At 39.7% G+C, this 144,179-nt stretch overlaps 1 protein-coding gene and 1 long non-coding RNA gene across 2 annotated transcripts; both read left to right on the forward strand.

Annotated features, from left to right (window-relative positions):
* The first annotated feature begins 24,768 nt into the window (after positions 1 to 24,768).
* Positions 24,769 to 114,071, forward strand: LOC125261055 (male-specific lethal 3 homolog). The gene is made up of 9 exons (XM_048179604.1): positions 24,769 to 24,984; positions 25,790 to 25,872; positions 26,034 to 26,129; positions 28,562 to 28,662; positions 28,811 to 28,905; positions 52,013 to 52,210; positions 90,132 to 90,260; positions 90,513 to 90,673; positions 112,040 to 114,071. The coding sequence occupies exons 1-9, from the start codon at positions 24,886 to 24,888 to the stop codon at positions 112,170 to 112,172; spliced, it is 1,095 nt and encodes a 364-aa protein (XP_048035561.1). The 5' UTR covers positions 24,769 to 24,885; the 3' UTR covers positions 112,173 to 114,071.
* Positions 67,089 to 67,741, forward strand: LOC125261056. Its single transcript, XR_007183202.1, has 3 exons — positions 67,089 to 67,216; positions 67,291 to 67,379; positions 67,476 to 67,741. It is a non-coding gene; the product is annotated as an uncharacterized LOC125261056 (long non-coding RNA).
* Positions 114,072 to 144,179: the final 30,108 nt, after the last annotated feature.

Consider the following 144,179-nt stretch of genomic DNA (forward strand, 5'->3'; position numbering starts at 1 on the left):
GGCGGTAGCCCAGGATGACCTGTAGGGCCACACCTTATTGCATATCAAGGTGGAGCAAACACCAAGACATAACAGCTGCAAGTGCCCACGAGACAGCCCGTCCAACACAAACCAACGAGCAGTGCACTCGGTGAAGTACCTTTCTACTCTTTAAGCAAGAGGAGTACAACATACGCCATCATGTGCTAAGGAAAGGCCCCGTGGGCCTATAATCCCAGCAGGCACGTGGCATCAGCTCGTGGCAGTGTTATCAGGGTTCAGGCTGAACAGACCGACTACACAGGAGGTCATAGTCAACCCGAGACCCGGCCAGCCGGCGGAACCATCCCTTTTGCTGTCGAAGGTCAGCACGCTCCACAGGAGGCCTTTACGGCCTACCCGTCACACGCGACATCAGCCAGTGGCCACTAAAGTTCTAGGAGCAAAAATAGAACCCGTTAATTAGACAGGGAAAATATTTTAGCTCGACTAGAGCTAAAGGGAATAAATGCACAAAATACTCAGTAAAAACATCTTTTACTCTCAGCGAGAGGAGTATCAAGCTAAACTCCGACATGCTAGCAAAGGAAGGCCTGAAAGCGGCCTGTAACCTTAAAAGCGCGCGGCGATAGCCAGTGCATTTATTAGAATAGAATAGAATAGAATAGAATAGAAATCTTTATTGTCACTGTACAGCTGTACAACGAAATTTAGTTATTTAAGTGCACCCACATACAAATAATAAACGTAAATAAGTAATAAATAATATATATTCTTTATGTTGAATAAACTTTCTTGCATATGTAATGTAACATTATGCTAGGTGGCATTTAGAGCTTGTACAGCAATTGGAAAAAAAGTCGGTTTTTGAGTCGGTTTGTCCTTGTTCTGATGGATCTATACCGCCTGCCTGAAGGAAGCAGACTGAAAAGAGAGTGACCTGGGTTAGATGTATCCTTTATAATGCTGTAAGCTCTCTTGAGGCAACGAGAACTGTGTAGATCCTCCAAGGTTGGGAGGCGGCACCCAATGATTTTCTCAGCAGTCCTGGTGACCCTTTGAAGCTGTTTTTTGCATGCCACAGTGCAGCTGGAAAACCACACACAGAGCGGTAGAAGGATACCAGCCGACTCTGAATGATGTTGTTCTTCCTAAGGACCCTCAGAAAGTAGAGTCTCTGCTGTGCTTTCTTCACTAATTCTGTGGTGTTCATGCCCCATGCTAAGTCCTTTTCAATATGAACTCCCAGGAAACGAAAGGCTGTTACCCTCTCAACACTGTCCCCGCCAATGAATATGGGATGTATGTCCGTTTTTTTCCTCCTAAAATCAATAACTAACTCCTTTGTCTTTGACGTGTTCAGGAGCAGGTTGTTATCTCTGCACCACACTGACAGCCGCTTCACATCATCCCGGTAGGCTGACTCATCACCCCCTGAGATGAGCCCCACTACTGTAGTGTCGTCAGCAAATTTGACGAAGATGTTGCTGGAATGGAAAGGTGTGCAGTCATATGTATAGAGGGTATAGAGCAGGGGGCTCAACACACAGCCCTGAGGGGAGCCAGTGCTGAGACTAAGAGCTGTAGAGATGTGGGGGCCTGCTCTGACCCTCTGTGTGCGTCCTGTCAGGAAGTCCTTAATCCAAAGACATATGGAGTTAGGCAGACCCAGGTCCAACAGTTTACCCACTAATCTGTGGGGGAGGATGGTGTTGAACGCAGAGCTGTAGTCCACAAAGAGGAGCCGAGCGTAGTTCCCCCGCTGCTCCAGATGTGTCAACACAGTGTGAAGAGCTACAGCTACTGCATCCTCTGTGCACCTATTTGCCCTATAGGCATACTGATGTGGATCAAAGTTGGGGGGCAAAAATGATAAAATGTGTCTCCTCACCAACTTTTCGAAGCACTTCATTACCACAGGGGTAAGTGCTACTGGCCGGTAATCATTGAAGCTGGTAATGGATGATCTTTTGGGCAGAGGGACTATAATGGAGGATTTCAAGCAGGGTGGTACAACAGCCAGGGATAAAGATTTGTTAAAAATTGTAGTGAAGATCCCAGCCAACTGGTCTGCACAATCCTTCAGAACACGTCCGGGGATACCGTCAGGACCCGCCGCTTTCCTGGGGTTGATGGCTCTCAACGTGCGCTTCACCTCATACTCCTCCACAGAGAGGGTGGATTTGAAGTTGTTGTGGGCCATCGGGTGCTGTGTGGCTGTATTGTTTAATTCCACCTCAAAGCGGGCAAAGAAGAGGTTCAGCTCCTCTGCCAGCGAGGCGTCACCCTCAGCAGCTCCATGGCCAGACCTGAAGTTGGTGAGATACTGAACTGCCTGCCACACCTGCCTGCTGTTGTTACTATCCAGATGGTCATCAATCCTCTTCCTATAGTCCGCTTTGGCTCTTCTGATGCCTCTCGTCAAATTGGCTCGGGCTGTGCTGTAAAGAGCCCTGTCGCCAGACCTGAAGGCGTTGTTTCTCTCCTTCAGCAGCCGCTGGACCTCCCTGGTCATCCAGGGCTTCCGATTGGGATAGACCCGGATGTATTTATCCACTGTGACAATGTCTGTGCAGTTCTTTATATAACACAAGACAGTGTCTGTAAACACTTCAAGGTCCTGGTGTTCAAAGATATCCCAGTTGGTTCTGTCAAAGCAATCCTGCAGCTGTTGAGAGGCTCCAACTGGCCAGGTTTTGACAGTCCTGGTGGTGGTAAGAGCAGTTTTCCTGAGAGGGGTGTATGCCGGGATTAAGAGCAGGGACATATGGTCAGACTGACCCAGATGTGGTAATGGTCTAGCTCTATAGCCCAGTTTTATATTTGTGTAGACCTTGTCCAGTATATTAGCTCCTCTGGTAGCACACTTTACATGCTGATGAAATTTCGGGAGCACTGCTTTAAAATCTGCATGACTGAAATCCCCTGCAATTATGTGCACGGCGTCGGGAAACATGCTCTGCTGTAAACTAATGTTGCTGTACAAGTGTCCGAGAGCCGAGTTAGCATTAGCATCCGGTGGAATGTACACAGCAGTTATCATGACCACAGTAAACTCCCTTGGTAGGTAAAAGGGTCTGCATTTAACAGTCACACACTCCAGGTCTGAGGAGCAATGACTGACTACAGTCTCTATGTTAGTGCACCAGTTGTTATTAATGTACACACAAAGTCCCCCTCCCCTGCCCTTAACGGAGTCACTGGTCCTATCATGACGTTGTACCGTGTAGCCTGTTAGCTCGATTGCAGAGTCCGGAATGGATGAATGTAACCAGGTTTCAGTAACAAGTAAAATGCAACTGTCCCTACTGGCAAAGTTCGTAGCAGCCAGCAGTCTCAATTCATCCATTTTATTTACGACGGATCTTGCGTTGGTGAGGAAAAGGCTGGGAAGTGGTGGTTTATATGGCTGCTTACGTAGCCTCGCTAGCACGCCGGCCCTGCAGCCTCGTCTTTGCCTCCTCTCTCGCCGCCGCCTCCGCCTCCTTCCCGCGGGGATGACAGTCCACGGAGAGCCGGGACTCCTCGCTATATCCACCGGTATGTTGTGTGAGCTGAGAAACTCTGCTGTGATGCTACTCTCGCTCAAAACTCCTATCTTTAGGAGATCGTGCCGGTCATAGACATTGTTTGCCCAACAAAATGTATTGTGAATGAGAAGCACATAACCCACTAATAAAACAAAAAACCGAAACAAAACAAAACACCAAAAGTGAAAGCACTGAGCCGCAGCGTCTATGCGCGCCGCCATCTTAAATTCAATCATGGAATGATGCCCGTACACGACCAGCGTAGCTGGGCCAACAGGAAGCTATAAGAGAAGCCTGGAGAGGCCTGCTGCTTAAAGAACCATGTGGCACCAGCCCGTGGTCATGACAGGGCCCTAGCTAAGGAAGGGCCAGTATAACCTAAAATGACAAATTTAAGGGAACTAGCTACACAACCTGAGCCTAGGCATACACATTCCAGCAGGCAATGTAAATCATGCTAAACAGCGTGAGCGTAACCAGCATCGTAGACCAACAGCGCTGTATCCAAACAAGCTGCATACAGAGATGCTATCTAAGATCTAAACGCCGCGGAGCGCGTCTTCGCCTCCCTGATCAAGATCCGTAAGCAGATCAGCCTGATACGCCAGAAGCACCGTCATAGTGTGCAACGCCACACCAGCCTGACCTGCAGCGGCATAAGCCCTGCCATTCAAACGTGACGTCACCTTCAACGCTTTGGATGACAGGGCCCTCGCCGGGGTTGCCGGGCCATGGGTAGAGAGAAAACGATCGTCTAACCTGCTGCGAGCGGGTTCCCTCCTCACGCGCTCCCAGGGCAGCTGCAGTCTGCTCGAGGCACGTTCCATAACCTCCAGCAACTCCGAAAAACGCCGCGCAGGGAGGCCGAGTGGGAGCCACGGGCTCACCCGTTTCTCCCACCTCGGCCCTCTTCTGCTCTCCAGCACACTTCCTGAACGATTTAGCAGACATATTGGCAGAGTGAAAAAAGCACAAGCAAAAACAGTCGCGAAAAGACAAAAGGATGTCGGCTGTTTCCCCAGGCGCTCCCTTTATGCGTCACGGTTCGCGCCGTTTGACATGATAGGCTGTCGCCGGCCAATAGGATTGGAGTGTGAAGTGATTTTTAGCATTTCGAGCACGGGTCACGGAGAACGTTCCCCATAGTGCAGTCAGCGCAGAGTAGAAGTTCCCTTTTGAAAGGGAACTGAAATATCACATGGTCCTAAGTATTCAGACCCTTTGCTGTGACACTCATATATTTAACTCAGGTGCTGTCCATTTCTTCTGATCATCCTTGAGATGGTTCTACACCTTCATTTCAGTCCAGGTGTGTTTGATTATACTGATTGGACTTGATTAGGAAAGCCACACACCTGTCTATATAAGACCTTACAGCTCACAGTGCATGTCAGAGCAAATGAGAATCATGAGGTCAAAGGAACTGCCTGAAGAGCTCAGACACAGAATTGTGGCAAGGCACAGATCTGGCCAAGGTTACAAAAAAAAATTCTGCTGCACTTAAGGTGCAGCCAGCCCTTCCTAGAGCTGGCCGTCCGGCCAAACTGAGCTATCGGGGGAGAAGAGCCTTGGTGAGAGAGGTAAAGAAGAACCCAAAGATCACTGTGGCTGAGCTCCAGAGATGCAGTCGGGAGATGGGAGAAAGTTGTAGAAAGTCAACCATCACTGCAGCCCTCCACCAGTCGGGGCTTTATGGCAGAGTGGCCATAACATTTAAACTATGCACTTGTCGCATCACAATGCATACAAGAAATAACTAATTTATGCATTGGAGAGATAACATATGTGCTGTTGCATTGCATGCAACAACTAACTTATCCCACTGTTTTGAAGAAATAAAATATTATACATAACCACACTGAAGAATAGCATATAATCTATGCACTTGTTGCAGTGTATTGCAAATGCATACAACTAATTCATTTTGATGTGCATTGGAGACATAACATATTGATGTGCATTGGAGACATAACATATTTGATGTTACACTGCATTGCATTGTAGCGAAAATTAACTCAAAGGGGAAATATTAATAATTATTCATAACTCATTATGATTATTAATTATGATTAATTATGAATATGCAAATCCGTTAATCAGATTAACTGGACGTAGCTACATTAAAATTAACATTACAATCAGTTAACCTGTTCGTCCAGTGAACGCTCAGTGTTGATTGTTTATTAATTCTAAGAAATGTCAATTTCCAAGTTATGGAAAAATAATATTTCTTATTGTACTGTACTACTCAGAGCACGTAGTCCGGATCTATCACTTAAGAGGCAATTCATTAGCAGACGGAGTCAGAACCAAACGTGTATTGTGCACAATCTTTATTAACTAACTCACAAACACATAACTAAACTAACAAACACATAGCATAACATACATAAAGGGTCACACACACACACACACACACACACGCAAGTCAGAATGAGTAATGATAGTGTTGAACCGGAAGAGATGCTGTTACTAGAGCTACATGAAATGTCAAAGGCAATCTGGAAAGGAATCATCAGTTTCTTCAGCAATAGCAAGGTAAGTCTTACAAATTAATACTAACTTGCTGTTTAGTGTTAAAATGTACGATACTTGCAAGATGCCCTTAGGCTGAGGAGCATCGGCTCTGCCATCTGAGGAGAGATCTTGGGTGATTCAGTCCGAAGTTGTTGCCAGTCTTTTCCATGTGGGATGAGGAGCACATGGCTCGTTTGTAGGCCGAGGCCTACAGGCCTTGCAGGCCTGGCCTAGGCCGGCCGCAAGGAGATCGATTCGGTCGTTCAGAAGCAAGGAGAAAAAGAGAGGGAGTGTCACTGTTCGCTGGTTTTTAACCTCTGGTCAAAGTCACACCTCTCAGTTGTTGACCGGACCAATGAAGATGTTGTAATTCTGGGTGGCAACACCCCTCCTGTCAGGGCTTTTACAACCCAGAAAGATTAACAAGCTGAGTTCTTGAATCAGAACTATTAAATATTCTTTTAATACTGATGTGTTGCACAGGTATGGATGTACCGCATACACAAACATTTAAATCTTCCCGCTACGAACGTATTGTAAGGACTTAGCCTATTTATTAGCTCAATTTAATTGTTACAGGGAATAAGAATTGAATCAACTGTAAATGATTCACTGTAAATGATTCAGAATTAATATTTAACACTTCATCAATTATTCGTCCAGCGAAAATTGAGGTTAGAGTATTTTACCAATTCTGGACAAAATATTATTCTGCGGCCAACAGTAACAATATTTTATTATGATTATTGTTATTATTGTAATTATTATATTATAAGCAAGAGGTAACTTGATCTTTGAGTTTAAGACAGTAATTTGATACACAGCACAAGAAACTCGTATATGTGAAAATCAAAACAAGATTTATTGACTACTTCTAATGATTACAGGAAACTAAGGCTAAACACACACACACACACACACACACACACACACACACACACATACATACATGCACACACATTCGCGGAGTTGATGAGTTATGAAAAGTCCCAAGTTCAGTGCTAACTTAACTCATAACCTGAGGAAAATCACAAAAGCAGAGCTTTGGCTTGATTCTTTAGGTTTAAAGGAGTTTCACCAGTTTCCAGCAAGAGAGAGAGAAGTTTGCTTGTACCTGCGTTTGCTGTGACAGCTGAGGTAATCGGGTTGTTCCGTGACTCGTGTACAGCGGAATCCCGTTCTGGATTGGCTGTCTTTCAGGTGACGTCTTCTCGGGAAAGCCCTGTGGGTTGCGCGGAAGCTTTGAAGGATGCTGCTGGCTGGTGTGGTGCCCTGTTCTGAGCGCCTGGCTTGAGGGGCTCTCTTCTTGGGAGACTTTGGTCAGATATTTCACAGAGGGTTGCGGAGTCTGGATGTGACGGCTGTCGAATGATCAGCGGCGCAGCTCGTGGTTGAAATCGGGTGTTAGATGGAAAATCAGCCCCGGTCAATCAGTTATCAATGACCCATGCGACTTTTCCGCCGTGGTCAAAGTAGCGGTGTTCGACTTCTGGCTTCCAGCTTCTGACATTAGCTTGTTCGGACAGCATAGTTTTAAGGGAGCGATCCTCCAATGAGACGTTGCTACGGAGATTAGACACGCCTCGTCTATTGTCTATTGATCACATCGCGTGATATCTGCAGAACATTCTCCTGTTTTATTAACAACTTTATAAAGTTTCTTAATATTTTCCTGATACTGAATTTCAATGTTTCATTCACACAGAATTACACAGAATTATAAATTCTGCATTTAGAACTCAAACATGACACACTTCTTACACACATATTACTAGACTGACCTAATTAAAACAATGATTACAATAATGCATTTGAAGAAAACCCACATATTGAATACATTGAATAGACATGTTAGTAATTACATCATGGCATGTATTATTCTGTATATAGTTAATACTTTAAGTAATCGACAATTGTCCCTTTTGAGATTCAAGATTGAGTCCTTAAGCATAGTTTAAACTTTGACCGGAGTCACGAGTGACCGGGTCACGATGGACGGTCAACACAAGGGAGGTATTGATAGGACAGATTCGTCTTTAAATCCATTGATGGGTATTTTCCTTTTCCGTCCGATAATACAAGAGGGTTTTGTGAGAGAATCAATAGATTTAATGTGATCAAATCCACGTGATGGGTTCTGATTAGTTTATTGCTGATGAGCTAAGAAGTCCTTTAGACAGAGTCCTTTGTTAAAAGAAGTCACGTTATCACTTCTGTAAAGGCTAGGTATTTCCTGTCAGGAAATGGATCTTTTGGACCAAATGAAGCTTTGTTCAATCATGTTGTTCATTGATAAAGTCATTGGTAAGTTCTGTCGAGCGATGCCCTACAGTATAGACACTAAACATGGCATGATTGAAGTTACCGTGCAGGTCATAACATTTAACAATCATCAAACATGTAAATACAATGAGTACAATACAACATCAGTAATAATGGATACCATTTCCTGAGAAGGAATAATTTATAGCACAGTCTGTCTAACATTAATGCCATAGAGTCTGTGTTCTGTGTGGAAAATGCAGGGAAGATGCAGATTTTCTGTGTCTCTACTCTGTTCTCCATGCGGCAACCACATTCCTCAGCGCAATAAACTTGTAACTGAAAACTTCCCGGGGGATGGGGACAGACTCCAGAGTGAGCTTAAAAACTATTGGTTAACTAACCAATAATTGTGTCTGATTTGCCTCAGTCATTACATAATTCCCCCCCTTTCGCTCGTTGTTGTCTCTCTTATGACAACAGTGAGCGACGTTGACGGTGCCGGAAGATCAGACACATCACTGGCACACAAGGCTGGAAGGCTGTGATGGGCCCTGGTTGTGTGTGTCTCCTGGAGTGGTGGTCGTTTCATGGCGGTTGATGCAGACAGTCTGTAAGCTCAGGTCTCTGAGCTGGTGCTGCAGGAATCAAAGCGTCCAGTGCCTTGACAGTGTGTCACCTGTCATTCTAAAGTCAGTTAGTGGGGGCAAGAGGTTTGCTGGTGGCGAGGATCAGCTCTTTGAGCTTGCTCAGCAGGTGTCGAGGTAGCAGGTGCCATGACAGTGTCATCTGTCATTCGGACACCCGTGAAGCAGGTGGTTGCAGGAAGAGGTTATGGGAGTTGTAGTGTGAAGAGTGTTTCAGACTGACCCAGGGTTGATGACAGAAGCGTTTGTTACCTCTGCTCTCAGTCCGAAGGAGTCTGAAGTTTGCTGTATCCCTCTGCTCTTGTGGCAGCGCCGACTTGAGCAGGTCTGAGTGGTCTTGTGTGAGTGGCCAGAAGCTTGTGCTTCTGAGTACTTCTCAAGTAAGTACTGTTCAAGGGGCTCCTTACTAGCGTTAGAAGCTCCTACAGGTTCGATGCAGGCATGTCCGGTCGCCCTTGTGCTACCTGCTGTTGGAGATCATGCGGTGTCTGCAGGAAGAGGATGTTTCCATCCATGGCTTCTCCCTGTGGTAGGTCTGGTGCCTGGGTCTGTCTGAATTAATCCTTCTCCTTCTGTAGCTTTAGAGGATTTCAGGAAATTAGCTGATAAGGTGTCAAGCAGAAGGCTTTGGCCCCCCCTCTGTACCTCTGTGCTTGGCTGGGGGAGGTTCTTCTGCTGCAGGCAAGAGAGTCTTAGTTCTCTTTGGGCCATGTCAAGTTCATCTTTGGTGTTGTCCAGCTGCTGGGTCAGAGCTTCAGTCCCAGATCTGGACACATCCAGAGGACGTTCACAGGTCCTGATTGTGTCATCTTTGACCTAGAGTTCAGAATTTGCTATTTTTAACAGTGACTATTTGTGAAAGAGTTCTTTTACCACGTCTTCTCTGGCTGCCTTTTCCAGCTGCTCTCGTTGCGGAGCAGCTGTCAGAGCCGTTTGCAGTTTGTGGCTTTTCTTCTGTGTCTCTATTCTGTCAGGGTCCTTGTGTCTGTCCCGAGCCTCCATCTCTAGCTGGTCTATGTGGCTTTTAGCATGCATCAGCTCCTTGTGAGTCTCTGTGATCTGGAGTTTGAGGTTGTTCACCTCCTGTTTCAAAACAGTGAGGATGTGGGCCAAGAAGAAGTTGACTTCAGTCAGATCATTGTGACCATACCTCTGGTTTGAGTCATCTGCCATCTTTGTACAGTTGCTTTTGGCTCTGGTGCTATAATTGATCAGCAGCACTGGTTAGGAGGGTGTTCCTCACGACACCTAGCCAGTCCTTTTGGTCTGCCATCTGGGCAGTTAGGCTGAGCATCTGCAACATTTAGGCACGCTGGTGGTGAGAGTAAGGGCAAGAGACTACTGCAAGATCAAACAGAATTTAGGGCTAAAGGCACAGTGAGCAGCCAGGTGTATAAAATACAGCTAGGTTTAACAAATGACTTGTGGTTCTTGTGGTCAAATTATTTCTTAGTATTTCTTACTGATGTTACGTACAGAGACACGGAGACAGATGTAAAAGCAAACCAGGTGAGTTTATTGCACAATAAGCAGAGCACAGAGTGATAGCAAGTAGATATGTGGTTCTTGAGAGATGAATGGAATGTAATACTGTCCTTTTCAAACTTGCAGATGCTGAAGTAGAGATGCACTGGAGGGAGACGGTGGAGACACTCACACACACAGGCAGGTAGGCACACGAGGAGAACAGGAGACGAAGGAGATGAAGGAGATCGCTGGAGCAGGTAAGTATGTCGTTGGGAGTCCTTAAGGTAAGCATACATGTGCTGTAGTGCAAACGAGACCGGACAGTGAGTGTGTGTGAGTGTGGTGGTTTTATAGTGGTGGTGATGATGGTGCTGATGATCTTCAGGTGGCGGTGATTAGTATGCTGGTGATTGAGTGCGTGGGTAAGGAAGTGAGGTGGAACCTGACGTGTCTGTGACAGTACCCCCCCTCCCACGGCCCGCTCCTGAGGGCCGCGGACCCTGACGTCGTGGTGGTCTTCCTCTGGGGCGTGGAGCAGGTCTGTCTGGGTGGTTGGTGTGGAAGGTCTGTAACAGAATAGGATCAAGGATATCATTCTTGGGGACCCATGAGCGTTCCTCGGGGCCATAGCCTTCCCAGTCGACGAGATACTCGAGTCGACCACCACGGCGCCGGGAGTCCAGGATCTCTCGAACCACGTAAGCTGTGCCGTCCTCCAGGAGGAGTGGAAGGGGGGGCTCGGCGGCTGTCACGTCAGGTTCTGTGGAGGGAACAACAGAAGGGTGGTGAGGTTTCAGCAGTGATACATGAAATGTGGGGTGAATCCTACTGTACTGTGGAGGGAGTTGGAGTCGGTAGGTGACGGGGTTGATCTGCCGAAGGATGGTGAACGGGCCAATGAAGCGGGGACTCAGCTTCTTGCAGGGCAGACGCATCCTGATGTCCCTGGTGGACAGCCAGACCTTCTGCCCCGGTTGGTATACTGGAGCGTCGGAACGCCGAAGGTCGGCTGCCATCTTGCGTCTGCGCAGGGCTCTCTGCAGTTGGTGGTGAGCTGAGTCCCAAACCCTCTCGCTCTCCCGGAACCAGTAGTCGACTGCAGGGACGTTGGAGGGTTCCCCATCCCAGGGGAATAGTGGGGGTTGGTAGCCGAGTACGCACTGGAAGGGTGTTAGTCCAGTTGTGGCTTGGCGGAGGGAGTTCTGTGCGTACTCAGCCCAACCCAGGTACTGGTTCCAGGAGTTCTGGTGGCCGTGACAGAAGGTACGCAGGAAGCGGCCTATCTCCTGAATCTTCCGTTCCGTCTGCCCGTTCGACTGAGGGTGGTACCCAGATGACAGGCTGACGGTCACACCCAGGAGGGAGAAGAAGGCCTTCCAAACGTGAGAGACAAACTGGGGTCCTCTGTCGGAGACTATGTCTTCAGGAATTCCATAATAGCGAAACACATGGTTAAACATCAACTCAGCAGTGGCCATGGCGGTAGGTAGACCTTCCAGGGGTATCAGACGGCAGGACTTTGAGAAGCGGTCTACTACCACCAGGATGCATGTGTGACCGTCAGACTCAGGGAGGTCAGTGACGAAGTCCACTCCCAGGTGTGACCAGGGTCTCTCAGGAACGGGCAGAGGAAGAAGCTTGCCGGTGGGAAGATGGCGTGGGCTCTTTGAGATGGCGCACTCCCTGCAGCCCTGCACGTACCTCCTGACATCGTTGGCCATGTTGGGCCACCAGAAGCGTTGTTTGAGCAACGAGAGGGTCTCATTGGCCCCGGGTGGCCAGTGCCAAGTGAAGAGTGGGTATTGTGCAGGAGTGGAGTGCGACGTGCCCGTGTGACGTATTGCAAGCCTTGGGGGCAACCCGGCGGAGTGCGTGTGGAGGCATTGGAGGAGGGCATGGTTTCCTCGGACCACTGGATCGGGTTTACGAAGATGGACTCCGGTAGAATTGTTTCGGGAACTTCGGGCTTTTCTTCAGGGGCGTAGAGACGAGACAAGGCGTCAGCTTTGGTATTCTTAGAACCAGGGCGATAAGAGATTGAGAAGTCGAACCTTGAGAAGAACATGGCCCAGCGAGCTTGACGAGGGTTGAGCCTTTTGGCAGCCTTCAGATATTCTAGGTTCTTATGATCCGTGAGAACTTGAAAGGGATGAGTAGCCCCCTCCAACCAATGCCTCCACTCCTCAAGGGCAAGTTTGACGGCCAGGAGTTCGCGGTCACCGATGTCATAGTTGACCTCCGCCGGGTTGAGCTTGCGGGAGAAGAAGGCGCATGGATGGAGTCTACTTGGTGTCCCCTGCTGCTGTGAAAGAACCGCTCCCACTCCGGTGGTGGAGGCGTCCACTTCCACGATGAATGGGAGATCTGGGTTAGGGTGGACGAGGAGGGGAGCGGTTGTGAAGGCTCTTTTAAGGGTCTCGAAGGCGTTGGTGGCTTGTGGGGACCAGGACAGAGACTTGGGCTGATGACGGAGTAGGTTGGTGAGTGGACTGACGATGGTACTGTAGTTCTTGATAAATCGGCGGTAGAAGTTGGAGAAACCTAGGAAGCGTTGGAGTTCAAGATAGATAGATAGAGTCAGGGTACTTAAGGCGGTTGCTAGGTGTTAAGTGGTTGCTAGGGTACTCAGGGTGGTTGCAAGGGTGTTGCTATGCGGTTACTAAGGTACTCGGGGTGGTTGCTAAGGTGTTGCTATGGGGTTGCTAGGGTATTCGGGGTGGTTGCTAGGGTGTTGCTATGGGGTTTCTAGGGTACTCAGGGTGGTTGCTAAGGTGTTGCTATGCGGTTGCTAAGGTACCCGGAGTGGTTGCTATTGTGTTGCTATGCGGTTGCTAGGGTACTCAGGGTGGTTGCTAAGGTGTTGCTATGCGGTTGCTAAGGTACCCAGAGTGGTTGCTAGGGTGTTGCTATGCAGTTTCTAGGGTACTCGGGGTGGTTGCTAAGATGTTGCTATGCGGTTGCTAGGCTACTCGGGGTGGTTGCTATGGTGTTGCTATGCGGTTGCTAGGGTACTCAGGGTGGTTGCTAAGCAGTTGCTATGGTAACCTGGGTGGTTGCTAGGCGGTTGCTATGGTAACCTGGTTGGTTGCTATGATGTTGCTACGTGGTTAGTAGTTGTCACAGATGGTTACTATCAATTTTTTATAGAGTTGTTAGCATGTTCTTAGCCCAGTTTAGCACTTAGCTAATCACTATTAGCATGTAGCTATTCACTGCTAGCATGTGTAGCATGCTGGAAGTCCAGATTGCTAGCATGAGTCAAAAGAGCCAACCGCCATCTCTCTACGATGTTCTGATGCAGAGATATAGATTTTGCAAAACGGTTGCTAGGGTACTCTGTTTGGTTGCTAGGGCGTGGCTTGGCAGCTACCAATGATGAAACTCCAAAGGCTGCTTGACAATATAAACCAACCCCCATGTCTGTTGTTACGTACAGAGACACGGAGACAGATGTAAAAGCAAACCAGGTGAGTTTATTGCACAATAAGCAGAGCACTGAGTGATAGTAAGCAGATATGTGGTTCTTGAGAGATGAATGGAATGTAATACTGTCCTTTTCAAACTTGCAGAAGCTGAAGCAGAGATGCACTGGAGGGAGACGGTGGAGACACTCACACACACAGGCAGGTAGGCACACGAGGAGAACAGGAGACGAAGGAGATGAAGGGGATCGCTGGAGCAGGTAAGTATGTCGTTGGGAGTCCTTAAGGTAAGCATACATGTGCTGTAGTGCAAACGAGACCGGACAGTGAGTGTGTGTGAGTGTGGTAGCTTTATAGTGGTGGTGATGATGGTGCTGATGATCTTCAGGTGGCGGTGATTAGTATGCTGGTGATTGAGTGCGTGGGTAAGGAAGTGAGGTGGAACCTGACGTGTCTGTGACAGTACCCCCCCTCCCACGTCGGAGCGCCGAAGGTCGGCTGCCATCTTGCGTCTGCGCAGGGCTCTCTGCAGTTGGTGGTGAGCTGAGTCCCAAACCCTCTCGCTCTCCCGGAACCAGTAGTCGACTGCAGGGACGTTGGAGGGTTCCCCATCCCAGGGGAACAGTGGGGGTTGGTAGCCGAGTACGCACTGGAAGGGTGTTAGTCCAGTTGTGGCTTGGCGGAGGGAGTTCTGTGCGTACTCGGCCCAACCCAGGTACTGGTTCCAGGAGTTCTGGTGGCCGTGACAGAAGGTACGCAGGAAGCGGCCTATTTCCTGAATCTTCCGTTCCGTCTGCCCGTTCGACTGAGGGTGGTACCCAGATGACAGGCTGACGGTCACACCCAGGAGGGAGAAGAAGGCTTTCCAAACGTGAGAGACGAATTGGGGTCCTCTGTCGGAGACTATGTCTTCAGGAATTCCGTAATAGCGAAACACATGGTTAAACATCAACTCAGCAGTGGCCATGGCGGTAGGTAGACCCTCCAGGGGTATCAGACGGCAGGACTTTGAGAAGCGGTCTACTGCCACCAGGATGCATGTGTGACCGTCAGACTCAGGGAGGTCAGTGACGAAGTCCACTCCCAGGTGTGACCAGGGTCTCTCAGGAACGGGCAGAGGAAGAAGCTTGCCGGTGGGAAGATGGCGTGGGCTCTTTGAAATGGCGCACTCCCTGCAGCCCTGCACGTACCTCCTGACATCGTTGGCCATGTTGGGCCACCAGAAGCGTTGTTTAAGCAACGAGAGGGTCTCATTGGCCCCCGGGTGGCCAGTGCCAAGTGAAGAGTGGGTATTGTGCAGGAGTGGAGTGCGACGTGCCCGTGTGACGTATTGCAAGCCTTGGGGGCAACCCGGCGGAGTGCGCGTGGAGGCATTGGAGGAGGGCATGGTTTCCTCGGACCACTGGATCGGGTTTACGAAGATGGACTCCGGTAGAATTGTTTCAGGAACTTCAGGCTTTTCTTCAGGGGAGTAGAGACGAGACAAGGCGTCAGCTTTGGTATTCTTAGAACCAGGGCGATAAGAGATTGAGAAGTTGAACCTTGAGAAGAACATGGCCCAGCGAGCTTGACGAGGGTTGAGCCTTTTGGCAGCTTTCAGATATTCTAGGTTCTTATGATCAGTGAGAACTTGAAAGGGATGAGTAGCCCCCTCCAACCAATGCCTCCACTCCTCAAGGGCAAGTTTGACGGCCAGGAGTTCGCGGTCACCGATGTCATAGTTGACCTCCGCCGGGTTGAGCTTGCGGGAGAAGAAGGCGCATGGATGGAGTCTACTTGGTGTCCCCTGCTGCTGTGAAGAACCGCTCCCACTCCGGTGGTGGAGGCGTCCACTTCCACGACGAATGGGAGATCTGGGTTAGGGTGGACGAGGAGGGGAGCGGTTGTGAAGGCTCTTTTAAGGGTCTCGAAGGCGTTGGTGGCTTGTGGGGACCAGGACAGAGACTTGGGCTGATGGCGGAGTAGGTTGGTGAGTGGACTGACGATGGTACTGTAGTTCTTGATAAATCGGCGGTAGAAGTTGGAGAAACCTAGGAAGCGTTGGAGTTCTTTGATTGTTGATGGAATGGGCCAGGACTGGATAGCGGAGACCTTCCCCTCGTCCATCCTGATGCCACTGTGATCAATTATATACCCCAGGAAATGGACAGAGGGCTGGTGGAAGGAGCATTGTTCCGCTTTAAGGAAGAGATGGTATTGCCGTAAGCGTTGGAGGACCTCCGCAACGTGGTGGCGATGTTCGGCCAAGCTCCGGGAGTAGATGAGGATGTCATCAATATATACCAGTACGAACTTGTGGAGAAACTCCCGGAGCACCTCGTGTATGAAGTCCTGGAATACGGAGGGGGCGTTGACCAGGCCATACGGCATGACGAGATACTCGTAGTGTCCGGTGGGCGTGACAAAGGCGGTCTTCCACTCGTCCCCCTCACGTATCCGGACGAGGTTGTACGCGCTGCGGAGGTCCAACTTAGTGAACACAGTGGCACCGCGGAGATGTTCCAGGGCCGCTGGGACGAGGGGAAGTGGGTAGCGGAATTTAACAGTGATCTTGTTGAGGGCACGGTAATCAATGCAGGGCCTCAAGCCTCCGTCCTTCTTAGCCACAAAAAAAGAAGCTTGAAGCAGCAGGGGAAGTAGACGGGCGGATGTAACCTTGTTCGAGTGCCTCCTTGATGTATTCCTCCATGGCCTTCTCCTCCGGTTGTGAAAGGGGGTAGATGCGTCCCCTGGGCACTGGCTCACCCGGTAGCAGATCGATGGCACAGTCCCATGGCCGGTGTGGAGGAAGCTTGGAGGCGCGTTGCGGGCAGAAGACGTCACTGAAGGGAGCGTAGTCCGGGGGAACATCCACAGAGCGCTTCTCTACAGGGCTTTCGATGGACGTGGCATTGATGGCGAGAGACTTGGAGCGTGGAGATTTCGGAACGGGAAGCGCTGGGAAACAGTCTGGGAAGCAGTGGTCGCCCCACTTCAGGACTTCGCCCGTGCGCCAAGAGATGGTGGGGTTGTGTTGTTCCAGCCACGGGCGCCCTAGAACCACGTCAGCGGTGGATTCCTCCAGAACCAGCAGATGTATATTCTCCGTATGTAGAATGCCGACACAGAGTTGAAGAGGTCCCACACAATGACGGATGTTCTTACGGCTCAGGGGTTTGCCCGTGATGGAGTGGATTTGATAGCTAGTCGGAGACGGGGAGATCTTGAGCTTGAGTTGACGACAGAGGGTTCCTGAGATGAAATTTCCTGCTGACCCTGAGTCGAGGAGCACCACCACTGGAATAGAGGCATTTGCAGCAGTAAGAATTACAATAGTAGTGAGTGGTTTCATTTTCTGAATGGAGGGGAAAATTGCACTCACCACGGGCCGAGGAGGACGAGTTGGGCATGTGGAGATTACATGCCCCGGAGATCCACAGTATAAACACAGGTTTAGGGTCAGCCTTCTTTGTCTTTCATTCGGTGTGAGATGTGAATGATCTATTTGCATGGGTTCGGTGGCTGGTTCTGGAGGGCTGACGGGCTCGGACCGACGGAGGAGGTTGGTGGTGGATGACTGGCCCTGGTGCTCTAAGAGACACGACTGCATACGAGAACCCACGCGGATGGCGAGTTGGATGAAGCGTTCTAGTCCCATCGAGTCCTCGTATGCAGCGAGATGCAGCCGCACGTTGGGTTCCAACCCCTGACGGAAAGTAGTGATGAGGGCTTGTTCATTCCATCCGCTGGTGGCAGCAAGCGTTCGGAACTGCAAGGCATAATCGTTAACAGATAGATTTCTTTGCTTCAGATTATAGAGTTTCTCACCAGTCGAAGAGTCCGCCAGAGGTTTCCCGAAGACCTCACGGAAGTGAGAGACGAACGCCGTGTAAGACTTGACAACAGGGCCCTTCTGTGTCCACAGGGAGTCTGCCCATTGCAGGGCCTTACCTTGCAGTTGCGAAATGATAAATGCTATTTTTGCTGTGTCGGTAGTGTAGAGGTGCGGCTGCATCTCCAGGACCAGTTCGCATTGGAGAAGGAATCCGCTGCATTCCTCCGCCGATCCACTGTAGGGCGCCGGTTTGGCCATGGGACTGGCAGTGAATGCTGGGGAAGAAGCGGTGATGGTGGGTGTGGAAGCAGCCGCGTTGGTGGATGACGGTGATGATGGCTGTGGTGTGAGTGCTCGGCGCAGCGCGTCCACGAGCTCTTGAAATGGATCGTTGGTGCTCATGCTGTGAAGTTGTTATGGTCCGGTCTTCTGTTACGTACAGAGACACGGAGACAGATGTAAAAGCAAACCAGGTGAGTTTATTGCACAATAAGCAGAGCACTGAGTGATAGAAAGCAGATATGTGGTTCTTGAGAGATGAATGGAATGTAATACTGTCCTTTTCAAACTTGCAGAAGCTGAAGCAGAGATGCACTGGAGGGAGACGGTGGAGACACTCACACACACAGGCAGGTAGGCACACGAGGAGAACAGGAGACGAAGGAGATGAAGGGGATCGCTGGAGCAGGTAAGTATGTCGTTGGGAGTCCTTAAGGTAAGCATACATGTGCTGTAGTGCAAACGAGACCGGACAGTGAGTGTGTGTGAGTGTGGTAGCTTTATAGTGGTGGTGATGATGGTGCTGATGATCTTCAGGTGGCGGTGATTAGTATGCTGGTGATTGAGTGCGTGGGTAAGGAAGTGAGGTGGAACCTGACGTGTCTGTGACATCTGTATGATGTTCTGATGCAGAGATATAGATTTTGCAAAATGGTTGCTAGGGTACTCTGTTTGGTTGCTAAGGAGTGGCCTGGCAGCTGCCAGTGATGATACACCAAAAGATGCTTGCCAGTATGAATGATATAAACCAACCCCCATGACACTATGATATTCAGATTTGAAGATATCCCTCTATGCTTTGGGTTGCTAGGGTGCTCTAAATGGTTGCTAGGGCTTGGCTATGAAGTGTTCAAAGTGTTTGTGATTGGCCGTTTGCTACCCCGAGTCAAATGAGCCCACCCTCATGTTTCTATGACACTTTTATTCAAAGATATTCCTTTGATCTTTTTCAATGGAAGTCTATGGAACTTGTTGCTATGGTGTTCAATATGGTTGCTAGGGCGTGGCTTGATAGCTTAGCAGTGATCCTGAGAGACTGATTGGTTGCCTGAGTAAAATGAGCCCACCCCCTTGTCTCTATGACATTGTGATATAGAGTTATGTTCAATACAAAATCCCTATGTAATTTCCATAGTATGTCTATGGGGAAATTTGGGCAGCTCTTGCGCCCCAGGGGTACAACTTACAACCCATTTTGAGATATGGTCTGACAGAGCCTGTCAGCCTCTTCAAACGTGGTGACCCACATGTTTCTACGAAATCCTCTTTAGGAGCTATGACTCGTCAAAGTTCGTCGCAAGGTTAAGTCTATGGGATTTTTCGCCCGATTTTTCACCCGCCGGACGGACATCGCACACCCGATCGCTTATATAAGTCATAGCACACCACTCCTCAATGGGCCGGTCGATTTGACACCTCATTCGTGGGTCTATGACAAAAACAGCTAATCACTATTAGCATGTAGCTATTCACTGCTAGCATGTGTAGCATGTTGGAAGTCCAGATTGCTAGCATTAGTCAAAAGAGCCAACCGCCATGTCTCTACGATGTTCTGATGCAGAGATATAGATTTTGCAAAACGGTTTCTAGGGTACTCTGTTTGGTTGCTAGGGAGTGGCTTGGCAGCTACCAGTGATAATACTCCAAAGGCTGCTTGACAATATAAACCAACCCCCATGTCTGTACGATGTTCTAATGCAGAGATATAGAATATGCAAAACGGTTGCTAGGGTACTCTGTTTGGTTGCTAGGGAGTGGCTTGACAGCTACCAATGATGATTCTCCAAAGGCTGCTTGAGAATATAAACCAACCCCCATGTCTGTACGATGTTCTGATGCAGAGATATAAATCTTGCAAAACGGTTGCTAGGGTACTCTGTTTGGTTGCTAGGGAGTGGCTTGGCAGCTACCAATGATGATACTCCAAAGGCTGCTTGACAATATAAACCAACCCCCAAGTCTGTACGATGTTCTGATGCAGAGATATAGATCTTGCAAAACGGTTGCTAGGGTACTCTGTTTGGTTGCTAGGGAGTGGCTTGTCATCTACCAATGATGATACTCCAAAGGCTGTAATAATAATAATAAGTATGCAGGAGAATAAGAATGGATGCTTTGCCTTTGGCAAGCACCATTAATTATAAGTTTAATAAGCATTACAGTAAGTTGGCTTTTTCAAGCCAACTTAATAAGTTTAATAAGCATTTCAGTAAGTTGGCTTTTTCAAGCCAACTTAATAATAAGTTTAAATAGCATTACAGTAAGTTGGCTTTTTCAAGCCAACTTAATAAGTTTAAATAGCATTACAGTGAGTTGGCTTTTTCAAGCCAACTTAATAAGTTTAAGAAGCATTTCAGTAAGTTGGCTTTTTCAAGCCAACTTAATAATAAGTTTAATAAGCATTTCAGTAAGTTGGCTTTTTCAAGCCAACTGAACTATTAATTTTCGATTTCTTTGTTATTTAACCAAGGCTGCCAACTCTCACGCATTCAGCGTGAGACTCACGCAATTGACCCAATTCTCACGCTCTCACGCCACACCCCCATATTCTCACGCAGACTCGTGCAGCAGTGAGGGAAAAAAAATCGCGCCGCATGATCTCGCAAAGCAACGCGCAGAGAGACCAGACAGACAGTGTACAGACTAGTGAGTTTTTTGTGACAATTGTGAGGGAAATACACAATTTATTCCCATAAACTGTGTAGTCAGCCGTACTCCCTCCCATCTGCACTGTGTGAATTGTGAACGCAGGCAGGTCAGTGAGTTACAGGGCGCTCCGTGTCTCCGTCCAGTTTAGGCTAGTAACTAATAGACCTATGCTGTTATATAGTTTATAGGGGTGTGACGAGCGAGACTAAAATGTGACGATAGTTCTCGTCGAGGCGAAAAGTAGTCACAGAGTGTTAGGATGATTAGGAAAGAATATGCCACCGCTACGTTTACATTATGCCTCCACTGTCGTTTTGCTTCGTATTTAAATAAAAAACATTTAATTCAGTTGGATAACGGTCGCCGCCGCTCCATATTCAGTGTTACGCGCGATCATGAAAGTGAAAGTAAACGTGAGCGCGCATTCAAACATGATTTCAATACCCCGCATTTTGAAAGCGGCTCCCTGATGAATGCAAATATCTCTCAATATGAAAGCTATTTTATGCTGGGCTGTGTACTTGTAACCATCTCTCAGCTCTGTATCAGAGAAAAATTTGGTCTTATTTGCACTTTGAATATTGAGAGAGTGCGATTATGGTTACACTTATTGTAAAGTGTTACCATAAAAATGAATAACAGTTTTCTCCTAATCTTATTAAGCACAAACAGTAAGGTTTAATTTGTTAACATTGGTTTATGCACTGTGAACTATCATGAACTAACAATGAATGACTATTTTTATTAACTAACATTAACAAAGATTAATAAATACTGTAGCAAATATGTTGCTCATTGTTAGTTGATGTTGGTTAATACATTAATGTTAAAAAATGAGACCTTATTGTAAAGTGTTACCATTTTTATTTATACTGTTTTTATTTCTATGATCAGTTTGTGGAAAGGAGTTCAGTTAGGAGGTCAAAAGTTGTAGAAGCTCATAAATCATGTACAGTAAGGTCTGAAGAGACTGAAATCATACAGAAGAGAAGTCAATCAGTTGAGTTTGTGGCAAAACCTTTTACAGTACTTGAGTATTGTTGTCTTTTACTGCATATGATAATTCATACTCAGAAAGTAGAACTGAAATGACATTCATTACAAGATGATTAGTTAAAACATTTCAAATACACCTGCAGAATATTTTTTCTAGTCATGTATTTCGCCATCTTGTCTCGTCTCATGAGATACCTGTCTTGTCACACCCCTAATAGTTTATATAGAATTAAGTTAGCATTAGCAGAGTTGTTTGTTTTGCAGCACTGAGCAGTTATTTTACATAACTTTATCATAAAAAACAGTACAAAGACAAGCCAAGCCCCTTCCCCATAACCAAAGGCCCACCCCCAAAATCTCACTCTAAGCTGAACTCAAAAGTTGGCAGCCCTGATTTAACACCAACAAAATGAGATGTTCAGCAGTAAACTGTACTAACCGACCTACAGGATCTGACGGATCACTGAACTTTTTTCTGTAACATTAAATGTGGGCGTTATAAGCTAATTAATAAATGTTATTAGTTAAGATAACACACCTAATGTTAACCATGTCGAGAAAAAGCAGGTGATCGTTATCTGGCAGTTACTTATTATTTTTATGGGTATAAAATAATAATTAGCAGGACAAAACTAATGATAGCCTACTCTAATTACAGCAATCAATCTCCTGTAACGTTAGTTGAACTTGATTTAAAATGGCAGGACCGTTTCTGACGATTTAGAGTTGTATCTAGTGCCATATTATGTTAAGGTCTCCGAACATACATAGCAAGTATTCCACATTGTGTCGACATTTTTAGTCTGAAATAAATTACCTGCAAAATCAGTTACAAGTAACAGTGCCGTGAATATTCCGTATCATAGCAACAAAGCGTCTCAACTGAAAAAAAAAAAACGCTGCGCAGCTGAAGCATTCTCAAGCGCTCACAGATAGGCATTTTAAGCAGAGTGCCTAGCGTTTTCAGCTGGCTAAAAAACGCTCTGGTGGACACACGGCCTAAAGCTTGTACCGAGAAGGAGGTATGAGAATGTTGTGTAATACACTCCACATATATTTTATTAGCTAATCCATTGCAATTTAGCCATAACTAACAGCAGTCTGTTTTGTTAGTTCATTTTTCAATAGTGTCTGTAATTATCACTGACAAAAGTATTCACATCGGTGTTTGTTTTCTTCCTAAATTAATCAGACTTTTGAAAGAATTGGTTGAATGAACAATTTAAGTGACTCACTCAATAAAAATGTGAATCACTGCCGCCTACTGGTGGTTTCAATTTTTAACAATTTCTTTCTTTTTAGAATCACTCCGTTATGTTAGAATTTAATGAATGATTATACATAAATTTCATAAAGTTATGAAGTATAGATAGATAGATAGATAGATAGATAGATAGATAAAGAAGAAATAAATTATCCAATAATGCTACACATAAAACAGATCATTATTATTTTTTAATTAAAAAAATAATAACAGGCAGCATACCAACATTCAACCCACCCAATGTTGAAACCAAATCTACACCCTTGGTTAACATACTCAGAGTTTTCACTTAACCTCCTTTCTGAAACGGGCCCCAGGAGGACTTGAACGCACCACTAATCCCTGCGGTGCGAACACGGCAAAATCCGTGTACTTCAGCCAATAGTTCTAGCAAATTTGATCCAGTGTGAAAGCCCTTGTGGTTCTCTGGAATTTTATGGCAAAAGCGTCAGTTGTTGCCTTGGTAGCCCAATAGTCTATCCAGCATGCTAAATTAAAGAATAAATAAATAAGAATAAAAAAAAATAAATGAATAAAAATAAATAAATAAATAAATGATTAAATTCTGGATTAAATTCAATTAAAAATGAATTATTTCTTAAGTCATTTATTTATTTATTTTCCTTTAATTACTTTTTTTATCAATATATAAAATTGTTTTTAATGTTTGCTGGTTTGGGCCTTCTTATGAGGTCGTATTTTATTTTAATTTCTTTACCTAAATACTACTGTTTGACCTACCTGTAAAACTTTGAGCATTGTTTTATTTCATTTGTTTCTATTGTATTTGTTCTATTGTATTTATTTGTCCTATTGCTTGAAATTTGTTTATTTGTTCTAATACTGACTTTTCAATAATGTTTGAACTTTATAGTAGTTTTTGCTGTGGTATTGAAATTGGAATCAAGAATTGTGAAATTTCACTGGTATCTAAAATAAACAAACAAACAATTGGCAAAGTGTTTTATGGTTTGATAAAACCAAACCAAACTTTTGAGCCATATTTTTAAAAGGTTGTTTGGCACAAAAACAAGAATGTTTATCACCCAAACAACACCATACCCATAATGAAGCATGGTGATGCAAGCATCATAAGGCTGCTTTTATTCACCTAGGACTTGGGCAGTAGTCAAGATAGAATGAATCGTGTACACAGGAGATCCCGCTGCAATATCAGTCTGGAGGTTTTTTGCAAGGAAAAGTGTTTGTTACATGAATGTTGGTTTCAGTATTACATTAAAAAGTTGGTACATTAAAAAGGTCTTACATGATTTTACTTGGATTCAAACCTAAAAGCTGTAATTTTTTTTTCTTTTACAGTGGTGCATAGACTTTTTTTTATTATACTCACTGCATATACTCCACTTGAAAGGCCTACATAGCAATAGGGAATACCGTAATTATGATTTCTGAAACACTAATCTTAAATATAGACAATATAATAACATACAATTTATATGTTAGGATTATTGAGCTGCAAGCAAGTGAATGGTGTAATGAATGAATCTCTCAACTTTCACCATTTGCTTGCACAAGTTGTTAGACAATAAGCAATAAAACAGTTTTTCATCATTTTGAATTTAGATAGTTGTTCACAATAATATTTTCAGGCTACTGCTATGTAATGTTTCTGACTTTCGTAATAACGGACCCCTGACTTGGAGATACAAGATTTACAGACCTATGAAACTTTAATGTGCACCTGAATGCAGCAGATAATGCATATATTAATTTGTTTTGCTTTCCTTGACATGACATTGCAATGCTAAATTCTTAAAATCTTTGTGTGGAATCAAAAGACAGAGAAAAACATTAAATTGTCCAACGAATCTATTTTATTATGTCAAAAATCCCCATTTAACGCACATCTGGTCATAATTACAAATTTCAGAACTCTAAGTAGGGACTTCCCAGCAGAGAACATAAATAAACGTCATTTCTTTTTTTTTTTTTTTTTTTTTTTTTGCGCACAGCTCTCTCTATCTTCCTCAACAAGGTATGCAACGGGTTAAGGAGCGGGGCTTCAGAGTCCTCTTCTCTTGTTCGCCACGATGAACAAATGAACTCTTGGGGAATGAAATTTAAATTCCATAAAGGAGAAAAAGTTCTCTGTTTTGAACCTGACCCATCCAAGGCCAAGGTGCTCTACGATGCAAAGGTAAATATACAGTAAGATCATGTTGCTACACATTTGTCTTTTTAACAGCTTGTTTTGGTGTGTTAAAGACAGTACATATTGCCTTCACGCATATGGATATTTATTGTTCCCCCCCCTCACATTTCCTCAAATACATTTTTCGGCATAGTCGTGAAACTGGAGCGAATTGCTATTACAGTCTCTAAGGATCACCAATATAATCAGTTTTAATGACATGTAATATATTAAATCGTTCTTAGTGTGCGTTAAACGGATTTATATTAAAAGTCCAAGGTGTTGCGTGGTTAAGAAACAGGAAAAGTTATAGCACGTTAGCTCGCTGAAGTAGCTAGCACTCCATCCGCCCTATCCGAGGCCTCTCCATCCTCTTCATCATGCCCGATCAAGCAAAACATTTCAATAACATGAATTGCATCACTAAATTTAAAGTATCCGCGTTACACTTGTAACCTCTAATATCAACTGAAATAAAATTGCGTGCACACAATTAAACTCAGTCAACTTAGCAACAGATGTGACGTCAGCATTATGCGCCGCACAAGCTGCTGCGGTGGCAAACTGGGGGAAGGGCAGAGGATGAGTCTTTACTAGCCAGTAAATATAGTGTGTGTGTGTATATATATATATATATATATATATATATATATATATATATATATATATATATATATATATATATGTGTGTGTGTATGTATGTATGTATGTATACATGCATGCGTATATATATGTTATTTATCTATTTTAGATTCCACACATTCTGTCGTGGGAGTCCTAAATTTGTGTTTATTTGCGTTTTGCATTTTAGGTTGTTGACATAGCAACAGTAAAAGATGACAAGGGAAGAAGGGTCCCAAATTATCTGATTCATTTCAGTGGTTGGAACAGAAGGTAAGAAGAGGAAGCATTTTAGGCTTTTAACATTATTGTTTAATTATTTGACATTTTAGCGTTACAAAGTAAACGAATGAAATTACTAAAGTTAGCAACGCTCAATGCCTTAATCGGTGTCACTGCGGCATTTGTTGTTTTGCTGTTTTGCTGTTTTGCAGTTGGGATCGCTGGGCTGCAGAAGATCATGTGCTCAGAGATTCTGAAAATAATCGCATATTACAACGTAAACTGGCACGCAAAGCTTTGGCTCGCATGTGAGTTTCAATAAGCCGCTGCTTGTTCGCATTGTTCAGTTGTGTTAAAATGTTTTGTCTGCTAATGGTATTTCAAATACAGTTGATTGACCTTATGAATGATAATAGCAAAATCAAATCTGGCATACTACCATTGATGTTACAATGAAGATCTGGCTTTAAAGACGTCATAAAATGATTTTTTGTGTGTGCTATTTTGTTACTACTATTATTATTATAGATATCTGCTAGCTTTAAAGGGTTAGCTAATCCAAAAATGAAAATTCTCACCCTTATTTGACTCTTCTCTAAACACATGAGACTTTTGATCACCTTGAAGCACAGACATTTTTATATTTTCCTCATCATTTTTGTCCTTCAATTGAAAGTCTACCCATCCAAAAATTTCAAGCTCTAAAAGTACATAAAGACATCGCAAAAGTAATGTCTTGAGCAGTTTAATCGAATTATTCTGAAAAGAGAATTCTTTGTTTTCAGATGATAACCAGATTTGAAATCTACATTCTCTCTCTCTGTGCTACAGACCCATGCAAAGTCATGATGTGACAACTGAAGCTGACAAACTTTGTCCAATCAAATACTTTCTAGAACAAAAATGCCCTCTTCCCTACAAAATTAAAGTGGCAATTTCAGTATGAATAAATAAAAGTATCAGGCTTTTATTTTTACATTTAGATACATATGTAAGGCAGAAAGCCATGTGACAAAAGATACTGTATGAGGGATTCAGGGTTTTCCTCTTAAAGGGATAGTTCACCCAAAAATGAAAATTTTATGTTTATCTGCTTTCCCCCAGGGCATCCAAGATGTAGGTGACTTTGTTTCTTCAGTAGAACACAAATGATGATTTTTAACTTCAACCGTTGCAGTCTGTCAGTCGTATAATGCATGGCAATGGGAACTCCATCTATAAGAGTATAAAAAAAACATGCACAGACAAATCCAAATTAAACCCTGCGGCTCATGACGACACACTGATAAATACTGTTCGGTTTCTTGCACAAAACGATCTTTTCGTGTCTTAGGACATTAATGTGTTGTCACGAGCTGCAGGGTTTAATTTGGATTTGTCCGTGCATGTTTTTTTTTACTCTTATAGATGGAGTTCCCATTGGCATGCATTATACGACTGACAGACTGCAACGGTAGGAGTTAAAAATCATCATTTGTGTTCTACTGAAGAAACAAAGTCACCGACATCTTGGATGCCCTGGGGGTAAGCAGATAAACATATAATTTTCATTTTTGGGTGAACTATCCCTTTAAGAAGTCTGGACCATTTTTATGTTTTGCTTTAAATATACTTAACTAGCAACTAAACAACTACTACAAACAAACAAACAAACAAACAATGTGCATAATTATCAAAACACCCTCATCATGAGCAGAAAACAAAGGTTAGTAATAATTTCAGAGTTTTAATTGCCTTTCCTTGCCATCTACAAATACTTTTCCCAATTATTACATTACAATATTATTATTTATTATAATGCTCTTAAAATGCTGATTAATAATGATAAATGTAGATGGAAAAAATGTCTGGTCAAAAAACTGTTTATTTAGTCTGAGTCCTATGTATATGACAGATAAAAATAATTGTATTTACTGCTTTCTCATTTTCTGCAGCATTTTAGCGAAAGTATATATCTATTTTACCACTCACTGTGTTTCTGCTACTATCAAGTCACCTTTATTTATACAACACTTTTTACACTGCAGATTGTGTCAAAGCAGCTTTACAGTGATAACTGGTATATAATTTTGGCTGCACAGCAGCTCTTAAAGAAAATGGTGTCAGTATCCATCTTAAGTAAATTCAGTATTGATTCATTCCGATGTAAGAATCAATAGTTATTAATTTAGTTAATTTATCTATATCAGCACTGGAGTAAAGAGCTATGTCATCATCCTGCTCAGTTCAGTTCGCATACAATGGTGTCAATGCAGGCAGATCAAAACACTGTTGAATAGCAAATTTCAAGTGTCCCCAACTAACCAAGCCAAAGGCTGGATCCGGTCCATATCAGATAGTGGACCCTGTTCCTACACACGACCATAAACGTCCCTGAATGTCAGCAGAGACCAAGACCAAGCTACTATTACAATACTGTTAATGTGGCACTTTAACATCTTTAGTGGGAGAAAGAATCAACACACACAACGGAAAGGGGTTGTTTGGCTCTAGATAAATCAGAGGATATAGCCCTGAAAGATTATTACCATAAACGATCCTGAGTGCTTGTGGTGTGAACCGTTCCATTGTTTTGATGTGCGGCTCACTTTAAACTAGAAACGGTAAAATGGTGTTACAGTTGTCACTTTGTCCGTTATTTGAGGATGCCTGTTCTAGTTCTTATGTGACTACTTGAGGACAATTAGATTCAGCAGAATCAGTATATTGTATTTTGTTTTATTATTTATTTCCTGCACAGGAGGAAAAAGGGATGGAAGAAGCGACGCTGTCGTCTGCCAGGTGTTAACCCAATCTTGAAGACCCTGACTGAAGAGGAAAAGGAGAAGAGTGATGATGCTTGTGAGTATTTAATGTTTACTAGAGATTGTTTGAGTATCCACTTGCATGCAAACAAAAAAAGATTTTATTAAATGTAAATGCTAACCAAAAATGCTCTATTCTGTATTTTCACTCAGTTCTCCCTTTTGATATATATATTTTTTAACAGCTTTGATGTCACCATCTGATGATAGTGACGAAGACATTTCAGACCAGGCGTCTTTAAAAAGTGAGAGTGACTCATCTGAGGATTTAAACAACATGGTAAGAGATTGCATTATTTTTGAGCATATTATAGAGTCAAGTCTCCTTTATTTATATAGCTCTTTATACAATAGAGATTGTTTCTAAGCAGCTTTACAGTGATAACAGGAAAATTATACATTTTAGCTGTTGGTCAGCTGAAGTCATTTCAGTGTTGATCCAGTTCTGTTGTGAAGATCATCAATTATTAAATTAGTTAATTTAATCTATAAGCAGTTCTGCAGAAAACAGTGATGTCATCGTCCAGCTCTTCAATTCTCATACAACAGGGTCAGTACAGTCAGATCATTAATATTGTTGAATATTAAGTGTCCCCAACTAAGCAAGTCAGAGAAGGAACCCAAACCCCATCAGGTGACTGAATGGAGAAAAAACCTTGGGAGAAACCATTCTCAGTCAGGGGGGCAGTTCTTCTCTTGCCAACAAATGAACATAGTGTGATTATGTTTCAGGCTGCATCACAAGTCAGAATTCAGATCGGGGTCGGTAGCATTCAAATATTCATTCATTTCCTTTTAATTGAAGATCGCATTCATCACACTGGTATAGAGCCGATGCTGGCCAAAGGGTCTGTGCGGAGGACCTGTCTGGATCTTTTGGTCTTTGTTGAGGATCTGTGCCATTGTCTGTCATGTCGATGAGGCCTTCATAGAGGATTGTCTAGTAGACTTGGTCTCTGCTGACGTTCAGGGACGTTTATGGTCGTGTGTAGGAGCAGGGTCAACCATCTGATCTGGAATTTGGATTGGATCCAGCTGACTACAGTAACCTTGGGAGAAGGATGAAACGGACTAATATTAACATAGAGGCTGTTCTTCTTATGATGTAACAGGTACACAGGGTGTTATAAGAAGTGTTCCTGGTTCTGGTTGAATACCTTTTGTGAATACTTTTTGTGCGCAAAAACAAAACAAAAATAACGACTTTATTCAACAATTTCTTCTCTTCCCGGTCATTCTCCTACAATGTTGACGTTGTACACACACTGCAGCACTTCCGGATTCTACGTCAGAATGCCTGCTCAATATTGGCTGACGCTGTACACGTGAGCACCACAATGCATGCGTGTGGGTAGTTGACAAATGGGCAGTAAAAAATGTTTTTTTTTTTGTAAAACACTATTTTTGAAGAAAAAATACATATATTTTTGTAGTGTGAAGTCTGATGTTTGAGAAAATATGAGGGGTCACTAACTTTATCAATTCTTTCAAAAATTAAGGGAAAAAAACTCTTAACATAAAAATAGCATGAGAGAGATTTATCTTTATTGTTAGATGCTTATTTTCATATAGTGCTATTTATTTATTATTAAATTATGAATAATATTATTTTTCCCCATAACTTGGACTTTTTGGACATATTTTTAATAAATACGAGGCAAACTTTGCTGTCATCCTTTCAAAACTGCTGAAAATTATACCATTTTAAGATGAGTGATGATTATATCTCCCCTACTGCAATACTCAAATGTTCTTTTAAGATACTGAGATAAAGACAAATTTTTTCCGGTTCTTTTATGTGTGTTGCACCATAGGACGTTGTCACACTAAAGGACAAAAATGGTAGTTATTGCATTAAAGAGAGTCAGTAGTATTACATTAAAGCAGGGCTCGTCAACTGGCGGCCCGCGGGCCAAATCCAGCCCGCCAATCATATTCATCTGGCCCGTGGCACCCCAATCTCCCTCCTCCTCTTTTCCTGGCAGTGCAGCTAAATTTGGTTAGATATCATGGCCGCAGTGGCGCATTATATTATATGTTCAGTATTTCTGTCGACTGAACCAGCGATATCAGTCATTTGTGAATTAATCATTCTTTTGTCTCGATTCTTTTCCATGAATTGGCCAAATGCGCTTGCATAACGATCTGAAACGACTTGGATTCATTCGGACCGCTCTGTCACTGAATCATCTGAAGTTGTTTCTCGGTCAGTAACGACAAATACAGAACAAATAGCGCTGTTTTCATGTGTTTCACTAGTTTACTTTGAACTACGCAGCATGGCACAGTGGATAACGGAATGAAAGCTTAAAGGAGCTGCGTTTATTCCCAGTAATTATTAATTATTATTCCACCATTATTGAACAGCGTTGTGACATCTAGTGAGAAGCGTTTCAATTCTACATACATCTCTCATTTACAAACTACAAATCACGCGTTGATTAAACTAATTTTAAATCGGATGAAACAGCTTCAACATTCCCAACAAGACTGATGAGGAAAACGGGAGAAATGTGCCATGAATGAAGATAAGACTTTTAAATCCCAAAATCACCACACTAACACACAAACCTTTACCATGAATAAACTCTAGTAAATTACTATGGTTTGTGGAAATGTGGAATATTTATATTGAAAACTATGTTATAGCCATTTATATTGTAATATATTTATTAGGTGGGGGAATATATAATTCATGTCTTTGTTAAGGTGTAAGGTGTTAAGGTGCAGCTTCAAGAGCTGATTCTCTGGTGTCAGGATTCAGTCAGGATGCACTATAATGTCAGAAACTGTGAATATATGCTGCATGGAGATAGGACAGGTATAGTTTAGTTAAATTACAGTTATAACTTCTTGTCTTCTTGTTTTTATCCACTATATTACTACAAGCCTGTTGTACCGGACCAAAAATGTAGTTTTTCCGACATTTATTGTACTTCACACAAAAGATAAAGCGTACGTTTTCACTCTAGAAAATCACTTTAAGAGCTTAATAAAACAGTGCAAGTGTGCATTAAAATATTATCCATAAACTCTCTCTCTCTCCCTTGCATTATCATCAACATACACAGTGAATTACACAAACACTCGTTACAACTAACAGTAAACAAATATATAAAGACCCTATGCCTTTTTGGGTGGTGCTTAATAAACTGGTAAACTTTATATCCGTAAATCAACTCCGATGAACTGTAATAAAGTGCTCTCACCTTCATTACTGCCATATCCAGTATCACTCTGGAGACTGTAAGCTGGATCACGAACAGCTTACTGATCTATCCTTGAGTAACACATTTTTAGCACAACCTCTGTTTTGTATTGTCCCTTTTTATTGACATTCATTCACAAAGAAGTCCGGTGCTAAAACGCTTGAGACATTCTCGTCAGTGCAGCAATGGCGGACTGTACAACTGGCTGTGAACTCGCACAGGGTGGTTCTATGTTAAAACAGCAGTGTCTGGCAACATTTGTGGGCGGGGCCTGTGGCTAATGTGATGTCACACTGCCAGGGATCTGGAAACGGCTTGTTCTGAGACACTGCTTATGATTTATGGTGATTAAAAAAAAGGAGTGGTTGGATTTTTATCATTAAAGGGTGGTTGTGTACATACACTGCCAACACACATTTATAGCCAAACACCATGCAAAAGTGAATTTTGCATAATAGGTCCCCTTTAAGAGTTCCAATCCATGTTCAGTGTGCAAATTGAAAAAAGAAACTCTTGTACGTCAACTTTAAAGGGGACTCTATAGGGCTTGTGCGCTACAGATGTGATCAGCTCTAACATCACACAAATCTTCTGTTAAAAATAAATCATCCACCTGCCAACCCCCCGAACATATGATTTTCACTGATTTACTGTAGATTTTAGGGGTAGGATGGTTCAGATTTCTCAGATTTCTGTTCATGTCTTTCTTCAGTCGAAAAGAAATTACGTTTTTTTTTTTTTTCTTTTTTTAAGGAAAACATTACAGGATTTTTCTCCATTTAGTGGACTTCAGTGCAGCTTCAAAGGGCTCTACACAATCCCAGACGATGAATAAGGGTCTTATCTGGCGAAATGATCTGTTTTCTAAACTAAACAAGATGAGCATTTGTGGTTAAAAAGTATACTTTTTTTTATTTTTTTTTATTTTTTTTAGAAAATGGCAGATCATTTCTCTCATTATCCACGCACCCTTAAAGTGTGTGCTGACCAGTTATGCTCCGTCCTTCATTCATTGTTTTATTTGTCTCTGTCCTCTGCTAAGATTCCAGCTATGTGGAAAACATCTTGCCTTGTCCCTATTCCTAAAAAAGCTAAGGTGTCCAACAACCTTGCCAATCTGAGGCCTATTGCTTTAACTTCTCATATTATGAAGTGTTTTGAGAGGGTTGTATTGGATCACCTGACTAGGCAGGTGTTTGTTTTTCAGGACCCCTTGCAATTTGCATATAGTAAGGGTGTTGGGGTAGATGATGCTTTACTTTTTATGGTCCATAACATTTATAGTCATCTTGAAACTATTGCCAGCTCTGTCAGGATCATGTTTTTTGATTTTTCGAGTGCCTTTAACACTATACAGCCACATATTTTAGCCAATAAATTAATTGATTTTAAATTGCACAATACAACCATTTCTTGGATTCTAGATTACCTCTTATTACGACCACAGTTTGTTAGGCTTGGTAAAAATCTTTCTGATACCATTTTAACTAATACTGGAGTACCTCAGGGCACAGTCTTAGCTCCCTTTTTATTTACACTGTATACTGCTGACTATAGGCATAGTCAGCCATCCAGTTGGGTACAAAAATTCTCTGATACTGCCTTAGTGGGTTTACTTAATCAGGGCGATGATTTGGCTTACAGAAGGGAGATTCAGTCTTTTTTCAGCTGGTGTGAGTCTAACTTTTTAAAACTGAATGTAGAGAAGACTAAAGAACTTGTGATCGATTTTAGAAAGAAAAAAGAGAAGGTCCTTCCAGTCACAATTAATGGTCAGTTGATCGAAATTGTGCAGTCATATAAATTTTTAGGCGTCCACTTGGATGAAAAATTGAATTGGAAAGAGAATACTAATGTCCTAATGAAGAAGGCCCAGTCGAGACTTTTCTTTTTGAGAAAACTTAGATCATTCAATGTCAGCACAAAGTTTTTAGATGTTTTTTATCAAGGGATTTTAGCTAGTGTTCTTTTTTATGCTGTACTTTGCTGGGGGGGCAGCATACCTGTTGAGGACAAAAATAGAATAAATAAGCTGATCAAGAGGGCTGGTTCGATTATTGGTCTTACTCCAGACTTATTAGAGGTCATTGTAGAGAAGAGGACAAGGTCAAAATTAAAAATCGTTCTGCTTTTTGAAGGCCATCCACTACACAATATTTTTTAAAGGACTTAGAAGCTCTTTTAGTGAGCGATTAATAATGCCTCGGTGCTCTAGTGAACGAATGAGACGGTCTTTTGTCCCTGCAGCGGTCAGATATTTTAATGAACATTGTTAATTTTTTCCTTAATTGTGGAACTGTATCATGTCTCACTGGTCTTTAATCATGTATTTATCAGGGGTGTGATTCTTCCGGAAAAATCCGGAAATCCGGCTTTTCCGACCTGAAAATGATGCTCTCGTAAATCATGCAAAAAAAAAAAAAAAAAATGTTGGCAGTGGTTGCGATGGGTCGAGTATTGGTAAACATAATGACCGCTCACCGCTGTCAACGTTTTTTGTGCCTCTGATTCATGTCGTCATGTCACTCCGCAAGTAGTCCAATCATTTGTTACGATTGAAGTTCAACGCGCACCGTTATGAATGCGCATACAGTGAGGGGAAAAAAAAATCGCGCCGCATGATCTCGCAAATGAACACGCAGAGAGACCAGACAGACAGTGTACAGACTAGTGAGTTTTTGTGACAATTGTGAGGGAAATACACAATTTATACCCATAAACTGTCTAGTCAGCCGTCCTCCCTCCCATCTGCACCGTGTGAATTGTGAACGCAGGCAGGTCAGTGAGTTACAGGGCGCTCCGTGTCTCCGTCCAGTTTAGGCTAGTAACTAATAGATATAATAATAATATAACATATGCTGTTATGTAGTTTATAGGGGTGTGACGAGCGAGACTAAATTGTGACGAGATTTCTCGTCGAGGCGAAAAGTAGTCTCATGATGTTGCCATGACAGAGTGTTAGGATGATTAGGAAAGAATATGCCACCGCTACGTTCACATTACGCCTCCACTGTCGTTTTGCTTTGTATTTAAATAAAAAACATTTAATTCATTTGGATAACGGTCGCCGCCGCTCCACATTCACAGAATACGCGCGATCACAAAAGTGAAAGTAAACGCGAGCGCGCATTCAAACGCGATTTCAATACCCAGCATTTGAAAGCGGCTCCCTGACGAATACAGATATCTCTCAATATGAAAGCTATTTTAGGCTGGGCAGTGTTGTTGTAACCATCTCTTAGCTCTGTATCAAAGAAAATTTGGTCATATTTGCACTTTGAATATTGAGAGAGTGCGATGGTTGCATTTATTGTAAAGTGTTACCATAAAAATGAATAACAGTTTTCTCTTAATCTTATTAAGCACAAACAGTAAGGTTTCATTTGTTAACATTAGTTAATGCACTGTGAACTATCATGAACTAACCATGAATGACTATTTTTATTAACTAACATAAACAAAGATTAATAAATACTGCAGCAAAGATATTGCTCATTGTTAGTTGATGTTGGTTAATACATTAATGTTAATAAATGAGACCTTATTGTAAAGTGTTACCATTTTTATTTATACTGTTTTTATTTCTATGATCAGTTTGTGGAAAGGAGTTCAGTTAGGAGGTCAAAAGTTGTAGAAGCTCATAAATCATGTACAGTAAGGCCTGAAGAGACTGAAATCATACAGAAGAGAAGTCAATCAGTTGAGTTAGTGGCAAAACCTTTTACAGTACTTGAGTATTGTTGTCTTTTACCGCATATGATAATTCATACTCAGAAAGTAGAACTGAAATGACATTCATTACAAGATGATTAGTTAAAACATTTAAAATACACCTGCAGACTATTTTTTCTAGTCGTGTATTTCGCTATCTTGTCTCGTCTTGTGAGATACGTCTCGTCACACCCCTAATAGTTTATATAGAATTAAGTTAGCATTAGCAGAGTTGTCTGTTTTGCAGCACTGAGCAGTTATTTTACATAACTTTATCATTAAAAAAAAGTACAAAAACAAGCCATGCCCCTCCATAAGCCCCGCCCCCATGGTAAGTGCACCGTATAGTTTCCTGCTTTTTTGTCCTTTGCCAATCACACCTATGATTTATTGTTTCTTATTTATCTGTGTGTCAATTGTGTGCTGAGTTTGTTGGTTGTATTGTCGAAGTTGGTGGCAAATCAGTTTCCCTACTGGGATTAATAAAGTTTTTCAATTCAATTCAATTCAATTAATACACTGAATACTTACATTACAAGTCTCACACGTACACTGGGAGAGCACGAAGAGCTTGTTTCCTGTTGACATGTAAACACGAAAATTAACATGTTAAACAAGCAAGCCAACTTTATTTTATATACACTGAAGACGGCGATGGAGGTAGTTAGTGTGGACGAATCTGAACTCACCGGCAGATCATAAACATTCAATGTCGCACATCATCTCTGAAATCTTGCTGGCATGTATCGCTTTCTTTGATACAGTGAAACTCAGCACAAACCTAGAAAATCACAAACACACACAAGTAAGTATATAACCAACAATGGATTTGGAAAAGAGAAAGACTAGTCTGTGTCCTTTTATCTGAGGAGACATCATACAACTTGCACTTCAAATCAACACAAGTTACCTTAAGTGTTGAGGCTCACTCTTTAGTATTCAGCATCCAGTTCAGCCTGCAATTAAAGAATGTTTGTAACTCTACAAGTTTGTAGATTTTTTTTTTTTTTGTAAACTTAATATCCAATATCTTGCTAAATTCACGTCTGTGTATTAGCCTTAACCTATTCTTGGATGGAGTTAGTGTTAGCGGCTAGTTTTTGCATGTAGAAATAATACATAGACCAAATAAAATCACATTTAGTAGGGTAGCGTTTCCCCAAAAGCATTGTTAGTCTAAGTAAGTAGAGGCATTTGCCACCAATGGTCTCAACGATCGACTTAGCCCACGGTGCTTTTGGGAAACGCAGCCCTAAACAGTGCACTTAACAAGAGCAACATTCAAAACGTCGGACTGCGTTTAGTGAAAAAATACCAGCTAACGTTAACATTACTGCACTGCTTTGACGTTAAAAGTACACTATAAGCAATGACGCTAAAATAACATTCAAAATGCGCATTCAAAAGCACTGGGGAAATGCCGTGCTTTACTGTGCTATGTAAAAACAGCAATTAAAACATTTCTTCTTCATGATATTCTTACCACATTCAAAAATCACATAAGAAATGTTCACAGATGTTTTCATTTACTTACAAGTTGTTCCATTAAGTTTGCTCTGGTCGCTTGCAAGTGTCCGCCATGTTGAATGGATTCTTCTCGTTTAAGCAATGACATGATGTGGACGTCACTTTACGTTGCTCAGTAAACTTAAAAATAATAATTTAAATAGGAGCATTTACTCAAAAATGTTGAGCCACACAAAAATAAATCTAAATTCCTTGTTAATAAAATGTAATTGTTTTAAGTTGCATTAACTACAGGTGCATCTCAATGAACTTGAATATCATGAAAAAGTCCATTTTTTTTTTTTTCACCTGTAATTTAATTCAAAATGTAAAACTTAAATATATTCTAGATTTATTAGACATAAAGTAAAATATTTCCAGACTTTTTTGTTTTCATTTTGATGATTACAGCTTGCTGCTCATCAAAATAAAAAAAAATCAGTATCTCAAATTATTAGAATATTTAATTTCAAGTTCTATTAAATTACCATTCTCAGGGTATAAATACTGGGTTTAGGTCAGTAATCCCAACAGCAGTCATGGGGCAGTCTGCTGACTTGACAGTTGTCCAGAAGACGATCATCAAGACCCTCTACTATGGGGGTAAGCCACAGAGGGTCATTGCTGAAAGAGCTGGATGTTCGCAGAGTGCTGTGCCAAAACATATTCATGGAAAGTTGACTGGAAGGAAAAAGTATGGTAGGAAAAGGGGTACAAGTGAAAGGAATGACCGCAGGCTTGAGAAGATTGTCAGGCGAAGCCGATTTAAGAACTTATGAGAGCTTCAAAAGGAGTGTACTGAATCTGGAGTCAGTGCATCAAGAGCCACCGCACACAGATGTCTTCAGGAAATGGGCTACAACTGTCACATTCCACGTACCAAACCACTTCTGAACCAAAGACAACGTCAGAAGCATCTTACCTGGGCTAAGGAGAAAAAGAACTGGACTGTTGCTCAGTGGTCCAAAGTCCTCTTTTTTTCAGATGAAAGTAAATTTTGCATTTCATTTGGAAATCAAGGTCCCAGAGTCTGAAGGAAGAGTGGAGAGGCACAGAAACCATGCATTGATGCAGTAATTCATGCACAAGGAGGCCCAAAAAAGTATTGAGTGCATAGAAAGGAACATTCTTTTCAGAAGCCTGACATTTCTATTTAAAATATCTTTTTTTTTTTTTATTGATCTTACGAAGTATTCTAATTTATTGAATTTTGGTGGGTTTTTGTTAAATGTGAGCCAAAATCATCACAATTAAAAGAACCAAAGACTTAAAGGATTAGTTCACTTTCAAATGAAAATTTCCTGATAATTTACTCACCCCCATGTCATCCAAGATGTTCATGTCTTTCTTTCTTCAGGTGAAAAGAAATTAAGGTTTTTGATGAAAACATTCCAGGATTTTTCTCCATATAGTGGACATCAATGGAGCTCAAACGTTTGAGGGTCAAAATTACAGTTTCATTGCAGCTTCAAAACGTTCTGCACGATCCCAGATGAGGAATAAGGGCCTTATCTAGAGAAACAATTGCTCATTTTCTAAAAATATATATAAGTTTTAACAATAAATGCTCATCTTGAACTAGCTCTCTTCTTCTCTATTAGAATTCCAGCAGTGTAGACACTGCTAAGTGTATTACTGCCCTCCACAGGTTAAAGTTTGAACTAATTGTCTAATTGTTATATACTTGCACTATATGACAATTTAGTTCAAACTTAGTTCCTGATGTGCATCTATGGTTAAAACGTATAAAAAATTTTTTTAATGAGCGATTGGTTTCTCTAGATAAGATCCTTATTTCTCGTCTGGGATCGCTGTAAACTGTAATTTTGACCTTCAACCATTTGGGCTCCATTGAAGTCCACTATAAGTAGAAAAATCCTGGAATGTTTTCATCAAAAACCTTAATTTCTTTTTGCCTGAAGAAAGAAAGACATGAACATCTTTGATGACATGGGGGTGAGTAAATTATCAGGAAATTTTAATTTGAAAGTGAACTAATCCTTTAAGTCTTTGGTTCTTTTAATTGTGATGATTTTGGCTCACATTTAACAAAAACCCACCAAAATTCAATATCTCAATAAATTAGAATACTTTGTAAGATCAATTAAAAAAATATATATTTTAAATAGAAATGTCAGGCTTCTGAAAAGTATGTTCCTTTCTATGCACTCAATACTTGTTTCATACTCAATACATGCACTGACTCCAGCTTCAGTCCACTCCTTTTGAAGCTCTTTTCGTCTGAAGAAAGAAAGACATGAACATCGTTGATGACATGGTGGTGAGTAAATTATCAGGAAATTTTAATTTGAAAGTGAACAAATCCTTTAAAGTACTTCAGTCTGTGTGCATTGAATTTATTTAATACACGAGTTCCACATTTTGAGTTGAATTACTGAAATGAATTAACTTTTCCATGACATTCTAATTTATTGAGATGCACCTGTATATTATACACATATATACACTACTGTTCAAAAGTTTGGGATCGGTATGTTTTTACAAGAAGTTTTGTGTGCTCACCAAGGCTGCATTTATTTAATTAAAAATACTGTAAAAACAGTAATACTGTAAAATATTATTACAATTTAAAATAACTTTTCTATTTGAAAATATTTTAAAATGTAATTTATTCTTGTGTTGGCAAAGCTGAATATTCACCATCATTACTCCAGTCTTCAGTGTCACATGATCATTCAGAAATCCTTCTAATATGCTGATTTGCTGCTCAAGAAACATTTATTGTGTACAGTTCTACAAAATATGTTTACAAATTTTTTTTTCAGGATTCTTTTGATGATTAGAAAGTAAACCGTGTTTATTTGAAATATAGTCTTTTGTAACATTATAAATGTCTTTACTGTCACTTTTGATCAATTTAATGCATCCTTGCTGAATAGTATTCATTTATTTAATTTCTTTTCAAAAAAATAAAAATTCTTACTGACCCCAAACTTTTGAACGGTAGTGTATAATGTTACAAAAGCTTTGTATTTCATATAAATGCTGTTCTTTTTAACTTTCTATTCATCGAGGAATCCTGAAAAAAAACTACACAACTGTTTTCAACATTGATAATAATCTGCAAATCTGCATATTAGAATGAATTCTGATGGATCATGTGACACTAGACTGGAGTAATGGTGGTGAAAATTAAGTTTGCCAACACAAACATAAATTACATTTTAAAATATTTTCAAATAGAAAAGTTATTTTAAATAGTTTTTACTGTATTTTTAATTAAATAAATGCAGCCTTGGTGAGCAGACGAAACTTCTTTTAAAAACACACCGATCCCAAACTTTTGAACGGTAGTGTATATATGTGTATAATATATGTGTATAATAAATATATATATTTATCCAACAGTTCTTTCTGGCTCTCAAATCTGATGCGATATTTTAGTGATAACAGCACTCCTACCTTTTCACCATTTGTATCACTCCGCTTGAAATGACCGTCAATGCGGCAGAGCAAATCCACCATAATTTTTGTGAATACTACACTTGTTGTACCACGAACTGTAGTTTTAAGAGTTTTTTTTTTTTTTTTTTTTTTTGTTTAGACCTGAAATATGTGATTTGTATTTAATCATAGTGCCTATTTTACTACTTGTTTAGACGTTTTCGGAGATGCGAGATCCAGGTCGTCAGTGGCCGTTCAGGGGTCATGTACGCGCCGAGAACAGCTTCATCTCGGCCAGTGCTTCGGGGATTTGCCGCTGGCTCTTATAGTGGTTAAATGAGACATAATTCATGTTGGGTACATAAAATGGGCAATCTTTGGTCTTCTTAATCTATTACTTGTTCCAGAGCAAGTCGAATTAAATTTGACTTAAATTTAAATTTGATAATTTAATATTAAGGCTGTATTTAACTTACATCCTCTATATAGCATAGCATATAGTCTACAACTAGACAGGAAATATCAGACTAAGACTCTTCTCCACTCTTTAAATACATAAAACATTAGCCTTTAGATATACTGTTTCTTGAGCAAAGATCAGGGCCCATATGTATAAAACTTCTCAGAAATGCTCTTAAGAATAGTCTTAAGTTTTGACTTGAGTGTCAAAAAATTCTTAGTAAAGAGTAGGAGTTTTCTAAGAGTAGGAGACTTTTATAAAGAAGCTAAAAGCAACTTTTAGTAAAGTGTAAGACGGATTCTTAAGTGCTGACTTAAGTGTTGTGAACTAAGGACTACAATGATGTCAACTCAAAATGGCTGCCCTGAATCAGCCAATAGTGAGCCTGGAAGGGTGAAGTCACAGCAGCACAATACCAGTCATTTAATGTTATTATAAAAAACAATAATAACAATAATATATAAAAAAAAACACACAAACATTTTAATATTTAAATAGATTTAAAAGCAATAGCTTTGCATTGAGCAAAATTATCACAAATTAGTATTGATGGTGTGGAATCTTTTTCTATTGATTATATGTCTCCTCATTTACAGTTAGAGCAATAATGTGTCATGAGTTCATCAACAGCTCCAACAACTCCAGGGAAGCCCACAGTCAACAGAAAAGTGTCTTTCTTTTGCCGCATGGTTTGATGGTCAGTTGGAAAGTCAATGAACTGCCATAGAGTAGAGGCCAATTGTGATGTCCAGCCATATGAAAATTGACATCTTCAACCTTAATTCAACTTAATTAAACTTTTAAAAATGTGTTAAAAGATGTAAGCACATCGACTAGCTGGAGTCAATTGTTTCATGTGTGATAATGAAATGAAATTTCATATTATTTCAAATTATGTTTGGCCAGTCTGTTATACAACAAGAGAGAACCAATTAAATATTAAAAACTGATTTTGTTGTATTCAATTATTTTAAAACATATAAATAATATAAAAATAAATATTTCTCATATTTTGATGGTTTAAGCGAAATTGTTTGCGATTAACAAGAAACTCTTGTTTGTATTTACTCTTGTGAACTGTATGTTCATCTTTTGTGCTTCCTTGTTGTTCGTTCATCATCTGCGCTTTATTTTTCGTGAAGCATTTTGTTTCGCGTCAGCTTTGAGAAACAGACACCACTCTCATTGCGTGTGTATCAACCTTATTCTTATTAGGTCAGTTACAAAAAGAATTGTCAATCAAGTTTATATCATTTTATCAACTCCATGTCATCATATAACTCCAATACATCATATCTTCATTGGAAAGCATATATCTCCTCTTTTTTGCTGCCATCTTGTTACTCTTAACTAGGTTAAGACACCTCTCCAGCTCTTAAATAATTTAAGAGCTGAGACCTAGTCTTGACCCTTAGGAACCTTTATGAATCACACTTATTCTTTAGTCTAAGAATAAGAGTAAAATTACATCATTCTTAGAATTTTGACACACTTAAGACTAAAATTTTACTCTGAGCGGCTTTATACATACGGGCTCTGATCTTTATTTACCTTTGCATTGCAAAGAAGCAGAGATCTCCAAACTTTGTGGTTTAATCTTTGAGGTTTGACTGACCGTTTGAGGATCCAATGAAGTTACTGGTTTTTGTCACAAGCTCTTTAAAGTCCCTTTCATTTGTTAAATATTTGTAAAACCCACATACAGGCATAAAGTGTGACCAATAGCATTGTTTTTTTTTTTTTTATATAAATAAAATAACACTAGTTCTTTTGTACGTTTTGAACTGTACAATTATTGTTTATTTCCTACTGTCACTTATAATGGCTATTGTTGTTAAATTGTTGTTTAATAAATATTATTTTATATAAATATGTTGTATTTGGTATTGAGAAAGGGTCCATTATGCTGCATTCACACGGGGCGTCGGCATTAACGCTTCTCATTTACTTTGAATGGGTGACGTCATACGTTGCTGAACTGAATTGTGGGTTCTGTCGCGTCACTTCATTTGCATTGCTCGCAGCAGAGGTTGAAAGATTTCTCAACTTTTCAAGCGCCAACGCAGGTGTCAGCCAATCAGATCGCCTTATGCAATCTAGAGTAGTTGCTAGCCAATTGCATTCATGCAACACCGTAAAGTAATGTGTTTGGCTGTTATCACCATAGATATACATAATAAAGGCTAGATGTCTCGTCTGTGCTGCTGGCCAATGGAGGTCGACGTCCGCACCTGGCGGCCATCTTGTCCCAGTAAGCTCGCTCACTTGTAACATTGTGCTTTAATGGTGCATGTACTTTTTAAATAACCATAACTTGCTCAATTTTCTGTCGATTTTCAAACTGTTTGGTTTGTTACAAACATCAGAGATGTACTTATGACACTGCATAGTTATGAATAATTATAACCATGGACTTCCATATGAAAATAACATTGAACAGAACAGATAGGTGCAATGAATATACACATGCACAAGGTATTTATGTTAAATCAATATATAGGCTACTAAAACTCAGTGTACAGAATGGCAACATGAGATATATACATACACTTTTATGATATGAATATTACTATTATAATAAAATAATTTGAATTATTACATGTTTATTTTAACTTCTTCAGGGTTGGGCCATTTACTAGGCTGCACAAAAGTCTGGCATCTTCTCCTATAAAGCCAGCAATTTCCTGTATCATAATGTAAGATGTTTTTAACAAACCAAACCGATTGGAAATCATGTGCAACTTAAGTTATATTGAAAAGAAAGGGCAATTCTGCCTCTCCCACTGATGTAAAATTGCTGGGTAGCAGCTAAACTGTAACTACTAGGTTACACTCAAAGCTTCTTGTTATTAGCCAGCTAATAACTACAACCACATCCACAAAGATTGTAATTTAGACAAAAGATTAGTCATAAAATCATTATTGGTGTCAGTAAAACCTATATAATTGAACAGCTCGATTGTGGTCTCAGCCTTGATAGTTTGTGCAAGTAGCCGTGATACACAACTATGCTGCACGATTAAGTCGTTTTTCAAAAAGAAAAGCTGCAATTTCAACATGTTCAAGCATCCAGAATTATAGCCATATTAATATCGTTTGTAAGAAACCAAACCATTTGTAAATCCGTCAAGATTTCAGTGAGGTAAGAGTATTTGTGTTCGTGCAGATCACTCACCTTACATCAGGTACCACAGAGCCTGCCAGAAAGCTTGCCTGTGACAAGGTGATGACGTTAGAGACTCCGCCGTAAGACATCTAGCCTTTATTATGTATATCTATGGTTATCACTATAACGGTCTCGTCAACACAAGCTTCAGACACGCCCTCTGTCCAGCGTTGATGCTGATGCCCCATGTGAATGCAGCGTTAGTGCGTAATATGGATGGCGGCAGAACTTTACGAGTGAATGAGACTCATTCATTGAGCAAGTTGCAAGAGACTTAAAGATGCAGTCCGTAACTTTTTTTGGTTAAAAATTATCCAAAATCAATTTTTGAGCAAGTACATAACCAGCCAGTGTTCAGCTCGATTCACAACGATAAGCTTGTAATAATGTTTTATAATAAGAGTGACATGGTGGATTTCCGGGGAAATTCGAGCATGCAGCAGTTCGTCTGTGCGTCATTACGTCACGTCCATAAACAGAAAGGAAGGAGTCCCGTCCAGGCTAGTTGATTTTATCATGTGAGGATGCTGCTGGTAGCGGCACATTTATAGCCTTTTCTCACAGCAGCTGAAATAATTAAACTTATCATTTTGATGGCGGATTGTAATCCAGAAAGGTCCAAATGACAATCATCAGTATCATCAGTGACAACTGGAGATTCACCCGTAGTCAAAAAGCAAAAGACTTTGGACTGTGGAGTGGATACAGAAATTGAAATCTACAGGTAACTCTAATACACTAAATACACACAGTCACGCAATGCTGATGTTGTTAACATTAACAATTTGAGAACAATATAACAGTAATAATAATTTGCACGGTTTGGCATGATCCGAGCTAAGCCATCGTTAGATTTAAATCATCATTGGCAGCGCAGTTTATTGTAGGCCTAAAGCTTTTTTCCTCAGTTGGTCAGAACAAAAGTGGCAGAAATGTTACTTGTTCAGATGATATTTTCCAGTGAAAATTCTTATATTGGTCATTTTTTAAAGGTGATAGAGAGGATTTTTTTCGTCGACTGAGAATCCAAAGACTGTTACTGAGTTTTTTAAATGAGCGCATGCGTAAGAACAGCCCCCCTCCTTCACTGCTCATTTCAAAGGAACGCCTCCCAAAACGCGTCCACGAGTATTGGAACACGAGTGTTTACCATCGGCATTCGCTGTGTCGTGTTTTTTGGATTCATTATGTCGGACTCACCGCAGGTAACTCATGATCTGCACTTGTTATTCCTGTCTCCTGACAAAAACATTGCATGCGGCGCCTGTAGAGTGTGGAAAGTTACTGGAGTGCACAGCCGCGCTCGTCTTTCACAAGGAACGTCATGGCGGTGATTGACAAGCCAGAGGGCCAATCCGCGCACGTCTCTCACAAGGAACGTCACAGCAGTGATTGACAAGCCAGAGGGCCAATCGTTTACGCGATGATCGCGTAAACGATTGGCTAATGTTTTTAAGGCCCTACCTTGTGCACAGATGATGTATATTAATATTATTACTTTCAGTGCACCTAATAAATAGTCTTTTATCAGTTAGTAAAGACAGTTTCAAGTAATATTGCAAAAATGTATAAAACAAAACATCCTCTTTAGCACCTTTAAGACGTAGAATCTGTGATTCTGAAATAAAGTATCCAATGGTGTGATGACTGACAGCAAGCATTAGATTCATTCGCGCTGACGAGCTGTGCCGTTGCACAACGCACATACAGATAACTGTTCTGCATATGACTGCAATTGCAGGTTTCAAACAGAGATGGCGACAAAGAGGAAGAAACGCGGACCGCAGCTTTAAATAAAAAGGACAAATACAAAGAACGCTTTCCTCAGCGGACATTCAAACAGACTTTTATAATGGATATAATATCATGGACATCGACCTAAAGAATGAATGTTACAGTATATCAGACACAGGTAATGCTCACTCAGGTGATCTCTCTCTCTCTCTCTCTCTTTCTCTCTCTAATACTGTACAAAATACAATGAGTTTCAATGGAGGGACTCAACATTCCTTTGTTACTAGTTCTAAAGTGACATTTTAGAATTAATAACGGAGGCTTGGTCAAACTGTCAACTTGAGATTTGAATCCGTGGCGGAAGGAAGTAGTGCTGCCCGAAGAGACACTCCGTTGTTAATTCTAATTTATGTATGTATATATATATATATATATATATATAATATATAATATATTAGGGCTGTCAAGCGATTACAAATTTTAATCAAATGAATTACATGATGTGCTGATTAATTAATCTAATTAATCGGACATCAAATTTTGCTGAGAAATTGCCCCCAAAAGATAATTTAAAGTAATTATTGTGTAAAGCAGTGGTCTCAAACTGCTGGCCCACGGGCCATTTACGGCCTGCCTTCCCCCTCCACCCGGCCCATAACTGATCTCAAAAATAAAACATAATCCGGCCCGCTAAATTATTATTATTATTTTTTTCTATTTGTCTCATACCATATTCCACATGCAAAGAAAAAGTCGCCGTTCACAGATATCGCGTCACATATGCAGCCGCGCCAGTTTCTCCTTCTTTCCAAAGCGCTTGCGCTCCCGTGGCATCTGTCGTTGCTATGCAACCATGAACTGCGCTCTCCAAGATAACGAAGTTTCAGTAAAAGAAAAATATATTTATTTATGGAGATGAGAAATAAAGACCCGCCCTGTACAGCCATGATCAGCTGTTCAGCTGTTCGAGATGTTTTCATCTCGCCACGGCATAGGCGCGTCTTGAAAACGAGTGCGCCGCGCGTCGCATCTATTATGAGCGCGTTTGCCTAAATTACAGTAAAAGCGTCGATTTTAAACCACCGAAAAGCCTCCGATGCGCGTCAAACGCCATCTTGCAAGACATTTAATAGTGTACAAATGTATTCAGGGATTGCATTTGTTCAGTGTTGTTCAGTGCAAGATTTTGATGCTATTTAAGCTAAAATAAAGTAAGGGAAAATATTTGCACTAACTGTTAAAATTGAATGTAACAATGATAGAGACACACTGCTGTTTAAGTATGGCAAAAATATTTTAGGCAAGGCAATTTTACTTGTATAGCACATTTCATACACAATGGTATGGAAGCCATAAACGGCCATGGATTATAATTTTTTTTCTATCTTGTTTTCTCGAGATCACGACTTAATTTTCTCGTGATCTCGAGGCAACAAAAGTTGTTTTCTCGTGATCACGACTTATTTTTCTTGTGATCTTGAGATAACAAAAGTTGTTTTCTCGTGATCATGACTTATTTTTCTTGTGATCTCGAGATAACAAAAGTTGTTTTCTCGTGATCATGACTTATTTTTCTTGTGATCTCGAGATAACAAAAGTTGTTTTCTCGTGATCATGACTTAATTTTCTCGTGATCTCGAGATAACAAAAGTTGTTTTCTCGTGATCATGACTTAATTTTCTCGTGATCTCGAGATAACAAAAGTTGTTTTCTCATGATCACGACATAAGTTCTTTTTACAATGATTGATTCTGAAACACTGTTCCCGGATTCTACTGTTGCTATAGTAACAAACACAACTTTGACGCGCATTTGATCGACGGATAAATCATGCGCTCTTATATCTTGTGGATATTTCAGCTAAATGTTTACTTCACTTAATAATAAAGTTTACAATAAATAAATACATATAGGCTAATCAATAAATAAATTCAATAAATGTACACTTAACATATTGTTTGTGTAATTAACATAATATTCAACAGAGCATCTCAAGCGCAGGCAGAGTGCCTTCAGAAAGATGCCAGATTATTCTATAATTCTAAAACCTTTTAGATTAAACCAACTTTATTTTTTGTACTCAAAAAAAAAAAAAAATTTTTATATATATATATATATATATATATATATATATATATATATATATATATATATATATATATATATATATATATATATATATATATATATATACATAATGTGTTTGTTATTTTTATTCGTCATGTAGGATAGGCTGTGATATCATGTGTGTTAAACTGTCTTCCTCCTATCTTCCATTAAAAAGAGGTGCAATACTCCAGATTTCCAAAAAACAAAACAAAACAAAAAAACTTTAATCCAGTTTATATAGGCTAAAACAATCTTGGGATGCTGTTTGAGAAGCATGTTTATGTGTATGTGTTTTCTACAAAGAAATGTAGAAAATACAATAGGTTACAGGCTATCACTGAATTAAATGACTATAAATGGGCTATAAATCATATTTCTTATCAATATACATTAAGTAACATATTTAGGTAAACGAACACTGAAACTACAATGATTAAAATAGCGTCTTAAAGATACACAATAAGGTTCAAACAGAATACTATACAGTGACATCAAAATTAGTTTTAATAAGCAAAAAGTTTAGTATCACACCGAACTATTGCGGTCGTGAAACTGTGCTGCAACTCATGCAACTAGTCAGAACGATAACAGATACACTTTCAAGCAAAATAATTATAATCAATCATTTAACAGTTAAGTTAATCACTTAAGGCACACAATACTGCACAAAATAAAGCGATCACGAAAACTCTCTCTGTCCAAAACTCGTACAGTCTGGGCCAATATGAACTAATACAGTAAAGTGGATATTTACAGCGCATCACCAGTTATATTTGGTAATATACTGCCACCTGTTGGCACATTTGTGTAATGTAGAGCAGAGATTAAGTCGTGATCACGAGAAAACAACTTTTGTTATCTCGAGATCATGAGAAAATATTAAGTCTTGATCACGAGAAAACAACTTTTGTTATCTCGAGATCATGAGAAAATTAAGTCGTGATCACGAGAAAACAACTTTTGTGATCACGAGAAAACAACTTTTGTTATCTCGAGATCACAAGAAAATAAGTCGTGATGACAAGAAAACAAGATAGAAAAAAAATAATAATCCATGGCCGTTTAGGGCTTCCATACAATGGTAATTCAAAGTGCTTTACATAAAGAAGAACCAAATACATAATAATAAAAATGGAACGCATAAAAAATAGTAATAGTAATAATAGTAAAAACAGGTCCACTATCTGGATGGAAGAGTTAGGAAGTTTCAGAGAGTTTTTGTTGTCCATCAGAGCGGATCTAAACAGATCTATCCATCAGAGCGGATCTAAATTTTAGAAATGAAATTAGAAGTAAATGACAAATAATGCAAAGGAAAGTAAATTTTCAGAAATTTTGCGCTTTCTTGTGCTTGAATATTAAAATGGCCCTCCTATGAGGTGTCAATAACAGCAACGGCCCCCAGCCAATTTGAGTTTGAGACCCCTGGTGTAAAGCATCAAATAAACATTACAAAAAGTAGATTCAGAAATAAATTTTATTTGATTCAACAAACTTTTGGACTAGGGCTGGACGATATGACCATAAATCAAAATCTCAATTAATTGAACATTTTACCTTGATTTTTTTTTTTGTTTTTTTGGGCCCCCATAGTTCACTGACAAGGTTTGTACTGTAAATATGCTTGACTATTAAAGGTGGGATATTTTTTCCTAATGAAAGAGTGCTTGGACATAACAGCTCACTTTCAGCAGTTATTTTATCTATGGTTCCAACATTTCTTACAGATTTCTGCTCGTTGTAAATCAGATACATATAATTTAGCACGGTACCAGTACATTTATTTGATTGCGTTAATAAGAGCGATTACGTGTGTGAATTAGTCATACCATCTCTCTATTAATTGTGAAGTTGTGGGCTGTAAGTAGTTACTTAAAGTATAAAAATATATGCTATAACTTTTGAGTTTCTAAGCTACTTTAGTGATAAATCACAGGACGGCATTGACAAGGAGTTTCTGCGCTCCTCTCTGTGAAAAACCAGAACAGACCAGTGTGATCTGCGTGGGGGGCTTTTTAACCTGTATAGAAGTCACACCTTTGAGTTTTGGCTTGCCTAATGAGAAAGGTGCAATTCTCTGGCAGGAAAGTTTCTTTGTTTGAAAGTGACCTCTTTTGAGGTGATGGGAGTCAGCAAGGGCTGTAGCTAATGATTATTTTTCTTAATCAAGTAATAGTTTGATTATTCTAATGATTCCTCCAGTAATTGCGCCAGACCCCCTCCCCCTCTGAGCGCAGGCGCGTGCGCTGAGCCAGAGACAGATGCACTCAGTGTTTGGCATTTATCACAACTATTCAGTGTTTCAATCACATGTTTATTTTAGGTTTCAGATATTTAAATACACATAAGTACTAGTAACAATACATTTAGAGTTTGTAAAATATACACGTCTATGCTGCAGTAATAATCCTTTCCTTTATAATTAGACGACGTGTTATATTCATATCAGATACATATTACATACTGTGAGTGTGAGTAAGGCAAGCAACTATAAAGTTTACCCTGCTCTTCTCCCAATTCACTGGACACTTACATCCATATGCGTATTTCGAAAGTAGTGGAAGAATTCAAGTGTAAATCCGACAGATCTATTCTTCTGACCGCGGCAAACAAACATGGCGCGCGCATATAGCTCAACTACTAACTTGATCATTATAAAGAGGCTTGCACAACAAAACACATTAACTTACACATATGGCTTAAAAATGAATATATAATAGCAATAACACAATAAAAATTGATTCAAGTCAAGTATGAAAAATAAGTAATCGTATGGTTTTATTGATCAAAACTGTCAAAATACATAATGTATTGAATTGTACAACAAATGTTCTTTATGTATTATAACAAATGCCTGCAGAGGGCGCCAGTGGCCTGACGATTGTTTTTACACTCTAAACGCGATCTAATCCTTGTTTAATATTGCAACATTTATTTCAGCTGTACAATTAATCTTTAATATTTGGCCATTTCTTTATGACAGAAATGCTACAACCACTGTAATTTCTTGAAAAAGAACATGTGGACTTAAACGAGGGCTTAAACTTATATTTTGAAATTGCGACGAGCAGTTAGCACAGTAGAAACAGACTGTATAATGTATTCTCCTGCGTTTGCTAAGGTTTATAGATGACTTACCTTACAAATCTGATTAAATGTCGCACATTGTGTTTCCAGATGAACATTAAAAGTAATCCAAACTCACAGCATATGCAGAAATGGAGTTTGAAACGCGCCACTCATGTAAATGATAACAGTTCATGTGAAGCTGCATTTACTGTGAACGGAGCCGCTCTGAGACGCACATAGATAACATCTAAATAATTACAGCGCATATTAAACCTGCAGCGCATACATTTATTTAATTAATTCACAGCCTTTGTAAAGTCACAATAGCATTATGCTGTATTATGATTTTTTAAACGGGTTTAATATCGCGCAGCCTTAGAAAATGGTCTAATAATGCGTTTCATGGATTCTCGTCCTTGGAAAGCGCCACTTCCGGTGTTTTACCGTTTACTTGATACAGGCAAATTGAAATTGAGGATTTTTTAAAATCGAGTATTCGAATTTAATCGAGGAATCGTTACAGCCCTAGAGTCAGCTATGCGTTTTTTTGTCCATTTATACTCTGATAAATATAACAAACATACAATGCATTGTATGAGATGGTGATGTTCTCCAAAGTGTGAGTCATTAAACAAGGAGTAATTTGATATGAAACACCACCTAGATGGACATGCATAACACTATATAATATACAGAAGAACAACATACAAACAGTAATGATACACAAAATGTACTGGGGAAATGTTCATTCATTTAGACAGATTTGTCAATGAATTAATGGCAAAGATTCCATTTTTATGGACTGAATGTATGATTTTTGTGGCCTGCACTTTCCTGATCAGGCATTATCTCCCAAGTTTCTTTGAAATGTATGTGGGGACTGGGGAGCAAATGGTGGTAGTTCTCCGTGGATGAGCCAGACATTATGGGGCCTGCATGGGTGAAAGGTTGGAAAAGTAACTTTTACAATTGTGTGTTTGATCTATTCAGATCATATATCATATATCCCTCCCTTTAGATCGTTGTTCCTCCTGTGGACATCAGCAAGCGACGTCAAAGGTTCAGAAAGATCAGACACACACCTGGCATGCAGGGTTGGAGGTTGTGGTGGTTTCCCTGGCCGCTGGTATTGCTGGTAGCAGGGTTCAGGCCTCTGAGCATGCTTAGCAGGTGTCGAGGTAGCAGGTGCCTTGACAGTGTCACCTGTCGTCCTGATGTAAGTTTGTGTGGGTCAGGTGGTTGTCCAGAATTTAATGAACACGTTTTTCTGAAGATGGAGATTTTCACCTAATATATAAATCTTCCCAAGTTTTTGTGTTAATACTGCCTGAATTGGGGGGACATTCATTATTGAGAGTTCAATTTCTTTCCACCTAGCATGATATGTTGGATTGCATATGTTAATTAAAGGTTTACTCTGGGCTGCATAGAAATAATCCCTAAAATAGGGTAATGCCATAACTCCTTAGTTGGTTGAGAGCTGCAGAGTTTGAATTTAACCCTGGGTTAAATTTAACCCTTGCAATATAAATCTGAAAATTGTTTAATTCTGACCATTCTTTTGAGGAAATCTCTACAGGGAGTGCTTGAAATAAATAGAGATATTGTGGAAGAATGTTCATCTTTACAGAGTCAATTCTTTGACTGAGGCCAAGGAAGGAAATGTAGTTCCATCTGTGTCACTTTTAATTTTTGTTAAGATTATTAACTAGTTGTTTATTAGCATGCATATTACTAGGACATTGGCTATTTATTAGAATTTATAAAGCACATATTTCTGCACGACCATATTCTACAGCCCTTAACCCTACCCAATTCCTACTCAATACCTGAAATGGAAAACTACCTTACTAACTGTTAATAAGCAGTAATTAGGAGTTTATTGAGGCAAAAGTCTTAGTTTATTGTTAGTTAATAGTGATAATTGTACCCTAATCTAAAGTGAGACCAAATTTATCTCTGCCAGCATTGGGATTTCTTTCAATAAATATATTCCTAAATATATCATTGAGTTTTGATCCCAATTAAGGTGAAATTTATAATGTGTTTTGGAGATGTATAATTAAAAGTCAAAGTTTGTGTTTTTTATGTATGTTTAGTTTGTATCCTGCATATCTACCACATTTTTCTAGAAGGTTCATTAATTCAGGAAATTAGTTAGTGGGTTTACTTAAATCAAAATATCATCAGCATATAATCTCAATTTGTGGTCTTCTCCATTTATGCCAATGCCTTTGATGCTTTCATTCTGCCTTATCCACTGCACGAGAGGCTCTATATAAAGTGCAAAAAGTAGAGGTGAAATTAAACACCCATGTCTTGATCCACTCTTAATTATTTTTTACCTGGGCTAATGGTTTATTATTAGCATACGGATGCCCCTAACAAAATTTTCGTGCAGGACAGATCTTTCAGAAGACCTTAATATAAAAAAGGCCAGCTCACAGAGTCTAAAGCCTTCTGTAAGACTGATGCCGGATTGTCTGGAAGGCTACTCTTTGACAAAACAAAGGAAATTAACATTTGAACTCTCTCTTGCATCGTAATCTACTGAAGTCAATAATATCAGAGTAAGTCAGAATAAAACCAAATGTAACAATTTATTAGTTAGGTAAATGTATCATGCCAATTACATAATCAATTCAAAGATGATCAATACAAAACATCAGATGCTCAGAAATAGAGTAAAAGATGCATACCTTACATTAGAAAAATGCACATTGCTGAGTGTCCTGGACATTCAGCAATGTGGGCTGATCTGACTACAGAATCACGCCCTGAGCCTCCTGCAACATCTCTTTAAATACTCAGACCAAGACAGGAAATTCTTTCAAATGGAAGCATGAGTTTACAATGGGAATTTGCATTATTCAGGGTCCCAGACTGGGTAGTTTACACCTTTTTGGGGACAGAAAGCCATTTGCATGAAAGACCCTGTGAAAGGGGTCACATACCACAGAAAGCTAAATATCTTTAAACTCTTAAAACTTTATTACCTTCTGGTTTACTTCTGTGGGAATGAGACCTTTGTATCAGTTGCATTGAGACATTTCAAATGATACCAGACATGTATAGCATTGTCTGATAATTGTTCACATTAAAACCATATGGATTTTGGGTGAATTTCAGGCCATCTCTGCATATAGAGAGAAGAGATGGGGAAAGAGGGGGTGAATCAAAGGAAATGTAGATTAAGGCAATGCTGAGGTGTGATCGAGGTGTGATTGTGTCACGGATGGGGATGCTAATTTTGTAAGAGAGATTTCAAATGTTAAACGATTGGTCCACTTTCAAATTAAAATTTCCTGATAATTTACTCACCCATTTACTCATCTTGTCATCCAAGATGTCCATGTCCTTCTTTCTTCAGTCAAAAAGTATAGTAGACGTCAATTGGCCCCAAACGGTTGAAGGTCAAAATTACAGTTTTAGTGCAGCTTCAAAGTGCTTTAAACAATACCAGACGATGAATTAGGGTCTTATTTAGTGAAACGATTGGTCATTTTCAAAAAAAAAAAAAAAAAAATTAAAAATGTATGTGCTTTATATAAATAAACAATCACCTTGCAAGTGCTTCCACCAGACCGCACTTTTGTATACTTCAAAAAGCTTATGCTGTATGTCCTACGCCTTCACTATTCTACTTAAGGAAAAAACGGAACTGGCACCGCGTTCGTTCCGTAATTTGAATAGGGAAGGTGTAGGACATGCAGCATAAGCTTTTTGAAGAATACGAAAGTGTGTTCTGGTGGAAGCACTTTTAATTTATTGTTAAATTCACAGAAAATCGGATGACCAGTTAAAAAAAACAGAATATAAAGCAGACAAATCGATTAAATTTACCTGTTAAATGTACCTGTCTCAATCATTGTGAATCCAAATGTTTCCATTGTTGTGATATAACATTAGGGCCTGGTTTCACAAAAAGGGCTTAGATTAAGGCAGGATTAGACCTTAGTTCAATTAGGATATTTAAGTAGCTTTTATAAACATGCCGTAAAAAACAACAACAAAAAAACCCTTAATGGTGTGCATTTTGAAAACAGTTGCATTGACATATTTTCAAATGTCAGTGCAAGTTGCTTTCAGTTAAAACAGCTCAAACATGCATTTTAGTCTGGGACTAGGCTCATGTCTTTTCTGTGAAACCAGGGATTAATTTGCTAACCTATTATTTCTTTTGTAAACAAAGCTCTGTGCTTTACTTATATCGTAGTATTCACATAACACAGCAGTAACATACAAAAAAAAAAGAAAGTGTTTCAGTATGCCACTGCTGGTGGTACTTGGTCAGTGGGGCAATTGTTTAAGTTGACCGGCACATCCCTGCTATTATATGCTATAATAAGTTTTTTGAAGTAGTCTCTTCACTCCAATTCATGTGTTGACCATCACCATTTGACATTTTTTCCCTCAAAAACTGAAACTACTGTTTATACAACTGTAACTCTAGGTAAAAAATGGTGCTAACCCCGCTTCTAAATTACAAGTGTGAAACCTTTACCCCGGAGAAAAAAATAAATAAATAAATAAATATATATATATATATATATATATATATATATATATATATATATATATATATATATATATATATATATATATATATATATATATATTGTTTTTAAATAATTTTTTTAACTGCCTGTTTTGGGGCATCATTAACTATGCGCCGATTCAGGCTGCGCGGACCCTTTAAATCTCTCGCTCCCTGACCCCCCCCCCCGAGCTCTCAACTACAAGTGCAGTTATACAGTACATAAACAAAAGTTCACACAGCTAATATAACCCTCAAATGGATCTTTACAAGATGTTCGTCATGCTTGCTGCATGCATGTATTGGATCATGTGAGTATAGTATTTATTTGGATGTTTACATTTGATTCTGAATGAGTTTGATAGTGCTCCGTGGCTAACGGGCTAACATTACACACTGTTGGAGAGATTTATAAAGAATGAAGATGTGTTTATGAATTATACAGACTGGAAGTGTTTAAAAATGAAAATAGCGACGACTCTTGTCTCCGCGAATACAGTAATAAACAATGGTAACTTTAACCACATTTAACAATACATTAGCAACATGCTAACGAAACATTTAGAAAGACAATTTACAAATATCACTAAAAATATAACCATGGATCATGTCAGTTATTATTGCTCCATCTGCCATTTTTCGCTGTTGTCCTTGCTTGCTTACCAAGTCTGATGATTCAGCTGTGCACAGATCCAGACGTTAATACTGGCTGCCATTGTCTAATGCCTTGAACATGGGCTGGTATATGAAAATATTGGGGGCGTACATATTAATGATGTTATGTTGAGATTCGCCTGTCTTCCCGATGTCTTTTAAACAAATGAGATTTACATAAAAAGGAGGAAGCAATGGAGTTTGAAACTCAATGTATGTCTTTTCCATGTACTGAACTCTTGTTATTCAACTCTGCCAAGGTAAATTCAATTTTTGATTCTAGGGCACTTTTAAATGCTCATTGTTTCTAAAGAAATGTGATGTAAATATATGAGTATTTATCATTATTTTTCTAAATGACCAGATTTTTAGGCCACATGCCTATGATTGTATGTCCAGGAGAGCCCAATTTGAATGAGAAGGGAAAAAAAAAAAAATATATATATATATATATATATATACACTCACTTCTGTGGGATATTGTGTAATATATATATATATATATATATATATATATATATATATATATATATAAAATTTAATATTTATATATAATTACACAATATCCTACAGAAGTGAGTACACCCCTCACATTTTTGTAAATATTTTATTCATGTGACGACACTGAAGAAATGACACTTTTCTACAATGTAAAGTAGTGAGTGTAGAGCTGGTATAACAGTGTAAATTTGCTGTCCCCTCAAAAATAACTCAACACACAGCCATTAATGTCTAAACCGCTGGCCACAAAAGTGAGTACACCCCTAAGTGAGAATGTCCAAATTGGGCACAAAGTGTCAATATTTTGTGTGGCCACCATTATTTTCCAGCACTGCCTTAACCCTCTTGGGCATGGAGTTCACCAGAGCTTCACAGGTTGCCACTGGAGTCCTTTTCCATTCCTCCATGACGACATCACAGAGCTGGTGGATGTTAGAGACCTTGCACTCCTCCACCTTCTGTTTGAGGATGCCCCACAGTGGTCGTCTTGGAGGTCTGTTTGGGGTCGTTATTAGGGATGGGCGATATTATCGTTTGCGATATATACCGTTAAAAAATTCTCCTCACAATAAAAATTTGTCTCCTCGCGATAATTACGATAAGTCTAGTTGTTGACGTAGTTCCGTTCGCGACCGATCCACTGTTCAAGTGCAGAGTTAAAACGAGCATGACGAAAGGCATGAGGCTGAGGAGCAGCTTGTTGTTAAGCGAGGAGCTACCTCCACAATTTGGAACTGGTTTGGTTATAGAAAATCAGATGCGGAGCAAACTACCATAATCACTATAAACAAATGTTCGATGAATGAGCCGTATGTCATTCACGCCGTCATCACCCGGGTGTTGATAGCGCACGAGCGCAGGTGAGACCTCTCACGTTGCTTCTGTGTTTAAACTAAACTAATTTAAACCTTGCCAATTTAAACATTCATCCGTAAAACGCGAAAGAGAACTCGCGCGCACTGTGAGGAGATTTACTCATCCGAAGCGCGTACAGGAGAGCTGCGTCATAGCTTTATTTATCTGAAGACATATTTGGGTTACTTTTTGATACAGTTTGGGCTGTGATGGTTGGCATGACAACCGCACCACCGTGGTCGTGTGACATATATATCTATATCTATATATAAATCTATCTATATGTAAATCTATCTATATCTATATAAAATCTACCGGTTTTTTTTTTTCAGCAATGACGGAAAAAATATGAAGGCCGTCCGTCATTTTGACAGATGAGGCTGATGTAGCTTGTAAATGTAATTCCCACTCCTGTCCAGTAGGTGGTGAGTGCGCTCCAGTGTGGCAGCAAAGCGCGAGTTCAGTCTCCAGAATAAAATGATGCCTTTGATTACACACAGGCAAGCCTCAATTAAGGTATATTTTATAATAATAAAGTTATGATACTTATACTTACATAATTCAGTTTCTAATTTCTAGTTTTGTTTTAAATGGTTCGTTTTGTTATTTTTCTTGCTGACTATCAGGTTTATGGTCAACGAATTCTGAGGTATAAATTAACGTAATGTTAAGTGAAATAGTTTGCAACACTGACTAAACTGACGATTTCGGTAAGCTACTGTGTCTTTCAACATATTTTTATGTATTTCGTTCTGCAAAGAGGAAAGGATGATCAAGCTGTTCAAGATGAAAACTGAGAAGTGTTTGTTCAACTTTCTTTTCATAATATAAATAAATGCATAGCCTAGGCCTATTAACTTATCCTGCAAGTTCATGAATAAAAATGAAAATGTGAACTAAATCAGAAGCTATCAAATGTCTTATCATTATAATCTAAAAATGAAAATGATGGGAAATAATTGATTATGACAGATTTTTTTACTGTCCGTCAAAATTATATATATATATATATATATATATATATATATATATATATATATATATATATCGTCATTGGTATCGTTATCGCAATAAATACCTGAAATTATCGTGATAATTTTTTTAGGCCATATCGCCCATCCCTAGTCGTTATCATGTTGGAATACTGCCCTGCGGCCCAGTCTTCGAAGGGAGTGGATCATGCTCTGCTCATTCATTGTTCCCTCAATGAACTGTAGCTCCCCAGTGCCAGCAGCACTCATGCAGCCCCAGACCATGACACTCCCACCACTATGTGTGACTGTAGGCGAGACCCACTCATGCAGCCCCAGACCATGACACTCCCACCACCATGTTTGACTGTAGGCGAGACCCACTTGTCTTTGTACTCCTCACCTGATTGCCGCCACACACGCTTGATACCATCTGAACCAAATAAGTTTATCTTGGTCTCATCAGACCACAGGACATGGTTCCAGTAATCCATGTCCTTGGTCTGCTTGTGCATCATCTTTGGAAGAGGCTTCCTTCTGGGATGACAGCCATGCAGACCAATTTGATGCAGTGTGCGGCGTATGGTCTGAGCACTGACAGGCTGAGCCCCTACCCCTTCAACCTCTGCAGCAATGCTGGCAGCACTTGTACGTCTATTTCCCAAACACAACCTCTGGATATGACGCTGAGCACGTGCACTCATCTTCTTTGGTCGACCATGGCGAGGCCTGTTCTGAGTGGAACCTGTCCTGTTAAACCGCTGTATGGTCTTGGCCACTGTGCTGCAGCTCAGTTTCAGGGTCTTGGCAATCTTCTTATAGCCTACGCCATCTTTATGTAGAGCAACAATTCTTTTTTTCAGATCCTCAGAGAGTTCTTTGCCATGAGGTGCCATGTTGAACTTCCAGTGACCAGTATGAGAGAGTGAGAGCGATAACACCAAATTTAACACGCCTGCTCTCAATTCACATCTGAGACCTTGTAACACTAACGAGTCACATGACAGCGGGGAGAGAAAATGGCTAATTGGGCCCAATATGGACATTTTCACTTAGGGGTGTACTCACTTTTGTGGCCAGCAGTTTAGACATTAATGGCTGTGTGTTGAGTTATTTTGAGGGGAAAGCAAATTTACACTGTTATACAAGCTGTACACTCACTACTTTACATTGTAGCAAAGTGTCATTTCTTCAGTGTTGTCACATGAACAGATATAATAAAATATTACAAAAATGTGAGGGGTGTACTCACTTCTGTGAGATACTGTATGTATGTGTGTGTGTGTATATAATTTTATAAAAAAATATATATATATATAATTTTAATTTTAATTATTACTACTGTTATCTGGATCTGTCTGACTATGGTAAACCTCGGGATAAACAGCAGAGGTGTAAAGAGTACCTGAAAGCCATACTTGAGTAAAAGTACAGATACCTTACTGTAAAAATTACTCCACTACAAGTTACAAGTCACCAATTTAAATACGACTTGAATAAAAGTCTTAAAGTATCCCATTTTAAAAGTACTTAAGTATTTTACTCGTACTGAATGTTGGCTCAAAGATGCACTAGTCCTCAACACAAAGAGATATTGTAGGTCAGTGAAAAACAAGAAAGTTTATTTATGAGGTTTTACTTCCTAATATAGAAAAGAAATCGAACACCTCAATATTTCGACATGGCAGAACAAAAACAGATTAAACAAGTCTGTCCAAGTCAAACTCAAGTGCTCAAAAAAGGCATAAGTAAAACATTTTCAAAAAAGGTCTTTTCAGTAAAATGGACAAACAAAAACAAAAAAGTCAAATCAGGGCTGACTTTGATATAATGTACCTCTCAGTCTCAGAGAGGGGCAATATTTTTATTCAACTTTAACAAAAGCTGGTTCTCAAAGTTCTTGGAATTTATTCTAGCTCTTTTTGGACTGAAAATGAGGCCAGCAGTGCTAAAGAGTCGCTTGCAAGCAGCAGATGCAGGTAGGGGATTGTTGAGCCTTAATGACAACTTTAATAGAGGTGGGAAGGTTTTCAGGACACCCATGTCATCACCAGCACACGTCAGATAGCCATCAAGCACTGCTGGGCCTTGTTGTGCCTGGGATGACTTCAATGGCTTGAAGAAATCCTCTTCCTCTGAAGAAGTGGCATCACTTGTAAGCTGAGAGGTCTCCTCCATATTTCCCTTTATGAAGTCAAGACCTACAATATAACACACATTTAGTAATGTTTCTACAACAATTTAATTCAAAAGCATTTTTAGTGCTTTTAAAATTATAAAGCTTATATGTACTTATCCAGTTTAAAATGTATCTCAGCATTCCACAACTCAAAAAAACAAAAACAAAAAAACATTACTGATAAAAGTAAATAGAATATTCCCAAATGTCCCAAAAGTTATACGCAATACTAGAACACCCATTCCATCTAAATGTTTAAGTTAGTTCTAAAATCAGTTTGCAATCAATTAAAAAAACAAAAACAAATCTGCTCTAATTAGCATGTCACTGCTCTTCATTTAGTTTTATATGCTTGTCAGCAAACCGAGTTTGAGGATGGCAGCATCAGTTGTCCAATAAGTTTTAGCAGGATTGCAGCCGCAATCAGCTCAGGATCATTGAGCATGTCACCAAAGCGCTTGTTCACACCTGCAAGGATTGCATCTACTAGGCTCTTGCACAGTTTCATGGATATCTTGGCTCGTTTTAGTTTGGAAACCATGATGTTGAGTGTTGGTACAAGCCAGCCCATGTGCACATTGGTTCTCCTTGCAAGATATTAATTGCTTTGGCAACAGGGGCCATAGCGGTGACATATTCCCCAAGAAAGGCCTTTTCTGCAGGAGTGAACCTATAAAAGAAAAACCTTGTTTAAGACTATTTAAAGTAGCTGATTACTGCAAAATATAGATGCTACTCAATCATTATAGACATGCATCATCATAGGACAGCAGAACATTTTGCAGTGGTTTGAAGTGATTTGCTGCTACTCCTCCTGTATCCCATTTTTGAATTAACATTAAGAAAATATCCATTATTTCATCTAACAATTCAGGATGCCTTGATGGCATACAAATATTCACTTTTGCTGGTGGAAAAAGGCATAAAGTCTCTGAAAAAAAAAAAAAAAACGTTAAAAGAAAAGTCATTACATTATAACATTACTCACATGGGGATTTTGAATTCCGCACAGAGATTCCGGAAAGCACCATCTCCCTTTTCCTTCATGATTTTTAGGATCCTCTCCACTGAAAGAAACAAAGAATTCCATCGTGTGGCATTTGGACGAATTAACTGCAAACTACATTCCTCTTCCATCATCTCTGCAGCTTTGTTGGACCAGCCACTCTTGTTCCACAAGGCCCAACATTTGGAGAAGGATGATCTTGATAACCTTTTGTATGTTTCATCCGTTTGAGCAGCATCAACATCCACGGTGGAAACCAGGTTCAGAAGATGGCAAGCACAACGCTGGTTCTTGAGCAAATGAAATTCAAGATCATCCATGGCTAGAATTTCAGTAACCTCAATATATTCAATCTCCTCACATTTCTCCTCATCTTGAGTGTCAGATTCATCCTCATCCTCTGATGTGGTTGCTGTTGCACTTTCTGCATTGTTGCCATGCATGTTCTCACCTCCATAGACAAGAAATGCTTTCAAAAAATTTGATCCATTGTCTGTTGTTATACAGACAACTTTTTCATGGATCTCAAATTCAGAGTGTATGTCATGTATCGCAGCTGCAAGTACATCAAACGTGTGAGACCCCTTTAACTGTCGACAGGCAAGTGCTGCAGAGCATCGATGTAGATTGTCTGGGTCAATCCAGTGCGCCGTCATACCTATAAAGCTGCGACGTCTTGAACTCCAGCAATCGGTGGTTGTACAGATGTATTCCACCCCTCTCATGGCTTCTGTTAAACTTTTCTTAATTTCTCCTGCAGCTTCCTCAATCTTGGCACAGATGGTTGATCGTGAGCGTACAGTAGAGTTAGGCTGCAAGTCATGAATCAGGCCCTTAAATTAATATTTTTCAACCACGCTGAAAGGTTGGAGACCGTATACAATGAATCGCAGTACAGCTTTATCAACAGTTGCTTGAGAAATGATCTTGGTCTCTCCAATTTTGAGTTGTTTTGTTAGGGGCTCCATATTTTTGCTTACATTCTTGCATTACATTCATTGGTCAATTCTGAGTAGTTATTCAAGTGATTTGGATGTTTTCTCTGTAATAAAATGAAAGAAAGAGGAGCAGTGTTATTTTTCAACTTAGTAAAATACATATAAATTCAAAGATAAATACAATCACAAATTCACAGCTAAATACACCTGATGCACAATTTATAATCGGTTAGCAGACTTCCCATATAGATTATTAGATTTCAGTGACTACATTCATTCACATTGCACAAAAATTTTAAACTAAAATATAGTCATGTCGCAGTGTTTTTGTTTAACTATATTAGTAACTGTATTAACTTTTGCTAACAAACAGCAAAGTTATGTTAACAAACATTATGCTTACAATACCATTGTAAAGTCAAACATGGTCTGTATAGATTAATTTGGCTAAATTGACATTAAATTGGCATTAAATAGGCTCTTACCTCAATGTGTTTCCTCAAATTTGACGATGAATTCTTAAAAGCACTTATTTTCGTGGTTCGTGGCAAACAAAGTAGACACTGCATCCTGTAAGAGTCATTCTGTACACCGGCAAATGAAAACATTTCTTTCAAATAAGGCCAGGGATGGTTATCATCAGTGCTGGCACTGCATGATGTGCTGGCTTCGGCTTCATCAGTGGCTGCAGCCATCGCTAATTTATGTGAAACACCTGGCGTTCAGCAGGCTGCTAATTCACGTTCACAACGGAGTAGCGCATATAGGCAAATAGCATCCAGTACCTTCAATAGCCTGCAGATGGCGATATCGCCTCTTACACCCAAGAAATAAGCCACAGCAGATAAAGTTGACTTGACGTGCACAAACACAATGTAGCGAGTAACGGTAAGTGTCAGTTCAAATGTAGTGGAGTAAAGAGTACAAATATTCAATCAAAAATGTAGTTGAGTAGAGAGTAAAAGTTGCTTATATTTTTGATACTCAGTACAAGTACAAAGTAGCCAAAATAATACTTAAGTACAGTAACGAAGTAAATTTACTCAAGTACTTTACACCTCTGATAAACAGAGAGATTAATATTAGTGTAGATGCCATTCTTATGATGTAACAAGTACATCGGGTGTTACAAGAAGTGTTTCCGGCTAACCTAATTTATTCAGCCTAATGGTCATATAACTGATTTGAATAACAGAAATTGATAGTGCTATGTGTATGCCAGGTTAAAGAGATGCTTTTAGTAGTGTTGACCCTGAATAGTCGACGATTCAATGCTTCGATAGGAGGAGCCTGATTCGACTACCAATCTCACAGTGGAATCTTCGCAGGGTGTTATGAGACGAGATAGGGGGTGCTCAATATCTGATTTTACATAGACCTACCGGTTTTCTCCCAGTAAGTTAATATACAGCCTATTGTGATAATACTGTAAATAAAAATGTGAAAAGAAAGAAGCTTTTAATAAATATTTTTAATGTGTGTGAAAAGAAAGAAGCTTTTAAAGGTGTCCTAGAATCAAAAATTGAATTTACCTTGGCATAGTTGAATAACAAGAGTTCAGTACATGGAAAAGACCTACATTGAGTTTCAAACTCCATTGCTTCCTCCTTCTTATGTAAATCTCATTTTTTTAACTCCCTCGGGTCGGCGGTCACGCCGGCGTGATCACCACGTTTTTTTTCCAACCAGTGTGAAAGAGACTCAAAATACTCTGTCAATGTTGCACATACAATTAAGAGTTATACACCATTTTAATCTGTGGAATATCTTCTTTTATTTGTGTACACTCAGAGTAACAACAAAATGTTGTGCTTTTTGTAAAATAAATAAAACTAACATCATGCGTGATCTCTCGTCTCCCTCTGAACGAACTCCAATCTGATAGTTCTCAGAAAATTAACTGTAACTTAGTGAATACTAATCACAAAAAAATTAGACTTATGTCTAAAAAAAACGTTGAAATGTCAGGTTTTAAATCGTGTAAGTCAAATCGAAAACAAATATTCCGTGTTTATGTAATCTGTATGAAAAGAGGGCCATGTCAGAAATCCGTGATTCAGCTCATTATCCGCTAATGCGGCCACGCCCACGGAGGGAGCACTATTCAGACGCAAATTCAGTCAATACATGCATACATCGTCTCAATCGTGTATTTATTGTCTTGAAAAGTGTTTTGAATAGCCATAGTTAGTGATCTCTGGCCTCTGTTAGTTCGGTTAGTTCCTGGATTGCCTATTCTTCTTTAGCAGGCATTTGTGGACAAAAGGGGCAGAGCGCCCTCCGGCTGCAAGTATGAATTGAAAACACAGTATCCAGCATTCATAGTAATGACAATAAATCCTGAATAAATATTACTCCTCTGTATAGAAAATTGACAAACATATGAGAATCCATCAATATTTCTCCAAATGTGCATGCTTTTAAGCTAAAAGCCTATATGAAATGCCATAGAGGTAACATAACTGTTCAGACACTTTGCATCACAGAAATACATTATATTTTAAAGAATAGAATAGAATACCATTATTTTAAATTGTAATAATATTTCACAGTATTGCTGTTTTTTCTGTATGTTTGATTTACACCATGATGAGATTTGAGACATGATCAACAGAGGGTTTTTTCACAGCCTACCTGTCTGAAAGAGCTCATTATTTATGCAGGTCATTAGAGCTTTTTATGCGATTCTTTTGTCTTCTCAGGTGAGAATCACCCATTATTCATGATTATTCACGCCTCCACGCATACTGTGTTTCTTGACCAAAGATGTTTTAGAAAATTTTAATCTCTCTATTGTTTTATATGAACAAGCAGGCAGCATCATTTTTACCTCATTTTGAAGCAAAAACTCTAGTCTACAACCTCAAATACACAGAAGTCTTGTGAACAAAGATTTAATATATATTTTTTGGCTTTATTTCAGTGACTTAAGTTTTTTGTTTTTTCAATAACCACGCATAAACGTTATTCCTTCAAAAACACAAACATGTACATACATGTTCCTCACATATTATTGTAGCCTAGTTTGTGCTGAATACAGTGTAATGACACTTTTTCCATTAATATGTTTATGAACAACTGTTAAAAGCACAAATGTCAGGGCATGTCAAAACTTCTCCAGGGTCCCAAAAATCCTCAGACCCCAGAGGGTTAAAAGACTTCCGGAAAACAGGCGAATCTCAACATAACACTGACTGTTACGTAACAGTCGGGATCATTAATATGTATGACCCCAATATTTGCATATGCCAGCTCATGTTCAAGGTATTAGACAAGGGCAGGCAGTATTAACGTCTGGATCTGTGCACAGCTGAATCATTAGACTTGGTAAGCAAGCAAGAACAATAGCGAAAAATGGCAGAAGGAGCAATAATAACTGACATGATCCATGATTACATGATATTTTTAGTGATATTTGTAAATTGTCTTTCTAAATGTTTCGTTAGCATGTTGCTAATGTACTGTTAAATGTGGTTAAAGTTACCATTGTTTATTACTGTATTCATGGAGACAAGAGCCGTCACTATTTTCATTTTTAAACACTTGCAGTCTGTAGACTGTAAAAAATGATTTGTTGACACAACTTGACTTAGATAAGTCATCTTGTTGCATTGACTTAGTTAAGTTTAGCCAACATTAGGTGTCTAAACCTCTGATTTGAAACAAAAGATTCGTAAAGCTTCGAAGCTTCATGAAGCAGTGTTTCAGTGTCATTATTTTAGTTTTTTTGGCACACAAAAAGTATTCTTGTCGCTTCATAACATTAAGGTTGAACCACTGTAGTCACATGAACTGTTTTAAATATGTCTTTGGTAGCTTTCTGGGCATCTGCACTGCAGAAAAAGCTTTTCTTACTTGGTTTCTTTGTCTTGTTTCCAGCCCAAATATCTAAAAATTCTTAAATCAAGAAGCATTTTCTAGACAAGTAAAAACTATTGTCTTGTTTTCAGGAAAAAATAAGTTATAATTAAGTGAGTTTTTCCTTAAAACAAGCAAAATAATCTTGTTTTTCGTTTTGAAAATATTTTGCTTAGCCCATTGGCAGATTATTTTGCTTGTTTTCAGGAAAAACCTCACTTAATTTTGACTTATTTTTTCCTGAAAACAAGACAATTTTTACTTGTCTAGAACAGTGTTTGCCAACCACGTTCCTGGAGGCACACCAACACTGCACATGCATGTCTCCTCAATTAAACACACCTGATTAGGGTTATAAGCTCATTAGTAGTGATTCAAATATCTAAAACGGGTGTGTCAGACAAAGGAGACATGCAAAATGTGCAGTGTTGGTGTGCCTCCAGGAATGTGGTTGGGAAACAATGGTCTAGACCAGGGCTGGGCAAACTCGGTCCTGGAGGGCCGCCGTCCCTGCAGAGTTTTGCTCCAACCCTAATCAAACACACCTGAACCAGCTAATCAAGGTCTTCAGGATTACACACAGGTGAGTTTTATCATGGTTGCAGCTAAACTCTGCAGGACAGTGGCCCTCCAGGACCGAGTTTGGCCAGCCCTGGTCTAGACAATACTTCTTGATTTAAGAATTTTTAGAAATTTGGACTGGAAACAAGAAGAAAAATCTAAGTAAGAAAACCATTTTTATTTATTTTTTATTTTTTTGCAGTGTGAAATTGTTAATTGTGTTGCTGGCAATGCAGGCCTCACTGAGTCATTGGATTTTATAAAAAAATCTTATTTTGTGTTCTGAAGATGAACGAAGGTCTTACAGGTGTGGTTCAACATGAGGGTGAGTAATTAATGTCAGAATTTTCTTTTTTGGGTGAACTAACTCTTTAAGAGATCTAATGTTCAATGTTCCCTTGTTTTGCCTTACATGTTTCAGCTTACCTCACATATCTTCATGAATTTTGAAGGAGTCTCTCGCATGTACCACGGCAGGCCCAGCAATGCTGCTGTCCTCATCCGTTGGTTTGTTGTCTGTAAAATATAGGATGGTTAAAGTACCAACTTTTTTCATTTATCCTCCCCCCCCCCGTCTGTATTTGATGCTTTTTAGAAAAAATAAAAACACAAAAACATTCATTTTAAATTTGCACATTTACACTTGTATAATTTTGTTGTAAATAAATCACCAGTGATGTGGTGCAACAACAGTTGTTTGTTACCTTTTTGCTCAGCACCAAAACAATAACTCGCTCATACCACTTAAATCAGGGGTGTCTAATCCTGCTCCTGGTGGGCCAATAATATATTGCAGAGTTCAACTCCAACCTGGTTCAACACAACTGCCTGGAAGTTTGTTGTGATCCTGACCACCGTGATTAGCTGGTTTAGGTGTGTTTAATTGGGGTTGAAGCTAAACTCTGCAGGATCTTGGCTCCCCAGGAGCAGGATTGGGCACCCCTGCCTTAAATTCATTGGGGTTGTAACAACACTTTAAAGGATTTAAAAGGATAAGTTACCAATGATAATTGTCATTTACTCACGAACATGCCACTCAAACACATGCAAAAATATACATATTTTCACTTCATACAATGAAAATAAACAGTGGCTAGGCTGTTAAGCTCTATAAAGGATAAGTCAACACTAAAAAAAATGCAGTAAAAGTAGTGGATGAGTCATGTTGCCTATTTTAAAAGTTTTTTTTGAAGATAACTTTGTGTAATGAACTGATTATATCAGTTTTGATGTTACTATGGCATAATACAACAAAAACATCAACCCTCATTAGTTCTTATATCATGATATTTGATCAAAAAGACTTACAAGAACCAATGAGTTTTGATATTTATATAGTAACTAATACAATCAAACTTTATTGTAAAGACTGATTTTTTTTTTTTTTTTTTTTTTTTCATCATACAAAGAGATTGTATGATTTCACAGACTTGGAATATGACACAAATTGTATAGGCCGCTTTTCTGAAGTCATTGTATGAAAAGATGTCACTATCACTAGTTTTATGATCCATAGGGGAAAAAAAAGGTCATAGAGTTTTAGACAAACATGAAAGTGAGTAAATGATCACACAATTGTCATTTTGGGGAGATAAAGACTGCTTTACAACAAATTGACTCACATCCTTATCAAGGCTCTCCAGAACTGAAGTCATTTCTGGAATGTCCTCAAAACGCTTTGACCTGAATAACTGTATCAGCTTTGAGAGATGACCATCTAGACCTTCAAAAAAGGACTTGCTCAGGTCCTTTGACACAAGCCTGGTGAATTCTTTGCTGATCTATAAAAACATAAATACATTTACAAATTTAACAAAGACAGAAGGGTCTCAGTGAGAGTCTTTAACAGTACTAAATTAAAACAATGCAGGAAGTTAAAACTAGGGCTGCCCTCGACTAAAGATTTTTCTAGTCGACCAGTAGTCGTTCATTTAAGCCATTAGTCGACTAATCGCGCATTTATATTAATAAGCCATAAATCATAATAATGAGCCTTTAATCTTATGTATACATAGCCTAATCAGTGCTCAAACACATGCATAAAGCTTGCCACAGTGCACCGGCAAACGTAGCGATTATGAATGTGTCGTGAAAAAACAGCAAGGAGACTGTCTAAACATTTTAATAATTTATTGATAATGTTTTCTGTGTTTTCGGCTGCAGAGATTAAGTCAACAATGCTGACTCATCTCTCATCTCCGCAGTAGTGGACGCGCCTATATGCAAGTTTCATATGGATTACATAATCTGAGAATATTTATTTTCCATTTGAATTGGCTCGTTTAAAAGTAGACATTCCAAGCTATAGATATATTTCTTGTGTCTGTGAGGAAAGCTGCCTATACGATGAGTTTCGGTTCATGCTTGTTACGAGCTCAAGTTCACAGAGACCGAGATCAGAAAACGCATCCTGATTGCTTTCATTGTTTTACAAAAGCACAACGTTTTGCTGTTATTGTGAGTTTACAGAAATAAAAGTAGACCCTTTACATTTTGCATTACTCTTATCTATGACCAAAAATGACGGAGTATTTTAAGTTAAGTGCAGTGATCACACCGGCGCCTCCATGTCATGCAGTAAACACGCTCTCCACACAAACACTTGGATATGCGCCAAATAATAGCGCACATTTATCTATAGGCAAACATTAAAGAGAATGGACTAAAGTTGCGACTTACATGTTTCAAGTGATAAGCCATATTTGAGGTCGATAAATGATAGGTGAATGTTTGGATTTCCTGCAGTTAATGATCTGTGCCTCTAGGACTGAGTGACCTCGCCACTTCCTGTGGAGATTTTTTTTTCTGCGACTAACCGATTAATAAAATCTTGGTCGACCAAGCCTCTTCAAGTTGACTAACGGTTAGTCGACTATTAGGGGGCAGCCCTAGTTAAAACATTTTCATTTCACTCAACTTGACAGAACTGGTCATATCATCTGAGGATATTAAAGGGATAGTTCACCCAAAAATGAAAATTTGATGTTTATCTGCTTACCCCCAGCGCATCCAAGATGTAAGTGGTGTAAAACACCACTATGTCCAACTGCGTTCAGCACTCGTTAGTAAGGTCTGATCGCGCTCTGACAACGGAAGTGATGTCTCGCTCTCATTGAAGTATATGTGCGAGACATCACTGCCGCTGTCAGAGCTGTCTCAGTTGGACATAGTGGTGTTTTAGAGGAAAAAAATGATATAAATACTGTCCGGTTTATCACACAAACCGATCGTTTCGTGTCTTAGGACATCAGTGTGTCGTCATGAGCCACAGGGTTTAATTTGGACTTGTCTATGCAAGTTTTATTTACTCTTTTAGTAGAAGTTCCCATCCACTTGCATTATTTGACTGACAGATGGCAACGGTTGGAGTTAAAAATCATCATTTGTGTTCTACTGAAGAAACAAAGTCACCTACATCTTGGATGCGCTGGGGGTAAGCAGATAAACATCAAATTTTCATTTTTGGGTGAACTATCCCTTTAAAGGGTTAGTTCACCCAAAAATGAAAATTATGTCATTATTTACTCACCATCATGTCGTTCCACACCCGTAAGACCTTTGTTCATCTTCAGAACACAAATTAAGATATTTTTGTTGAAATCCGATGGCTCCGTGAGGCCTGCATAGGGAGCAATGACATTTCCTCTCTCAAGATCCATTAATGTACTAAAAACATATTTAAATCAGTTCATGTGAGTACAGTGGTTCAATATTAATATTATAAAGCGACGAGAATATTCTTGTAATTTTATATTAATATTGAACCACTGTCTTACGGGTGTGGAACGACATGAGGGTGAAACAAATCAACACAGTTTACCTGTCTCTCCGTAAAAAGTGCAGGCCATCGGACTTTCATTTGTGACACTGGTGGCTCCTCCTCAACGACTTCTTGTCTTCTCAAAGAATATGTGCTGCTCATAGCAGCATCAACAAAGGTGATGTCTGGAGTCCTCTTCTTCATCTCATCAGCTATTTGCTCTCTTTCCTTATCTAAATTTTCCTTGTCTTTGCCCTGAGGTAGATCTGGAAGAAAATTTGTTTCACAACGTCTAGGTTTCTTCACTTTGTTTCGCTTTCCCCAAGACCTCTCTTTTCAGAATTCACTTTCAGTTCCTGACAACCTGCATCTCTCAGCTTTTGTCTGTAGTTCCCCATCTTAAACTTTAAACTAATTTTCCACCCATACCATCCAGATGTGGAGCTTGGCTCTTTAAGACAGGGGTGTTTTTCAATTAAGGCAGCCGCTACACTGTCAATCTCTTCATTCCCAGGGTAGGCTTTGTATGAGTATATGGTTTCTGCAAGTTTCTCAAGGATCTCAATCTTCATGTCTCTGGGAATTGACAGAAGTGTTCCATCCTTTCGAAATGCCTCATTACCATGTCTTAGCCTCAGCTCCACATCATATGTAAAAACCGGGATGGGAAAGGCAGTTGGCCATGGCTGCAAACGGGTGGCAGATAGCTCTGAATGGATGCTGGGTGAAGAAGTTGATGGAGATGATGATGATTCACTTAAAATTACAGTGTCTAAACTGGAGTCTGAGAGTGTATCTGGAAAGGTGGTGAAAAGGACCTTCGGTGTCACCTTGTCTTTGGGCAGATCAGCTACACTTGTAAGGTTACAGAAATCATGGAAGTCTTCATCTTCATATTGAAGGTCAAAAGGGTCTTTCAGCTGGAGCATGCTATTAAGTTCAAGCTTGAGGCCATCAACGGAATCTGGAACAGGATCAAGTGTAACTTTTTGAATGTTCTGTGGGGAGATGATCACGCGAAACAGCATTTTGTTATACGAATATGAAATTCCAGGGTTTCTCTTCAACTGGGGAAAGAGTGAAAAGATGTGATTACATTGATTGATGATTACATTCTTTAAAGGTTTAGTTCACCCAAAAATGAAATTTCTGTCATTAATTATTCACTCTCTTGTCGTTCCACACCCGTAAGACCTTCGTTCATCTTCGGAACACAAATTAAGGTATTTTTGATGAAATCCGAGGGTATCTGATCCACACATAGGCAGCAACGTCATTGCACCATTTGACATCCAGAAAGGTAGTTAAAAACATGGTTAAAATAGTCAGTGTGACTGCAGTGGTTCAACCTTAATGTTATGAAGCAACAAGAATACTTTTTGTGTACAAAAACAAAACAAAAATAACAACTTTATTCAACTATTTAAGCTGCTGTCATACGTAGCGAACTCAATGCAGGCCTCCTTGTTTACGTCCAAACACCAACTCAGTAGCAGATGCTGAACACGTGAGCAGCACAACACATGCATGTGATGCTGACACAGGACCCAGCCAAGAATGAGCCAGCATTTGGTCATAAGCAAGGAAGCCTGCACTGAGTTCACTACATATGACAATGATTCAAATTGTTGAATAAAGCTATTTTTGTTTTGTTTTTGCACAAAAAAAGTATTCATGTTGCTTCATAACATTAAGGTTGAACCACTGCAGTCACACTGACTATTTTAACCATGTTTTTAACTACCTTTCTGGATGTCAAAAGGTGCAATGATGTTGCTGCCTATGTGTGGATCAGATACCTTCAAATTTGATCAAAAATATCTTAATTTGTGTTCAGAAGATGAACGAAGGTCTTACGGGCGGGGAACAACATGAGGGTGAGTAATTAATGACAGAAATGTCATTTTTGGGTGAACTAAACCTTAAATGTGAACACCTAGAAAATCATGTGCATTTCAACAAACGTACCTTAGTGAAGCAAGAAGGTTTTTGGTGTCATGTATAGCTTGCCAGATCTTACATATGGATAAAGTGGATGGTATCCATTAAGCTCCTGGGGTTCCACAACCTGCAGTTCAGAAGTGCAATTACTTGTCAGCTCATAACTTCGCAAATGCTCTATGTACCAGGCTTTGAAGGGTTTGAGGATACTTCTAGATCAGGTTTGAAAACACTTGGCAAATCAAGGTAGTAAGCCAAAGCAAGCTGGTGCTTTTTGGCCTGAGTGAGCAAGACATTCTTGAAGTTTTTACCATCATGTACAACTCTCTTAAAGAAGTTGTGTTTCGCCTCAAAGCGAATAGTCCAAAAATCAGTCAGAGGCCCAAATCGATGAATCATTTCAGGATAATGTTCTAAAAAATGATGCTTCGGGAGAATGTGGAAATCTGGGAAACACTCTTTCAGCAAGCACCTGTGCTCTGAGATTTTGGACTCCAAGTAGCACAGTGTCTCATCAGAAAATTGTCCAGTAGCTAGGAGCTCAACAATATCTTTCAGATCTAGTATGATTTGCCAAGTTTTGTCTCCTTCTGGTACTCTGTGACCCATCATCAATGGCAGTAGCCTTAACAGAGTCCAGTTTTCATGGCAGTTTCCACCAATTGAATGTTTTGACACAAATGTCTTTGAAATTTGTTGTGGTTTGTTAGTTTTATCAGTAAACTTGAAAGGAAAAGACTTGATGATGTCATTAAGGTCATCTAATGTGAAGTACCTTTTGGAAATAAGGGACTTTATGCAAAGACTTAACTCTGTTGGTACTATACCTTCAAACAGGTCATGCATAAAATCTGGAGGAAACCCTTGTACTGTCTGGAAATAATTAAGTTTATCAAGAACACAGTCTCTCTTTACTCCATCCAGAGAAACCAGTGAATTCGTCTTCAATTCCTCAAGGGTCTGTTTGTGAGTTTCAATCGTCCTGAGTGGAAACACCCCCTCTCTGACTTCATGCAAGTCAATATCCTTGCGACTAGCTAGGCAAAATCTGCAGAATTTATCAACATTGAAACTTTCTTGGAAGCCAGCTAGGGAATGGGCCCCCAAGTTGTCCGCTGACACATACAACACAGAACCCTTGACACTTGTTCCCAATTTTTGAACATACAATCCTTCCTCTTCAAGGACTTGAATGTCCCTAATCAGTGGTTGAAAAATGGCATCATAGCCATAATTCTTTACATCATTGCTATTACACAGACAAGCCAGAAAAATTGATTGTACTGAAGGCCTATACTGTGCTGGCAAGTTTGATATCACCCAATACACTGCACAGACCTTATGCTTTTTTTTTGATGTTCCCAGTGGGTTACATACCTCATAGTCATCTATATACATCCCAAGTGCAATGCTTAAACTCTCTGAGGAGAGCAAAGGATTCCCTTTGCAGTACAGTCCATCTCTGTATGTTTTAATCTGACCGGACTGGTCAGCAGTTTCCTGCAGGACTTTATCCAAAATGTCATCACGGTTCAACAACTCTGTCAAAACTTTCAAAATTGGAATATAAACGAACTTTTTTTGAGAGGACGATTCTAAAAAATATTCGACAGGCTCAATTACTTTGAAGTTGTCCTTGTAATAAGTGGTTCTTTTGTATTCGGTTGCAAAAGGGCCACTCTTTGAAAGGGAAGTTAGGGGATTTGTTTTTTCGACTATCTCAGCTAAGGCAGCAGTCACTTCATTGGTTAATACACAATTGTGCTTAACCAATACACTTTCAATTATTCTTGGAGTGAACTCTTGCACAATTGAATAAACACTGCAAAGCTCATTTACAATTTCCTGTGTGGTGGCTTTTGAGACATGTAGAGTTGTTTGCATGCGAAGTAACAGTGATGCTACTTTGTGTTTAACCAAATCCTGTAGGTCTTGGACATCTATGTCACTATCTACTGTTGAGCAATCTAGGCTGAATGAATGGATTTGAGAGTCTGCACTGTCAGGGTTTGAATCATCAGGAATGCAAGTTTGATACAAGTCTGTTCGAAAATCTTTCAAAGTGCTGTGGTGATGTTTCTTACTTTTATGAGCACGGAAAGTGGTGTACACACTGGTCTGGAAACTACAGTCTTGAAAGGGGCACCTCACTGACTCTTTCTTTTTAATGTGTGTTTTAAGATGTGCAAAATACTGTGAAACACTGCAAGCCTCTGAATAATTACACAGGTCACAGCTCACATTTGATGTTGCTTTAAGAAATTTTGAGGAGGCCTGAACACACTGACTATGGTCGTGAGTTAAATGCTTCTTCAGAGACAGTTCACTCCTAAATGTGCATACACAATCTTTATAGATGCATGGAAGTGGACAGTGACTTGCCTGATGGCAGTGTTTCAGCTTATAGTGTGTGATTAGGGTACGCTGGTTGGGCGAGGAAAATCTACAAATCTTGCAACACCACCTTATTGATATAGAGTTGTGCTTCCACTGTGCTTGCACTGTACTGATCCTGCAAATAAAAAAACAAAAAAGTCAAACTCCAGCCAAGTACACATACACATTTTACATACAGAAATATTCACTGAACATCTACATCCCAAATACAATGAGCAAAAAAATATCAACACTTTATTTTTATGGCTGAGTGATACATTTAACATTATAGTGATGATGTTGCTGGCAATATAAAATTGAGCAATGCTGTAAATTTAGCCTTTATTAGGTGAAATTGTTCTCTACAAATAACGTAATTCTGAATTTCATGATTCTTTCTAACACAAAAGATATAACAGTTTAATCATGTGATTATTAAACTAAAAAAAGTTGTGACATTGCATTAATACAAGATCAGCACACAAGTTAGCTATACAGAAGACACCGTTTGAACGTGCTCAAAAACATTTAGACGGTAACGTTGTGTAATTTGAAAGAATAACAACTGAGTGTTTAAGAAACAGAAGTCAATCAAGCACTTTTATAATATAACAACAAATTAGAAGTAAATGTTGTTGCAACCATGTATAATAAAAATGCATATTTCTCATATTAAACACAAATATGGACTGGCGGCACTGCTTCAGATATTACTGGTCATTCGGTGTTTCTATATCCGTGTCCCAATTCAGTGGCTGCGTCATCCGGAGGTCTCATTTGAAGGCTGCATACGTCGTCCAGTCGGTCTCATTTAACGTTATATTGCAAAGAAATAAAAAAATTAAGTATTTTACACTTCACAAGGAACAACAGTAAATTTTATTTCGGTTATTTTTCTTAAATGAGACCGACTCGATGGCAAATGCAGCCTTCAAATGCGACCTCCGGAGGACGCAGCCTCTGAAATGGGACACAGTTTATGATAAAAGCTAACGATAATGAGATCCGATTAAGAACGCTAAAATGTCACTTATATGTACACTGATTTATCTATTTGTCAATATTAACTTACAATAGTCATAGACGACTTCTCGTTCTGTTCACGTCTCGATAGCTCGGTATATCAAATTGTCTTAGTTCACAAAATGTGATTGCCTGAAATCAAAACGCGGACTGAGAGCGCTAACGAAACGAACCTAAATTAACATTAAATAAAGCACAAATCAGCGTATACTTACTCATTTCATTATTTGCAGTCCATAAACTCCATCTGTACTCGTTCAAACGCGGGCTCCTTCTTCATCTTTTCTTGCATGTTCAGCAACGTCTCGTGCAGAAAATGGCGGATGGCGCGTCTGTCTCAAATTCGATAAAATAGTACGTCATCATGACTTAGAGATTCTGGCACATGCGTATTTGAAAGAACATTGACAGAACTTATGTTTTGTTGTTGTATGAACACGTTATTTAATGTTTTCAATTTCCCTTCAAGTTGAGGTTGGTATAACTCATCCTATTGTCTAGTGAGACACTGCAAGTTGACATGACATGATTTTATTTGTCCACCTGACTAAAACCCAGAATCATTTTTTACAGTGTATAATGCATAAACACAACTTCATTCTTTATAAATCTCTCCAACAGTGTGTAATGTTAGCTTTAGCCACGGAGCACTATTAAACTCATTCAGAATCAAATGTAAACATCCAAATAAATACTATACTTACAAGATCCGATCCATGCATGCAGCATGCATGATGAACATCTTGTAAAGATCCATTTGAGGGTTATATTAGCTGTGTGAACTTTGTTTATGCACTGTATAACTGCACTTATAGTCGAGAGCTCGGGGGGGCAGGGAGCGAGAGATTTAAAGGGGCCATGCAGCCTGAATCGGCGCATAGTTAATGATGCCCCAAAATGGGCAGTTAATTTTTTTTTTTTAAATCTATGGGGTATTTTGAGCTGAAACTTCACAGACACATTCAGGGGACACCTTAGACTTACATTACATCTTTTGAAAAGACGTTCTTCGGCACCTTTTAATAAATATTTTTAATGTGTGTGAATAAATCCAACCACCCCTGTGACAGATTTAAGCTTCACTTTCCATGATCCGTCACCGACAGAGGAGCATCTTGGCGACAGGTATTAAATCTTTAACAATGTCTGGGATAAGAAAATCTAAGGTGTTGAATTGAATGCACTTGTAAATGGTAAGAGATGATCCAAAAAAAGGAAGATGCAAGTTGTGCCAACAGATCATGTCCTACCGCTCAACAACGACAAACATTGTGGCACACTTCTGCCGGCCAATGTTAACGTGTTGACTAGCGCACTATTTGAAAAGACTCAAACGGACACAGGCAGATCGTGTGAAAGACGTGTGTTTAGCTAAAAAGACTACCACTCCAGTTTATTGTTTATTGTCTCTGCAGTTAAAAAGACAAAGTTGACAATTCTGGCTATAGGCTACTTTCGTTATTTTAATAATTTCTTTAATTTGAATTTATTTATTGATCACTCTGGGTTTTCTAATTTAACTATTTGTGGCTTGTGTTTTGAATAAATTAGGTGTTTTGAATATATTTCCCTGCATTTCAGGCATTTTGCACTTGTGACTTGATTATGACCATTTAATTTTTTTTTTTATTATTATTTTTATTTATTAGAACGGTATATTCTGTTCTAATTCAGTTCTGTAAATTACTTTTTTTAATTGTTTTTTGGTGCATCTGTGTTGCGGTGTAGACTAGTTAAAGCATGCTCGCACAAGCAATTTAGCTGAATTTAATTTGATTTGCCGACGTGTGAAATGCATACCTATCTACACTATGTAAATCCGTAGTCGGGGACACCCCTAGTTTTTAGTCTAGATTTAAACTGACAGAGTGTTTCTGCTTCCTGAACAATGCTAGGAAGACTGTTCCAAAGATTAGGTGCTAAATAGGAAAAGGATCTACCGGCTGTGGTTGATTTTGATATTCTAGGTATTATCAATGTTCTCAAACCTTGGGCCTAAGTCAGTGTGTGTCTGAATCATGTCCAAATATAAGAAAAGGGGAAATTAAACTTAGGGACAGCTAGACAACCATCTAAATATAACAGCCCCATGATATTGAGTAACCAACGAACTAATAAACACATGATTTGGGCAGATCTTGCTTTACCTAGTAACAGAAGGGTTTGACATATTAAGAACCAATCATATTGTAGAATGATTTGTCATGTTCATATACCGGCCGTGATTAAAGCATATTCTAGAGCATAGTCTGGAGTCTGTTTGGTTTTTAGGCTGCGCAGCAGACTAGACACTAGAGAATATTACTTCTATACTCAAGTGATGGTGTTTAGTGGAGCACTAAAGATCTTATTACCAGGTGATAGTGCTCAAACAGGCCGAGACGTTGGTCGACTCAAACAGACATTGAAGTGGGCTTAGTAGAGTATAAACTTATTCATAAGTGTCTGGGACACCAGGTAAACTTAAGTCCGGTGCATAGGGGAAAATCAACCACAGTCTTTAAAGGGAATCCCTGGTATTAAGACTTGTATAGCTTAATATAACATAAATTATGTCTCTTACTGAAATATGTAGTAGAAAACCCATGAATGATTTATGTTATTTAAAAAAAATCCATGTAATATTTGGACCAATTTGGACAATGGGGGGCGCCATTTTGTTTAGCTGTACAGTGTGTTCTATGTCGATGATCAAATGGTTGTACTCGGTGAGCTACTGACGCTGCCATGTTGCTATTTTTACGGCAACACAACTCTAAATATAATGTACGATGCCATATTGTGCAGCTTTTTGTTGTAATTTTCAGTCGATCGGCAACAAGAGAAGCGATGCAATTCTTCACTGCTTTACTAACGATAAGAATAAAAGAAAAGAATGGGAAGTTGTGAAGAATGTGAATGAATAAAACTTCCTGAAGAAGTGCGTCTTTGTTGACTTCACTTTAACCCTGATGCCCTTGAGGTTTTTAGTAGACCACAGCTACTGAAAGAGCTAACATTTGCTGATAGATATAAGTGTATGCTTTAACCAAATGCCGCACCTGTCGTGGAGACTGACGAGGGCAGCCCATAACATCTCAGACTGCCTTAAAGCTTGTGTGTGCTGTGATGCTCGAGATATCTGTAATAGCGTAAAACAGCAGCATCTTCTCAGCACGTTTAACCAACAGGCAGCATCAGTAGCTCACTGAGTGCAACCATTTGACGTCATCGTCGTAGAACGCTCTGTACAGCTAAACAAAATGGCGCCCCCCCCCATTGTCCAAATCAGTCCAAATATTACATGGATTTTTTTATATAAATACAAAGTTCTGCCATGAAACTTGGGCAGGCTAATAGGTTATTTGACTCAACCTGCTCGTAATCGCATCATTATCTATAGGACACAGATGATTGGTTCCTGCTGTATCAGTAGCCAATGAGCTTGCATGCTCAATCTTCAAATACATGAGTAGCATTTGCTTTAGCAGTGCAGCGCGCTTCAGAAACCCTCCACCTACCCCAGCTCCACCTGTAAAGATCTGCTACGGGTAATTCATGTACGCTATATTGTACAGCAGCAGCCTGTCTTACTTGCTCACAGCAGTGTGTCGTGTATGTATTGGCAGTAGCAAGTACTGTACTTGCTCTGCAGCAGCAGCAGCAATAATCAACAGCAGCAGCAGCAGCAGTAGCAGCAGCATAGCAGATCTATTCCACAAGACCAAATATATCAACATTGTCATACTCATTACCATGCCAAACACTCAACAATGCCATACAAGTGTTAATACCAGGGGTTCCCTTTAAAATTCGAATGCATTGTTTTCCATGAGGGTACGCACACCGGCAGCGCCATTCAGCGCCTGTCCGCGGCACCCATTTATGACTCAGGAAGTTGTTCAAAATCCTGCCGTGCCACAAAGCGCCATTTACATTGTTTTACATTAAATGTATATTATATTTCTCTCAAATCATTGTTAATGTACATACTGATTTCACCCTGTGCTGCAAGATACATTAGTTTTACATGCTTAGTTTAACAGCTTGAATAAAATCTAAAAATATTAGAAAAAAATGTATAATAAACGTAGCCTTTTATTTCATTTTGCTCTGTTGTGCCATTTTTTCCATACACTAACCTCAGTGCAAAATGTTAAAGCATAGGCATATGCAATGTATACTTAAAACTCACCCGTCGTGCAGCTTGTCTATCAGGAGTTTATTCGAAATTGAGCTTGTGCAGATTGAATGTGCGCGTCCGGTGTGTGATACCTGTGAGTTGTCCGAGACGCGGTGCTGAGCTTCTCGTCCGATGTACGACCCACTTAAGTCTCTGAGATCCTGACACCTTGCATTTCTGGAGACTCTAGGTAGGTTGCAGTTCTGAAAAATGGTGGTGCTGGAGACTAAAGTGTTCCTGATGGTTTCACACTTAATTTTTCACCTTAATTCTTAATTATTTTGCAGTTAACGTGTCTTTTTTTTCCTCCACCCGTTTTTGTCTGACCTTGCTGACCCAATGAGCATTTCACTGGCCAATGGTAATGCCTTAATTGCAATTTCTAGAATTTCATTAATATTGCATCTAGACACGTGCCAGTATACAGTAATACGATGTATCATGATAAGAAATACGTCCGATATTATCGTGGGCACTTCTCAATACCGTGAATATTAATTTTACAAATTATTCAGATTTTTTAGAATGCATTTTAAGAATAATTTACCCATCAACCGTTTAAAATGCACAACACAGCTCTATGCTTCGTCAAAGAGGCACGCACACTGATGTAAACAAGCCCAACTTGCATTAGCAGCGCATGGTGGAACTAGTGAAGGAGACGCGCTGAATGAAAGTGCACTCTAGCTGTGTCCGAAACCGCTCACTCGTTCACTCATTCACTATTCGTCGGAGAGCTGGAGCTATCGCAGAAACGGCTCGACGCGATTAAACTATTTTATCCTACGTGTTACTTAATTTTGTTTCATGTTTTATGTCTTATTTTGAAGTTTAGTGACATGTGACATGTGGCCAAGTATGGTGACCCATACTCGGAATTTGTGCTCTGCATTTAACCCATCCAAGTGCACACACACAGCAGTGAACACACACACCGTGAACACACACCCGGAGCAGTGGGCAGCCATTGCTGAGCAGTTGGGGGTACGGTGCCTTGCTCAAGGGTCTCACCTCAGTCGTGGTATTGAGGATGGGGAGAACGCTGGACATTCACTCCCCTCACCGACAATCCCTGCCGGACCTGAGACTCGAACCCATGAACTTTGGGTTACAAGTCTGACTATCCATTAGGCCATGACTGCCCCCTATTATGCAATAACAATAATTAATAACAATAACAATCATAATGACTTTATTTTGTAACCATACATGCCTCCGTGCCAGCTTTGTAGTTTAATCGATTGATATTGTCATGCTTAATATGTGTTCATAAAAAATAAACACATTAACAAGTGTACATTATTTTTAATAAAGTTTTTTTTATTTTGTTAAACTCTCACGCTCACAGTTGACGTGGTCTTTGAGCGCCCTCAGGCGACCGTTAGGATTTGAATACACTACAGATGATTAACGATTTTTTGTTTAAATCATTCACTAAATTATCTCTTAAGTTTAATGAGTTAACAACAATGCCACAAATTATACCTTGCTGTTATAAAAACACATTAAATTGATTTAATGCCTACATTTAATAATAAAAATAATAGTCTTTTACCTTTATTAATTTAATTTAATTTTTAAAATTCATCATAATAATGTCTCCCTATATTTTAGTAGGTTTTATTCAAGTAATGATTAATTTAAAAAAGATAAAAATAGAAATGAAAATAATGTTAAAGCAGAAATAAGAAAGCTGTAAAGTAATCTCTGGATTACAGTTCGCACTTCACTTTCACACGTGCTCTCAGCCCTCTCCGCATTGGATTTTGGGAAATAGTGCTTCAGCAAGTGTACATCGAACGTACACTCGAAATCAGAGAGAATTGTGGGTATAAAGTAGTGAACGAATGTAGGGAATGAAGTCGTTCACTCAGAATTCGGACACCACTACAAAATGGCTGATACCCGATATAGTGGACTATATATAGGGAGCGGTTTCGGACACAGCTCAAGTGTACATCGAACGTACACTTGAAATCAGAGAGCATTGTGGGTATAAAGTAGTGAACGAATGTAGGGAATGAAGTCGTTCACTCAGAATTTGGACACCACTACAAAATGGCTGATACCCGATATAGTGGACTATATATAGGGAGCGGTTTCGGACACAGCTCAAGTGTACATCGAACGTACACTTGAAATCAGAGAGCATTGTGGGTATAAAGTAGTGAACGAATGTAGGGAATGAAGTCGTTCACTCAGAATTCGGGCACCACTACAAAATGGCTGACACCCGATATAGTGGACTATATAGTGGATAGGGAGTGGTTTCGGACACAGCTTCTGACAGTAGATGGCTCTGATGGAACAGCAGAAATGCTGTGGTTACCCTGGTAACCCCTGTAAACAAAGCAGCTGCTAGGCTACTACAATATAAACAGCCATTCAGATTTTTGTATTCACTATTGTGTTCATCACAGCACCAAATTCTTAAAGACGTAAATCTATTTATTTTCAAACTTAATCATTTTATATATTTTAATCTGGACTACAACATGCCCTAGATATTGTTTTAATATGTTTTTTTGTTCAGTCACACTTTACAATAAGGCTTCATTATTTAACATTAGTTAATTCATTAGTTAACATAAACTGACAATGAAAAATACTTCTGAAGCATTTATTAATCTTAATTTCAACATTTAATAACACTCATTAGAATCAAAAGTTGTAACTGTATTATTTAATGGACCTGAGCTAAAATGAAAAGTTGTATTTTTAAACTAACTTTAACAAAGAATAACTTCTGTAAAAAATTTAGCTATTGCTCATTGTTAGTTAATGCATTAACGCTAACTATTGAGATCTTATTGTAAAGTGATACCTATTGTTCTTTATAATTTAAAAATAAAATATATAATTTTCCACTTTAATCTTTTTAATTGTTTTTTTTATTTGTTGACTTTTTTTTTATTTGTTGACTCTTTTTTTTATTTATTGTATTTATATGTTCAGTTATTTTTGTTAAAAGAAAAAAAAGTTATTAAGCCTCTTATATTGCAAACTTTTTTGCAACTTATTTCAATATCGTGATAACACCGTATACCGTGATAAAAGCTTCAGCAATTATCGAAACATGAAATTTTGATACCATCACATGCCTAATTGCATCCTCCTCATCGGTTTTTAATAATTTTTGACTTTCAGTCTGAGTTAAATCATTTTTTTTGGCTCATTTTATCTGTAAAAGAAAATGTACCTAATAATTATGCACACCTGAATATAAGGCGTCTTTTTGAACAATTATCACTTCTAAATGATTAAATAGAAAGTTAATAGTTTGAAGATTAATTGGTGATGTGCCTGGGAAAAAAAAAAATAATCAGAAAATCAACGTGCCTAATAATTCTGCATACACTGTAGATGGCACGATTGAAGAATCAGAGTGCTGTCTGCAGGGAGCCGTGTAGAAATATTAATAAATGATGCATGGTTCTGCACTAAGTATGGACAATTTTGTTTCCTCATAGTTTCCTCAAAAATATGAAGCAGCACAGCCATTTTCACCATTGATAACACACCGGTAATCAGAAATGTTTACTTAGCAGCAAATCAGCATATTAGAATATTTCTGAAGGATCATGTGATGCAGAAAACTGGAAATACAATGATGATCGGATAAGAATCACCCATAATAATCCTTTCTGCCAAAATAATTGAACATACATAAAATATTAAGACAACAATGACAATAGTAATAATAATAATAATAAATAAAATAGAAAAAATTCAAAATGGTAAATAAACTTTAAATGATGTGCTCATTTACAAATAAACAAAATCATTGAAGGAAAAAAAAATAATTCATTAAAATAATAATTAAATAAAAATACATAATAATACAATTCAAATCTCTGACATATTCGTGGTCTGTACATAGGTTATATAAAGCACCATTACATCAAAAGAATTACATTTGAAACTAGACTTCTGAGTAATACTGAAGATATCACTATACACTGCATGCATAATTATGCAAGTTGATTTTATGATCGTTTTTTTTTTTTTCAATCACATTTTTCCAATTCTAAATTACATCAATCTTAATAACTACTTTTTCATTTTGTTTAATTTTACCACAGTGTTTTAACATATAAACACACACGTACTGAGGGTCACTGTGGTGGACGTTAGGGAAACACACTGAGGTCAGACACACACATACATTCACCTGCTGTCTCTCAGGCTGTGGCATGTGCACACGTATCTTGCAGCCAGTGCTGCTGTCTGTCCTTTTTCTAATGTTATCTTGATTTGTTCTACTTCAGTCATGACTGTAAAGTTCTTTATTGAGTTACTGAATTTATTTACATAGAGATCTCTTATAGGAGTGTGTATATACATACATATATCATACATATGTGTGTGTGTGTGTGTGTGTGTGTGTATATATATATATATATATATATATATATATATATATATATATATATATATATATATATATATATATATATATATATATATATATATATATATATATATATATATATATATATATATATATACATACACACACACACACACACACACACACACACACGTACCCACTTTTTATATATATATATATATATATATATATATATATACTCACCTAAAGGATTATTAGGAACACCATACTAATACTGTGTTTGACCCCCTTTCGCCTTAATTCTACGTGGCATTGATTCAACAAGGTGCTGAAAGCATTCTTTAGAAATGTTGGCCCATATTGATAGGATAGCATCTTGCAGTTGATGGAGATTTGTGGGATGCACATCCAGGGCACGAAGCTCCCATTCCACCACATCCCAAAGATGCTCTATTGGGTTGAGATCTGGTGACTGTGGGGGCCATTTTAGTACAGTGAACTCATTGTCATGTTCAAGTAACCAATTTGAAATGATTCGAGCTTTGTGACATACATGGTGCATTATCCTGCTGGAAGTAGCCATCAGAGGATGGGCACATGGTGGTCATAAAGGGATGGACATGGTCAGAAACAATGCTCAGGTAGACCGTGGCATTTAAACGATGCCCAATTGGCACTAAGGGGCCTAAAGTTTGCCAAGAAAACATCCCCCACACCATTACACCACCACCACCAGCCTTCACAGTGGTAACAAGGCATGATGGATCCATGTTCTCATTCTGTTTATGCCAAACTCTGACTCTACCATCTGAATGTCTCAACAGAAATCGAGACTCATCAGACCATGCAACATTTTTCCAGTTTTCAACTGTCCAATTTTGGTGAGCTTGTGCAAATTGTAGCCTCTTTTTCCTATTTGTAGTGGAGATGAGTGGTACCCGGTGGGGTCTTCTGCTGTTGTAGCCCATCCGCCTCAAGGTTGTGCGTGTTGTGGCTTCACAAATGCTTTGCTGCATACCTCGGTTGTAACGGGTGGTTATTTCAGTCAAAGTTGCTCTTCTATCAGCTTGAATCAGTCGGCCCATTCTCCTCTGACCTCTAGCATCAACAAGGCATTCTCGCCCACAGGACTGCCGCATACTGGATGTTTTTCCCTTTTCACACCATTCTTTGTAAACCCTAGAAATGGTTGTGCATGAAAATCCCAGTAACTGAGCAGATTGTGAAATACTCAGACCGGCCCGTCTGGCACCAACAACCATGCCACGCTCAAAATTGCTTAAATCACCTTTCTTTCCCATTCTGACATTCAGTTTGGAGTTTAGGAGATTGTCTTGACCAGGACCACATCCCTAAATGCATTGAAGCAACTGCCATGTGATTGGTTGATTAGATAATTGCATTAATGAGAAATTGAACAGGTGTTCCTAATAATCCTTTAGGTGAGTGTGTATATAAATATATATAAAGTGGGTACAGAAAGTATTCAGACCCCCTTAAATGTTTCACTCTTTGTTATATTGCAGCCATTTGCTAAAATCATTTAAATTCATTTTTTTTTTCCCTCATTAATGTACACACAGCACCCCCTATTGACAGAAAAACACAGAATTGTTGACATTTTTGCAGATTTATTAAAAAAGAAAAACTGAAATATCACATGGTCCTAAGTTTTTCACACCTGGATTTGGGGATCCTCTGCCATTCCTCCTTGCAGATCCTCTCCAGTTCTGTCAGGTTGGATGGTAAACGTTGGTGGACAACCATTTTTAGGTCTCTCCAGAGATGCTCAATTGGGTTTAAGTCAGGGCTCTGGCTGGGCCATTCAAGAACAGTCACGGAGTTGTTGTGAAGCCACTCTTTCATTATTTTAGCTGTGTGCTTAGGGTCATTGTCTTGTTGGAAGGTAAACCTTCGGCCCAGTCTGAGGTCCTGAGCACTCTGGAGAAGGTTTTCGTCCAGGATATCCCTGTACTTGGCCGCATTCATCTTTCCCTCGATTGCATCCAGTCGTACTGTCCCTGCAGCTGAAAAACACCTCCACAACATGATGCTGCCACCACCATGCTTCACTGTTGGGACTGTATTGGACAGGTGATGAGCAGTGCCTGGTTTTCTCCACACATACCGCTTAGAATTAAGACCAAAAAGTTCTATCTTGGTCTCATCAGACCAAAGAATCTTATTTCTCACCATCTTGGAGTCCTTCAGGTGTTTTTTAGCAAACTCCATGCGGGCTTTCATGTGTCTTGCACTTCCGTCGGGCCACTCTGCCATAAAGCCCTGACTGGTGGATGGCTGCAGCGATGGTTGACTTTCTACAACTTTCTCCCATCTCCTGACTGCATCTCTGGAGCTCAGCCACAGTGATCTTTGGGTTCTTCTTTACCTCTCTCACCAAGGCTCTTCTCCCCCGATAGCTCAGTTTGGCCGGACGGCCAGCTCTAGGAAGGGTTCTGGTCGTCCCAAACGTCTTCCATTTAAGGATTATGGAGGCCACTGTGCTCTTAGGTGCAGCAGATTTTTTTTTTTGTAACCTTGGCCAGATTCTGTGCCTTGCCACAATTCTGTCTCTGTGCTCTTCAGGCAGTTCCTTTGACCTCATAATTCTCATTTGCTCTGACATACACTGTGAGCTGTACGGTCTTATATAGACAGGTGTGTGGCTTTCCTAATCAAGTCCAATCAGTATAATCAAACACAGCTGGACTCAAATGAAGGTGTAGAACCATCTCAAGGATGATCAGAAGAAATGGACCGCACCTGAGTTAAATATGTGAGTGTCACAGCAAAGGGTCTGAATACTTAGGACCATGTGATATTTCAGTTTTTCTTTTTTTAATAAATCTGCAAAAATGTCAACAATTCTGTGTTTTTTCTGTCAATAGGGGGTGCTGTGTGTACATTGAGGAAAAAAAATGAACTTAAATGATTTTAACAAATGGCTGCAATATAACAAAGAGTGAAAAATTTAAGGGGGTCTGAATACTTTCCATACCCACTGTATATATACATAGATGATGAAACGTCTTCCTGCAAGACTTTCAGTAGACACAAAATCAAACTCCAGTTCATCTGCATACAATTCAGTAATGCATCAACCCTGACTAAGGTCTATTGTTTTATTCATATTAAAGGGATAGTTCACCCCAAAATGAAAATTTTATTTATCTGCTTACCCCCAGGACATCCAAGATGTAGGTGACTTTGTTTCTTCAGTAGAACACAAATGATGATTTTTAACTCCAACCGTTGCAGTCTGTCAGTCATATAATGCATGTCAATGGCAACACAGTCTATGAAGGAAAAACAAACATGCACAGACAAATGCAAATTAAACCCTGCGGCTCATGACGACACATTGATGTCCTAAGACACGAACCAATTGGTTTGTGCGAGAAACCGAACAGTATTTATATAATTTTTTACCTCTGATACACCACTATGTCCAACTGCCTTGCACACAGCGTCCGGTGCGTGAGGTGTGTATGCCTCTGGCATAGTTTAAAGGATTAGTCCACTTTAAAATAAAATTTTCCTGATAATTTACTCACCCCCATGTCATCCAAGATGTTCATATATGCTTTATAAACACAAATGATTGCCTTGCACATGCTTCCGCTTTCCGTATTCTTCAAAAAGCTTACGCTGTATGTCCTACGTCTTCCTTATTCAACTTGCGGAACGAACGCGATGCCAGTTCCGTTTTTACGTAAGTAGAATAGAGAAGGGTAGGACTTACAGCGCAAGTTATTTCAGTATTTATTATGTATTTCAGTCGATTTCACTCATCTCAGTATAGCAGTATAGTTTGGGAATAGCCAATATGGCAATTTACTAATGTAACTTGTGTAGTAAACGACACCGCACGTCCATCTGCCCCATTCATTCACACTGAGACACAAAACTTGCAGGATTCATATTTAAACAATCTTTTTGTGGTTTAATATTCACAGACACTATATCACGATTAGAATAAAGAACTTAAGAATAAAAAAAAACTTTCCATTCACAATCATCAGCTTGATCAAGTTGATCATCGAAATTGAATTAAAACCAGTCATGCTCTTCCTCTGAGGCAAATCCTTTAAAATTATTCCTCACTGTGTCTCAAAACGATGAAAAGTACATGAAACTGACTAAGCTTGATGCGTTTTTCTGAGCTGATGTGGGCATTCACTCTCTGTTGCATGTATCGCTCAGTGCATGCGCTCTGTGGGTGGCCGCATTAGTGGATAATGAGATGACTCGCGAACGACTGACGACATCTCACTTTTCAAACAGATTACATAAACAGAGTATATTTGTTTTCGATTTGACTTACATGATTTAAAACCTGACATTTCAATGTTTCTTTAGACATGTCTCATGTTTGTGTGATTAGGATTCACTAAGTTACAGTTCATTTTCTGAGGACTATCAGAATGGACTTTGTTCAGAGAGAGACGACAGATCATTTTTACTCTGAGTGTGCACAAATAAAAGAAGACATTTCACAGATTAAAATGATGTATAACTCTTAATTGTCCAATATTTATGGAGTATTTTGAGTATCTTGATAAGAACACTGATAAGAAAAAAAGCAAGGTAGTATCGCTGACACAACAGCTGACTTGAGGGTGTTAAATCATGAACACAACTAATTTTAACAAACGCATACATACTAACACAGACACACATGGTTAAATTGGAAAGTGAAAGTGACTGAATGAAGCCGGTAATGAATCTATGGAAAAGAGTCAGTTAACCACCTGAACAGAACCATCAGTTTCTTAGGCTACAGCTTAGACTAAACCTGTTTTTAGTTTAGTATACTTGCAATGCCTTAGCCGTTGGATGAGTGTCCGGATGCAGTCTCAGAAGAAAGTCTGGTAACACTTTATTTTAAGGTCTTTTAACTAGTTGCTTATTAGCATGCGTATTACTAGAGTATTGGCTGTTTATTAGTACTTATTAAGCACATATTAATGCCTTATTCTGCATGACCTTATTCTACATTCTTAATCCTACCCAATACCTAAACTTAACAACTACCTTACTAACTATTAATAAGCAGTAAATTAGGAGTTTATTGAGGGAAAAATCATAGTTAATAGTTTCTATGTGTTCCCTATACTAAAGTGTTACCGAAAGTCTTGATGGTTCAGTAGTTCGATGGTGTTGAATTTGCAGTTCTCCAGGGTTGAGTTAAGATGAACTTCAGATGTATTAAACTGACTCTGCTGTGGTTGAGAGAGTCCTCTTTCCAGACCAGGTATGTTACAACAGGGCTGCACACTGGGACAAAGGCTCCGTGGCATCACTATTGGACTAGATGTCTCCAGTCCTTTTCACATTAACAGCAACTAAAAGAAGAAAGAAGAGAAAGAGTCTTATTTGTATTATTTGTAATCTTAATTTACATGACTTGGAACATGGAATTACACATATGTTCTTCTAACTTTAATAATATTCTTTTACACAGAGGGAAGAACAAGAGCCGCAGACCAAAAGGGAGAGTGAAGATAAGAGCATCACTATAAACATTGACATCCCTGATGTTCTCAAGAAGAAGCTGGAGGATGACTGTTACTATATCAACAAAAGAAAGAAGGTATGCACGTGTAACTCCTTTGATAACACGTACATAAAAGAGCATGATTTAATGCGGACCAGAACTTAATTTAATGTCTCAATTCTAAATTAAGATGATTGAAGTGGAAACATCACAACATCTCTCCTGGTCTACCTATAAGCTCAGAATTACTTTGGTTTCTTGATTGCATAATTAGTCTCCTTTAAGGGCATTGTCTAATGTTAACAAAAATGATTATTTAATTTTGTTTCATTGTTTCATTGACAACAGCTGGTGAAGCTTCCATGCCTGATGAATATAGTAAACATTCTGGAGTCCTATGTGAAACACTTCACCCTAAATGCAGCTTTCTCAGCTAATGAGCGCTACCGGTATCCTCAGAGCTCCACGCAGACCAATATGATTCCGCACTATATGCCACCTGAGAGGAAGTAAGTTGTATCCTTTTTTGTCTCTTTGTTAAATTGATCATATACATAATGGTATGCTGGCTGTCCATCCATGCCTTCGACTCCCTGCTTTTGGTCTGAGACACTGGGATAGGTTCGAGTTGAATTTCACTCTTAAAAACCTGTACGAACCCTGGATTTGTAACTTGAATGTGCACGTGCACATTATGTATCTTCTGGTGTGCGCAGTCGCTTCATTATTTTAGCTGTACAAGGACAGTCCATAGATCTTATTCAGAGAAGTGCCATGACATGTATGAAAGCGAGGCTGTGAGGGAAAGACTTGCTGAGTTCTCAGTGGCATCCGCTGTAAAAAGCTGTATAAAGCTCCTAGATCACTTATACTTTTCCACAACTCATGTTGTCTGGAGTTTTTTGTCTAGTGAAATTTCTTTGAAAGATATTTTTGCAGTGTTTCATCAGCAGAACAATCCAAAAAACACATTAAATAACAGTTCAACCCACTGAAGAGATGTCTATCTATCCCCTACACTCTCGCTTTCATTCCTGTAAAAAAATCAAAGATGGCGCTTTTGCGAATAAGATCTATTATGCTTTATGATGTTGCAAACTCAAATGGTCGATCTTTATCACTTTCCCAGTAGCTTGTGAAAATAACAGAAATATGAGTACAAAAATACATTACATTTCTCCAGTCTTTGTACTGTATTTTTGTATTTATTAGGGGTTCAAGCACGAAGTGCTGAAACCCTATTGTAATTGTAAGGATTTTTATTATTTTTCTTCTCCCCTAAAATGAATCATGCTAGAGACTTGAAACTTGGCCAAATGATAGTCCTCAATTTGGGGAGTTATGACCCCAATTGGCCAATAGGTGGCGCTACAGCGATCAAAAGTTGAAAATCGCTAATAACTCCTAGACCGTTTGTCCCAATTTAATTTCCACCAGGGAAAATTTTCCGCCATTTTCAATTTTGTCCAAAACCTACTTTCCAAAACCTACTAGTCTTAGGTTTTTCGCCCAATCGGAACCAAACCAGTGCAGAAATGTTCTCTGGAGTGTGAATATCAATAATTATCAAAAGTTGAAATTTTGATTCACGGTCGTTTAGGAGGCGCCAAAATGTATGATGTGGGCGGAGCCACATTTACTAAAATGGCTATAACTCGAGAAGGAAATGAGATATTTGCACCAAACTCGGTACACATGTGTATGGACTCAATCTTTGGCCACGATAAAAAAAATTGCGTCGATTTGACTAGGTGGTGCTATAACCAAAAAAAACCCCATGAAAACAGCTGTAACTATGCAACCGTTAGTCCGATTGGCTTGAAATTTGGCATGCAGTAGGCGTTTCTCAATGTCAAGGATACTTCCTTGGCAGGACTGGTCCTTCCAAGTCACTTCCTTCAGAGGCTAGGCGAAGCTCCTCTTTAGCATTCGGAGAACACGTAAATGGAACAGACTAGCAAGTGCACGTCATTGCGTCATACCCCCTGGTAAACAGCTGCCTGTTTTCTACACGGAGACGTATGAACGCCTCCGTTTGTTCCTTGGTCCCTGTTTAAAAAGACGAGAAAGCTATGAATAACGCTGTGAATGGTATAATGGTATAATATTAATGTTTAATTACTTTGGACAACTTAACTAGTTATTTATAAAAGAAATGCCGGTGACGGCAACCAAGCTAACAATTGTTAAATGACGGTCCGGTTCAGTTAGCCATCAATAACGTAATTTGTATTTGTATAATTTATAATATCAATACGGTAGTAATTTATACTGGCATTTAAACGTTAAACTTTATTTATCTGACATATTTACTACAGTTACAAATGGTAACAAGTAAATATACTTACATTTGAAAGCATATTGCCCGTTAACGTCCAACATTTGTTTTAAATTTTTTGAACAAGATTGCAAAGCTGCGCGCATAGGATTGTGGGTGATTTGAGAGCGCGAAGAACGTGAAGGCTACACATATGCATCCTTTCCTGTATGTGGGATATTTTTCGAATGAAGGACTCAGTCCTTGTTTGAAATTCCGAGGATCCTCGACATTGGAACAGTCCTTTGACGGATGTCGATGACGTAGCATCCTCGAAATTCTGGCTTCCGAGGATCCTTCCTTGACATTGAGAAACGCCTAGTGTCTTGGTCCAAGGGAGCATGATAGTCTATGCGGACATTGGTGTGTCTCAAAAAACATGGCCGCCATCGGCCAATGAAGTTTGAGCACCTGTTAGACAAAGTTAATGAATGAATGAATGAATGAATGAGGCATTTATATAGCGCTTTCATATGTACTACTGTACACCCAAAGCGCTTTACAATCATATCAGGGGTCTCTCCTCATCCACCACCAGTGTGCAGCATCCACTTGGATGATGCGACGGCAGCCACAGTACAACGGCGCCAGTGCGCTCACCACACACCAGCTGTAGGTGGAGAGGAGAGAGAGTGAAAGAGCCAATTCAATGGATGGAGAACATCCATTGGAGAACAATTGGAACGAAACTCAGTGGGCATGTTCGACTCACGGGCCTAGAGGTCTGTAAGAATTTTGAAAGAAATCGGCCACTAGTTGGCGCTAACAGGTATTTACGCCTCTGTAATCATGTGGTGTTTAACAGATCCACACAATATGCATATCATAATGTGCAAAATGTATATAACTCTGGGTGTGGTCAACTTATTTTCACACAGCAGATCTGTAAACTCAGCCGTGTGTGTTAAGGCTGCATGTACAGACTGAAGGACAGCGATATCCTGCCAGCTTGGAATAAGATGCTGGTGTTGCCACTCATCAAAAAATATTCAGGATTTGCTCCAAAACTAACTGTGATATTTAAAAAATGAAATATCGTTATCATTTTAATCATGTTAACAAACAAGACACTCTACCCGCACTTCAAGAAAGTTAGCTTGCCAGAGTGGATGTCTTTTGGATTACATGAAAATGACCCGTTAAGGCTCCACCATCTACGAAAAAATTAATAATCATATTTTCCAAAATTCCTGCCTTGATCAACTTGATAAACTCCTAAGTAGTGCTGAGTTATTTGCTGATAAATAAAAAAAAAAGTTTCAGAATTTATGAAATACTTTTTTGAACTATGTACTGCAATGTGTCAAAAACATCATAACACTCAGATAGTCATGAGTCATGTGTCATTTGAAAGGTCTTATGGAGTAGAATACAACAAGCATAATTGTTTTGGACTTTGGACTAAATTTGAGTGAGTTTTTGTACGTGAAGCCCCGCAAGACCCATATATAAATAATATACAAATGTGGCATTTATGTCACATTTTCCTTCGTAACCTCATGAAAAATGCTCTGATTGTGGAAAATCATTATTTTCAGCAGATTCTCATGATTTTTAGCAATCCGTCAATCATGAGATATTCCTCACAGAGTTACGACACATAAAACCCCACAGGCACACATAGCTAAGTTAAAGCAAATTTAGCTTTCACATGAGGTTTTTCGCTTGTAACTTCATGAAACATGCTCCGATCATAGAAAATGGCACATCATTACTAGGGGATGCTCCCATTTAAAATAAGTCCAAAATCAACATAATACATTGTTTCGATCACAAGATATTCTTCATGGACAAACAAGTGTAAAAATACCCATTAGGAGGGTGTCAAGGGCTAAACAAAAAGCTAACCTTGGTTCCAAATGCTATAACGGTAACACTTTACTTGAAGGGGTGTGCATAAGACTGACATGACACCTTCATAATCATGTAATTGACACATGTCATGAATATGAAGGAGGTTTTATGAATGTTTATGACAACTGTCATTAAGTGTCATTCGCTCAATTATGTCATTTTTAATGCAAAGATGACATTGTTTGAGATGTCCGAGTTATGACAACTTGACATAAACCAACACATCATAACCTGTCAGTGTCTTTGTCATGACAACTTGACATCATTTAGCTTAATGGGTTAACATTACATTAAACTGTCATGTGGTTGGTTTTGACATTGGCTGTCATGAGGCCATTATAATAGTGTCATAAATATGTATCTTGAGCTCAAGTACAGTGGTACAAATTGAACTTGTCATTAAAATGTCATTAAGTGACAATACTCTGACAAATAATTTTATAACAGCGTCATGACTATTTTTCATTTCATGTTTTTTTTTTTTTGTTTGTTTTTTTTTTTTTTTTTTTAAGTTTCCTCCATCAGAAGGTCAGATAATAGACAATTTCAAATTTCGTAAAAAATATGACACTGTTATAAAATAATGGTAACACTTTATTTTAGGGTCTTTTAACTAGTTGCTTATTACTATTAGCATTCATATGGCTAAAATATTGGCTATTTATTAGTACTTATAAAGCATATATTAATGCCTTATTCTGCATGATCTTATTCTACATTCTTAATCCTACCCAATACCTAAACCTAACAATTAACTATAATAAGCAGTAAATTAAGAGTTTATTGAGGGAAAAGTCATAGTTAATCGTTTACATATGTGTTCCCTATACTGAAATGTTACCAAAATAATGTAATGTAATGTTAACCCATAAAGCTAAGTAGTTTTTTTTAAGTTTGATAATTAATCTGCTATGTCATGTTTATGACAGGTTATGATGTTTTGCTAATGTCAAGTTGTCATGACAAAGACACTGACAGGTTATGATGTATTGGTTTATGTCAAGTTGTCGTAACAAAGACATCTCAAACAATGTCATCTTTGCATTAAAAATGACATAATTGAGCGAATGACATTTAATGACAGTTGTCATAAACATGCATAAAACCTCCTTCATATTCATGACACGTGTCATGTCAAGATTATGAAGGTGTCATGTCAGTCTTATGCACACCCCTTCAAGTAAAGTGTTACCAAACAGAATTTTCATCCTATCTTATTTCCATCCTGAGTTGTAAGAAAGATATGTAAAATTGTATTTAATTTTTTGTCTTTTGTTAGCAGTTTCATTGCATGAGAATGTCCATATGCAATGATTTTTTTTCTAAAAAAGAATTGGCTGTATAAAAAAAAAAATCAAACAATACTTACCTTTTGACTCTTCTTGCTATAGTTTTGGAGTTATGAGTCTTTACTTTTGTGTATGTCACTGAGAAAAACAACTTTTAAAATGCCGGGCTTAAATGGTTAAAATACTATAAAATAATATTATTATATAGTGTCTTATGCGAATTAGCTCAAAAGGGAAATATGAATAATTAATCATAACTCGTTATAATTAATTATAAATATTTGAATCAGTTAATAATTAACTTGATATAGCTGAATTAATATTACAATCAATTAATCTGTTCGGCCAGCGAACACTCAGTATTGATCGTCTATCAACTCTTCACAAAAGGTGTTTTCCCTTGTCACAGAAAAATATTGCTTTCTTTGGTAGCTGTGATCGTAATCATTATCAGGGACATTAAGCAGATCAGAATCAACTCGCAAGAATGTGCACACAAGTTTTATTTAACTAAATCATGAACACCTAGCTAGACTAAACACACACAAACATACAATTCATGCATAGATAGGAAATGCGAGAGTGGAAATGAATTTGAAACGTAGCATAACAGGAAAATGGAGCTATGAAACGAGTCATTTAACAAGCTAGAAGAACCATCAGTTTCTCACTCTAAAGCACCTTTGTTAACAAAGGGGTTCAAACTTAATACTAAATCGTCATGTGTTCAAATGTACGATACTTGCAAATTGCCTTAGCTGTTGAGGAGCATTCGGATCTGCAAGTTGAGGAGAAATTCTTGATGATTCGGTCCGATGGTGCTGAAGTTGTAATCAGTATCTTCTGCATTGAATGAAGAAAATGACGACAAACTTACGCTGTTAATTTGACCCTGTTGTGGTCGGAAGTTGCGCATGGTTGAAGTGAGTGAGGCCTGCCAGCCCGGTTCTGGGATCCCAAGTGACAGTAGTATCAAGTGACACTAGACAGATCTGTAATATCAGCAGGAAGAAAGAGAAAAACCAGAAGAGAGAACATGATCTGCATGTGGGCTTTTAACCTCTACAGAAGTCACACCTTTGAGTTTTGGCTTGACCAATGAGAATACTGCATGCTGTGAAGATTGACTTTTACAATTGTGTGTTTGATAGATCCAGATGCTACAGGCTTGATCTAAGCTGCTCTTCTTCATGAAAATTAAAAAAGTGTCTCCTCCTAGAGTTTTCAAGCTACAACCACCAAACTCAGATGGTCAGACCTTCAGACTGTTCCGACTCAGGTTGCTATATTTTTTGATCCAACTTGAAAAAATGAAATTAAAAATGAAGATTAAAAATCATAGAAATCCCATAAATTTACATTGAGGGGGTCAAGACTTTAAAGGTGCCCTAGAACCAGTTTTTACAAGATGTAATATAAGTCTAAGGTGTCCCATAAATGTGTCTGTGAAGTTTCAGCTCAAAATACCCCATAGATTTTTTTTAATTAATTGTTTTAACTGCCTATTTTGGGGCATCATTAACTATGCACCGTTTCAGTGCACGGCCCCTTTAAATCACGCGCTTTCTTGCTCCTCTCGACGGTAATACAGTGCATTTACAAAGTTCACACAGCTAATATAACCCTCAAATGGATCTTTACAAGATGTTCGTCATGCATACTTCATGCATGTGTTGGATCATGTGAGTATAGTATTTATTTGGATGTTTACATTTGATTCTGAATGAGTTTGATAGTGCTCCGTGGCTAAAGCTAACATTACACTGTTGGAGAGATTTATAAAGAATAAAGATGTGTTTATGCATTATACAGACTGCAAGTGTTTAAAAATGAAAAGAGACAAGAGAGCGACAGCTCTCTTGTCTCCGTGAATACAGTAAGAAACGATGGTAACTTTAACCACATTTAACTGTACATTAGCAACATGCTAACGAAACATTTATAAAGACAATTCACAAATATCACTAAAAATATCATGTAATCATGGATCATGTCAGTTATTATCGCTCGATTTGCTATTTTTCGCTATTGTTCTTGCTTGCTTACCTAGTCTGATGATTCAGCTGTGCACAGCTCCAAACGTTAATACTGGCTGCCCTGGTGTAATGTCTTGAACATGGGCTGGCATATGCAAATATTGGGGACGTACATATTAATGATCCTGACTGTTACGTAACAGTCGGTGTTATGTTGAGATTCGCCTGTTTTTCGGAGGTCTTTTAAACAAATGGGATTTACATAAGGAGGAGGAAGCAATAGAGTTTGAAACTCAATGTATGTTTTTCCATGTACTCAACTCTTGTTATTCAACTATGCCAAGGTAAATTCAATTTTTGATTCTAGGGCACCTTTAATACAATAACTCTATTAGAGTATTTAAAGTGGAAGTTAACATTATTTAGTAAATGAACACTCTAATCAAAAATTATTAGGGCTGTCAGTGTCATGATGAATCACAGGAAGCAATTGCAAGTTACAAGGTTTATTGTAGAGAGAAAACAGAGATGGACACAAACAGTCGATGAATGGTGCAGGCTTCCAGTGACGCAGGGACTGAGATGATCCGTTGGTGGTGAGTGAAGGTGACGAGAAGTGACGTGAAGATAAATCCAGGGTCCAGACATAGAACGAGCAACGTAGACAACCAACTGGACTGAAGACGAGATGAACAGGAACTCCGGTCAGGAACAGACGAAACACTCACGACACAGGACACCAAACAACGATCTGACAATGGAGATGAGAATGAGGTGAGTATATATAGGGGAGTGAATGAGCAGCAGGTGATGGGATGATGAGCGGCAGCTGGATCCGCTGATGAGCCGCGTGGCCTGGACACGCCCACAAACACACTCGCACACACACAAGCACAAACACACCCACAGCTGTCAAAACACAGAGCACGCGACAAGAAGGAAACAATGTATCTGTGAACCGTGACAGTACCCCTCCTCCTAGGGACGCCTCCTGGCGTTCCCCGACTCCCTTACCTGTCGATTGTAATCATCGATAAGGGTGTGATCCAGGATGTCTCTGGCAGGAACCCAACTTCTCTCCTCCGGTCCGTAACCTTCCCAGTCCACCAAGTACTGAAATCCACGTCCCCTCCGCCTCGAGTCCAGAATACGGTTGACCGAATAGGAAGGTTCCCCATCTACGAGTCGCGGCGGTGGGGGAACCGGAGCAGGCGGATTAATATTGGAATGAAAAACGGGTTTGATCTTGGATACATGGAAGGCGGGATGAACTCTCCTGTACGCTGGAGGAAGTTTGAGGCGGACTGCCACCGGACTAATGATCTTGGTGACAGTAAACGGACCAATAAATTTGGGAGCAAGCTTATTAGAGACGGATCGGAGAGGAATGTTCTTAGTTGAAAGCCACACTTTTTGACCAACGACGTATACGGGAGGCCTTGACCGGTGGCGATCGGCCTTGGCCTTGGTGCGCTCCCTCACTTGGAGAAGAGTCTCTCGGGCTCTCGTCCAAGTGCGGTGACACCTCTGGACAAAGGCGTGAGCAGAGGGGACCGCGACTTCGGATTCCAGACTAGGAAAAATAGGTGGCTGGTAACCTACGCTACACTCAAACGGAGATAGGCCCGTGGACGACACTGGTAAAGTATTGTGCGCGTACTCCACCATCGAAAGTTGCTGACTCCAGGAGGAAGGATTCTTAGAGACCAGACATCGCAACGTTCGCTCCAAATCTTGATTGGCTCTCTCAGTCTGGCCATTGCTCTGGGGGTGAAACCCTGAGGACAAACTAACCGTCGCCCCCAGCAATCTACAAAACTCCTGCCAAAATCTGGACACAAACTGGGGACCTCTGTCAGAAACCACGTCTATCGGGAGGCCATGAAGCCGAAAGACGTGGTCAATGACTGTAACCGCTGTCTCCTTGGCTGATGGTAATTTGGGCAAGGGAATGAAATGAGCCGCCTTCGAGAATCGGTCCACTACGGTCAAAACAACCGTGTACCCTTGGGAGGGTGGGAGGGCGGTGATAAAATCTAGCGAAATATGTGACCAGGGTCTCGAAGGGACTGACAGCGGTTGAAGCAACCCATCCGGGGAACGATTGGAAGTCTTGCCAACGGCACAAGCTGAGCAAGCCAATACAAAATCGCGGACGTCCCGAGCCATGAGAGGCCACCAGAATCGTTGCTTGACTAAAAATTTAGTTCGACTGACTCCTGGATGACACGCTACGTTGGAGCAATGACCCCATTGAATGACCACGGACCGTAGTTGCTCCGGCACGAATAAGCGGTTCGGTGGACACTCGGGCGGAGGCGTTACCCCTTCTAGAGCCAACTTGACTCTCGATTCGACCTCCCATGTGAGAGTGGAGACCACTAACGTCTCAGGTAAAATGCACTCGGGAGTAGACGGGCGTTCGGAACGATCAAAAATACGAGACAAAGAGTCGGGTTTGATGTTCTTAGAACCCGGGCGGTACGAGAGAGTAAAATCAAAACGTCCGAAAAAAAAGTGCCCACCGAGCCTGCCTGGAGTTCAACCTTTTGGCAGTTCTGATATATTCTAAATTCTTGTGGTCGGTCCATACAATGAAAGGCACCCCAGAACCCTCCAACCAATGGCGCCATTCCTCCAAAGCCAACTTGACTGCCAGCAACTCCCTATTACCAATGTCGTAGTTGCGTTCGGCGGGAGACAATCGATGAGAAAAAAACGCGCACGGGTGCATCTTATCGTCTGCGGAAGAACGCTGGGATAACACTGCTCCTACCCCCACCTCTGATGCGTCGACCTCTACCACAAACTGCCGTGATGGATCAGGGGCAACAAGAATGGGGGCTGAAACGAAGCAGGCCTTCAGTTTGGCAAACGCAGCCTTGGCTGCGTCTGACCACCTGAACGTAGTTTTGGGAGAGGTCAAGGCAATCAGAGGCGAGGCTAGTTGGCTGAAGTTGCGAATGAACCGCCGGTAAAAATTGGCGAACCCCAGAAACCTCTGTAGGGCCTTACGGGAATCTGGACTTGGCCAATCCACCACAGCCTTAACCTTCTCAGGATCCATGCGCACTCCCTCAGTCGACACGATGTACCCTAGGAAAGGAACAGACTGTGCATGAAAAACGCATTTCTCCGCCTTGACAAAAAGCCCATTCACTAACAACCTCTGAAGCACTCGTCGAACGTGCTGAACATGCTCCTGGAGAGATGAGGAAAAAATCAATATGTCGTCCAGGTAGACATATATGAACTGATCAACCATATCTCTCAGCACGTCATTGACGAGTGCCTGGAAGACCGCTGGGGAGTTGGAAAGCCCGAACGGCATAACCAAGTATTCAAAGTGCCCCCTGGGGGTGTTAAAAGCGGTCTTCCATTCATCCCCCTTCCTGATGCGAACCAAATGATAAGCATTTCTTAAATCCAATTTTGTGAAAATGGACGCTCCCTGCAACCTCTCGAAAGCTGAAGACATTAACGGCAAAGGATAGGTATTCTTTACCGTAATGTTGTTCAGCCCCCGGTAGTCAATACAAGGTCGCAGGGACCCGTCCTTCTTCCCCACAAAAAAGAACCCCGCCCCCGCTGGAGAAGAGGAAGGGCGGATGAACCCGGCTGCCAGTGAATCAGAAATATATTTCTCCATGGCCTCCCTTTCAGGAACCGAAAGGGAATATAACTTGCCTTTAGGCGGAGACTTTCCTGGCAATAAGTCTATAGCACAGTCGTAGGGACGGTGCGGAGGAAGAGAAGCAGCCCTAGACTTACTGAACACCTCCTTCAGGTCGAGGTACTCAACGGGCACGTTAGACAGATCCACTGCTTCCTCCTGTAAAACAGAAACAGAAACGGACGAACAGGCAGAGACAAGACAAGACTTATGACACTGCTCGCTCCAGGCCACGATGGAGTTCTGGATCCAGTCTACCCGGGGGTTGTGTCGGATCAGCCACGGATGACCAAGGACAACGGGGGTCTGTGGAGAATCAAAAATGAAAAAGGTAGTCTGTTCTGTGTGATTTCCGGCGGTGATCAGGGTGACGTTCTCGGTGCTGTGAAAAATAGTGGGGAGACTCTGTCCATTGAGTGCGTGCACGGCGATACTGTTGGTGAGAGGTCTGAAGGGAATGTGAAGTCTTATGGCAAGAGATTTGTCCAAAAAGTTACCTTCAGCACCGGAATCCAGTAGTGCACTGCAGTCGTGAAGATGATTGGACCATCCCAGTCTCACCGGGAGGAGGGTGGATGTGGTTGAGGGCTTTCCGGCGGAGATCCCACCCGACAGTAGCCTCAAACTTACTGCCGGGCTTGCCCTTTTAACGGGCAGTTGTAGGCGAAATGACCGGCTCCACCACAGTATAAACACAGTCCCTGGGACCTCCGCCTCTCCCGCTCCTCCCGGGAAAGCCGAGCTCGACCCACCTGCATGGGCTCATGGTCTTGAACGGGGCTGACCGTGTCCACGCTGCTGGAGCGAATCCCCTCCGCGCTCCTCTGGGCTGGAATCCTCCGCTCGACCCTGGTCAGCCGAGCGTCCACCCTGAGCGCCAGGTCAATGAGTTCATTAAACGTGGTCGGAAGGTCCAGCGTGTAGATCTCCCGCTGAACACGGTCAGCCAGCCCATGCAGGAACATGTCCCACTGCGCCTCCTCGTTCCAGTGGCACTCAGCCGCTAGTGTACGAAATTCGATGGAATAATCAGACACCGACTTCTCTCCTTGGCGAAGTTCCGCCAACTGCCTGGCGGCTTCTCTCCCAGCGACCGACCGGTCGAACACTCTCTTCATCTCCGCGGCGAGTGACTGGAACGAGGCGCAGCATGGGTCTTGATTCTCCCACACCGCCGTCCCCCAAAGAGAAGCCTTCCCCGTAAGGAGAGTGAGCACAAAAGCCACCTTACTCTGCTCCGTATTAAATGTCCGGGGCTGTAGAGCGAAATGCATAGAACAACGTGTCAAAAATGCTCTACAGAAATTAGGTTCACCTGAGTAGGCTTCTGGCACCGGAAGACGAGGTTCAGGACTGGCGGCGTTCTCTGGTGTGGGTGGGAGGACGGCCGGTGTGGGCGGCGCAGCGGGACCGCGGAGAAGCTGGAGCTGTTGGGTGAGCTCGGACACCTGCGTCACTAAAGCCTGCACAGCTCGCCCGGTTTCATTAAGATTTCTCTCCTGGGAATCCATACGACGCATGTTGCTGTTGATAAACTCCTCTAGGGTAGTTTGCCGGGCGCTTGCTGCTTCCGTAGCTTGGTCAGATCGTTCTGTCATGATGAATCACAGGAAGCAATTGCAAGTTACAAGGTTTATTGTAGAGAGAAAACAGAGATGGACACAAACAGTCGATGAATGGTGCAGGCTTCCAGTGACGCAGGGACTGAGATGATCCGTTGGTGGTGAGTGAAGGTGACGAGAAGTGACGTGAAGATAAATCCAGGGTCCAGACATAGAACGAGCAACGTAGACAACCAACTGGACTGAAGACGAGATGAACAGGAACTCCGGTCAGGAACAGACGAAACACTCACGACACAGGACACCAAACAACGATCTGACAATGGAGATGAGAATGAGGTGAGTATATATAGGGGAGTGAATGAGCAGCAGGTGATGGGATGATGAGCGGCAGCTGGATCCGCTGATGAGCCGCGTGGCCTGGACACGCCCACAAACACACTCGCACACACACAAGCACAAACACACCCACAGCTGTCAAAACACAGAGCACGCGACAAGAAGGAAACAATGTATCTGTGAACCGTGACAGTCAGTTGATTAAAATATTTAATCGTGATTAATCGCATGATTGTCATGAGTTAACTCGTGATTTAATCACAATTTAATCACACATTTTAATCTAATCTTTAAAAAATTTTCCGACAAAACAGCTGATCATAGCTTGTAGAGGGTGGGTTTTATTTCTCATCTCCATAAATAAATCTAGTAGTAGAGCTAATGCAAGGGCTGGAATTCAATTCAATCTTTTTTATTATTATTAAATGCTTGAAAGAACAATAACAATTGTCATCATTGTGGGGTTATCCTTTACTAAAACTTCCTCGTCGTCATAGAGAGCAGTTCATGGTTGCATAGCAACGACAGACGCCACAGGAGCGCAAGCGCTTTGGAAAGGCGAAACCGACTGTGCTTTCCACGTGTTTTTAGACGCGACATGTGAACGTCCCCTATCTTTAGGGAAGCGGCACAGTGAGCTGCTTCTGGGATGCTTCCAAAACGTGTCGCGGCACGGCTAGTGTAAACGCAATCATTGAATAGAGTGGCCATAATCATTGAATACGTGCCGCAGACGCGTGCAGTGTAAATAAGGGGTAAATAAGGAGTTATCCTTTGCTGAATCTTCCTCGTCGTGGTGGAGAGCGCAGTTCATGGTTGCATAGCGACGACAGACCCCACGGGAGTGCACGCGCTTTGGAAAGGAGAAAGTGGTACGGCTGTGCTTTCCACGTGTTTTTAGATGCAACATGTGAACTATGGCTGCATCTCCATTTCTCCAACTATGGGCTAAGCCACGGGTTAATCCCACGTTAATAAAATTAGTGCCGTGAAAAATGAATTAGTTAATGCATTATTAACGCATTAATTTTGACAGCCCTAAAAATTATATTAAAAAAAACACAACAAATGTAACACTTTAAATGAAAAGAGATGTTTTCTTATAACTTTTGTAGCAAGGGTGCCGCCATCTTGCAGTACTACAACCTGTGATGTCACATTGTTGGTTGCCTAAGTTCAATAGATACAACGGTAGAGAGACAAGACACACAGTGGAGGACAGATAGATAAAGATAAAGACAGAGACAGTAGCTATGTTTACATGGACACTTTTTGTTTCAATGAAATCATCCCGAATGATGAATCCGAACATAGTGTTTACATGAACACTAAATAAAGTGGTAGGGTTGTTGTACGTGTTGTCACAAGTGTCAAATCGGAATTGATTTTTTTTTTTACATGCACAGTTACATGCACACAAACAGTTTCCCACTGTTTGTGCATAATATTCTGCTAAATTTCTTCTTTTCTTTGTTTTAAAGAGCAGACTTAATATTTATCTATTTTGGGTCCCAATTATGAGACTACGAGTCAAGTCAAGTCACCTTTATTTATATAGTGCTTTTTACAATGCAGATTGTGTCAAAGCAGCTTTACAGTGATAACTGGTATGTAATTTTGGCTGCACAGCAGCTCTTAAAGAAAATGGTGTCAATGCAGGCAGATCAAAACACTGTTGAATATCAAATGTCAAGTGTCCCCACCTAAGCAAGCCAAAGGCAACAGCAGCAAGGAACCCAAACTCTAACAGGTGACATCAGGTGGCAAATAGGTGTTAAAATGGAGAAAAAACCTTGGGAGAAACCAGGCTTAGTCGGGGGGCCAGTCCTCCTCTGGCGAACAGTGCTTTGTTACGATTCAAGTAGCCATCATAAGTCCGATGGGATCGCAACATTCAAAGTATTTATAGCATTAAGTATTTATAATACAACGGTTCACGAGCACTTGAACCGTTGTATTGTGTTGCTTATATTTATCAAGCAGTAAAAAAAAAAAAAAGCCCCTTCCCGTGCCCAAAACAAGGCATCTGTGGTTGAGAGTCTGAAACAAGGACTGGTGGGATGATGTCTTGCACCAACTTCACAGACGATGAGTGGGGGATAAAAAGGGAGGTCATTATTGCATTGCTCTTGGATGTAAACATGAGTTTTACAGTGTTAAAGCAAAGGACAAAAGGGTATTTTTTTTCTGATATACATTCAGACAAGTCCCACTGCCTCAAGATTTGGGCCCTCTATTGGTAAATAACTTGATGGCAGATATTATGAGTATTTATTGCTTGTAACAATTACAGCAACTAGGCAGAAAATCAAAGGCCAGAATCGAAACTGTAATAATCTTCATTAATCCAGCAGAGCAAACCAACCCCGTGACGTCACATGATGTAGTACTACAAGATGGCGGCACCCTGGCTACAAAAGCTGTAACAAAACATCTTTTTTCTTTTTAATTTACATTTATCATATTTGTTATATATATTTTTAATTGGAGTGGAAATCCATTTACGAATTAATAATAACTTGACTGACTGCTTCATTTCCACTTTAAGCTTCATCCACTATGTATCTATCACTGGTAAATCTTAGCAACTCGCTTAGGACATGTTTGCAAAATGCTAAATCATGCTAGCAACATGATAATTCATGCTACCAGTGTGTTAAAACATGTTAGCAACGTGTTAAATCAAGCTGGCAACGTGTTAAAACATGTTAGCAACATGCTAATTAATGGTAGTGTTGGAAACTTTTTCCCTCGTCGAAGCAGAGACCAGGAGACTTGGATGTATCTTCAGTAGGATTCTTTATTGAGAACACGTGCTGTCGGAAGCTGCAGTCATCAAGTCTGACTAAGGCATTGTACTTGGTAGTTCATATACATTCAAGGGGGAGGGATCAGCCCATTCCCTACATTTCCCAGCCATGATCTAATCAGCATAACTGTCTCATTCAAATGCATAGGTGCTAATCCAATCAGTCTGACAGTATCGCCCATACCTTTACATTATCATAGAGACAAAGGCACTGCTGTATCTTGAGCTTGTCCTGCCAAATTGTCAGGAAGAGCATGAAGACAAAAGGTTAATTTCACAGACCCCTGGGCTGCCTGCCTTGATCTCCTTATTATCTTTACCTCAAAATGTAAAATACAATGTACATAACCTTTTCAGTTCATATACTATTACATTGAAACCTAGATATAACATAGTACAAATTTGTAATCCCACAGTAGTAACATACTAATCATGTTAACAACCTTCTAATTCATGCTAGTAGCATGTTAAAACATGCTTGTAGAATTTTTTTTTTTTTTTTTTACTTTCTCTGAGTAAAACCTTCAAATTTAATGGTTTTCAAATTTATTTTAAACTTTCAGACTCGGCTTTGTCAAGCCAACATCGAAGTTTGTCATCAAACTTTACTTGGCTAGTTTCTTTTGAATTTCTTTGGCCATGATAATCGTGTAGTGAAAAATGGTGACAGCACTAGTTCAGAGTATTTACCTGTAGCCTACATTTATTAACACTCTACCGCATGCATTATGATAAGTCTATAGAAAAAAATGACTCTTTTTCTTTACTTAGAATGGCTTAACTTGAAGTGCTGTAAAAAATAATTGGATAATATTATTTTAAGGTACTTTATGATATGTTGCCATATGGCAACAACGTACAATAGTGGAAATAACTTAGAATAAGTGTAAGTGTATATAGTTAATATTTTTCCTCAGAAATGTTGTTTATTGAATCAATTGGTGCTATTATAAGCTTTAGCAGTAAATATAAACAACAACTTATACTTATTTTCCAACATCATGTGCTTTTATTTATTCCATTCCCTTTTGCTGAATAATGCTTTATATTCTTTGAATTTCATTAAGTTTTTCGTGAATATTATTTAAATTGCAAATGTAGACAGTTAAAAACAAATCTAATACTGTTCATGTATCATGAAACATTGACGTAAAACCAAAAACATTGCAGTTCATGAAAATTCAACATTACGCAATCTTATGAGAGGATGGTTATGAACATGATCCCCCCCATAATCCTTGAAACTTCACCTTTTTTCTGTACGAAACTTCAAAAAGCATTTGTTTTTTCAGAGGCGAGGCACAGGTACACATCACATTTGGTGCATTTCACCCTAACAGTACACTTACATCCACTTGCACCTGCCTTTTTGAGACACCATGTGTCAGTGGTAGGTCTGGGCCAGTAGTACTGTCTGTGGTGGCAGGTCTCTGATGTTGATTTAATCCATAATACAAATGCCATGGCAGTCCTTAACATACGACTAATCAACATTATATCACTAGCATTAATGTTTTTATTGTTACAGCTTAATAGACTGCAGCTGGCCTTTGCTAGCTAGCTAACCTATTATAATAACGTCATTCCATTATTGCGCAGTGTTTCCATATGGCAACACATTTTATCGATTTACCAAAAACTAATTTCATAACTTTTTTGAGTGGTAAATATGTCATCATAACTTACCTGAGATGATGTTAACAATGTTTTTGTGAATGTGACATGGGTGGGTCCTTGTTTGTGACTGACGTTTTAGTTTGCTTTCAGCAACTACCGACAAGAGACAGCAGTCTGTCAGAAATCGCGCCACAGAAAAAAATTGCATGTCATGTGACTTAACCAAAGCACATCATTGGCTAAACTAAGGTCTTCTCTTACCAACAAAAAAAAACGAGAATGTTCTCTTAAAGCGACAGTGGCAAGAAAATTAACACAAAGAGTATGTTGCCATATGGAAACACTATGCGGTAGAGGGTTAATATTTGCCCTGTTGTATGTAGTGATTCAGGCCAGCTTCTTTTCTTTTCAGCTTCTTTTCTTGCACGCTTTCCCCTAAGATGCAACCATAGGTATCCTCCACATTTATTAGGTCCTGTGCTAGATCAGTAGCCGCGTTTCTACTGTCGGGCCAAAGGCGAGCGTGCTAGTGCGTGCCAGACGCTTTTCCACTGTCACTTCTGGGGCTTGATTGAGCTTTGTCGGGGCTTCCTCGGGGCCATCGGCCAGGGTTTTTAGGCCAGCTGAATCCCATGGTCCAAAGCGGGCCAGCTGGGGCTTGAGGAGTAGTCATGAACCGAGGTGGAATTTACTAGACTAGATTCTATTATTATTCAAAATATGTAAGCCATTGAAATTAAAAGCCTAAATAAATGGAAGCAGGAACAACTGAATAGGTATGTGTTCTCTTTTTATGTGAAATGGTAAATATCAATTAGATTCAGCATGACCGATGTGCACTCCTGACACAAATTAATACATTACTGTTACTGTAACATTTTTTATCGTAAAACATTGGTCAAATATTGATGTTGGAATCTTAAGGCTTTAAGTAAAGAACAAACGTTCGCTTCAGTCATGCTCGTTTTGCGATCTAGCTAATTTTCAGTTAGCTGGTGAAATTAAGGGCGGGTTTTAGGGAAGTGCTGAGGGGCTTCTGGCCCGACAGTGGAAATGCAACTTGATTTTGGCCTTGGTGCTTGAGGTCCGAGGCTGTTGGCCCAGCACGGCACGTTGTTAGCCCTGGCTTGCACTAGCCGGACAGTGGAAATGCGGCTAATAAAACCTCTTCCCACAACTCATTTAATGAGATATGTATTAGGCCTATATATTCATTTAGATGTCAGCCTTTTGTGAAGATGACTATTGCAGATTGGGTAAACTCAGTGCAGGCTAGAGATTCTTCAGAAGGACTTTTGCTGCAGATATGCCATCCTCTGCAACTATCCTCTTGCGAGCATTTGGAGAAATAATTGGCAATGCAGGGCTCTATGCTAACATTTTTCTTAAGGAGCACTTGTGTTCCTAATAAAAAAATTAGGAGCACAGTAAAAAATTTATGATGATATCTGTCCCTTTAAATTAATTTCCAGAGGCATTTTTACCATTATAAGAGCTTTTTTTCCCTCATTTTCTTATTAAATGTATGCCATATTTTGTATGCCAACATGTCATATTTTGTCAATTTCTTATATTAAAATGGACAATTTGTTTTTAAATGTTAAACAATAAATTCAGTTAGAACAATAAGACCGATTCAGACTATTACCAATCAAATTAAATCATCAAAAACAAAACAAAACAAACAAAAAAATATATTAAGTGGCACAGAAGCTCTATCTGAAGTGATATTTATTTAGACATTTACATAGACTGTTTAATGCAGCTCACTAGTAAATAATGAATAAAGAAATTTAGAAATATGTAAAAATTAAACTTTTAAAGTTTGATATTTTAAATAGAAACAGTCTATGTAAAGTGTAAATATGAAAATCAGCCAGTAGGTGGTGGGTGGCAAGTCTTAAGGCCTTTGAGGCCTTAATGAGTCCGAAATTTTCGCATGCATTTTTTCATATTCGTAATCCTAAAAAATCGTCACACACAGAGACCTTGCACACTGAGTCCGATGCATATTAATGAATGCGTTGCGAAAAAAAATCGCAAAACAATACAAAATGAAGTCTTCAAGCAGTGAGCACGATTTAGTTGTCCTCTCTCTCCTTAAAAAGAGGAAATATTGGGTCCATCCAATTTCGAGATTGCATAGAGAGAAAGGAGAATTCACCTCAACAAGGAGCTGTGTGATTATCCCGAGCGTTTCAAAGTTTACTTGTCAGTCGCTCAGTTTGATGCTTTGCTACTGGCACAATCTGTCTTTATATTCGGTCTCTTTGTATTCCTCACGTTGTTTGTCATTCAGTGCTGCTGTTTTGTGCTGTAGGCAACGTGGATCAACTTGTCAGATGTCATTTGGGATTTTTGCGTTTGCGTACGGTGGCCCTGAATTGTCAAAACGTCTCTCAAAATGCGTACCACGGATGCGAAAAATGCAGAAGATCGAACCTGATACGAATATTTTTTTGACGGACGAAAGTTTTGGAGGCAGTGTGCAAACGTGATTGACGTAACGAGAGGTCGAATTTATTTTTCAACGTGCGAAAATTTCTCAGTGTGCAAAGGCCTTTAATGTGTGAGTCATTCATTCAATCCTTCAAAACACAGATTCAATCAAGAATCACTGTTGCTTGGAGATTTGCAGGTGTTCTGGCGAAATAGAGCAACAACAGACAGTATTGTGGCTAAAATGTTAGGTAGTCACTTAATATCACCTTGTATATTGGACTTTTGTAAAAAAAAAAAAAAAATGTTTCCCTGCGACGCAACCAGAGCTGAAGTTTTGGTGCAGGTGGTTTGTTTTGTTCAGCCGCAACACCAGTTACATCACTTGGCCACAACAGCACCGTCGAGTTTGTTATTGTACTGTTTTGTTGTTGGTTTTCATTAAGAATAATAATGAACCTATACAATTCAAGCAATTGCCGCTACTTCTAAAACAAAAGTAAAATACGCACGGGCGTTCATAATGGTGCATGTATTTTTTTTTTTTATTATTAATTTTTGGTGCCTTTTTTTTGCCCCAAGCCCCCGTTAATTTCCGACCTTGCTTATGATAATCCAAATGTAGCTTTTCCAATTAATTTGGCTGCAAAGAAACATCAGCATCATGAGACGGTCTGGTAAGTGCACATGGCTGCATCATACCCATTTCACCTTGTAAACAATCTTTAAAGTGTGGTCTGTCGCACACATCTTTTGGACTTGCTCTGCTGACTGAAGCAAAGTCTTTGAAATAAGGCATGAAAAGCAGCCTATCGCAGTACGAAACGTAACTGTTGCTCAGTGTAGATGCATTTTGGGAGTTGTACTTTTTATTCCGATTGTATTACAGATCTATTCATGAGAATCGATCGGGTCACTCGCACTGGTGCGCCTAAATATTTTTTGTGAAATGGTCGCAGTGTAGAGCCCTGCAGTGTGAATCAAATGTGCTATATGAGCATATCGCCATTGTGCAGGCGAACTGGATTTATGGATTCAATGAATCCTGTTGTTCATGCAGACATAGAACCTCCATGTTTGATTATAGATAGCCTAGTATTACTTTACTGTCAATATAATACCAGGTATGATTGAAGGTCATGGCCATCTCTTCCACAATCAACTCTTAAGTCTCCTCTGCTAATACCGCAGCACAACTTCAGTCTTGGGACAGTAATGTCTGGCTGTGCTGTTCATTTGGATTTCCCAAATAAGAAGTTGACATCTGTGTGACCATGTTGATCTGTCACTTTCAGGTATCCTATAGCAGCAATGGTTTTGACTGATGCAGAAGCAAAAACACAAAGTTCTTTACTCTAGGCAACGGACAGCTTAAAGGGATAGTTCACTCAAAAATGAAAATTTGATGTTTATCTGCTTACCCCCAGCGCATCCAAGATGTAGGTGACTTTTTTCTTCAGTAGAACACAAATGATGATTTTTAATTCCATCCGTTGCCGTCTGTCAGTCAAATAATGCGAGTGAATGGGAACTCTATCAATAAGAGTCGAAAAAACTTGCTTAGACAAATCCAAATTAAACCCTGCAGCTCGTGACGACACATTGATGTCCTAACATTGTGGTGTTTTAGAGGTAAAAAATTATATAAATACTGTTTGGTTTCTCGCACAAAACAGATTTTGTGTCTTAGGACATCAATGTGTCATCACGAGCCACAGGGTTTAATTTGCATTTGTCTAAGCATGTTTTTTCAACTCTTATTGATAGAGTTCCCATTCACTCGCATTATTTGACTGACAGATGGCAACGGTTGCAGTTAAAAATCATCATTTGTATTCTACTGAAGAAACAAAGTCACCTACATCTTGGATGCGCTGGAGGTAAGCAGATAAACATCAAATTTTCATTTTTGGGTGAACTATCCCTTTAATGGATGTGCAAACTTGGTATTTGAAGCTCTTTCAAATCTTAAAGAGAATGTTTCCATTTTCTCCACTCAGCCTCCATGTACTCTGGCAAAGGGGAATCCCAGCCCTCACTTTGTTTGGTAAGTTTCCTCAACAGCAACCTTCCTTGTGTTGTGAGAGGCGCAAGGAATCCAAGAGGGTCATTCAAGGCATTCACGGTAGATAGGACTCCTCTCTGAGTAAAAGGCTTGTAATCGTCTGAAACATGAAAGAGTTGGACAACATTCCAGGACACACCAAGACTACATAGGGTGGGAAGGCAATTAGAAAGTTGCAGATCTTTAATGCCCTCAGCATGGTCTTTCAAAGGAAAAGCTTCAATCACATTTAGACAGAGATAATGTTGTGGATTTAAGGTTAGACACTGCAAGCATCTCTTGTGTACATTTGAGAAAGTTGATCGTTCTGCCTCTGTAGCACATGATATCAGCATGTTAACAACATAGAACTCCTTCTCCACCAACTTTCTGGTGTCACTGCCCAGACTCTCTTTTTATTCTTTGGCTACTTTCCAAAACATGAACTTGCATTCTGTGATCCACATTTTCGCTGTCAAAGTTATTGTTTCTGTATCACAGGAACCTTAGATAATCCCTATGGTCCTTCCTAAACAGAAAACAATGGAACATGTGCTGTATATCAGCAGTAAAGCCACATTCTTTACAGAATCTCATCAGGACACCTAGCAGGCTGTTATTCAAGTCAGGGCCTGTGAGAAGTACATTAAGTGAAACTCCCTCAAATTTTGTCAGGTTTCTTAGGATGATACACCTCAAACAGCGGCAAGTACCACACTTCCTGACCTTGCTGAAAATGTAGTGCAATCTCTGTTCAGATCACTTGTTCAGAGTGACGCAGTGTGAAATACATAGTCTTTGTTGTTGGGTAGGTGTTGTCTGGGCTCACAAAAAGGTAGCACCGCAACCCAACTGTTGCAGCTGTCCTGAAAAAAACTTTTTGTCCATGATCTGGAGAAACCTAGGGCCGGTTTTCAGCTGGACGTACACCCGGTCATAAGACTAAGCTTAACATAAAATGCGTTTTAAGTTCTGCGTAGAACTAATACCTGTTGGACCATCTGGGCATAGCGCATGTCTGAGACTAATTCTTACGCCTAGTCAAAGGTAGGTGTAAAGTGAGAAGTCTTGATTTGTTTCCATGGTGAAAAAATAGATAAATAAAAACGTTGAGACGATGGAGTGTCTGGTATACAGGCTGCACGATCAGCGGGTTTACTGGCGTGAAAGAGTAATGAGAGACCGCACCAATCCTCTAGATATATATGGAGACAGAACTTATTGAAAGTTTTCGTTTAAGCAGGGTTGAATTGTTAGAATTAATAACTGAGTTTTCACTGCAGTTAAAACATGGCCGTGGACTAGGCTACTGACATTTCATTGATGTAATTGTTTTATTTACACTGCACGTTGAGGAGTAGTTTTAAAAAAAAGCTTGCGAGCAGCAGCACTTGCATAGATCCTCCACGTCAATCTAGCATTAAAGATAAAGACGAAGCGAAAATATACAAAAAGCATAAGTGTTATTTATTTTTGTTAGGTTTTTAGCTCTCATTTGTAATACAATATTTATACAGTAAAGATGCAGATGTTTTCTCTAGCGGACATTGTTTGTTACCATGGCAATCGCTTGAGCTTGCACACTTCACATGCTTCTTGTTCGCTTAAAATGCCCTTAAATCTAGCACAGTTATAAACTCATTACAGTAGAGGCAGTTTGCCGTAGATGAGGCGAATCTGATATATCTAAAATGCTGCAAGTCAAGAGCACTATGATTTAATTATTTTCAATTATTAATTTCATAGTACCTGGCTACTGATTAGCACATAGCCCATCTTGTTTCTATTTATTTATTGACTTAGTCGTTATTACTTTATTTAATTCCGTGCCTGGTGGTGTACACAAATAATTTGGGAATTCAACATTCGATAATGAACCGAAATAAATTGTATAGTGCTCTTGACTTGCAGCACTATACAGGTCCTTCTCAAAAAATTAGCATATTGTGATAAACGTTCATTATTTTCAATAATGTAATGATAAAAATTAAACTTTCATATATTTTAGATTCATTGCACACCAACTGAAATATTTCAGGTCTTTTATTGTTTTAATACTGATGATTTTGGCATACAGCTCATGAAAACCCAAAATTCCCATCTCAAAAAATTAGCATATTTCATCCGACCAATAAAAGAAAAGTGTTTTTAATACAAAAAAAGTCAACCTTCAAATAATTATGTTCAGTTATGCACTCAATACTTAGTCGGGAATCCTTTTGCAGAAATGACTGCTTCAATGCGGCGTGGCATGGAGGCAATCAGCCTGTGGCACTGCTGAGGTGTTATGGAGGCCCAGGATGCTTCGATAGCGGCCTTAAGCTCATCCAGAGTGTTGGGTCTTGCGTCTCTCAACTTTCTCGTCACAATATCCCACAGATTCTCTATGGGGTTCAGGTCAGGAGAGTTGGCAGGCCAATTGAGCACAGTAATACCATGGTCAGTAAACCATTTACCAGTGGTTTTGGCACTGTGAGCAGGTGCCAGGTCGTGCTGAAAAACGAAATCTTCATCTCCATAAAGCTTTTCAGCAGATGGAAGTATGAAGTGCTCCAAAATCTCCTGATAGCTAGCTGCATTGACCCTGCCCTTGATAAAACACAGTGGACCAACACCAGCAGCTGACATGGCACCCCAGTCCATCACTGACTGTGGGTACTTGACACTGGACTTCAGGCATTTTGGCATTTCCTTCTCCCCAGTCTTCCTCCAGACTCTGGCACCTTGATTTCCGAATGACATGCAAAATTTGCTTTCATCCGAAAAAAGTACTTTGGACCACTGAGCAACAGTCCAGTGCTGCTTCTCTGTAGCCCAGGTCAGGCGCTTCTGCCGCTGTTTCTGGTTCAAAAGTGGCTTGACCTGGGGAATGCGGCACCTGTAGCCCATTTCCTGCACACGCCTGTGCACGGTGGCTCTGGATGTTTCTACTCCAGACTCAGTCCACTGCTTCCGCAGGTCCCCCAAGGTCTGGAATCGGTCCTTCTCCACAATCTTCCTCAGGGTCCGGTCACCTCTTCTCGTTGTGCAGCGTTTTTTGCCACACTTTTTCCTTCCCACAGACTTCCCACTGAGGTGCCTTGATACAGCACTCTGGGAACAGCCTATTCGTTCAGAAATTTCTTTCTGTGTCTTACCCTCTCGCTTGAGGGTGTCAATGATGGCCTTCTGGGGTGCGTTTCCCAAAGCGAACTATGGTCGCAAGTTCCGTCGTTACCAATAGAGTTCAATGGGACTTGCGACCATGGTTCACCAACGATGCTTTCGGGAAACTCACCCCTGGACAGCAGTCAGGTTGGCAGTCTTACCCATGATTGCGGTTTTGAGTAATGAACCAGGCTGGGAGTTTTTAAAAGCCTCAGGAATCTTTTGCAGGTGTTTAGAGTTAATTAGTTGATTCAGATGATTAGGTTAATAGCTCGTTTAGAGAACCTTTTCATGATATGCTATTTTTTTGAGATAGGAATTTTGGGTTTTCATGAGCTGTATGCCAAAATCATCAGTATTAAAACAATAAAAGACCTGAAATATTTCAGTTGTTGTGCAATGAATCTAAAATATATGAAAGTTTAATTTTTATCATTACATTATGGAAAATAATGAACTTTTATCACAATATGCTAATTTTTTGAGAAGGACCTGTATATAGGCTATATGAAATTTTGTACTACAAATGAAAGCTAAAAACCTAACAATTTAAAAAAAAAAAAAAAAATCCTTTTTTTTTAAATATATTTTTGCTTGGTAGTCTTTTATCTTTCATGCTAGATTGACATGAAGGATGTTGGCAAGCACCAATGCTCGCGAGCTACCCTCCGTCTGCTGCCTATCCCACTGAAAATAAACTGGGATCTTGTTGTTGTACTGTACCACGTAGAATGAATCCCCTGACCAAGAGTATAAGGTATATTAATAAAATAAAGTAATAACAAATAAGGTAAGTAAGTGCCAAATCAGCTAGGCCACCAGGATTTAATTTTTCCTGGTTGCTCGCGATGGCCAGTCCGGGACTGCCTTATATTTAGCCCAGTTATTAGGCTATAATAATAATAAAAATGATGGCACTTCGGGTGAAAAAGGTCATCTTCTGTGTTCAGTCTTTTAAACCACTCCTCAATGTGCAGTGTAAATAAAATGTCAATGAATTGATAGTAGCCTAGTCTGGGGCCGCACCCCCGTAATGGCACAGCCCACGGTGCAAATTACAAGACAAAAAATGGAAAAATAGAAAATAGGTTAGATTTCATTTATTCAAATGTTTGTTTCTAAAGTCATAATTTTGCAAAAGTAAAATTGAAAAAAGGGGAGAATATGGAAAATATCCATTAATGATGTAACCGAAAAACAAGAAAAATGAACGCCTGGTTTCAATTTTTCATTTTTGCATTTGCATTGTATGGTCTGAAAACTGAACTGTGAAGCGTTACATGGACCAGCGGTGGTATGGGTCTGTTTATCTTTTGCCAGATGTCTTGTTTTTTAAATTTTGTTTTTACTCGTTACTGAATTGTTTTGCTTGCATACCAAAATATGCATATACTTACTGAATAGCTCAATATTTTTTCTTGTTTCACAATCTGAGTAATTTAATTTTCATTTTTTTTTTGGCTCAGCAGTTATGTTTCATATATTCGTTGGAGTCAATAAATTCAAATTTGTAAGCATAATAACACAAATGGCTTCTCAACTAACAGTGCAGTAGAACATCTACGCTAAAGCGTCTATGCTAAGCGTAGCTGCGCCTAATCATAGTTTTAGATGGTGCAACAGGTGTAAATATTAATCGGAAAGCTGGTTCTAACTAAGTCCAGCATAGAGCTTACACCCAACTTTTTTATGTCCAGCTGGTGCAACTGGCCCCTAGTGTCTTCCACAGCAATCTTATGATCATTCGCATTGCAGGAGTAAACTGAACTGAATGACCATTGTTTTGACCTTTCTAGAGGTTGCTGCCATTATGGATTAACTCTCTGGGGTCTGAGGTGTTTTGACATGCCCTGACATTTGTGCTTGTTTCTGTTGCTAATAACATTTTCATGGCTAAAGTCTGATTACACTGTAAACTCTGCTACAATAATATGTGGGCAGCTTGTATGTAAAAATTTGTAGTTTTGAGAAAATGACGTTTATGCGTTGTAGTGAATTCCAGGGCCCAGTTTACGGCCGGGCCCCTCTCTCTCCGTAACAGTGGACAAAGGTTTGCTACATTTTGATTGGATCTTGGTGGACTAACACAAACAAACTGTCCAACGCCATCAGATAAAGATGGAAGGACAACATCCAGACCTCTCTTAGAGGGTAAGAAGAAGACCTCTTGTACCAAGCCTGGGAAGGACAAGGCTTCTCATTGGTCCACAGGCAGTTACTGCCCTTCACCATCTAGACGCTACTTCCTAAGGTTAGCCAGAGACTGCCATAAAAATTCCTCGGGACCTTAGCAGGAATGGGTGAAACAGAGAGATCACAAAGATCCATCCAAATCCATTCAAAACTATGTTTGAAAACCTTAGAACTGATGCAAACTACACATCCATTTCATACTTATTCACAGAAATAAGTATTCTCAGTGACAGCTATTTGTAGTGCAACATCTGATACAAATTCAGCTGTTAATGTACAATTGAATGACAGTTCAATCTTTTTCCATCATGTTTAGTCTCTATTTGTTTGGAATATTGCCAAAGGTATTCTGGTGGTGGTTTGGAAAGTGAGAAATGCATTGGTAAACTTTAAAGACACTGTAAAGACTTCCAACTTTGTGCTTTATGCAAATGAGTTCCACAGGGGAGAGAAGGGTGGGCCACACTGTGTGTGTCCCCTCTGATGCCAGCAGCCAATCACAGCACTCGAATGGAGAAGCGCCAAAATGCAATCTCCTCCTCATCGGAAAGGGATAAAGGTACCCTTTCTACAGACACTCCTTGTTCTGAGTCTGTCCTGTACGGGGATAGACATTAACAGACACAACACCATTCTGAGCCTCTGGTCCATCCAGAGAGACAACAACTGATCCCATGATCTTAGTCTACAGCTTGTGAGGCAGCAACAGAGACGACCACGTTCTGAGCCTCCAGCTTGTGAGGAAAGAGACATTAACAAACACTACGTTCAGAGTTTCTGTCCAGCGAGACAGTGACGACATCTGCAACAAGGTTAAGCTCAGGAGAGCAAACCTTCACTTCAAGGCACCTTCGTCTGCGTGTTCCAGATTGTTAAGGACCTTCTGCACCTACACCAGGGCCTCATCTGCGTGTTAGGACCCTTTGGTGCTCCAGGAGATCAGCATCCCACAGAGCTTCGTGTTCAAGACTGTTGAAACAGATTCTGGCTCCTCTCCCCACTGCATTGTCACCCAGCACAACCAGTGGAAGACGTCACCGTCATCGGACTCAACCACGTGGAACGTAAATATCACTTAACCAAACCTCTTTCCAGAGACCTTGGCATTGTTGTATATTATCAGTATATAGTTTCCTAATTCCTATTAGATTCAATATAGCTGATGTTAGTCAATAACAAATAATCTCTCGTTTATTTGTTTGTTGCATAATAAGGTTCTCCACCTTATTATTTTCAGAGAAACAGTTTATCTTTCGCTAAGATAACGTAACTCTTCCATAGCCACACTCAACTTAATCACTTGTATTCTATGTATCTTATGCACTTCATTCTTTTATCATTCATGGTATTCATTTAGTAGTTGTGTTAGTTATTCTTGTTTATCTTTTTGTTAATAAAATTTATTTTATTACACTTGTGTTTTCCTTGTGCTGATAATACAGAAAAGGTTCTACAAGTTAGCAATATCACCAATCTTTCAGATAAATCAGCTGACAACTTTACATTAATTCTAAATGAATGAAGGCCCCTTTTGGGAGTGTTCTCATACTGCCAATGGTAAAAGACCTTGACTGGTGCCCTGAACTAGGGAAAGGGGGGGAAGTGGTCATCTGATGTACTCATAACCACACCTTAAGAGACGTGTGATCCAAAAATCACAACGTCAGCGGTGACTTGAGTACCAATCCCTATTTTACTTCACGTCCTTGGATGGACAAAGTAAAAATCACTACAGCGTGGTTTGTGAAAAGTATTTTTTTAGTCAGTGAAATAAGGCCATAAAACCCATACTGAATATTTGTTCACAAGACTTTTGTATCAAAACTGTATCTTGAAGCCTAGAATTTTTTTCTTCAAAACAATGTGAAAATCATCCTGAATAGAATGAATGTGAGAAGATTAAAATAATGGCTTTTTGATTGTTTCTATTTTATTTACAACACAACACAATCCAAACATGCATAACAAAAGACAAAAAGGCACACTGATCTAAACACAGAGATATGGACAGTCACACACCTTTGTGCCATTCCTGAAACAGTTCCTGTACAACATACCTATCATTTCTAAGATGTTTGCTTTTTCATTCAACCATGTAGAAGCTTGCTGATGTTGCTACAGTGCACTTAGAGAAAAAAAGTTTTAACCCTCTGGGGTCTGAGGATTTTTGGGGCTTTGGAGAAGTTTTGACATACCCTGACATTTGTGCTTTTTTCAGTTGCTTATAAATGTATGAATGGCGAAAGTGCGTTACACTGGGAGTTCTGGTTTCCGCTCGATGGAGTAGGTTGGAAGTAAGGATCTCTGCCAAGAAAATACACTAATATAGCAATTTGAGCCCTCAAAAGTTGATAAAGCAGGGGCCAAATATAATAAGTATCCTAACAACAAGACCACATGTGAAAAGAAAACTCTGTGAAGCAAACATCGCGTACAGCCTGTTCTACCCAGCCAGACTCACTATCACGGTGAACTTGGCACTCCTTTGACTCTCTGTGAGCTGCTGAAGAATTCTTCAATCAGAAGATTACTACAATGACTTATGTGCAAGTAGCATGAATGGACACTTTTTGTCCGTAACTAACACACACACACACACACACACACACACACACACACACACACACACACACACACGTAATCTGATGAATGTGAATATTTTAATAAGATTTTTTTCTTCTCTTTTGGTTATGATGTAGTTAATATATCTTAACTACAATAGAAGTGAATTAAATACACGATTATCTAGCAGGAGTTTGGGATTTATGATAAACTGATTGACGATATGTAAGAAGGGACTTTATTTTTATTATATTTCCTTTGTTGTTACTTGCTGTTGCTTTATCATATAATCTAATAATTGATTGGGGTTCAGATGTCTTAAACGCATAAATATCAAAGAGGAGCAGAGAGAATCTCATTTAATTCTCTAGCTTTCTCTCTTCAAGCTGTTGAAAACAGCAATGTGTTTTTTGGTAAATTTGTTATTAGGGCTGGGTATCGTTCAGAAATTTTCGATACCGATACAATACCGATACTTTGACTTCGATACCGATACCTAAACGATACCTTTTTTGATACCTTACAAAACTTGTTTACACGTATGAAATCCTTTTTCAGTGTTTTTTTTTTTTTTACATACTCAAAAACCCATCTCCTTAGCCAGTATACAAACAATAAACAAAAGCACAAAGGAGCAAAATGTAACTAACACCATACATCAGTGCAAACAGTTTTAACAAAGTTTTAGTGCAAAATTAACAGTTTTGAGAGGCTCACTGTTACATACGTAGGCTTTTTAAAACACTTCAGCAGTTCTTCTTCAAAAAAATTAGCATGTCTGCTTTTTTGAGAGACAGACAAGCCCGCTCCTAACTGATAATGTCCCCAGCAGTAGAAAAATGTACGCTCTGATGATGTGGAAGATGCTTGCACGCAGAGATACCTTGTTGCCAAATCAGAAAGCAATGGCAGAGTGTGCTTCATGTCCCACCACCAGGTTACGGAGGACAGCGTAGATGGAAGTGATCTGTAGTGATTTATCTCTGCCTTCTCTTTCATGGAGCCCTCTCTCACATAGTGGACTGACACTGTCAGATAGTGGTCTTGTGCAATGCTGGTCCAGCCATCAGCAGTCACAGCCACATGCCTTACATCTTGTAACTCTTTCTTGATGTTTTCTTTTTCTACAGCATACCATGCAGGTATGAGGGTATTTGAGAGCATGTCTTGGCTGGGGGTTTGATATCTGGGGTTTAAGACCTTAACATCTCCTTATAATTGACATCATCAGAACACAAAACATAAAAATAGCATTGTTTTATCATTGTTGCTTACTATAAAAGGTGTAAAGAAAAAACATCTAGGCTAAGAAATCACTTAAACACCTGGCCAACAACCTACAACACCACCACTTACAGCTTACCTCCACCATGGAGCCTCCACTGTAGAAAACGGCAGCAAACTTTTAACAATGAAGTTTGTGACTGCCCTGTGGCACTCATCTTGCTTTTGTCTCATCATTTTTCCTTTTTCTGCCACTGCGAACGGATTGACACTTGATGGTCTCATCATTATGCCAGGGTCGGCAGGAGCAGAGGCTATAACATTAATATGAAGAGGGGGGGGAAACAAGAAAGCTAAACTGTTAATGCAGCCAACCTTAAGGATAAACACACATTAAAATTATCAGTATAGTTTTATTTAATGCCATCAGTATCTGTGTCTTCATGGCAAAACATTCATCACAAAAATACAATAAAAATAAAAACCAAGCTAACAGAGAAAATACAGCAATTAACTTTATAAAAGATTTTTAACAACGCTTTAACAGATAAGTAGTTTACTGTAAGTTTCACTTGATCAGTTAATGACAACCTTATAGCATTTTAGCATCGATTTAGCTAACTGTCTATACCAGGGGTGTCCAAACTTTTAAAAGGGCGGAGATTCTAAGTTCTAAGTAAGACACGTCTGGGGGCTGGTTCCTTTTCTACTATTTAAAATTCGGATGGATAAGTAGGTATTCTAAGTATTCTAACTGGATAGGCTCAATGTTTCTCCTGATTTGCACGTTAGTGTTGTTGATACAGTCAACGCTGTTTCAACTGGCTTTAAACTGAATTCAATCACACAGAGATTTGAAGCTTGTACCTGAGACGTTAACTTAAACAGTAAGTTACACAAGCATGTACCATTACAGGTAAGTTAGCTGATTTTGTTTGCTAAACATTAGTCTTACCTGTCGGAGTCCCACTCATAGTGCTGCCTTTAGCGGTAGTTTTGGAGGAGTCGTGTGGTGGGCACGTTGAAGGAGTCAAAGTCCTTTTTGCAGTCAAAGACATAGCAACTTTCTGCTCTTATGTTTATTTTGTGCACTGTCAAGTGCTTCATCATATTTGTTGTAGTGCCGCTCTTGGCAGCTATTATCTTACCGCAAATATTGCATTGCGCGCTATCGGTATCGAGCCTGATGAAATGTAGCCACACTTTCGATCGTTGATTTTTTTTTTTTTACACATCTTTTCCACGTCTACTTCTTCTTCTTCTTTTAGTTTTATGATGCGTTAATGATTTTTCCACGTCTATGGGGGTTGGGACACTTGCACGCTTCACGTGAGCCACGTTTCTGGGTGTGTCTGGGCGTAACCGGCGTTGACAAGTTAACCCCTTAGGTATCGAATTTGGTACCGAACGACAAGACATGTTTCGATACTCGGTAGTACCGAGGCATTTCGGTTGGTACCTAAAAAGTATCGAACTCGGTACCCAGCCCTATTTGTTATTCCCTTACTACTTGTTTGGGAAGTGGTGAGATGGGTAAATGTTAATGTTGAAGAGTTTGGAGTTCTTATGTGGTTAAGTGTTATGTATACGTGTTGTTTTTTTTTTTTTTTTTTTTTTTTTTCCTCCTTTCTATGTGGATGCGAGGATGTTTACCTATTTTTCGATCCTCTATGAATATAGAATGTTGTTATAAGTATGACGGGATCTTTAAAGAAGCTTGAAGAGACTAATGTGCAGTTTGTCACATGGAATTGTAAAGGCCTGAACGGTGCTGTGAAAAGAGATAATATACTGGCTCATCTAGGCAGCTGGGAGCGGATGTTGCCTTTCTACAAGATGCATATCTTAAAAATCATGCACACATACAGTTATATAAAAATTGGGTTGGCCATGTGTTTCACTCAAAATTGAATTGTAAGTCATGTGGAACGGCTATCATAATCAATAAAAGTATTCCTTTTACTACATTTGATATAATATCAGACACAAATGGTAGATATATTATTGTAACCGGAAAACTTTATAATATCCCTGTAACACTGTGCGAAATTTATAAACTCACAACCTAATTTTAGCAGGAGATTTTAATCTGGTGATGGACACAGTATTGGGCAGATCATCAAGCAGACAACAGTCTGTATCTAAATCAGCCAATCTAATCCAGAATTTTTTAAAATCAGCAAATATAATAGAAGTTTGAAGATATTTAAACCCTGTTGCTGTGGCACTGCGGTGAAAGAAAGCCACGACTTTTCTCACGCAACCAAGCAAGCGACTGACGCAAGAAACTGCTTGCCACGCAAGATTCAGTGTGTGCCCGAAACACTTAATATGCGGTGACAACCAGGCTTCTCTCACTGCCACCTCCATGTTGCGTGCGTTGTCAGTAACAACAGCAGTACTATGAGGAGCCTTTTCAAGCTCCCATTCTTGTATAGCCACTTTTAAATGGTTGGTTCAATGTTTTTTTTTAGGCCTGATTGTGTTTTTGGGGCGCAATTTAACATGTCTTAATGCTTCGTTTTTAACCCTCTGGGGTCTGAGGATTTTTGGGGCCCTGGAGAAGTTTTGACATGCCCTGACATTTGTGCTTTTTTCAGTTGTTCATAAACATATTAATGATAAAAGTGTCATTACACTGTATTCAGCACAAACTAGGCTATAATAATATGTGAGGAACATGTATGTACTTGTTTGTTTTTTTGAAGGAATAACGCATAAGTGGTTATTGAAAAAACAAAAAACTTTAAGGAAATAAGGCCAAATATATATATATATATATATATATATATATATATATATATATATATATATATATATATATATATATATATATATATATATATATATATTAAATCTGTGTTCACAAGACTTCTGGATATTGGAAGTTGTAGACTAGAGTTTTTGCTTCAAAATGATGTAAAAATTATCCTGCATACTCGTTCATATAATACAATATATTGATTTAGATTTTGTAAGACACTTTTTGTCAAGAAACACAGTATGTGTGGAGGAGTGAATCTTCATGAATAATGCTGTGATTCACACCTGAGAAGACAAAAGATCTGCATAATGACCTGCAAAATGAGGCCATTCAGTCAGGTAGGCTATGTGAAAAAAACCTCTGTGATCATGCTGATAACAGGATTAATGCCCACTCTTGATCAAAAAATATGATTTTTGTGATCTCATGCATGCACTTATTATTGCAGATCATGTGAAGAAAATTTTGTATAGGCCTATGTTAAATTACAGTACCAGTCAAAAGATTGGACACATTTTTGTAAAAGACGTCTTAATTCTCTAATCAAATAATGGTTTTCTATTTTAATGTACTTCTGTGATGCAAAGCGTCTGAACATTCCTACCTCTATGGCATTTCATATAGGCTAATATATTTGTTATATTATATAGCTTAAATGTTAATGTGCACTTGACAAACTATACATCATTAAAAAGATCTCAAGACTCAAGCTTCACATTTTGACACTCTGTTTTACTCTTAAAATATTATGTTGACCATAATAATTGCAAAGATTAATATAAAGGTTAATAAAACGTTACACTCACTTCTTCTGGAGGTGCAGCAGGAACACGAATAGTTGGTACCGATCCTTTTTTCAGGAGCAGCTTCTTAGCGAAACCTGCTTTATACTGACTCTCATTTATAAAGCAGTCTGGTGAGAAATTATTAGCGCAAACGTGAAAGCATTGACGTTGATCGGGGGGAATATTACCTTCGAAAACAAAACTCAGCCACTGCGTCTTCAGCGGTTTGGATTTAGGAACATCAAAATGACTGCTGCGTTCGTTATTACACCCAAGAACAGAATGCCACAATCGCTTAGACGCCATTCTGCTGCAGTATATCAACAATGGCGGATTATTATGACGGCTCGCTCAGGGTGGGTCTGTGTTGAAACGCTGCTGTCAATTAACAATCGTGGGAAGGGCGTCTGACCGTGTGATGTCACACGGTCAGACGGCTTGATTTAAGACAGGGGAAAACATATAAGGAGATTAAAAATAAAAACACTGGATGGATTTTTATCATTATAGGATGGTTGTGTACAGGCACTGCCAACACACATTTCAGTACAATCAACTTGTAAAAGTGCATGCCATTATATGACCCCTTTAATATGCTTAAAAGCATGCACATTTGGAGAAATATTGATGGATTCTTATATGTGTATGTCAATTTTCTATACAAAGGAGTAATATTTATTCAATATTTATTGTCATCACTATGAGCGCTGGATACTGTGTTTTCAATTCATACTTGCACCCGGAGGACGCTCTGTGCACCTTTAGTCCACAAATGCCTCCTAATGAAGAACAGGCATACCATGTGACATTCCAGGAACTAACAAAGGCTTCCAGAGATCACTAACCATGGCTATAACATGCAGATAGACACTTTTGAAGATAATAAATACACGATTGTGACAATGATTTTACTTTAGAGAGAACTTATTTTTTGGGGAAAAATGCAGACAGCCTAAAGGAACACTTGAGTATACTAGAAACAAATATATGGATTATGTTTAATTTAAATGTTTTCATACTTTTACCTAAAATAGGGTGGTGTGAGTATTATTGAGCACTAAAAACATGTATGTTTAATTCACACTGCAGGGCTCTACAATGCGAGCATTTCGCTCACCTTTGTGCCTGAAAATAACTGCGTGCGAGTGTGAAAAAATATTTAGGCGCACTGGTGCGAGTGACCCAATCGATTTTCATGAATAGAACTATATTACAATCGGAACAAAAAGTACACCTCCTAAAATGCATCTACACTGAACAAGAGTTATGTTTCGCATTGCAATGGGCTGCTTTTCATGCTTTCATTCAAAGATGCTGCTTCAGTCAACAGAGCAAGTACAAAAGATGTGTGCCATGGACTACACTTCAAATATTGTTTACAAGGTAAAACGAGGCAGTCTCATCCTGCTGATGTTTCAGCCAAATTAACTGGAAATAATACATTTGGATTATCATAAGCAAGGTCGGAAATTAATGAGGGCTTGAGGGCAAAAATGTCACCAAAAATTAATTAATTAAAAAAAAAAAAAACATTTTACTTTCGCTTTTAAAGTAGCGGCAAATCTGTTCAAATCAGTTGCTTTAATGGTGGGTGGGTTCGTTATTATTCTTAATGAAAAAACACAACAACAAAAAAGCAGTACAATGACAAACTTGCTTAAATATGCTTTTACATTTTGCTTTGCAACCAAATCTTCATCCATCGTCATTCAGAGAAGTGAGGCGAAATGGGCAAAGTGAGGTGAAATCTGACTCCTGCTGCGACTCTCGTTCAGCTCTCACTGAATTGAGCAGACGCGTTCAGTTTTTAACTGTATCTGTTCTCTAACTAAACTAAATTATTTTTATTACTATAAAAAATCACACCGATGTTGGGGGCGGTGCCGCGGTCACCGTGGGCAAGTGATATAACCAGTGTTGCAGCTGAAAACCAGTAACACCGTCGATCGCAGCAAGCCTTATATCTGTAAGTTAAGCAATATCACATGAGAACACTCCTATTTCTCAGAGTATTGTCATGATTGCAAATGTGATACTTACTGATCTTGAAGGCCAATAAACAAGTTGATATTAAGTGATTTAAAATTAGACACAATGTCTGTTTTTGCTCTATTTCATGAAACCAGTTTCAAACAAAGCCTCACCAGAACTGTTGTGACGGTGCATATCAACATATCATCTCCAAGCAATGGTGAATGAATCTGCATTTTGAACGACTAAATGAATGACTCAAACATTAATATTTACCGCCACCTACTGGCGGTAAATGTAATACATTTATTTTCATATTTACACTTTACATTAACTATTTTTACTTAAAATATCAAACTAATTGTGGTGGTTTAATTTTTTACATATTTCTAAATTCAAAATTATATTTAAAAACATTCGTATAACATTATTTACCAATGAGCTGCATTAAGCAGTCTATGTAAATGTATCTAAAAACCACTTCAGATGGAGCTTCTGTGCCACCTCTGCAGTGCAAAGAATTTTGCTGATTTATTTTGATAGGTAACAGCCTGATTGGGTCTTATTGTTCTAACTGAATTTATTGTTTAACATTTAAAAACATTTTCTATTTTAATTTAAGAAATTGACAAAATATGTTGCATACATTTAATAAGATTAGGAAAAAAAATGCTCTTATAATGGTAAAAATGCCTGTGGAAATTAATTTAAAGGGGCAAATATCACCCTGTAATAGGAAAGTTACACTGTAAGCCTGTACAAGTTGATTGAAGCTAAAAAAATATATGGAAACTCGTTGCCCTAAAAAAGTTGATTTTCTCTCGTTGAACAAACAACACATTTTACGTTTAATGTACTTAACATTACAATAGTATTGCAATAAAAAGTTTTAGTTCATTGAACTAATATCTGTTAAAATAGCTCAAATTTATTTAGGTAACTTAAAATATTAGTTTGCACACATTTTGTTGTTACGGTACAGAAGGGACGAAGGCAGATGTAAAACAAACAGTAAGGTTTATTGATACCAGCAGAGTTCAACAGATGTGCAGGTGAGTGATACGTGATGTAGAGATGGATGTAGTAGTGCTGGATGGTGATACTGTCCTTTTCGTGATAGCAGGGTAGGAGATCTGGAATGGTTTTGGAGACTTGGAACACTCACACACAGCAGGAGAAGCACACGAGGGAAACTGGACAGTGAGTGTGTGTGAGTGTTGGCTTCTTATAGTGCTGGTGATTGCGCTGATAATGAGGTGCAGGTGGCGGTGGTTAGTACTAGGGTGATTGAGTGCGCTGGAACTGAGTGAGGGTGGAGCCTGGCGCGTCTGTGACAGTACCCCCCCTCCCACGGCCCGCTCCTGAGGGCCGAGGACCCCGACGTCATGGTGGTCATCCTCTTCCACGTGGGGCAGGTCTGTCAGGGTGGCTGGCGTGGAATGTCTCAAGCAGGTTGGGATCGAGGATATCATTTCTAGGGACCCAAGAGCACTCCTCGGGACCGTAGCCTTCCCAGTCCACTAGGTATTCTAGTTGACCACCACGGCACCGGGAGTCCAGGATTTCACGAACCTCGTAGGCTGCGCCGTCATCTAGGATGAGTGGAAGGGGGGGGCTCGGCGGCTGCCACATCAGGCTCTGTGGAGGGAGAAACAGAAGGGTGGTGAGGCTTGAGTAAAGACACATGGAAAGTGGGGTGAATTCTGTACTGTGGAGGGAGTTGTAGTTGGTAGGTGACTGGGTTGATCTGTCGGGTGATGGTGAATGGGCCAATGAACCTGGGACTCAGCTTCTTGCAGGGCAGATGCAGCCTGATGTCCCTGGTTGACAGCCAGACCTTCTGTCCCGGTTGGTAGGAGGGAGCATTGGAACGTCGAAGGTCTGCTGACGTTCTGCGTCTGCGCAGGGCCCTCTGCAGATGGTGATGAGCTGAGTCCCAAACCCTCTCGCTCTCCTGGAACCAGTAGTCGACCGCAGGAACGTTGGATGGTTCCCCGTCCCAGGGGAACAGAGGGGGTTGGAAACCGAGCACACACTGGAATGGAGTGAGTCCGGTAGTTGACTGTCGTAGAGAGTTCTGTGCGTACTCGGCCCAACCCAAGTACTGGTTCCAGGAGTCCTGGTGGCCGTGGCAGAAGGTACGCAGGAAGCAGCCGATCTCCTGAATCTTCCTTTCCGTCTGCCCGTTCGACTGAGGGTGGTAACCGGATGACAGACTGACGGTCACACCCAGGAGGGATAGGAACGCCTTCCATACACGAGAGATTAATTGGGGTCCTCTGTCTGATACAATGTCTTCGGGGATACCAAAGTATCGGAATACATGGTTAAACATTAGTTCAGCTGTTTCCATGGCGGTAGGTAGACCTCTCAGGGGGATCAGACGACAGGACTTGGAAAAGCGGTCTACTACTACCAGGATGCATGTGTGACCATCAGAGGCTGGGAGGTCTGTGATGAAGTCCACTCCCAGGTGTGACCAGGGTCGCTCAGGAACGGGCAGAGGATTCAGCTTGCCGGCTGGGAGATGACGAGGGCTCTTTGAGATGGCGCACTCCCTGCAGCCCTGCACGTACCTTCTGACGTCGTTGGCCATATTGGGCCACCAGAAGCGCTCCTTCAGCAGCGAGAGGGTCTCATTGACCCCCGGGTGGCCAGTGCCAAGTGACGTGTGTGCAGAGTGGATCAGTGGAGTGCGTCGTGTCCGGGTGATGTACTGCAAGCTTTGGGGGCAACCCGGCGAAGCATTGGTGGAGGCATTGGAGGAGGGTAAGGTCTCTTCTGACCAGGAGATGGGGCTCACAAAGATGGATTCAGGGAGAATAGTTTTGGGTTCTTCGTTCTTTTCTTCGGGAGCATGGAGACGGGACAAGGCGTCAGCCTTCACATTTTTGGAGCCAGGACGATAGGAAATCGAGAAGTCGAATCTGGAGAAAAACATGGCCCACCGTGCTTGATGGGGATTGAGTCTCTTTGCAGCTCTCAGGTATTCCAAGTTTTTATGATCTGTTAAGACCAGGAAGGAGTGCTTGGCTCCCTCCAACCAATGCCTCCACTCTTCCAAGGCAAGCTTGACGGCAAGGAGCTTGCGGTCACCGATGTCGTAGTTGACCTCCGCCGGGTTGAGCTTGCAGGAGAAGGCGCATGGGTGCAGTCTACTTGGCGTCCCCTGCTGCTGAGATAATACCGCTCCCACTCCTGTGGTGGAAGCGTCCACCTCTACAACGAAGGGCAGTTCTGGGTTAGGGTGGACGAGGAGGGGAGCGGTGGTGAAGGCGTTCTTGAGGGCTTCGAAGGCGTTGGTGGCTGTTTGGTCCCAGGACAGAGACTTGGGCTGGTTATGGAGTAGGTTGGTGAGTGGATGGACGATGGAGCTGTAGTTCTTTATGAAGCGGCAGTAGAAGTTTGCAAAGCCAAGAAAGCGTTGGAGTTCTTTTATGGTGGATGGAGTGGGCCAGGATTTGATAGCTTCCACCTTCCCCTCGTCCATCCGGATGCCACTGTGATCGATGATGTATCCGAGGAAGTGTACTGAGGGTTGGTGGAATGAACATTTTTCTGCTTTTAGGAAGAGGTGGAACTGTCGCAGGTGTTGGAGGACCTCCGCAATGTGGTGGCGATGTTTGGCCAGGCTCCGGGAGTAGATGAGTATGTCGTCTATGTAGACCAGGACAAACCGATGGAGAAACTCCCGGAGCACCTCATGGATGAAATCCTGGAATACGGAGGGGGCGTTGACCAGGCCATACGGCATGACGAGATATTCATAGTGGCCGGTGGGCGTGATGAAGGCAGTCTTCCACTCGTCCCCCTCGCGTATCCGGATGAGGTTGTACGCGCTGCGGAGGTCCAGCTTGGTGAACACAGTGGCACCACTGAGATGTTCTAGGGCAGCTGAGACGAGAGGAAGGGGGTACCGGAACTTAACAGTAATCTTGTTCAGTGCACAATAATCAATACCGCAAGCCTCCGTCCTTTTTAGCCACGAAGAAGAAACTCGAAGCAGCAGGGGAAGTAGACGGACGGATGTAACCCTGGTTGAGCGCCTCTTTGATGTAATCCTTTGATGTAATGTACAGACGGGGTAAATCCTTCCCCTGGGCACTGGCTCACCCGGTAACAGATCGATGACACAGTCCCATTGCCGGTGTGGAGGCAGCTTGGAGGCTCTTTGAGGGCAGAAGACTTCACTGAAGGGGGCGTAACAGGCTGGAATATCCACGGAGCGTTGCTCAATCGGGCTCTCGATGGAGGTGGCACAGAGGGAGAGATCATTCGCACGAGGAGACTTGGGAACAGGAAACTCGGAGAAACAGTTGGAGAAACAGGAATCGCCCCACTTCAGGATTTCGCCCGTATGCCATGAGATGATTGGGTTGTGCTGCTCTAGCCACGGGCGCCCCAGGACCATGTCAGAGGTGGATTCCTCCAGAACCAGCAGATAAATCTCCTCCACATGTAAGATTCCCACACGTAACTGAAGAGGACCCACGCACCAACTGATCTTTCTTCGGCTTAGGGGTTTGCCCGTGATGGAGTGGACTTGGTAGATGCTCGGAGAGGGCGTGGTCTTGAGCTGGAGCTGTCTGCAGAGGGAGCCGGAGATGAAATTTCCTGCTGACCCTGAATCGAGGAGCGCCACCACTGGAATAGATACATCAGCAGCAGTAAGGTTTACAACAGTAGTGAGTGGTTTCATCTTCTTAATGGAGGGAATGATAGCACTCACCATGGGACGAGGAGGACGGATGGGGCATGCAGATAAGACATGCCCAGGAGCACCACAATACAAGCAGAGATTCAGGGTCAGCCGACGTTGGCGTTCAGCGGACGAGAGTCGGGATGAATCCACTTGCATGGGTTCGTTGGCTGGTTCTGGAGGGCTGACGGGTTCTGATCGGCGGAGTAGGATGTTGGAGAATGGCTGGCCCTGGTGTTCTTCAATACACGACTGTGTATGAGCGCCTACGCGGATGGAGAGTTGGATGAAGCGTTCGAGGCCGATGGAATCCTCGTATGCAGCGAGATGCAACCGCACACTTGGTTCCAGACCCTGACGATAAGAGGTGATGAGGGCTTGTTCGTTCCATCCGCTTGCAGCAGCCAGCATTCTAAATTGCAAAGCATACTCATTGACAGACATAGATCGTTGTTTTAAATTGTAAAGCTTCTCACCAGCAGATGAGTCGGAGACAGGTTTGCCGAAAACCTCCCGGAAGTGTGAGACGAAGGAAAAGTATGATTGCACACATTGTGCTTACAAATATCGACAAAAATAACAAGAATGCATTAATTATTAAAAAAGATGAACACTTCATATAACACACTCGCGCATTCGCAATAATCTTAACTTTACCTTAATGGCAAGCGATGATTTCCACTGATTAAGTTACAAATATGATTGAGAGACGTTGCTTTTGCTCATCAGTTTATTTAGAACCATCGACCAGATATTGGTATAATTTTTAAAACATAGGTGACCAAATTATACGAAACAATGCGATCTGTGAAGAGACCGTGGCGGAAGGCTTAACTGGCATGTAAGTTAATGCAGCCAAGCTAACTGCTGTCCCTTGAGATCAATATTGATATGCATCTCATTTTTACATTCTGAAACTAATTAATAAGAGCTTGTTTCGGAGTAAAAACTAAAAGTTCTTCAACTTACCAGCAAACGTTGACAGAAACACGCTCTACATTCCAGCTTGGCGTCATTTCAAACTGCCCAATGAAATTCTTCCTTGTGTTGGGTTCCCGTTCGTTGCCATTGACAACAGAGTTGAATTAGCACAGTTAAGTTGATTGAACTAAAACATTCCAATAGAATGAGAGAATTCATGCAAATCGTGCACAAAACCCAAAACAATTGTGTAATGAAGAGAAAATTAAAAAGTTTTAGTTTATTTAATTAATTTGGGTTAAATCGACTTCAGGGATTACAGTGTAGTGTCTGTTACTGATCAGAAAGTGCTCCTAAATGTGCTCCTAAATTTTTGACAGTGCTCCTAATTTTTTTTTATTTGTCGTGAAAGAAAAATGTTACCGTAGAGCCCTGCACTGGAAGCCAGAGGGCGCCCTCGCACAGAAAGTCCAAATATGCCCCACAGAAGTACACATTACACATTACACATTTGAGCAGATATCCATGAACTCAGTATTTCAAAGTAAACACTGATCTAAACGTTCTAATATTCATCATGTGACAGTGTAAACACTCATATTATTTTTATATAGTACTGTTTTATATTATAAAGCATAAAAAGTATCCTAGTGTCACACATTTATATTTATTTAGCATTGTAGCATTGTAAAAAATTTCAACATGTTTCTGTCAATTTCATACATGTTAGTTTGGCAATAGTTCAGCTAGTAAAATGTGTACAAGTTAAATTGATAATTAATCAATTGCGTTTTTCTTCTGAGGAAAATCCCAGGCTTATTCCTCACAACACGACTTCCAAACTCAATGAAAAGCAGAGGAATGATGAAGTTTGATGCTTTGTTTTGAGGTGATGGGAGCACTCACAGGTTAGCATGATTCACATGGATAAGCATGTAAGGCTGTGCAGCACGTGGGTGTGGTCACATTAAAAATAATGAGGTCAGAAGGCGAATATTGTACCTCTCGTTGATGTCATACAGATACATAAACGGAATGTTTTTGAAATGAATTACTTTTAAAAGTAGACACTTCAAGCTTTCTAAAAACATATCTCTCATGTCTTTGTGGAAAGTATTCGCTAAGCTATAGTTCATTTTCAGGCACATTTCAGAATGGATTTTACTGAGAGAGACGGCAGAATGCACATCCCGTTTTCTTTATTTTGTGAAAAGCACATTTTGTTTTGAATGATGTACAACACTTATCTGTATGACCAAAATCGACAGAGTATTTTGAGTCAAGTCAAGTCAAATTTATTTATATAGCGCTTTTACAATTGGTAATTGTTTCAAAGCAGCTTTACATATTAGAAGCACAGAAAAAAGGGAAGTGGTTAAAAATGAGCTGTACAAACAAGCGTGGTAATATGTAACATATACAAGATGATGCTACATTAAGCCAATGTCGACTGACTCCCAGGGGTGGAAAAAAACCCCTAGGAGAAAAACCCAGCGTGCTAACACTGGGAAAAAAAGTCCTAGGAGGGAAAAAACCCCTTGGAAGATATATATATAATATATGTAAATGGATATGGAGATCAAAATCTGAATTATACATTTTTATTATAGAGATTAAAAATAGATTATATATAAATATATGTAAGCGGATACGGGGATTAAAAATCTGAATTATAGATGCAGCCAGAACTGGATCTGTAGGCCCATTGTCTCCTGGGCTATGTTGTAGTCAGGTCCAGACACAGGTTCTCCATCTGATCTGGATACGGCCTGGATCCAGCACCCGGAAAACCTCAGGATAAGCAGAGAGACAGATATTAGCGTAGATGCCATTCTTATTCTGATGTACAGGTATATCTAGTGTTATAGGAAATGTTCTCGGTTCCGGCCGACCTAATTATTGCAGCGTAACAATCCTTTAACGGATTTGAAAAATGTAAATGTATTGATAATGTGCTATGTGTATGCAAGAGCAAAGAGATGTGTTTTTAGTCTAGATTTAAACTGACAGAGTGTGTCTGCTTCCCGAACAATGCTAGGAAGATTGTTCCAGAGTTTAGGTGCTAAATAGGAAAAGGATCTGCCGCCTTCAGTTGATTTTGATATTCTGGGTATTATCAACTGGCCTGAATTCTGAGATCGCAATAAACGTGAAGGACTATAATGCATTAAGAGCTCACTTAGGTACTGAGGAGCTAAACCATTTAGAGCTTTATAAGTAAGAAGCAAGATTTTAAAATCTATACGATGTTTAATAGGGAGTATGGTCATACTTTCTGGTTCTAGTAAGAACTCTAGCTGCCGCATTTTGGACCAACTGTAGTCTGTTTAAAAGCCGAGCAGAACAACCACCCAGTAGAGCGTTTACAATAATCTAGTCTTGAGGTCATGAATGCATGAACCAACTGTTCCGCATTTGTCATTGAGAGCAAATGTCGTAATTTAGATATATTTTTTAGATGGAAGAAGGCGGTTTTACAGATACTAGAAACATGACTTTCAAATGAAAGATTGGTATCGAAGAGCACACCCAAGTTCTTAACTGAGGACGAAGGTTTAATGGAGCACCCGTCAAGTGTTAGAGAGTATTCAAGGTTTTTTCGTGAGGAAGTTTTTGGTCCAAAGATTAGGATATCAGTTTTTTCTGAATTTAATAATAAGAAATTTCTTGTCATCCAGTTTTTAATGTCAGCTATGCATTCTGTTAGTTTTGTGAATTTGTAGGTTTCGTCAGGGCGCGAGGAAATATAGAGCTGAGTATCGTCAGCATAGCAGTGAAACACCATGCTTCCTAATTATCTCTCCTAAGGGCAGCATGTACAGAGTGAAGAGCAACGGTCCTAGTACTGAGCCTTGTGGTACTCCGTATTGAACCTGTGATCGATACGACATCTCTTCATTAACTACTACAGACTGATAACGGTCAGATAAGTATGATTTGAACCATGCCAAAGCAATTCCACTAATGCCAATATAGTTTTCAAGTCTTTTTAAAAGAATGTTGTGATCGATAGTGTCAAAAGCAGCACTGAGGTCTAATAACACTAATAGAGAAATACAGCCACGATTGGATGATAGGAGTAGATCGTTTGTAACTCTAACGAGAGCAGTCTCAGTACTATGGTATGGTCTAAATCCTGACTGGAAATCCTCACAGATTCCATTTCTTTCTAAAAAGGAGCACAGTTGTGTTGAAACTGCCTTTTCTAGTATCTTTGACAGAAAAGGTAGATTCGAGATTGGCCTGTAATTTACTAAATCTCTCGGATCTAGTTGAGGTTTTTTAATAAGAGGTTTAATAATAGCCTGCTTAAAGGTTTTTGGCACGTATCCTAGTGTTAAAGATGAATTAATTACATCAAGAAGTGGACCTATGACCTCTGGAAGCATTTCTTTCAGTAGTTTAGTCGGCATTGGGTCTAACATACATTTCGTTGATTTTGATGATTTGATAAGTTTAGATAATTCTTCCTCTCCTATAGCGGCGAATGATTCTAATTTTACCTCAGGGACACTACAGTGCACTGTCTGAAGCGAAACTGTAGACGGTTGCATGTTTTTAATTTTCTCTCTAATATTATCAATCTTGCAAGTAAAGAAGTTACTAAAGAGTCTAAAGAGTAAAGAGTCTCTATTGCACTAAGAAAAAAAGAGAGTTGGTCACGACAGTCGACCCCAGGGGGTTAACATCCAACTCTTTTACTTTGATTTGACTGTAGGATGGACTCAAAGTTGTGACTGCCATTTTCTAAGACAAATGTCTTGAAAGTATGAACTGATGATGGCCTGTGAGCTCCTTTGAGAAACACATGCCCAACGACAACCCAGCCCAAATCCAGTATTTGAGCAAAAGCGGCATTATTAGGACCATTAATTTGTTTGCATACTTTATGTACTTGCAGGATGTCTCTGCCCAGTAAAAGAAAAATCTCAGCATCAGAGTCGAGTTGAGTATTTCCTGTGTAATATGTCTCAGGTGGCTGTGATGGAACACTGCATCAGGAGTTGGAATCTCTGTACAGTTGTGTGGAATCTGATTACATTCTAGAAAAGTAGGGAGAGATGGACTTATCTTTCCACCAGTGGACTTGTATATTTTTATTCACTTGTTTTTTCCTCTATAATAAAGTACAGGTGCTGGTCATATAATTAGAATATCGTGAAAAAGTTCATTTTTTTTATTGTAAATTATTTTTAAAAATGAAACTTTCATATATTCTAGATTCCCTACATGTAAAGTAAAACATTTCAAAAGTTTTTTTTTTTTTTTGAATTTTGATGATTAGAGCGTACAGCTCATGAAAGTCCAAAATCCAGTATCTCAAAATATTAGAATATTTCCTAAGATCAATCAAAAAATGGATTTTCAAAACAGAAAAGTTCAAGTTCTTTAAAGTATGTTCATTTGTGCACTCAATACTTGGTCGGCAGCATATATTACAGCAAATGACTTGCTCCTAGCACAAATTACAGCATCAGTGAAGTGTGGCATGAAAGTAATCAGCCTGTGGCACTGCTGAGGCACTATTGAGCCTTCAGATCATCTGTATATTGTTGGATCGACTGTTTCTCATCTTCCTCTTGAAAATATCCAATAGATTCAGGGGTCAGGCATGTTGGCTGGCCAATAAAACACAGTAATATCATGGTCAGCAAACCACTTGGAAGTGGTTTTTGCACTGTGGGCAGGTGCTAAAGTCCTGCTGGAAAAGGAAATCAGCATCTCCATAAAGCTTGTCAGCAGATGGAAGCATAAAGTGCTCCAAAATCTCCTGGAAGATGGCTGCATTGACTTTGCACTTGATAAAACACAATGGACCAACACCAGCAGATGTCACAGCCCCCCAAATCATTACTAACTTCAGAAATTTCCCACTAGATTTCAAGCAGCTTGGATTCTGTGCCTGTCCAGTCTTCCTTCAGACTCTGGGACCATGATTTCAACATGAAATGCAAAATTTACTTTTATCTGAAAAGAGGACTTTCGACCACTGTTCACTGTCCAGTTCTTTTTCTCCTTAGCCCAGGTAAGATGCTTCTGACATTGTTTCTGTTTCAGAAGTGGCTTGGTAGTCCTTTTCCTGAAGATGTCTGAGTGTGGTGACTCTTGATGCGCTGACTCCGGCTTCATTTGACTCATTGTGAAGCTCTCCCAAGTGTTTGAATCGGCTTTACTTGACAGTATTCTCAAGCTTGTGGTCATCCCTGTTGCTTGTGCACCTTTGCCTACCCAATTTCTTCCTTCTAGTCAACTTTGCATTTAATATGCTTTGATACATCACTCTGTAAACAGCCACCACATTCAGTAATGACCTTCTGTCACTTACTCTCTTTGTGGAGGGTGTCAATGATTGTTTCCTGGACCATTGCCAAGTCAGCAGTCTTCCCCATTAGTGTGGTTTCAAAGAACAAGAGATACCCGGAATGTATACTGTAGGGATGGTCATTTAATGAAACTCAAATGTAAATATACTAATATTTTGAGATACTGGATTTTGGACTTTCATTAGCTGTACGCTCTAATCAACAAATTAAAAAAAAATTTTTTTTGAAATATTTTACTTTACATGTAGGGAATCTAGTATAAATGAAAGTTTCATTTTTAAAATAATTTACAATAAAAAAATGAACTTTTTCACGATGTTTTTAAAAAGATGGTTGTAAGGTTCCCATGGATCCCTGTAGAATTTAATCATTGGGTTCGCAATATTATTCATGGCAACAAAGTATGTGACGAGTCTTCAGGGTGACAGAATATGAGTGGTGTTACAGTATGTATGCACTCAGTGTTTTCAGTGCAATAGAGGGTGCTCTAGTTCATTCACTTGTATGTTGTGTTGTGCAAAAGAAGACAGTTCCCAGTAAACAATAAGTGAGTTAACACAGCAATTGTCTTAGCATATCATTCATGTTATATTAAAGAGAAAGAATATAACATACTGGTGTGGTGATGAGGGTTATAATGTATGATTAAACTGGAATTAACTACTGATTAAATGTAATGGAGAACTAGATACAGAAAATGACAGATCTGACAAACATAGTGAACTTATGGTTATCGGTCATATGGATGTCTTTGAAAATGGGTTACCTACATGTAAAGGTTTGAGCAATTTGCTTCTGAAAATGACATTGCAAATCAGAAACGAGTTGTCCCCCTGCCCTCGCACTATATTCCAATCCATAGCCAGGGCATACCACACAACAGTGTGAAAGAGGGCTTGGCATCACTGCTTTTGAGGCACAGCATAGGCATATTTGATGCGAAATGAAATGTAATTCATGTTAAATAAGGCCTGCTGTTTTCAGACGAAGGTCTGGGGTATGGGGTCAGAGTGCACATATGTCTCAAAATTTATTAAAATAATTACAGCTAAAACAATTGCAGTAATGGATTGTATGCCTTAATGCTGCACAATTCTGGATAAAAGTTTTTTTTCCCCCTTACAATAAACACCATTCTGAAGAAAAACTGTTTATTCACAAAATGGAAGATTAGCCTACTAAACAAACAAACAAACAAAAAACATTAAATAGGTTCTGACAAAATGTTATTAGCTTGCCTTCTATTTAACAAAATAAGTATATAAATAAAAAATATAAGTGGAGAGTCTGAATAAAATATTCAGCGTCAAACACCAACAGGTGCAATGTTTGTTTTTATTCTGATTATGCTCGGGCATACAACACACAGCAGAAACCTTATATCTCTACATTTTGTAATTTTTGTTTTATTTTATTTTTAAAAATCAATGCAATTGGTCACCCTTTATGCCTGTATGTGGGTTTTACAAATATTTAACCACTGAAAAGGATTTAAAAAGCTTGTGACAAAACCTTGTAACTCCATTGGATCCTCAAAATGTCAGTCAAACCTCATAACTCCGCCCTGCCTCTATCGTGAATGAAGTGCCACACGCAGTTTAGAGATAGATCTCTGCTTGTTTGCAATGCAAAGGTAAATAATGATCTCATGTTTTAAAAAAAAAGTACAGCGTTATCTTTACTCAATAAACACTGTCTCTAAAGGCTAATGTTTTATGTATTTGAAGAGCGGAAAAGAGTCTTTAGTCAGATATTTCCCGACTAGTTGTAGCCAATATGCTACTGTTTTAAATATCCCACTTCATCTTCACCTGTAAGTTGATGAAAGATAATGCGATGCACTTACTGTCTCAGATGCGGCCGTTTCAGTGGCAGACAAAATGTCATTTGCTTGCCAAAAACTCCATCTGAGCTTGATTTTCATAAAATGTTAATATTATAATGACACGTACACGTGTTTGACATATATAAAGGCACAATGCCAACTTTGATGACATAGTGTTTAATTATTATAAAATACGAGGTTTCCGCCCAACAGCGACGATAAAAGGTTGGGATAACACTGCATTAGATGAATGTAAAGGATTCGTCAAGTGATGACTTTTATTAGGGGTTCAAGCACGAAGTGCTGAAACCCTATTGTAATTGTTAGGATTTTTATTAGGGGTTCAAGCACGTAGTGCTGAAACCCTATTGTAATTGTTAGGATTATTATTATTATTATTATTTTTCTTCTGCCGTAAAACGCATCGTGCAGCCCAAACCGTAAATGCTAGAGACTTGAAACTTTGTCAAATGATAGTACAAAAATCGAGGAGAGGTTGACAAAGTATGACCCAAATCGGCCAATAGGTGGCGCTACAGCGATCAAATGCGCAAAATGGCTCATAACTCCTAAACCGTGTGTCACAGACTCAAGTGTCTTATATCATTGGAAAGCTGAGACCTTGACGAACAAAACGTATATCTCCGATTTCATTTCCGGTATGAAAATTTTTCCGCCATTTTGAATTTTGTCAAAAACCTACTTTTGCGAACTAGTCCTAGGTTTTTCGTCCGATCGGAACCAAACCAGTGCAGAAATGTTCTATGGAGTCTAAAGATCAATAATTATCGAGAGAATTTTGAAATTTTGATTCACAGTCGCTAAGGGGCGCCAAAACATGCAATGTGGGCGGAGCCACTTTTACTAAAATGGCTATAACTCGAGAACCAAATGAGATATTTGCACCAAACTCGGAAGACATGTGTAGGGGCTCAATCTTTGGTCACGATAAAAAAATCGCGTCGATTGGACACTAGGTGGCGCTATAACTTGAAAAAAACATAAAAACGGTTGTAACTATGCAACCGTTAGTCCGATTGACTTGAAATTTGGCATGCAGTGTCTTGGTCCAAGGGGGCATGATATTCTATGAGGACATTGGCGTATCTCAAAAAACATGGCCGCCATCGGCCAATGAAGTTTGAGCACCTATTAGACAAGGTTAACGGAGGTCGATCGGAACGAAACTCGATGGGCATGTTCGACTCATGGTCCTAAAGGTCTGTAAGAATTTTGAAAGAAATCGGCCACAAGTTGGCGCTAACGAGTTTTATGCCTCAGCAATCATGTGGTGTTTCATAAAACCACACAATATCCATATCATTTGATAGATCTCCTCATGCTGAACAACTTTGCCTCAAGAACCAATGCTGTCAATCAAATCGTTCATTAATTATTCGCAAATATGTGAAAAACCTACTTTTGCGAACTAGTCCTAGGTTTTTTGGCCGATCGGAACGAAACCAGTGTAGGACAATTCTATGGACTCTCTAGATCAATAATTATCAAAAAAAAGTTGAACTTTGCCCTTTGGATCGCTATAACTGGGTCATTTAGAAAATGGGCGTGGCTAAATATACCCAAAAGCCTATAAAACCTAAACAAAAAGTCAGATCTTCACCAAAATAGGTGAGCACATGCAACATATGACTCTAAAGAAGCATGCCAATTTTCGTGTAAATCGGACAATAGGTGGCGCTATAATTGTGAAAAAACTTTAAAAAACATATGGTTTTAATGGTTTTAGATGAAAATATATATAACTTTGGATGTGTCTGACTTATTTTCACGGGAGTCACTTCTTTAGACTCCTGAATCCTTGCCGAGTCTAACGATACCAAATATGGTAGGTTTCGCCTTATGGTTTGTGCTACGTTGTGATTTAGCGCTAAAAAAACTTTTGCGAATATCTTCGAAACCGTTACTCCGATCGAGACGAAACCAGCATAGGAAACACGAAACCTAAGTTGGTTTACTATATGCTTTAGCCCAAATGTCAAAATTTTGATAGGAAGTGCCAAAAAAATCCAATCAAAGTCTTTCATGGGTCATTTTTTATGCTCTCTTATATATAAGTGTCTATAACTTCAAAACGAAATGAGATATTTTCACCAAATTTGGCACACATATGTATGGGCACACTCTGAGGACACCCAAAAAAAGTGGTGGAGATCGGGCAACAGATGGCGCTATAACTGTCAAAAAACCTTTAAAAACCATGTTTTTCCATACTGAATTGTCTGTATTGGCTGTAAATGGTCTTTTCCGTCTATGATCTAAATGTTTACATGCTTGCTAAATAAAATATAATAACTTATTATGTGCTTAAAGGCCTTAAATGCTTGAACCCCGGTAAATGCTGCTTGCAGCTTTAATTAGGGGTTCAAGCACGTAGTGCTGAAACCCTATTGTAATTGTTATGATTATTATTATTAGGGGTTCAAGCACGTAGTGCTGAAACCCTATTGTAATTGTTAGGATTATTATTATTATTATTATTTTTCTTCTGCCGTAAAACGCATCGTGCAGCCCAAACCGTAAATGCTAGAGACTTGAAACTTTGTCAAATGATAGTACAAAAATCGAGGAGAGGTTGACAAAGTATGACCCAAATCGGCCAATAGGTGGCGCTACAGCAATCAAATGCGCAAAATGGCTCATAACTCCTAAACCGTTTGTCGTAGATTAAAAAATTTACATATTTGGAATCCTTGGGTCAAGGCGGTTAAAAGCGTAGAAGATCAGATTCGCTCTGCGAGGTCCCGTTTTCCCGCCATTTTGAATTTTGTCCAAAACCTACTTTTGCGAACTAGTCCTAGGTTTTTCGCCCGATCGGAACCAAACCAGTGCAGAAATGTTCTCTGGACTCTGAATATCAAAAGTTATCAAAAAAAAGTTTTGAAATTTTGATTAACGGTCGCTAAGGGACCAAAACGTACGCTAAGGACGGAGCCACTTTTACTAAAATGGCTATAACTCAAGAACGAAATGAGATATTTGCACCAAACTTGGTACATGTTAGGTGCTAATCTTTGGTCACGATAAAAAAACTGCGTCGATTGGACACTAGGTGGCGCTATAACTTGAAAAAAACATAAAAACAGCTGTAACTATGCAACCGTTAGTCCGATTGACTTGAAATTTGGCATGCAGTGTCTTGGTCCAAGGGGGCATGATATTCTATGAGGACATTAGCGTATCTCAAAAAACATGGCCGCCATCGGCCAATGAAGTTTGAGCACCTATTAGACAAGGTTAACGGAGGTCGATCGGAACGAAACTCGATGGGCATGTTCGACTCATGGTCCTAAAGGTCTGTAAGAATTTTGAAAGAAATCGGCCACAAGTTGGCGCTAACGAGTTTTATGCCTCAGCAATCATGTGGTGTTTCATAAAACCACACAATATCCATATCATTTGATAGATCTCCTCATGCTGAACAACTTTGCCTCAAGAACCAATGCTGTCAATCAAATCGTTCATTAATTATTTGCAAATATGTGAAAAACCTACTTTTGCGAACTAGTCCTAGGTTTTTTGCCCGATCGGAACGAAACTAGTGTAGGACAATTCTATGGACTCTCTAGATCAATAATTATCAAAAAAAAGTTGAACTTTGCCCTTTGCTTCGATATAACTGGGTCATTTAGAAAATGGGCGTGGCTAAATATACCCAAAAGCCTATAAAACCTAAACAAAAAGTCAGATCTTCACCAAAATAGGTGAGCACATGCAACCTATGACTCTAAAGAAGCATGCCAATTTTCGTGTAAATCGGACAATAGGTGGCGCTATAATTGTGAAAAAACTTTAAAAAACATATGGTTTTAATGGTTTTAGATGAAAATATATATAACTTTGGATGCGTCTGACTCATTTTCACGGGAGCCACTTCTTTAGACTCCTGAATCGTTGCCGAGTCTAATGATACCAAATATGGTAGGTTTCACCCTATGGTTTGTGCTACGTTGCGATTTAGCGCTTAATAAACTTTTGCGAATATCTTCGAAACCGTTAGTCCGATCGAGACGAAACCAGCGTAGGAAACACGAAACCTAAGTTGGTTTACTATATGTTAAAGCTCAAATGTCAAAATTTTGATGGGAAGTGGCAAAAAAATCCAATAAATGTCTTTCATGGGTCATTTTTTATGCTCTCTTATATGTAAGTGTCTATAACTTCAAAACGGAATGAGATATTTTCACCAAATTTGGCACACATATGTATGGGCACACTCTGAGGACACCCAAAAAAAGTGGTGGAGATCGGGCAACAGATGGCGCTATAACTGTCAAAAAACCTTTAAAAAACATGTTTTTCCATACTGAATTGTCTGTATTGGCTGTAAATGGTCTTTTCCGTCTATGATCTAAATGTTTACATGCTTGTTAAATAAAATATAATAACTTATTATGTGCTTAAAGGCCTTAAATGCTTGAACCCCGGTAAATGCTGCTTGCAGCTTTAATTATTATTATTTTTCTTCTGCCGTAAAACGCATCGTGCAGCCCAAACCGTAAATGCTAGAGACTTGAAACTTTGTCAAATGATAGTACAAAAATCGAGGAGAGGTTGACAAAGTATGACCCAAATCGGCCAATAGGTGGCGCTACAGCAATCAAATGCGCAAAATGGCTCATAACTCCTAAACCGTTTGTCGTAGATTAAAAAATTTACATAT

This window comes from Megalobrama amblycephala, unplaced genomic scaffold (genome assembly GCF_018812025.1).
Source record: "Megalobrama amblycephala isolate DHTTF-2021 unplaced genomic scaffold, ASM1881202v1 scaffold253, whole genome shotgun sequence".
Lineage (NCBI taxonomy): Eukaryota > Metazoa > Chordata > Actinopteri > Cypriniformes > Xenocyprididae > Megalobrama > Megalobrama amblycephala.

Bases quoted from the DNA above. Each gene is read 5' to 3' on its own strand.
- LOC125261055 (XM_048179604.1), top strand. From the start codon at position 24,886: ATGAACTCTTGGGGAATGAAATTTAAATTCCATAAAGGAGAAAAAGTT. The intron at 24,985-25,789 runs GTAAATATACAG...TTTGCATTTTAG, and splicing joins AGGTGCTCTACGATGCAAAG to GTTGTTGACATAGCAACAGT. The intron at 52,211-90,131 runs GTAAGTTTGTGT...TCTTTTACACAG, and splicing joins GTGTCACCTGTCGTCCTGAT to AGGGAAGAACAAGAGCCGCA.